At 39.3% G+C, this 129,398-nt stretch overlaps 1 protein-coding gene across 1 annotated transcript; it reads right to left on the minus strand.

Annotated features, from left to right (window-relative positions):
* Positions 1 to 19,701: 19,701 nt before the first annotated feature.
* Positions 19,702 to 93,610, minus strand: ATF7IP2 (activating transcription factor 7 interacting protein 2). Its single transcript, XM_070043623.1, has 12 exons — positions 93,557 to 93,610; positions 79,955 to 80,811; positions 78,816 to 78,940; positions 74,915 to 75,049; positions 74,256 to 74,354; positions 63,685 to 63,845; positions 44,417 to 44,487; positions 43,251 to 43,312; positions 42,745 to 42,811; positions 24,620 to 24,822; positions 24,187 to 24,371; positions 19,702 to 19,787 (listed from the first exon to the last, which is right to left on the minus strand). Exons 2-12 carry the CDS (start codon positions 80,799 to 80,801, stop codon positions 19,766 to 19,768), a joined length of 1,977 nt encoding a protein of 658 aa, XP_069899724.1. The 5' UTR covers positions 80,802 to 80,811; positions 93,557 to 93,610; the 3' UTR covers positions 19,702 to 19,765.
* Between the last annotated feature and the right edge of the window lie 35,788 nt (positions 93,611 to 129,398).

Consider the following 129,398-nt stretch of genomic DNA (forward strand, 5'->3'; position numbering starts at 1 on the left):
GATTGACTGTGAGCTGGGCAACCAAATTATCTGCTCAAGTCCATCCCTTTGCTGTCTAGATCCATGCACAACTTTATAAGAAGTTTAAAAATTCTTATACATTCATGAAATGAACCAACCCCTTCTTGGGAGGTACACACCCTGAAGTCACAACCACGCCAGGGTCGCTTGGTGATGTGTTAATATCCTCTCATCAGGCCCAGTGTGTCTCCTCATGGCCCAGCAACCTATGAGTAAAAGTTGTTATATACTCCCAAAGGCACCCAGTATAGAATGGAGGAAAAGGAACAGGATTCCTACCATAAATGTTCCCCTTCGGAAAACGGATAAGCAGAATGAGCATCAGTGCCCAGTGGCCCACATTTTGTGCTGGGTACCAACACCAAGAACTCCCTTCCCTGGTCGGGAGTAAGATCAGGGGTTGGTCAATGCAGGGCCCTTGGTTCCACTCAGAGGGACGATCTCTCTAGTCCGCAGTCCTCCAGGGTTGTATCTAAGATGGGCGCTGGGGAGGAGGCCCTTCCCTCCTTCCTGTGGTCATGAAGCCTAGGGTCTCAGAAGTACCTCAGGGTTGGCTAGTCACAGGAGGTTCTCGGTTCCTTTAGCCATGGAAGGCCAAGCCAGCCAGAGCTCTTATCTGGACTTTTTTTTGGTTAAAACAACAAACATTTATTATCACACGAATTTTGACAGTCAGGAATCCAGTAGCAGTGTATTAGGGTGGTTTTGCTTTACAGTCTTATATGAAAGAGGTGGACCTCATCTTTGAGCCTGAGAATTCCTGCCTCCCAGTCTTTTTTTTTTTTAATTTATTTTATTGAAGTATAGTTGATTTACAATGTTGTGTTAATTCCTGCTGTACAGCAAATGATTTAGTTATACATATATATACATTCCTTTTCATATTCTTTTCCATTATGATTTATCACGGAGTATTGCATATAGTTCCATGTGCTACATGGTAGCACCTTGTTGTTTATCCATCCTATGTATACTATTTGCATCTGCTAATCCCAAACTCCCAGTCCACCCCTCCCCCACCCACCCCTCTCCCTTGGTAACCACAAGTCTGTTCTCTCTTATGACTCTGTCTCTTCAAGCCCTCGAGCCAAGCTATGTCCCCAGGCTGGTCCTTTGTCTGGTGAAGAATGCTTGAGGATTTGGTATATCTTTTCCTGTCATCCCATATGTCTTTGCTAAGCTTTTTGCCTCCACACCATGGATCCTTAGTCTAGAGCAGGGCTTAGCAAACTCCTGGCTTGTTAGCCAAAGCCCTGCCTTTTTTATGGCCCTCAAGCCAAGAATGCTTTTTCATTCTTTAAGAGTTATTTTTAAAAATGCAAAGAAGAATATGCAACAAAGACCTTATGTGGCCTGTAACAGTTAAAATACTGGCCCTTTACAAATAAAGTTTACCAGCCCCTGCTTCAGAATTTGACTTGCTTATCCCGGCAAATCTCCAAATCATTGGATTCTCCACCAATTTAGATCGCAGGCTTCAGGCAGAAAGAGTCTCAATAAAGCCATGTTTTCTTCCATTTTTGTTGTTAAATGGACCATCTTTGACCCAAGATTGACTTTTTCTTGTAGGAACTTACTCAAGGCTCTAAGAAGCTGAACATGGCAACATCCTGATGTGTTTCTACAAGTTTTTCTGATGCTTACAACATCCATGGGTACATGGTTGGCAGGTGACAGTTTAAACCAGGGTTAAACCATGGACCAAGGGCCAAATCCAGCCCACCACCTGATTTTGTAAACAAAGTTTTATTGGCACACAGCCACAACCACTGATTTACATATTGTTCAAGGCTGCTTTCAAAGGCAGAGCTGAGTAGCGGCAGAAGAGACCACATGACCTAAGCATGAAATATTTACTAGCTGGCCCTTTACAGAAAGTTTGCCAAACCTTGGTGTAAACCAAATGTTTTGCAATAGCAATGTCAGGGCCACTGCTTCCCAGCATGGGAAGCGGGTCACAGCTGCCCTCTGCTCTGCCACCTGTCTGTTGCTTGTAGCGCCCACATTCTGTATAAATCAGGGTTCTTAGTTGAAAGCAACAGCGACTGGTCGATTTAAATAGAAAAGGAATTCATTAAAAGGAAATCAGGTAGCCTTCTCCCCCACAGAGCACAGTTTGCTGAGGAAACCACTGCTGTCACCACAACAGGACACCAAGTTCTTGCACCAAGAACTTGATCTTATGGAAAGCATCTGTGCTACCCCTACTTCTTTAGATTCGGAGCCGGGCATGGTGCATCTGATTGGTGAAGGCTGGGTCACGTGACCATGGCTTTACTGCAAAGGAGGCTGGGAAATGATTAGCAAGCATCTTCAGTTTCTACAGTGGGAGGTAAGTTCTGCAGCCCACGGAGACTCAGAAGGAAGGGAATGCCCCAAACGAAGGAAGGACACTCAGATACTGGGCAAACAGAAAGGCCAATGCTTGCTGAATCCCATCAGAAGCCCAGTTCCCTACTGACCCACAGCCAGGCTAGTGCTTCCCAAACTTTATTGATCCATGGCCCATCCACATGCTCTTTGCTCATATGTACGTACATACTACACTATTATTCACTGAACATTTTTCCTTAAATCAACTCTTTTTATATAAATACATTTATTCAGAAGAAAAACTAAATTTATGATTTTTTGAAATTTCAGATTTCTGGAGTAAGTTGGAGATTAGCATCCGTTGTCATTAGTGACCCAGTTTAAAAATGAGATATGATTGGGCTTCCGTGGTGGCGCCGTGGTTGAGAGTCCGCCTGCCGATGCAGGGGACACGGGTTTGTGCCCCAGTCCGGGAAGATCCCACATGCCGCGGAGCGGCTGGGCCCGTGAGCCATGGCCGCTGAGCCTGCGCGTCCGGGAGAGGCCACAACAGTGAGAGGCCCGCGTACCGGAAAAAAAAAAAAAAAAAAGAAGCAGCTGAGGTTTCTGACTCATTGCCCAGGGGGCAGGAGCTTTCATTTGCCTTTTTCTGTTCTGATCGCTGCTTTTCTTGCCCCTACCCAAGGCCGTGACCCAGGACTTCTGCGACCGACCAAACCCTCCCTGGGAGGCAGCGTAAACCACAGTTCCAATCCAACTCTGCAATTAGGAGCCAAGAGGCTTGAGTAAGCTACTTAGACTCTTTAAACCTCGTGTTCTAGTCTGCAAAACCAGGGTAATGCTTACTCCATTGGTCTCCCCTTCACCCAATGTTTGTTGAGCACCTACTATGTGCCACACATTGGGCTAGGCACCAGAGACACAAAGATGTACCAGACAGAAGAGTCCCATGCGCTCACGGAGCTTACATTATAGTGGGGGAGAGGAGCAGACAATAGGCAAGAAAAAAGATAAATAAAATTACAAGTTGGGATATCATCTGTGAAGGAAATACTGTCATGTAAAGAGAGCAACATAGGCCATGTGGGACGGACTCATTGATGAAACGACATTTAAGCTAAGACCTGTATCAGGACGGCTGAGAGCAGGAAGGACTGGGCAGCAGGGCCAGTTAGGATACATGGCTGTAAGGATTAAATAAGGTAATGCATACACAGGACCTGGCACCATGTAGGGAACATTGTGCTTCCAGAGATACCCAGAACTTCAGTTTACAAAGCACCTTCATGTGAATTGTATCATTTAATTTGATTCTCATGACCACTCACCAAATAGGGCAGACACTGGTGTGCCCAGTTTATTGATGGGAAAGTGATGGGAAGAACAGTTAAGTAGAGCAGGGAGGCAAAGCCTTTCCCTTTGGTCTCTCGGATCCCCAAAAGTCACCTCCTTTGATCGACAGTGGATGCTTGCAAGACAGCAGCTGGTGAGTTAGCTACTGCTGGGTAACGAATAGCCACAATGCATGGCGGCATACAACAGTCAGTGTTCGTTGTTCACATGTTTGGGATCAGCTGGAGTCTGGATGGGCAGCCCTGCTGACCTTGCTGGATGTGCTCACAGGTCTGGGTGTTGGCTGATAATGCCCTTGGCTGAAGCAACTCAACCTTGTTCATATGTCTCCTGTCCTGTATCAGACTGACTCGGGTATAGTCTCATGTGATGGCAGAGACGCAGGAGAGCAAGTGGAAACATAAGGCCTCTTAAGGGCTAGGCTTGCAATTAAGATACCATTACTTCTCTGCCTTCTACTGGCCAAGCAGTTTACAAATCTTACCCAGGTTCACAGGAGGGGAAATCAACTCCCTCCTTCAGTGAGAGGAACACAAGGAAGGGGATGGGGAGGTGAAGGTGGGAGCAGATTAGGGCCATTAATGTAATCTATTACTGCAGGCTTCCAATTAGGGCCATGCAATAGAGAATAGTGTGTGTGTACATGTGTGTGTGAAACAGTTGAACCATTTAGGGCACAGATGGAATACTTGTGAAAGTGCAGATTTTAAACCTGTTAAATCTCTAAGGGCATGACCCAGAATCTGAATTTTATAAGCCTTTCAGTTTATTCTGATGATCACAAAAGTTTGCAAACCATCATTTTAAGGGATCAGACCTATGTACAGATGGGTTTTCATTTTACATTTGGAGGTAAACACTGGAACAAGAAGTATATTATGTATGGACATGAATATGAATCTCTACTCCTCCCTCCAAAACATATGTGTCCAAAAATTATCCTGCTTCCAATGCATTTGCTTTACGGGCATTGAAAGGCCAAGTGCCCAGGGAGTGAAATAGAAGGTAATACTACCGCCTCCTAGTGGTGGTGTGTGGCAACACAACAGAGCAATAAAGCACCGGAGCAAAGATTTTTTTCTTTCACATACAATTCAGCCAAATACAAGACAGCTGATAAGAGCTAATTTGAGTTATTCCTCACTGCTTTACAGTTTAATCTATTACTACCAGACATGGCTATGTAGCTATTTTCATTGAGCTCAATTTATTAATTTTCAGCTCAGTTTTAAAATTTGTACTCTTGTTTTCAGCTAGTAGACTATTACATTGAGAGGGATTTACAGTTTGCAGCTGGATGTCAGTGTAGAATTTACTATTCTTGCATGAGAAGAAGAATATATTTTAAGTGCAAAACCACTTTGAAGCCATTTTGAATAATTGTATTATGAAAAGTACTTGTGAACGTTTTTTCTCAAAATTTTTCCTTGAAAGAGCTTCATATTATCTGTCAGGGTTTCTCGACGCTGCCACAATCGACATTGGGGGGGCAGATAGTTTTCAGCTGTGGGGGTCTGTCCTGTGCACTGTAGGATGTTTAGCAGCATCCTGGCCTCCACCCACTAGATGTCAACTGCACCCCTCGAGTGTGACAACCTAAAATGTCTCCAGACATTGCCAGATGTCCCCTGGGGAGGGGAGGCAAAATTGCCCCCAGCTGGGAACCTCCACTTGTAGGGCTTTATATACCAGGAAATACAGTGATTGGCAACCATGAGGAGGCCACCAGGGTCCACAGCAGGTCATGCCACTGGGAGAGGAAACAGGGAGAAGCCAGTGACAGCCCACCCCACCGTGGCCCCTGGCCTGTCTCTGAACAGCACAGGATGTTCCTGGTCCCAAAGCTTAAATGGCATATTAGCTCAATATTTGTCATCAACTAGAACAAACAGAGACCGGAGGAACAAGGAAAGACTTGCCTCTCTGTGTTTGTAGAAGGACAACAGTGTAATTTCACGGGGGACTTGGACACATGTGAGGAAAGAGAGGTATGACTTAACCTTGGCATAGGGTTCCCTTAAATAACAGCTATCTTTTTTTTTTTTTTCTTTTTTGCCATTGGGGGAAGTTAAATTGCCATGATGTGCTGCTGCCTCGTCCAGAGATGAACGCTGCTGGAGAGGAGAGCCTGGCCAGGAAAGCATCCGCATCCCTAGTCTGACGCTGAGCTGGTGATGGGGAACGGGGTGTGACAAGGTGGTCGCCATGCCTCTGTCCTCTTAGTTGTGCTTAGCTTTGCATTTTCCTGAAGCCCGCTTTCTCTCTTTGTCACCCTCTGTCTCCTGGGGTGGATGGTCTTTTGTCCTGAGAAAAAGGACCCTGAAAGGTCCCCAGACGTTCTCAGAATAAGGTGTGATGTCTGGAAATATCTCACTAGGACCAATGAGACCAGCACGCCAGGGCTAACTCTACCCGGTGAGCTGGCTGCCTGCCTTCAAACCAGGTCTCAGCATTTTCCTGCTGTATGACCTCAGGCAAGCTGCTTGATTTCTCTGTGCCTCTGCTGCCTGTAAAATGGGAACAGCTGTGACAGCAACAGCAGGGGACCTACACCCAGTGCTCAGTGGGGGCTTTTATTGTCTTTTATTATCATCAAGTCACTGGGCCAAGCCCACCTACCAAGTAAGCAGCAGACTTGAGGATTAAAATTAGATTTTCTGACTCCAAATCTTGGGTTCTCAACCTTGCCACATGCTGGAATCACTTGGGAGGCTTCTGAAGGCTGGATCCTGCAGAGGCTGCCATCTCCTTGGTCTGGGGAGCAGCCAGGTGTGGAGAGTGTTGAGGGTCTCCAGGTGATTCTAATGTGCCGCCTTATAACTCAGGTGAACGACACTCAGGCTCAGGCAGAATCTGACCTCCCAGGGCTGGCTTATCTCACTGAGCATAATGTCCTCCAGGTTCATCCGCGTTGTAGCGTGTGACAGGATTTCCTTCTTCTTCGTGCCTGAATAATATCCCATCCTATGTACATACCACATTTTCTTTCTCTACTCATCTGTCATTTCTTTCTCCACATCAGCTGATACTGCTTACATGAGGTATTCAAAGTGGTCAAATTCATAGGAACAGAAAGTAGAAGGATGGTTGCCAGGGGCTTGGGGAGGGGGGATGGGGAGTTGCTGTTCAATGGGTACAGCGTTTCAGTCCTGCAAGAGGGAAAGTTCTAGAGAGGCTGTGCAACATAGTCCTTATAAGTAACGGTATAGTTCCATACACTTAAACTTTGTTAAGAGGGTAATCTCATGCTATGTTATGAAAAAATTAAATTTTTTTTTACCATAACTTAAAAAAAAGACAGGCTCAAACGGGTGGTTCAGGGAAGTGCTGAAGACTCCAGGGTGGGCAGAGGTTGAAAACAGGGGGACTGAATCAGAAGGGCTTCCTGGATGAGGAGCCTCCAGGCTCTTCCAGGAAGAGGCGGAAAATGTGGACCCAACATGTGGGGCAGCTGCTGGCGTGGAAGCGTTTCCCAAGGGATTAATGGGAGAGAAGGGCTGCTAGGAGATCCAAGCTGGGATCTGGAGCCTTCAGTGTGAACTGCAGACAGCCAGCCTCGGAGAATTGCCTCCGCTTGTTAGCAAGGTGTGGCCTGCAGCCTCCCTGCCCCTGGCTGAGTTGACGCAGTAACCAGAGTGCTTATTTAAAGGATGGATGACTCAGCCTCCAGTTCCAGCCTCCGTCTTGCTTGGCTTGTTTTCTGGCAAAGGAGGCAGAGAGCCAGCGAGCAAAACGTGTGATTTGCCAGATTTTGCCAGCAGCTCAACTGATTGCAAATTCAGCCTAAATTTCTGTCTCCTTGTACGTGAAAAAGTCTTTATAATTTGCTGGTGGGGAAGGGGTGGGGTAGGGGGCTGATTCTTAAAGTCTAGTCCAAGGACTTGCTGCCTTGGAACTCCCTGGGGAGCATGTTGAGAATACAGATTCCTGGGTCACACCCCAGACTTGTGGAGTGGGACCCTCAAGGGGTGGGACCCTGGAATCGGCCATCTTACCGAGCTCTCCAGGTATGTGGACCAAAAGATGTTGGTGGATCACAGCTGGGAGTATTTCATGGGATGCTTAACACTGAAAACCAGGCCAGACAGCCCAAATTAAGAGGTGGTCGTGGCCCATCCAACCTGAACTTCCTTTCTTCTCTGCTGGTTCTCTCCTTTGTCTCACTGAGCAGGATAAACAGACCTCAGAGGTGGTTTGGAAATGCAGTGACCTGCAGTCCAATCAAAAATGATAAATTTTAAAAAGAAAGGAAATCTCACTTCATGGTCTGCAGGTTTTCAAAATACCTGTGAATCACGTTGACACGGATTGCTTTCTTTCTGGTCACCTAATATGCAGTTCCCCTTGCTTTGGTAGCAACACCCCAAATTCCTTTTGGAATCATCTCTCCCTCCCAGTGGGTGGGCAGGTCGATCCATCAGGGTGTCTGGTGGCACGTGACCCAAGCCAAGTCAATCAACATTTCTCTCCTAGGCTTGTGAGGGTGGAAAACCCAGCCCTCAAACAGCTGCATCTTATTCTCTCCATTAGCTCCTGTTCCTTCGATTATTCTCTGTGCTCCTTTCTGGGCCTTCTCTAGCCTACAGCACAATTCTGTGGGCTACCCCAGGCCCCTCCCATAAACCCCTCTGCTGCTGAAATTCTGGTCCGCTAGACAACTCTGGGAACTAAGGTTCTCTCTCTCTCTCTCTTTTTTTTTAAACAGATGCTAATGTTTTGCCTTCTTTTCTTTTTAAATTATTTTTGGCTGCATTGAGTCTTCATTGCTGTGCACGGGCTTTCTCTAGTTGCAGCGAGCGGGGGCTACTCCTCGTTGTGGTGCGCAGGCTTCTCACTGCGGTGGTTTCTCTTGTTGCGGAGCACAGGCTCTAGGCGCGCGGGCTTCAGTAGTTGTGGCACGTGGGCTCAGTAGTTGTGGCTTGCGGGCTCTAGAGCGCAGGCTCAGTAGTTGTGGCGCACGGGCTTAGTTGCTCCGCGGCATGTGGGAGCTTCCCGGACCAGGGCTCGAACCCACGTCCCCTGCACTGGCAGGTGGATTCTTAACCACTGTGCCACCAGGGAAGTCCCAGGCTCTCTCTTAATCTATGTCCGCATGCTGCTGCAGAGTTCTGGAAAGCTTTGTCCTGTTTTGACTTGTCATGGGGAGAGGGGAGGAGCGGAGATGGGGCGGTAATGTGAGTCGTTTTTATGCTATACATTTTGCCACTTTCAATCCAGTCCCTCAGAAAAGCTTTACATTTTCATCACAGACAACTAAGGGTAAGTTGCTTCCAGAGCCTCACTGAGATCTGAGTCTTTTTTGACTTGCATTGGATTTTCAGCTTAAACTAACTGCCTCTAATCTACATCAATTCCAATTTGATGAAATGAAGTGAGGATGATAAAATCCACCTGCAAGGGCTTTTGTTTCTAAATGGAACTGAAGCTCTGGAACGGAGAACACAGTCAAGGAAGAGCTTCTGACTCTAAGTTTAGAGAAGCAATTCCAGTTAAAAATTTTGACTCAAGACTCAAAATCAACTGAGAATCAATGTGGAGGTCTGGGAAGAAAGGACTGTGCTGTACCTAAATATTAGCCAGAGTCTTGCTACACTGGCACCATATTTCAAATATGTTGTTTGGTAGTTTTGTGACAATCGATTGGTTTCAACACCAAACATGACAAAAAGCAGGTTTATTTTCAGAAAGGTGGAGAAGGGGCATTACCGCCACCTGGTGGCCAATTTTCCAAACTGTTCGTTCAGGTCTTGTAGGGATGAAATTTGCGATGTTGAAGGCCGGCAGTAAACCGCAAACATTCCAAAGCCTCAACATTTGGCTACTGACCTGCATATTATACATTTCTATATTCAATTACAATCCCAATCATAAACCAAAACAATTTGGTTTGGTCTGATCAGATAAAATTTCCTTTTTTTTTTTTTCTTCAAATCGGATATTCCCAGAGAAATCGTTACAGTGATTCCATTTGTGGTCATTCTACATTTCCTTCTGCCATGTTATTTTTTTCCCGGAGGAAGAAGGGTGTGCACATTTATTCTGGCTTCCTTAGTGGCATCGGGACAGAATAACTGGACCTTGGGGTCTGGGGCTGGTATGTGCATTGACGTTTCCCTGGAAAGGATTTGTTCTTCAGTTCCCCTTCCTCTGGACATCACTTCCACAAACCCAGTCCCAGCTGCTGTCGTGTCACCCTGACCATTGTGATGGACTTGTAATTTGTCATCCTGGTTCCCCCCTACCCATCGCCCCCACCCCAGCCCCCAGCCCATTTTCTATGTGGCAGCCAGAGTGACCACAGCCTCCACTCTGGTCCTGTCATTCATCGGGCCTGAAGGCTTCAATGGCTCTCTGTTACTCCCAAGATGATGACCAAACTTCTTAACATTGACAACAGTCTCTAGCAGTGTCCCAGGTGCTGTTGTTGCCTCATAAACAAACCCCAAACTTAGTGGCTTAAAATAACTTTTTTTTTTTTTTTTTTTTTTGCGGTACGCGGGCCTCTCACTGTTGTGGCCTCTCCCGTTGCGGAGCACAGGCTCTGGACGCGCAGGCTCAGCGGCCATGGCTCACGGGCCCAGCCACTCTGTGGCATGTGGGATCTTCCCGGACCGGGGCACGAACCCGTGTCCCCTGCATCGGCAGGCGGACTCTCAACCACTGTGCCACCAGGGAAGCCCAAAATAACTTATTTTGCCACAGTTTTGTGGGTCCAGATCTGGATAGGACTCAGTTTGGCTATTCGTCTGCTCCACGTGGCTTCAGCTGGGGCATTTGCAATCCAGGATCTGCTCCAAAGATGGTTTCTTCACTCACGGGTCTGCCATCTCAGTGCTCCCTGGCCTGTCTCTTTCTTTCTCCCTCTCTCCATGTGGCATCTTGTCCTCCAGGGTCTCATGGCCTGGGCTTCCCACAGCCTGGTAATCTCAGGGTGGTTGCACTTCTTATGTGGTGGCTGGTGTCCAAGAGGCAGGAAGTAGAAGCCGCCTGGCTGGCTCCCAGAGCTGGCCCAGCATTGCTTTCATTGTATTCTATTGGTCAAAGCAATCATAGATCTCCCCAGAGGCAAGGAGGTGGAGAGAGAGACTCCACCTCCAGGCAGGGGAGAGAGGCAAGTGGCCTGGGAGGTACTAGGAGGTCTAGCCTCGTCCCGCAGGCCCCAAACCAGACTGTCCAGAGCCACCTGCCTCTTGCAAATGTCCTTCCCTGTGCACTTAACCTGGTGAGTTCTACCCATTCTGCAGATCCCAGCTAAATCAGGATTTCTAGAGGGTAGTCTCACCTGACCCTATGTGGACTCTAAGAGTCCATGGTCCATTGTTTTGTCCCCCCACTGCTTATTTTGAAAATTTTCAACCTGCAGAAGTGTTGCAAGAATAACATTACTTAGATTCACCGACTATGAACATTTTTGTCACATTTGCTTTTATCTTTCTCTTTGTATGTGTGTGTGTGTGTCTAAATATTTTATGAGCCATTTGTGTGTCAGCTGCAGACGTCAAGGCACTTTGCCTCCAAGGACGTCGGCAGTATCTCCTAAAAACAAGACTGTCCTCCCACGTAAGCCCAATACGATGAATACGATGATCACTTTCAGGTAATTTAACACTATTATCCATAGTCAGAGTTCACCAAGGTCCAAATAATATCCTCTAAATCCAGGATCCACTGTGGGTCATGCATTGCATTTCATTGTCCTGTGGGATCCCCTCTTACACCCAAATCCTTTTCCTTCAGAGGATTTTCCCCATGTGCGTTAAGCTCCTTGGTCAGGCACAAGCCCTTCCCCCAGGCACTCTCATGCCTTTCTCTTTATCATCCCTCAGCTTAAGTGCTTCCTCTTCCAGGAGGCTCTTCTTGACCAGCCTGTCTCACATAACCTCACTGCCCCCATCACGCCCCACCATATCTCCCTCCTTATTTTCATATGGACAACATCACATTGCTCTCTGAAAATCTCATGTGTGTACTTTCCATTTTTCTCCTGTGTCCCCCACTAGGTCAGCTCCAAGAGGGCAGGGACAGTGATAAGTCTTGTTCTCCATGTTAGCACCTGGCACGGTGTCTGGAATCTGGTAGATCCCTTGATGAATGAACACATGAATATTTCACTGTGAAATTTTAACCAATGGGTGAAAATAGAGTTTTGGGTTGCTGGGGCTGATGTCTTTACCAAACTTTTACCATGTCGTAAACCTCTTAACACAGCTGCTAAGAATTTCTCCTGTGTCTTGGGCTACAATCCAGCCTACCTAAGCTTGGCCTCTATTTCGCTCAGACGAATAACCCCTGCCCACAAATTTACCAAATTGCATTTATACAGAGCCTATGTGGCCTGAAACAGGGCCCTCAGTCCTATTACTTAAACTACCCCAAATATCTCTGCTTGCTGCACATGGGTCCCAGTCTGTGAGCAAGACATGGGTGAGTATCCCCAGGCTAAGGGATAATTTTTTTTCATGAAGAGAGAAGTGGTAGATAAGCACAATTAGCTCAAAAGGAACTGACCTCAAGCTGTGGAGGTGATGGGGGCAATTTGTGGGTAGTTCACACTCCCCATGATCCTTACCACCATGTGTGGTTTCCATGGTGGCAGAGTTTGCCACGGCCAGAATTGGCTGTTTGCTATCATTACAGAACCAGCTGTGCTGCATCTGTATCCTTCACAGGCACTCTGGACATCCATCCCACAGATTACTCAGATCTTTAGGAACCCCCCAAAACTCAATACTCTCTTTAATGTGAATAGTTAAAACTCTGTATGGCAAAAATCAAATATGATCTGCCTTTTGTATTATCTTGGCCCAAATTCCATCCGAACCTGTCCAACTGCATTTACTATATTCCCCTATAGCCAAAATCCAGGGAAACATAATTGGGTTAGAAATCGTTTTAAATAAATCTTGAGTGTAGAAAGATTTTCTTCATACATCAGACGTCATTTCCCTCTATCAAAGTAAGGAAAAGAAACTTCAGGTGTCTTTGCCCCTGTGGTCAGTCATAGCATCTACAGATATGTTTTCTGATACCATCTTCATTGATCCAACTTACTGCAATCTTTAAGGTGTTTTATTTCACTGGCATTGACAAACAGCTGTCCATCTTGTTACTGAACTGAACTCGGGTTCACTTGCCAGACGCACAGAAAAGCCAATCTGCGGACACCAGGTTGTGGTGCATTGCACAGTGCCAAGCAAGAAGAACAGGCAGCTTATGCTCAAAAGACCTGAGCTCTTCGATGGGTTTTAGTGAAGGATTTTTAAAGGCAACGTTAGGGGAGAGGGTTGCAGGGTACATGATCAGCTCATGGATGTTCTTCTGATTGGTCGGTGGTGAGGTAACAGGGAGGTGTTTGGGCAATCTTAACCATCAGTCTTCTGACTCCAACCAATCTGGGGTCTACGTGCTTGTGGTCAGCAATTTCTATCCAGTGAGGCCCTGGTTTCTGTAAAACAACTCAAGGATATGTGTCCGATTGTTATCTATATCCCTTGAGGAGGAACTGGGGTCCTGTGACTCTGTTTTACGGCTGACCTATTGTTTAAGCTATCATTAATTTTCTTGCTGGACTGCTTTTCCTTTGTTTCTGCATTCCCTCACTTCTCTAATTAGTAACTGCTTGAGTCTGCTCTTTGGATCCTGGGGAAGGCCGAGGAGACTGAAGCCTTTCTCCTACAAACAAGAAACAGGGGACACCGAGGGATCTACCACCAGGAAGGCCCTGCAGGGTCCTGCTCGCTTTCAATCTCACAAAACCCTGGCCCTAGTTTTAAAATGATAAGAAATTTTCCTTTCAAAGAAATTTGAGAAAAACATCCTGGTATATGGATGATTAATTCATTGTCTATGTATAAGAGTTGTTGCTTGTTGACCAGTGATGGTCTGAGTTTTAACTAATGTTTGTTCTTTTCCACCATCTAAATAGCTAATCTGTTAAGCTCTCCCACCACCCATCGTAATTCCTGTGGTCTCTGTCATCTCAGACTTTGCTTGTGTATTTGGAGGATTAGATCCCAGTGGGTGCGACTCTTTAACCCAACACAGTTCTACCACCCACAGTTCACACTGTAGAGGAAGAAAACTTCCTCTTCCCTTCTAGGGGCTATGAATGGAGCCTGTGAATTAAAATGACAAAAGACAGATTAATAGGAGAAAGGGAATACAAATTTTAATATTTTTACATGCACAGAGGTTTCAGAGAAAACACGTGAAACCCCAAAGAAGTGGTTAGACCTGGAGGGCTTTAACAAAGGGCGATTAAATTATGGGGAAGTGACAAAGGAAAGGGATTTGGGGCTCCTAGAGGTGGTAAATTGTGGGAAGGTGACTAGGAAATATATAGCAGATAAAGGTTTGCTTAATAGGGTTTGTTATGCAGATTCATCTCAGGTCTTCCAGGTACTGGAGAGGGAAACCCCTTTACAGAGGGAAATTTATGTCACCTTCACAAGTGGAAATTTATGCCTTGATTTTAGGCAGAAAGGGGGAGCCAAGTGAACTCTTCCTGTGTCTTCGGTTTTCTCAAATGCGTTCAGCTCAACATAATCCTTATGCCAAAGTGGCATATTTTGTGGTGGCACGTTTTGATCCCTTTCAACACAGATAAAAAAAATCAAGTAGCCACATCCTCCCCCTGAGAAAATCTCAGGAGGCTGAAAGGTAGGAACTGACTGAATTAGATTTGTCTGCACTGTAGGACTCCTGATTTTTAAAATTCAATGATTTAACTCTATCCTCTGGATTTGTGGTAATAGGTAATGTAAGTCTATCTCTGAGCATTTGCCACTTCAGCTGTGTCAAAGGAAAATAAGATGGAGTGAGTATTGCTAAGAGAGCTCTCCGGAAAGGAGCCAGGAGGCTGTCGAGGAAGTGGGATTCACGCACGTCTCATTCCGGGTGGAATCTGACCTTTGACCACTTAGTATCTTAACACGGGCATCCAGAACATCTGCACAATGTTCCAGAAGTTCAAGATACCTATTAGACCCTTACCCTAAATAACTCGTTTCAGCCGATCCCTTAAAGACAAATACTTCCTTTTTGCATCAGTCATAATTCTCGCCAGACCATAACCTTGTGGCTTTTGCCTTTATAAGCCCCTGATTCCCTCTTCCCCAGAATACTCTTTTGGTTTTACCTGAATCTGACTCCCGAATTGCAATTCTTAGGACCCCAAATAAGGCTCTTTGTTTTCTGAAGCCTTGATACTGATTATTCTTCAACAGCTGCCATCTACCAGTTAAAGATAAAGCCACCATCTGATGTCACGATGTCGGGCACATCTCACTGACAGAAGACATTGTGAAATGACTGACAGAGGCTTTGCATCTTCCATGTTGGGGGCATAAAACCACCCCCCCAGGCCAACATGAGTGTCTAGGAACACACAGGAGGCCCCACCTCTGCAGCATATGGGGTAAGGGCCAGGTGTCCACGTTTTGAACAAATCGTGGTCCCAGGGAAGAGTGCTTGTGTTAGTTTCCCTAGGGCTGTTGTAACAAATTACCACAAACTTGGTGGCTCAGAACAACAGACGTGTATTTTCTCATAGCTCTACAGACGTCTGAAATCCAGGTGTTGGCTGGGCTGTGCTCCCTCCAGAGGCTCTTCCAGCTTCTGGTGGCTCCGGTGTTCCTTGGCTTGTGGCTGCATCACTCCAATCTCTGCCTCTATCTCCATATTGGAAACGTGTTCACATTATGATTTTTAGAAGAATTTTCTTCTATCTCCATGGCCACCTCTGAGTGACATGCCATCTCCTGCTGACCCTTTGGCCCAGTAAATTAGCAGTTACCTCGGAAACAAGGTATTTCTAATTTACCCATCCCCAGCAAAGGTTTTACGTTTTTGCTTTCTACCATTTACTAATAAAGGACTTGCTTTGTCCTAGGTATTCTATGTTACATCGTTAACTCCTTACAATGACCCTGAATCAGGGCTCTTGAGCTCAGGCAGCAGAACCAGTTAAACAAGGAAAGAGAGGGAGAAAGAGGCAGAAGGAAGCAGTCAGCACTGCCTTCATTCTACACATTGAGAAAAAGCAGGCTCAGAGATGCTGACCTCACGGTAAGTGTTGGAACTGGCTTTCAGACTCAGGGTCTGTCTGTGAATTCCTTATCCCACGAGAACAACGTAGGAGACATTCAGTGTCCAGGACAGGTGGACAAGCTACTGCCCTGATACTCAATTCCCGGGGTGAGGATGCGCCTACTCTGTCTGGGGGCCCTGTGGTCTTGGTGAGGAAGCCATCAAAACTATAGAACTTGGAACTGATTACAGGGGCTAGGCTTGGCCCAGTGTGGGAGAGCTGGTGGAGAAGCCTATGCAAAGTGTTCCCTCTGGGTCTAGTGTTGAGTCTGGAGTCGCCAGAGGTCAGCCAGGTGGCCGTCAGGAAGGAAGGAAGGAAGGAAGCGGACAAGTACGAACTGGAAGCATGTCTGTGTGTGACTACCTCCAGCCTCGAAGCCACAGGAAACACAGCCTATAGGAAAGGCACAGAGCAGCACGCAGAGGTGCCCTTCACTTGGCCAGGCACTTGGCAGGAGCTGTGGGTCTATGAGCCAGCAGAGCATAGAAGCCTCCACGCTCTGATGCCCCGTGTCTATCTTCAGAACATAAAACACAGAACTGATGTTTTGCTTCTACTCCAAAATGCATGCAGTGTCACGTGACCAACGCTAAACTTGAACCAGCCAGGGAAGGACATCCTTGGAAAGGTAGTTCCAGCTTAGCGACATGGACATCATCCAAAGCCACTACACCTACCCTGAGTGTCAAGAGTAGCGGAGTATACCTCTCACTGACCAAAAATGCCAGAGGTTTACTTTCTTGTTCGCCTTGCAGCTTTGACACATGCCCTAGGATAAGCCAATCTGATATGTGTCTGGGCTTTGATTCTGGAACCACAAGGCAGCAAGGACAGTGGGAAAGGCTTTCTGTTCCGCCCATTGTCCCCACGAGGCCGCACAGCCTGTGTATACAGTCGGAACCCAGGACCAGGGCGCCGCATGTGAATGGGCTGGGTCTCTGTGACTCGGGCAAGCCAACTAAGCTCCCTGGACCTGTTTCCACTCTTTAAAATGGGCAGAAAATATCTTAACATATTATTATGGGGTATAAATTGCATAAACTGTCTCAGGTTTGAAACCTCATGGGAATTTGTTGCAAAGTATCTTTTTTTCCCCTTTCCTGTTTTCCAAGCCAGAGTCTCTCAGCTCCCTGCTGATTCCAGGAACGGCCCCACAGCCTTTTCTCAATATATTCAATTTTAGCTCATTGATCAGGAGTTTGGGTCTGTTGCTTCAAGGAGGCATAAAGGTTTCCCACCAAAAGCGCATGAAACGTTTCCTGGGTGGAGGTGGGGTGTTTACCTTGTACTATGTAACTGTACAGTCCTGGGTCTTGTTCTCAGGCCGGTTCTCTTCTGGTGTCCCTGATAGGTAACAGTTGAGGATCTTGCTCCTGCCCCTCCAAAAGGCAAGAAACATTAATGCTTTCTGGGCCACCAGCTGTAAGATGCTTGCTTGCTATCAGCGTTCCTCCTCATTCTACTATTGTGAAGAGCTCTTTTGCTTAAGACTTGTATACCTATCAACGTTCCAGAAGATCTGCTGGTTGGGATGCAGTTTCGCTCTGCTGATGCACACCAAAGTCTTGGCTTTGGGCTTCGCTCAGTGAGTGAATGGCTAGTTGATGCCAACCCAAGGGTGCAGTTGTCCTCAAGTGAAGCCCTTGTCCTGTGCTGCAGGACACCCTCCACTGCTCCGAGCCTGAAATAGAACCTCACAGAGGGCAGCTCATCTCTTCAAATTCAGGTCAGAATTTGGCTCTTTCAGTCATAATGTTTTAAAAGGTAGACACAGGAGACTGAAAAATAACATCTTTATTTACGACTGAAGATGTGACAGCATTCACAAAATGCCAAGGAAAGCCATTCCTGTTCAATTTTTTAAATCTCAGAGCCTCTGAGGCCTGAACTTTCACTATATACCAGAAGAGAATGCCTCTCTTGAACAGACTTTCACACTAACTGTTATTTTTCTGTTTTCTCAGTGTCCTAGTATTACTCATCCACGGTTTGTCCCATTAGGGACTGACTTACACTTACCCAGTCTGCCCACCCGTCAAGTTTCTTGGGCTACTTGTAGGAGCCACAGCTCACATCAGTGTTCCCTCAGACAGAGGTAAGCAGGACATCTATGGGAGCCCCTTAGTGTTATGTTGTAATGACGGTAGCCAGGAAATAAGCAAAGGGTCTCATTAGGGAATCAGCAAATTAAAGCCTTAAATCTAAGGCAGACAACTCCATTTTCCTCCACTGAAATAGCAGGTTGGGTAATTTTTTATTTTACAAGAGATACTGTATTTTTTGTGTACACAGCATACGTTTAAGTAGTTTTATTACATATGTAAGTATACAAACCGATTTCGGGAAAACCTAGACTATTTCCCTAAATGATTGACATGGCCTAAAACAAAAGGGGGGAGTAGGGAGGGGCACAAATTAATAGCCCTTAGAATTTGAACAGAACGGGAAGACATATTTTCATAAAATCTTGGTGTAGATGCACCCCAAGGATGATCTGGCCTCAGTAAAGAGCTGAATTTTCCTGTACCTATACTGACCACAAGCAGGTCACCAAAAGCTGATATTCAAGAGAGGAAATAGTGGTTGCTTGCATCCTAGGGCTTCTGATAGAAGCAGCAGCTCCATAGTTACCGAATGTATTGTAACTAACACAGCTTAGCGACATGGGTCCATGATGGTGTATGTCTTAGAACATATCCATTGGAAGTATTTATTGAATGCAAATCAGAAATTCATGAAACTAGAGGCCACTTACAACATAGGGAAGAGGACTGTCCCTGTATAAAGGGTTCACAATCTGAACTGGCCCTTTAAGACATTGAATAGGGTTAGAGAACCATTGTAAACAAACAACTGAAGTATGAAAAAAAAATGTAGTACAATATATAATTATCAAATACTTTTCTTACTTTTAGGTAAGATTTTCAGAAAACCCAGGAATAGATTTTATATCACAAAATGGTCCATATCGCCCAAAAATGTCTTTTGACTGGACAGTAAAATAATATTTGTTGGAAGTTAAAAAATGAGATAAAGTACAGGCCATTGGGAGTGGTAAAGCTTTAATTTCTCCAACTTTCTTCCAGCTCATCTTATTATTAGGGATGTCATGGCACAGGAAGATGTGGTAGCTTTCCACGGGGGCACACTTGGGATTGATTTTGGTTATGTTCCAAGTCAGGGCAATGCCCTTGGGTCTCAGCACCCGTTTTACTTTGAGCTCAGGCTTCTGGGGAGGAAGTGTGTCTCGGATTTTGTCTACCAGTTCGGGTAGTAGTGGTGGTAGTTCTGGGAGAGGTGGCAGGTGCTCAAAGGATTCAAGAACCTAAAACACATTTATAAAAAGTTTAGCAAGCTGAATTGGTGGGTTCTGATTTTTTTTAAGTGGTCAGCTGCAGTTCTACAATATATATTTCCCATTCCTCAATCCATTTATCAAAATCATGAGAACAAAAGGATGCTTCAAGGATACGTGAGGCTGGATCCAGTTTCTTTCAAGCATAAGCTTCTTTAAGAGTTAAGATCTCTACACTCTGGAATATCACTAATCCAGAATGGGTTAGGGCCCAGACATTCTGGAGAAATATTCCATCTCATTTCCAAACCTGTGTTCCCAAACATGAAAAGTGTGAGTGTAGGAGAACACCCATTTCCATCCACCTTCATCAACAATGGTTATTATTCTTAAAAATCTTTTCCAATTTGTTGGACTAAAAAATGTAGTTGTTCTAATTCTGTAGCTTCTGGAAAATTCAATTAAATTATTTTAATTGAGTAAATAAGTAGACTCACAATAGCACATTTGAAAAAGCATATTAAAGTGCTTTCTAAGATGAAATGTAACCCAAATGTTTCTTTATGAGTAAAATGGATACTTCCACTCAATTTGGAACGAATATCCCTTACAGAACATTTCATATCAGTACCTGGGCTGCATTTTGTGCCTCTGGGGTTGTCTCTTTTGAGATTGAAATAGCTTTCGTAGGTGACTCAAGCATGGATACTGGACTTTCTGTGAACAACAGAAGGTTTAAAAGTAAAATGTATCTACAATAATCAGTCCCATAGCCTTTAAAGCAAACAGTAGTTTACATCTTGGGTAGTAATTAAATGTGAACTAAAATTATAAAACTGTGAAATAAGAAGATAACTTTTGATATGCAAAGGTATCAAATATAGAGAATTTTTCTTTAATGTGACAAAAATTCCTCAAGGTAAACACTAATGTCATGATGCAACTGGGAACTAGGAAAAATTACCCATGGTAGAGGGATTCCTGCTTAGCAGTCTTAGAGGCAGATTTTGCTCTGTTAGGTCAACAAGGATGTTTGCAAACACAGAACTGTTTACAATCCTATAAGAATGTGTGATACAAACAAGGCCTGGGAATTCAAACTAGAACTCATGCAGGCTGGGGTTGGAGGTATCCCATGGTAGCCTAGAGGGAATTAGACATCAATTGTGGACTGCTGAAAGGGAGGGGAAGGGAGGAGAGACAGAAGAGAGAATGGAAGAAAGAGAGATGGTTAGAAGAAGAAAAGGAGGAAAATAGAGAAAATGTGGGTGTGAGGGAGAGAAAGAAGGTTTAGTAGGCACAAGAATGGTTTGAGGACAACTGGGGAAAGTACCATGGGGATAGTAAGAAAAGTGCCTCCATGTTGGAAAGTAATAGGACCAGACAGCTAAAAATTTCAGAAGTTTGAACATATCTAATAAGCAGCAAAAATCATTTTTAATCCACTGTGTGTGCAGTGATATAACTGTTTAACGTACTTTAAGAATCTCCCCCAATAAAATTTTTTACTTGTATTTTTCTTTTAACTGACAAGGATAACTGAGATTCTACACTGTTTCAAAGATAACTTATTAATCGCTTTATTTACTGGTGTTAAAATACGTTTTTGTAAAGGTAATGATTTTACGCTTTTAATTGTAAGAGAATCGATGCATGAGAGATTGGTTCAAAATGGCAGAGTAAAAGGATGTGTGCTCACTCCCTCTTGCGAGAGCAGCAGAACCACAACTAACTGCTGAACACTCATTGACAGGAAGACACTGGAACTCACCAAAAAAGATACCCCCACATCCAAAGACAAAGGAGAAGCCGCAGTGAGGCGGTAGGAGGGGCGCAATCACAATAAAATCAAATCTCATAACCGCTAGGTGGTGACTCACAAACTGGAGAACAATTATACCACAGGAGACCATCCACTGGAGTGAAGGGTCTGAGCCCCATGTCCAGCTTCCCAACCTGGGGGTCTGGCAATGGGGGGAGGAATTCCTAGAGAATCAGACTTTGAAGGCTAGTGGGATTTGATTGCAGAATTCGACAGGACTGGGGGAAACAGAGACTCCCCTCTTGGAGGGCACACACAAAGTAGTGTGCACATCAGGACCCAGAGGAAGGAGCAGTGACCCCACAGGAGACTGAACCAGACCTACCTGCTAGTGTTGGAGGGTCTCCTGCAGAGGCGGGGGGTGGCTGTGGCTCACCGTGGGGACAAGGACACTGGCAGCAGAAGTTCTGGGAAATACTCCTTGGCATGAGCCCTCCCAGAGTCCACCATTAGCCCCACCAAAGAGCCAGGTAGGCTCCAGTGCTGGGTCGCCTCAGGCCAAACAACCAACAGTGAGGGAACCCAGCCCCACCCATCAGCAGACAGGCAGATTAAAGTTTTACTGAGCTCTGCCCACCAGAGCAACACTCAGCTCTACCCACCACCAGTCCCTTCCAACAGGAAGCTTGCACAAGCCTCTTAGATAGCCTCATCCACCAGAGGGCAGACAGCAGAAGCAAGAAGAATTACAATTCTGCAGCCTGTGGAACAAAAACCATATTCACAGAAAGACAGACAAAACGAAAAGGCAGAGGACTATGTACCAGATGAAGAAACAAGATAAAACCCCAGAAAAAGAACTAAATGAAGTGGAAATAGGCAACCTTCCAGAAAAAGAATTCAGAATAATGATAATGAAGATGATCCAGGACCTCGGAAAAAGAATGGAGGCAAAGATCGAGAAGATGCAAGAACTGTTTAATAAAGACCTAGAAGAATTAAAGAACAAACAAACAGAGATGAACAATACAATAACTGAAATGAAAAATGAACTAGAAAGAATCAATAGCAGAATAACTGAGGCAGAACAGATAAGTAACCTGGGAGATGAATGGTGGCATTCACCGCCATGGAACAAAATAAAGAAAAGAGAATGAAAAGAAATGAAGACAGCTTAAGAGACCTCTGGGACAACATTAAATGCACCAACATTCTCATTATAGGGGTCCCAGAAGGAGAAGATAGAAAGGACCCGAGAAACTGTTTGAAGAGATTACAGTCAAAAACTTCCCTAACATAGGAAAGGAAATAGCCAGCCAAGTCCAGGAAGCACAGAGTCCCAGGCAGGATAGACCCAAGGAGAAACATGCTGAGACACACAGTAATCAAACTGACAAAAACTAAAGACAAAGAAAACTTACTGAAAGCAACAAGGGAAAAATGACAAGTAACATACAAGGGAACTCCCATAAGGATAACAGCTGATTTCTCAGCAGAAACTCTACAAGCCAGAAGGGAGTGGCATGATATATTTAAAGTGATGAAAGGGAAGAACCTACAACCAAGATTACTCTACCCGGCAAGGATCTCTTTAGGTTTGATGGAGAAATCAAAAGCTTTACAGACAAGCAAAAGCTAAGAGAATTCAGCACCACCAAACCAGCTCTACAACAAATGCTAAAGGAACTTCTCTAAGTGGGAAACACAAAAGAAGAAAATGACCTACAGAAACAAACCCATAACAATTAAGAAAATGATAATACGAACATACATATCAATAATCACCTTAAACGTGAATGGATTAAATGCTCCAACCAAAAGACACAGGCTCACTGAATGGATACAAAAACAAGACCCATATATATGCTGTCTACAAGAGACTCACTTCAGACCCAGGAACACATACAGACTGAAAGTGAGGGGATAGAAAAAGATATTCCATGTAAATGGAAATCAAAAGAAAGCTGGAGTAGCAATACTCATATCAGATAAAACAGAATTTAAAATAAAGAATGTTACAAGAGACAAGGAAGACACTACATAACAATCAAGGGATCAATCCAGGAAGAAGATATAACAATTTTAAATATATATGCACCCAACATAGGAGCACCTCAATACATAAGGCAACTGTTAACACCTATAAAAGAGGAAATCGACAGTTACACAATAATAGTGGGGGACTTCAACACCTCACTTACACCAATGGACAAATAATCGAGACAGAAAATTAATAAGGAAACACAGCTTTAAATGACACATTAGACCAGATAGATTTAATATATATTTATAGGACATTCCATCCAAAACCAGCAGATTACACTTTCTTCTCAAGTGCACACGGAACATTCTCTAGGATAGATCACATCTTGGGTCACAAATCAAGGCTCGGTAAATTTAAGAAAACTGAAATCATATCAAACATCTTTTCCAACCACAATGCTTTGAGATTAGAAATAAATTACAGGGAAAAAATGTAAAAAAACACAAACACATGGAGGAAAAACAATACATTACTAAATAACCAAGAGATCACTGAAGAAATCAAAGAGGAAATCAAAAAATACCCAGAGACAAATGACAATGAAAACATGACGATCCAAAACCTATGGGATGCAGCAAAAGCAGTTCTAAGAGGGAAGTTGATAGCTATACAATCCTTCCTCAAGAAACAAGAAAAATCTCAAACAATCTAACCTTACACCTAAAGGATCTACAGAAAGAAGAACAAACAAAACACAAAATTAGTAGAAGGAAAGAAATCATAAAGATCAGAGCAGAAATAAATGAAATAGAAACAAAGAAAACAATAGCAAAGATCAATAAAACTAAAAGCTGGTTCTTTGAAAAGATAAATAAAATTGATAAACCTTTAGCCAGACTCAACAAGAAAAAGAGGGAGAGGACTCAAATCAATAAAATTAGAGAGGCTTCTGGGAAGATGGCGGAAGAGTAAGACGCGGAGATCACCTTCTTCCCACAGATACACCAGAAATACATCTACACGTGGAATAACTCCTACAGAACACCTACTGAACGCTGGCAGAAGACCTCAGACCTCCCAAAAAGCAAGAAACCCCCCAGGTACCTGGGTAGGGCAAAAGATAAAGAATAAACAGAGACCAAAGGAGAGGGACCGGACCTGCACCAGTGGGAGGGAGCTGTGAAGGAGGAAAGGTTTCCACACACTAGGAAGCCCCTTCGCGGGCGAAGACTGCAGGTGGCAGAGGGGGAAGCTTCAGAGCCGCGGAGGAGAGCACAGCAACAGGGGTGCGGGGGACAAAGCAGAGAGATTTCCACACAGAGGATCAGGGCCGACCGGCACTCACCAGCCAGAGAGGCTTGTCTGCTCACCTGCTGGAGCGGGCGGGGCTGGGAGCTGAGGCTCGGGCTTCGGTCAGAGCCCAGGGAGAGGACTGGGGTTCGCAGTGTGAACACAGCCTGCAGGGGGTTAGTGCACCACGGCTAGCTGGGAGGGAATCTGGGAAAAGTCTGGACCTGTTGAAGAGGCAAGAGACTTTTTCTTCCCGCTTTGTTTCCTGGTACACGAGGAGAGGGGATTAAGAGTGCTGCTTAAAGGAGCTCCAGAGATGGGCGCGAGCCGCGGCTAAAAGCACGGACCCCAGAGACGGTCATGAGACGCTAAAGCTGCTGCTGCTGCCACCAAGAAGCCTGTGTGTGAGCACAGGTCACTATCCCCACCTCCCCTCCGGGGAGCCTGAGCAGCCTGCCACTGCCAGGGTGCCGGGATCCAGGGACAACTCCCCCGGGAGAACGCACGGCTCACCTCAGGCTGGTGCAACGTCATGCCGGTCTCTGCTGCCGCAGGTTCCCCCCACACTCCATGGACCACCCTCCCCCTGGCCTGAGTGAACCAGAGCCCCAGAATCAGCTGCTCCTTTAACCCCGTCCTGTCTGAGCGAAGAACAGACGCACTCCAGCGACCTACATGCAGAGGCGGGGCCAAATCCAAAGCTGAGCCCCTGGGAGCTGTGCGAACAAAGAAGAGAAAGGGAAATCTCAGCAGTTTCAGAAGCAGCGGATTAAAGCTCCACAATCAACTTGATGTACCCTGCATCTGTGGAATACATGAATAGACAACGAGTCATCCCAAATTGAGGAGGTGGACTTTGAGAGCAAGATTTATGATTTTTTCCCCTTTTCCTCTTTTTGTGTGTATGTGTATGCTTCTGTGTGAGGTTTTGTCTGTATAGCTTTGCTTCCACCATTTGTCCTAGGGTTCTATCCATCCATCTTTTTTTTAAAATTCTTTTCTCTTAATTATTTTTTATTTTAATAACTTTATTATATTTTATCTTACTTTATGTTACTTTATCTTCTTTCTTTTTTTCCTTCCTTCCCTCCTTCCTTCCTTCCTCCCTCCCTCCCTCCCTCCTTTCTTTCTACTTCTACTACTTCTTTCTTTCTACTTTTTCTCCCTTTTATTCTGAGCCGTGTGGATGAAAGGCTCTTGGTGCTGCAGCCAGGAGTCAGTGCTGGGCCTCTGAGGTGGGAGAGCCAACTTCAGGACACTGGTCCACAAGAGACCTCCCAGCTACACATACTATCAAACGGCAAAAATCTCCCAGAGATCATTTCAACACCAGCACCCAGCTTCACTCAATCACCAGCAAGCTACAGTGCTGGATGCTGGACATGCTATGCCAAACAACTAGCAAGACAGGAACACAACCCCACCCATTAGCAGAGAGGCTGCCTAAAATCATAATAAGTCCACAGACACCCCAAAACACACCACCAGACGTGGACCTGCCCACCAGAAAGACAAGATCCAGCCTCATCCACCAGAACACAGGCACTAGTCCCCTCCACCAGGAAGCCGACACAACCCACTGAACCAACCTTAGCCACTGGGGACAGACACCAAAAACAACAGGAACTATGAACCTACAGCCTGCAAAAAGGAGACCCCAAACACAGTAAGATAAGCAAAATGAGAAGACAGAAAAACACACAGAAGATGAAGGAGCAAGATAAAAACCCACCAGACCTAACAAATGAAGAGGAAATAGGCAGTCTACCAGAAAAAGAATTCAGAATAATGATAGTAAAGATGATCCCCAATCTTGGAAATAGAATGGACAAAATGCAAGAACATTTAAAAAGGACCTAGAAGAACTAAAGATGAAACAAACAACAATGAACAACACAATAAATGAAATTAAAAACACTGTAGATGGGATCAATAGCAGAATAACTGAGGCAGAAGAACAGATAAGTGACCTGGAAGATAAAAACAGTGGAAATAACTACTGCAGAGCAGAATAAAGAAAAAAGAATGAAAAGAACTGAGGACAGTCTCAGAGACCTCTGGGACAACATTAAACACACCAACATTCGAATTATAGGGGTTCCAGAAGAAGAAGAGAAAAAGAAAGGGACTGAGAAAATATTTGAAGAGATTATAGTTGAAAACTTCCCTAATATGGGAAAGGAAATAGTTAATCAAGTCCAGGAAGCACAGAGAGTCCCATACAGGATAAATCCAAGGAGAAATATGCCAAGACACATATTAATCAAACTGTCAAAAATTAAATACAAAGAAAACATATTAAAAGCAGCCAGGGAAAAACAACAAATAACACACAAGGGAATCCCCATAAGGTTAACAGCTGATCTTTCAGCAGAAACTCTGCAAGCCAGAAGGGACTGGCAGGACATATTTAAAGTGATGAAGGAGTAAAACCTGCAACCAAGATTACTCTACCCAGCAAGGATCTCATTCAGATTTGATGGAGAAATTAAAACCTTTACAGACAAGGAAAAGCTGAGAGAGTTCAACACCACCAAACCAGCTTTACAACAACTGCTAAAGGAACTTCTCTAGGCAAGAAATATGAGAGAAGGAAAAGACCTACAATAACGAACCCAAAACAATTAAGAAAATGGGAATAGGAACATACATATCGATAATTACCTTAAATGTAAATGGACTAAATGCTCCCACCAAAAGACACAGGTTGGCTGAATGGATACAAAAACAAGACCCATATATTTGCTGTCTACAAGAGACCCACTTCAGACCTAGAGACACATACAGACTGAAAGTAAGGGGATGGAAAAAGATATTTCATGCAAATGGAAATGAAAAGAAAGCTGGAGTAGCAATTCTCAGATCACACAAAATAGACCTTAAAATAAAGACTATTAGAAGAGACAAAGAAGGACACTACATAATGATCAAGGGATCGATCCAAGAACAAGATATAACAATTGTAAATATTTATGCACCCAACATAGGAGCACCTCAATACATAAGGCAAATACTAACAGCCATAAAAGGGGAAATCGACAGTAACACATTCATAGTAGGGGATTTTAACACCCCACTTTCACCAATGGACAGATCATCCAAAATGAAAATAAATAAGGAAACACAAGCTTTAAATGATACATTAAACAAGATGGACTTACTTGATAATTATAGGACATTCCATCCAAAAACAACAGAATACACATTTTTCTCAAGTGCTCATGGAACATTCTTCAGGATAGATCATATCTTGGGTCACAAGTCAAGCCTTGGTAAATTTAAGAAAATTGAAAGTGTTTCAAGTATCTTTTCCCACCACAATGCTACGACACTAGATATCAATTACAGGAAAAGATCTGTAAAAAATACAAACACATGGAGGCTAAACAATACACTACTTAATAACGAAGTGATCACTGAAGAAATCAAAGAGGAAATAAAAAATTACCTAGAAACAAATGACAATGGAGACATGACGACCCAAAATCTATGGGATGCAGCAAAAGCAGTTCTAAGAGGGAAGATTATAGCAATACAATCCTACCTTAAGAAACAGGAAACATCTCAAATAAACAACCTAACCTTGCACCTAAAGCAATTAGAGAAAGAAGAACAAAAAAACCCCAAAGTTAGTAGAAGGAAAGAAATCATTAAAATCAGATCAGAAATAAATGAAAAAGAATGAAGGAAACGATAGCAAAGATCAACAAAAATAAAAGCTGGTTCTTTGAGAAGATAAACAAAATTGATAAACCATTAGCCAGACTCATCAAGAAAAAAGGGAGAAGACTCAAATCAATAGAATTAGAAATGAAAAAGGAGAAGTAACAACTGACACTGCAGAAATAAAAAAGATCGTGAAAGATTACTACAAGCAACTCTATGCCAATAAAATGGACAACCTGGAAGAAATGGAAAAATTCTTAGAAATGCACAACCTGCCAAGACTGAATCAGGAAGAAATAGAAAATATGAACAGACCAATCACAAGCACTGAAATTGAAACTGTGATTAAAAATCTTCCAACAAACAAAGCCCAGGACCAAATGGTTTCACAGGCGAATTCTATCAAACATTTAGAGAAGAGCTAACACCTATCCTTCTCAAACTCTTCCAAAATATAGCAGAGGGAGGAACACTCCCAAACTCATTCTATGAGGCCACCATCACCTTGATACCAAAACCAGACAAGGATGTCACAAAGAAAGAAAACTATAGGCCAATACCACTGATGAACATAGATGCAAAAATCCTCAACAAAATACTAGCAAACAGAATCCAACAGCACATTAAACGGATCATACACCATGATCAAGTGGGGTTTATTCCAGGAATGCAAGGATTCTTCAATATACGCAAATCAATCAATGTGATACACCATATTAACAAATTGAAGGAGAAAAACCATATGATCATCTCAATAGATGCAGAGAAAGCTTTTGACAAAATTCAATACCCATTTATGATAAAAACCCTGCAGCAAGTAGGCATAGAGGAAACTTTCCTCGACATAATAAAGGCCATATACGACAAACCCACAGCCAACATCGTCCTCAATGGTGAAAAACTGAAAGCATTTCCACTAAGATCAAGAACAAGACAAGGTTGCCCACTCTCACCAATCTTATTCAACATAGTTTTGGAAGTTTTAGCCACAGCAATCAGAGAAGAAAAGGAAATAAAAGGAATCCAAATTGGAAAAGAAGAAGTAAAGCTGTCACTGTTTGCAGATGACATGATACTATACATAGAAAATCCTAAAGATGCTACCAGAAAACTACTAGAGCTAATCAATGAATCTGGTAAAGTAGCAGGATACAAAATTAATGCACAGAAATCTCTGGCATTCCTATACACTAATGATGAAAAATCTGAAAGTGAAATCAAGAAAACACTCCCATTTACCACTGCAACAAAAAGAATAAAATATCTAGGAATAAACCTACCTAAGGAGACAAAAGACCTGTATGCAGAAAATTATAAGACACTGATGAAAGAAATTAAAGATGATACAAATAGATGGAGAGATATACCATGTTCTTGGATTGGAAGAATCAACACTGTGAAAATGACTCTACTACCCAAAGCAATCTACAGAATCAATGCAATCCCTATCAAACTACCAATGGCATTTTTCACAGAACTAGAACAAAAAATTTCACAATTTGTATGGAAACACAAAAGACCCCGAATAGCCAAAGCAATCGTGAGAACGAAAAACGGTGCTGGCAGAATCAGGCTCCCTGACTTCAGACTATACTACAAAGCTACAGTAATCAAGACAGTATGGTACTGGCACAAAAACAGAAAGATAGATCAATGGAACAGGATAGAAAGCCCAGAGATAAACCCACGCACATATGGTCACCTTATCTTTGATAAAGGAGGCAGGAATGTACAGTGGAGAAAGGACAGCCTCTTCCATAAGTGGTGGTGGGAAAACTGGACAGGTACATGTAAAAGTATGAGATTAGATCACTCCCTAACACCATACACAAAAATAAGCTCAAAATGGATTAAAGACCTAAATGTAAGGCCAGAAAGTATCAAACTCTTAGAGAAAAACATAGGCAGAACACTCTATGACATAAATCACAGCAAGATCCTTTCTGACCCACCTCCCAGAGAAATGGAAATAAAAACAAAAATAAACAAATGGGACCTAATGAAACTTCAAAGCTTTTGCACAGCAAAGGAAACCATAAACAAGACCAAAAGACAACCCTCAGAATGGGAGAAAATATTTGCAAATGAAGCAATTGACAAAGGATTAACCTCCAAAATTTATAAGGAGCTCATGCAGCTCAATAACAAAAAAACAAACAACCCAATCCAAAAATGGGTAGAAGACCTAAATAGACATTTCTCCATAGAAGATACACAGACTGCCAACAAACACATGAAAGGATGCTCAACATCATTAATCATTAGAGAAATGCAAATCAAAACTACAATGAGATATCATCTCACACCAGTCACAATGGCCATCATCAAAAAATCTAGAAACAATAAATGCTGGAGAGGGTGTGGAGAAAAGGGAACACTCTTGCACTGCTGGTGGGAATGTGAATTGGTACAGCCACTATGGAGAACAGTATGGAGGTTCCTTAAAAAACTACAAATAAAACTACCATATGACCCAGCAATCCCACTACTGCGCACATACCCTGAGAAAACCATAATTCAAAAAGATTCATGTACCAAAATGTTCATTGTAGCTCTATTTACAACAGCCCAGAGATGGAAACAACCTAAGTGTCCATCATCAGATAAATGGATAAAGAAGATGTGGCACATATATACAATGGAATATTACTCAGCTATAAAAAGAAACGAAATTGAGCTATGTGTAATGAGGTGGATAGACCTAGAGTCTGTCATACAGAGTGAAGTAAGTCAGAAAGAGTAAGACAAATACTGTATGCTAACACATATGTATGGAATTTAAGAAAAAATAAGTCATGAAGATTCTGGGGGTAAGACAGGAATAAAGACACAGACCTACTAGAGAATGGACTTGAGGATATGGGGAGGGGGAAAGGTAAGCTCTGACAAAGCAAGAGAGAGGCATGGACATATATACACTGCCAACTGTAAGGTAGATAGCTAGTGGGAAGCAGCCGCATAGCACAGGGAGATCAGCTCGGTGATTTGTGACCGCCTGGAAGGGTGGGATAGGGAGGGTGGGAGGGAGGGAGATGCAAGAGGGAAAAGATATGGGAACATATGTATAACTGATTCACTTTGTTATAAAGCAGAAACTAACATACCATTGTAAAGCAATTATACTCCGGTAAAGATGTAAATAAAATAAAATAAAATAAAATTTGAAATTAAAAAGGAGAAGTTACAATGGACATAGCAGAAATATAAAGCATCATAAGCGACTACTACAAGCAACTCTATGCCATTAAAATGGACAACGTGGAAGAAATGGACAAATTCTTAGAAAGATATAACCTTCCACGACTGAACCAGGAAGAAATAGAAAATATGAACAGACCAATGACAAGTAATGAAATTGAAACTGTGATTAAAAATCTTCCAACAAACCAAAGTCCAGGACTGTCCAGGACCGGATGGCTTCACAGGTGAATTCTATCAAACATTTAGAGAAGAGCTAAGACCCATCCTTCTCAAACTTCCAAAAAACTGCAGGGGAAGGAACACTCCCAAACTTATTCTACAAGGCCACCATCACTCTGATACTAAAACCAGAGATACTACAAAAAAAGAAAATTACAGACCAATATCACTGATGGATATAGGTGCAAAAATCCTCAACAAAATACTAGCAAACAGGATCCAACAACAAGTTAAAAGGATCACACACCATGATCAAGTGGGATTTGTCACAGGGATACAAGGATTCTTCAATATAGGCATATCAATCAGTGTGATACACCATATTAACAAATTGAATAAAAACCATATGATCTCAATAGATACAGAAAAAGCTTTTGACAAAATTCAGCACCCATGTATGATAAAAACTCTCCAGAAAGTGGGCATAGAGGGAAACTCAACATAATAAAGGCCATACACAACAAACCCATAGCAAACATCATTCTCAATGGTGAAAAACTGAAAGCATTTCCTCTAAGATGAGAAACAACAAATGTATGTCCACTCTCACCACTATTATTCAACATAGTTTTCGAAGTCCCAGACACAGCAATCAGAGAAGAAAAAGAAATAAAAGGAATACAAATTGGAAGAAAAAAGTAAAACTGTCACTGCTTGCAGATGACATGATACTAACATAGAGAATCCTAACAATGCCACCAGAAAACTACTAGAGCTAATCAATGAATTCGGTAAAGTTGCAGGATACAAAATTAATGCAAAGAAATCTCTTGCATTCCTATACACTAACAACAAGAGATCAGAAAGAGAAATTAAGGAAACAATCCCATTTACCATTGCAACAAAAAGAATAAAATACCTAGGAATAAACCTACCTAAGGAGGTAAAAGACCTGTACTCAGAAAACTATAAGACACTGATGAAAGAAATCTAGGATAACACAAACAGATGGAGAGCTATACCATGTGCTTGGATTGGAAGAATCAGTAGTGTGAAAATGACTCTACTACCCAAAGCAATCTACAGAATCAATGCAATCCCTATCAAATTACCAGTGACATTTTTTACAGAACTAGAACAAAAAATCTTAAAATACGTATGGAGACACAAAGGACCCTGGATACCCAAAGCAGTCTTGAGGGAATAAAATGGAGCAGGAGGAATCAGACTCCCTGACTTCAGATTATACTACAAAGCTACAGTAATCAAGACAATATGGTACTGGCACAAAAACAGAAATACAGTTCAATGGAACAGGATAGAAAGCCCAGAGATAAACCCATGCACCTATGGTCAACTAATCTATGATAAAGGAGGCAAGGATACACAATTGAGAAAAGATAGCCTCTTCAATAAGTGGTGCTGGGAAAACTGGACAGCTACATATAAAAGAATGAAATTAGAACATTCCCTAACACCATACACAAAAATAAACTCAAAATGGATTAAAGACCTAAATGTAAGACTGGACACTATAAAACTCTTAGAGGAAAACATAGGAAGAACACTCTTTGACATAAATCACAGCAAGGTCTTTTTTGACCCACTTCCTAGAGTAATGGAAATAAAAACAAACATAAATAAATGGGACCTAATGAAACGTAAAAGCTTTTGCACAGCAAAGGGAAGTATAAACAAAACGAAAAGACAACCCTCAGAATAGGAGAAAATATTTGAAAATGAACCAACGGATGAAGGATTAATCTCAAATATATAAACAGCTCATGCAGCTCAATGTTAAAAAAACAAACAACCCAATAAAAAAATGGGCAGAAGACCTAAATAGACATCTCTCCAAAGAAGACATACAGATGGGCAAGAGGCATATGAAAAGCTGCTCAACATCACTAATCATTAGAGAAATGCAAATTAAAACTACAGTGAGGTATCACCTCCACCAGTTAGAATGGGCATCATCAGAAAATCCACAAACAACAAATGCTGGAGAGGGTGAGGAGAAAAGGGAACGCTCTTGCACTGTTGGTAGGAATGTAAATTGATAGAGCCACTATGGAGAACAGTATGGAGGTTCCTTAAAAAACTAAAAATAGAACTACCATATGACCCAGCAATCCCACTACTGGACACATACCCTGAGAAAACCATAATTCAAAAAGAGTCATGTTGCTCCGCAGCGGGAGAGGCCACAACAGTGAGAGGCCCGCATACCGCAAAAAAAAAAAAAAAGAGTCATGTACCACAATGTCCATTGCAGCTCTATTTACTATAGCCAGAACATGGAAGCAACCTAAGTGTCCATCGACAGATGAATGGATAAGGAAGATGTGGCACATATATACAATGGAATATTACTCAGCCATAAAAAGGAATGAAATTGGTTCATTTGTAGAGACATGGATGGACCTAGAGACTGTCATACAGAGTGAAGTAAGTCAGAAAGAGAAAAACAAATATCATATATTAATGCATATATGTGGAATCTAGAAAAATGGTACAGATAAACCTGTTTTCAAGACAGAAATAGAGACACAGATGTAGAGAACAAACCTATGGACACCAAGGGGGGAAAGTGGGGGGGTGTGGTGGGATGAACTGGGAGATTGGGATTGACATATATACACTAATATGTATAAAACATAATAAGAACCTGCTGTATAAGAAATAAATTTTAAAAATTGTAGGAGAATCTATACACCCTTTTTATAACTGGTTAATTAGAACTAAATTTGTGAAATCATAATCTGCAGCTTAATCAATGCACAAGAGCTGATACAAATAACCTCCTTTAAATTTTCAAGTGAACAGTTTCATACAAAAAAAAATTCTAATAGATATAACTTCCCATAACTAACATTCCTTCTTTCAAGGTAGTAAGTCAACAAGCCCTTGGCAAATTAAAACAGGCTAAGACAGAAACTCAACTTTATGATAAGAGATAAAACAGGATTTTTATCCCAAACCAGTTTATGTTTAGATCCTTTGTGTCAGCAATGTCAATGTCTTGTAAATACTCTGCAGCTTTTACCCTTATCTATATAAAAATGAGTAACGGTTACTTTTTTAAATTTTATTTTATTTTTTTGGCTGTGTTGGGTCTTGGCTGCTGCGCATGGGCTTTCTCTAATTGCAGCAAGTGGGGGCTACTCTTTGCTGTGGTGCGTGGGCTTCTCAGTACGGTGGCTTCTCTTGTTGTGAAGCACAGGCTCTAGGTGCGCAGGCTTCAGTAGCTGCAGCACATGGGCTCAGTAGTTGCGACACACGGGCTCTAGAACGCAGGCTCAGTAGTTGTGGCGCACAGGCTTAGTTGCTCCGCAGCAATGTGGGATCTTCCTGGACCAGGGATCGAACCCGTGTCCCCAGCATTGGCAGGTGGATTCTTAACCACTGCGCCACCAGGGAAGTCCAGTAATGGTTACTTTAGCACTTTGTATTCTCAAAGCAACAGGAGCCAGTACCCGATTATTTTAAAGTTCCTCCTCATTAAACTGCTAGGTGAGAATTGTGGCCTCTGGTCTCAACTTACCCCTTTGGTGTTTGACCTTTCAGATCCTTTGCTGCATGTATATGCACATGTAGACGCACGTTCACTTATGTAAATATTTATATGATAGACATGATTTTTAAAGTTTGCATTTAAAAATTAACTATTCAGATATAACTTACATACAATAAAATGTACCCATTTTATTTTTTTAGATTTTTTTGGTGTGGACCTTTTTTTTTTTTAACATCTTTATTGGAGTATAATTTTGCTTTACAATGGTGTGTTAGTTTCTGCTGTATAACAAAGTGAGTCAGCTATACATATACATATATCCCCATATCTCCTCCCTCTTGTGTCTCCCTCCCACCCTCCCTATCCCAGCCCTCTAGGTGGACACAAAGCACCGAGCTGATCTCCCTGTGCTATGTGGCTGCTTCCCAGTAGCTAGCTATTTTACATTTGGTAGTGTATATATGTCCATGCCACTCTCTCACTTTGTCCCAGCTTACCCTTCCCCCTCACCATGTCTCAAGTTCATTCTCTACGTCTGCATTTTTATTCCTGTCTTGCTCCAATTTCTTCAGAACCATTTTTTGTTTTTTTTTAGATTCCATATGTATGTGTTAGCATACGGCATTTGTTTTTCTGTTTCTGACTTACTTCACTCTGTATGAGACTCTAGGTCCATCCATCTCACTACAAATAACTCAATTTCGTTTCTTTTAATGGCTGAGTAATATTCCACTGTATATATGTGCCACATCTTCTTTATCCATTCATTTGTCGATGGATACTTAGGTTGCTTCCATGATGTGGACCATTTTTAAAGTCTTTCTTGAATTTGTTACAATATTGCTTCTGTTTTATGTTTTGGTTTTTTGGCCACAAGGCATGTGGGATCTTAGCTCCCCAACCAGAGATCAAACCCACACCCCCTACATTGGAAGTTGAAGTCTTAACCACTGGACCACCAGGGAAGTCCCCAAAATGTACCCATTTTAAATGTGCCATTCTTTGGGTTTTGACAAATTTACAGTTGTGAAACCACCACCAAAATCAAGACAGAATGTTTTTATTACCCCAAATAGTGTCCCTTCTGGTAATATGGAAGAACAAATCTGACTCCACATTGGATCTGTTTTACTTTAACCTTTGTATTCTATTGATTTTGCTACAAGTTAAAAATGTTGCCGGTAGCCTGAAATATACAGGATAGCTCTTTCTCAAGGCCCTGACCTTAAAAGGTATAACACTTATCCATTTAAATAGAGGTAAAAAGTTGTAGAACAGAGAATAACATTTGTCTTGTTGGAAGTTTATAGCAACATTGTGAAATGACCTACTGGACAGCTAGCTGCCAAGAACAAAGGATTCCAGCCCCAAGACGTTTGTAGCAACCAACCACACACCCTTCCTCTTTTAGTATAAAAGAAGCCTGAATTCTAATTCGGAGAAGATGGTTCTTTGGGACACTAGTCCACCATCTTCTCGGTTTGCTGTCGCCATTCCTTGACCCAACAATTCATCTCTTGATTTATTGGCCTGTTGTGCAGCGAGCAGTATGAACTTGGTCTTGGTAACATTCTCAATCCCTCTCACCGCTGGCCCCATGAAATCACAGGTCTGTTGTCACTATAGATTGGCCTTTTCTAGAATTTGACATAAAGCAAATCACACAGTATGTACAATTCTTTTGCCCAACATTTTGTTTCTGAGATTCATCAATGTTGTTGCATATAATAATATTTTGTTCATTTTTATTGTTGAGTAAGTAGTACTTAGCTGTAGAGATAGATATGCCACAACCTATTTATCTATTGATGGACATTTGGACTGTTTATAGTTCAGTGCTATTATGAATAAATTGCTATGAACATTTGTGTAAAAGTCTTTGTGTAGATGTAGGTTTTCATTTGTCTTGGATAAATACCTAAAGGTGGAATAATAGTGTCATTTGCTAAGAGTATAGCTAATGTTTTGAGAAACTGCCAGACCACTTCCAAAGTGATTTCACCATTTTACACTCCTACCAGCAAAACATGAGAATTCCAGGTAACTCCACATCCTCACCAACACTTTGTATATTTTCAGTTGTTTTCATTTTAGCCATTTTAGTGGATGTGTTCTGGTATCTCATTGTGGTCTTAACTTCCCTAATGAATAACAATGTTGAGGATGTCTTGTGTTTATTTGCCATCCCCATATCTTCTCTAGTGAAGTGTCATCTACTTGCTTTGGGTTTAATTTGCTCTTTTTAATGTAGAATCTTAGATTATTCATTTTAGACTTTCCATTTTTCCTACTATAAACATTTAATGCTAGCAATTTCCTTCTAAGCACTGCTTCAGCTGCATTCCTCAGATTTTGATATGCTGTGTTTTCATTTTCATTCAGTTCAAATTTTTTTTTTTTTTTGCGGTATGCGGGCCTCTCACTGCTGTGGCCTCTCCCGTTGTGGAGCACAGGCTCCGGACACGCAGGCTCAGCGGCCATGGCTCACAGGCCCAGCCACTCCACGGCATGTGGGATCTTCCCGGACCAGGGCACGAACCCATGTCCCCTGCATCGGCAGGCAGACTCTCAACCACTGCGCCACCAGAGAAGCCCCAGTTCAAAATATTTTTAAACCTTCCTTTTGATTTCTTCTTTGACTCATGGGTTATCTAGAAATGTAATCTTTAGCTTCCAAATATCTAGGGATTTCCCAACTAGCTTTCTATTACTAATTTAATTGTATCTGTAATCATACAGAGTATGTTCTCTAAACTTTTACATATACTGAGACTAGTTTTGTGGTCCAGAACCTGATATGTTTTATATGCACTTAAAATGAATGTGTATTCTTTTGTGGCTGGGTTTGAGCGTTCTATAAATGTCAAGTAGGTTAAGTTGGTTGATAGTATTGCCCAGGCTTCCAAAATTTTACTGACTACATATTATATCAATTACTGAGAAGGCAGTGTTGGAACCTCCAATTATAATTGTCTACTTATAATTTCAGTCCGATCAGTTTTTATATCAGGAATTTTGAAGTTCTATTATATGCATAAACGTAGGTTTAGTGTGTCTTTCTGATGAAATGATTGCTTTACTGTTACGAAACAGCCTTCTTTATCCCTGGTAATATTCCTTGTTCTGAAGTCTATCTGATAATAATATAGTCACTCTAGCTTTCTTATGATTAGTGTTTGTATGCTTCTTTTTGTTTTTTGCGGTACGCGGGCCCTCACTGTTGTGGCCCCTCCCGCTGCGGAGCACAGGCTCCGGACGCGCAGGCTCAGCGGCCATGGCTCACGGGCCCAGCCACTCCACAGCATGTGGGATCTTCCCGGACCAGGGCACGAACCCGTGTCCCCTGAATCGGCAGGCGGACCCTCAACCACTGCGCCACCAGGGAAGCCCTGTTTGTATGTTTTTGCATGGCTTATCTTCTTACGTCCCTTTAATTTTAACCTATCCATATATTTATATTTAACATACATCATGTAGTTGTCACATAGTTGGGTCTTGTTTTGTTACCCAGTCCAACAATGTGTGCTTTTTTTTTTTTTTTTTGCGGTATGTGGGCCTCTCACTGTTGTGGCCTCTCCCGTTGTGGAGCACAGGCTCCGGACGTGCAGGCTCAGCGGCCATGGCTCACGGGCCCAGCCGCTCCGCGGCATGTGGGATCTTCCTGGACCGGGGCACGAGCCCGCGTCCCCTGCATCGGCAGGCGGACTCTCAACCACTGCGCCACCAGGGAAGCCCGTGTGCTTTTTAATGGAGTGTTTAGACCCTCTATACTTATTCTAACTATCAATATGGTTGGGTTTAAATCTACCATCCTGTAATTTGTTCTCTATTTAGTGTCATTTGTTCTTTGCACCTTCTCTTGGATTGAGTATTTTAAAAATTCCATTCTACCTCCACTATTGGTCTATCAGCCATACTTGCACTTAAAAAAATATTGCTCTAGGCACTGCCGTATGTATGTATCTAGTATCTTTAATAACGTATAGTCTATCTTCAAATAACATTATACTACGCACAATGTAACACCCTTACAGCCAGCATACTTCCATTCCTCTGACCATCTTTCACACTACTGTTGGCATACATTAGCTTCTACATAAATTATAAACTCCAAAACATACTGTTACATTCCTCTGTGTAGATCCACTTTCCATCTTATATTTTCCCTTTGCTTGAAGAACTTCCTTTATTTTTGACAGTGAAGGTCTGCTGGCAACAATTTTTGTTTATCTTAATAAACAGAAGTCTTAATTTTGCTTTCATGTTTGTAAGTTATATTAGCTGGATATAGAATTCTAGGTTGACAATTATTTTCCCCCAGCCTTTTAATAATGCCATTTGATTTGTTTTGCATAGTTCCAATTGAGATAACTGTGCATTCTTTGTTCTTCCCTATATATCTTATATATATGGTGTCTTTCTGATTGCTCTAAAGTTGTTGCTGTTAATCACTGGTTTTCAGGAACTGATTATGATGTTCCTCGATGTGGTTTTCTTTGTATTTATCCTGCCTGCAGAGTACTGAAGTTCTTGGTTATGGTGGGCTTGTACTTTTCATTAAATTTGTAAAACTTTTGACCATACATGTATGTTAGACCACTTGATATTGTCCCACAGTTTACTAAAGGTCTGATTCCTTTTTCCCAGTCTTTTTTCTTTTCTTTTCATATTCTTTCTTTAATTTGTATAGTTTCTTTCCAAATTATACAGTCATGTACTATTTCTTCCAGTATACCAATTTGTTTTTCTTTCTCTGGTGTTTAATAATATTTATTAAATATATTTATTAACATTTAATTAATTAATATTTATTAATATAATAATATTTATTCCATTCACTGAACTTCAAGTATTTTTATTTCATTTGGTTCTCTTTTATATCTTTTATTTCTCTTATTATGTTCATGTTTTCCTTTAAATCTCTGAGTGTACTTCTATCAGTTCTTTTAAGGTCCTTGTCTGTTAATTCTGTCAACTGTCATTTCTAAGTTTGTTTCTTTTGACTGATTTTTCTCCTGGTTATGGATTCCATTTTTCTTCCTCATATCTTGAGTGACTTTTTAAAATTGGATGATGGATATTATGAATTTTACATGGTTGTGAGTTGAATTCTGAGTTTGGTTTTATTAGGGCAATGCTAGAGTTGCCTTTGCTCTAAGATGAGTTTACACCCGTATATTCAGTAAGAATCTACCACAATGGCTGGTCAGACCTGAAACATTTCCCGCTGCTGTTTGAGCTCTGGAAATTGTTTAGTGTAAAGGTCCTTGGTCATTCTCTGCCCAGACTCATGCAATTTCACTCTGCATGTGTGACTTAATATTTCCGCAAAGACTCAAAAGGACTCCTATGCTAACCTCTTGTAGCTCTTTCTCCAAGTGGCTTCCTCATCTGATAGTACTCTTCCCCTCATTCCAGTTGCCTCAGCCTCTCTGAATGCCAATCTCTCTTTACCTCAGCAAGACAGCCATTCTCTGCTTGGGATCTCCATCAGTGCACCACAATCTAGGAAGAAAGCTGGGGCAGCCCATAGGGCTCATCTCATGCATTTCCCTTCTCTCAGGGACTGCAGTCCTGTACTGCAATATCTAAAAAATTTTTTCTTGTATCTTGTTTAGTTTTCTACTTGTTTACTGAAGAAAAGTTAAGTCTGAGCCCACTTACTCCACCATGACTCTACATATATACTTTTATAACTTTTTTCTCTTGTTATATTATTAACATGTTTACATCAATACATATACTTCCTCAACATTATTTTTAATGGTTGAATATGGTTGTACCATATAAATCTAATTTTTGTAATTAATTCCTTATTCCTAGAACTTTAAGGGTTTCCAAAGTTTTATATTTCATGAATAGCACTGCAATGAACATTTTCGTATTCCCCTATACTTTATTTTCTTCAGGTAACTATTCAAAGAATTGAGTCACAAGGCTTGCATATTTGTAAAGTTTTGATATTGACAGAATGTCTTCCAGAAAGATTAATTTACACTCTTATTCACAGTATATAAACTTACATTTCTTTTAAAACTATTTAGTGGAAAATCTGCATTAATTCAACCCTTTTTTTTTGGAACATATGTTGTGTGCCAAGCACTGTGCTAAAAAGATGAAAACATACAGATTAATAAAAACATTAATGCTGCTGAAACGAATTTCAAGTCCTTTTAGGAAAACAGATATGTACAGAAACAATGAAATAAAGGTATAATATAGGCATGCACAAAATACCAAGGGTAAGGAGAGCAAAGATGACAATTTCTGCCAGAACAGTTTGTCACAAGTGTCTAAACTGAATATTGAAGGATGAGAAGTGGGGTCATCAGACAAGCCTGGGGAGGTACAGAGGGGAGAGCACTCCTGGCAAAGAGAACAGGATATGTGGTGATGGCAAGGAGAGAAGAAGCACTACCTACTGAGAAGCCATCAAAGAAGAGGTAAGGAATCTGTAGAAGATAAACCTAGAAACATTTTCAGGGTTTAAGTCATTAAGAATTTTGTATATCTTGTTAAAGAATTTGGATTTTATCCTAAAGACAAAAACATAACCAGATTTGGATACAGGAAATAATATTTTAGTGGCAACTTAGAAGATTCATTAAAAGCAGTAAGTTAGGACAGAAATATTAGTTATTAAGTTATGGCAATAGACTACAGATGATAGAATTCTGAAATAAGGAAATATATGGACTACATCTGTTAGCTTTTCGGGAGACAACTGATGAGCTTGAAAGCTGACTACACAGTGGAATGAGGCATATCTATGAGTCAAAAGTGACTCTTACTTCCGGCTTGAGAAACTGGATGAGTTGGTGATACCATTCATCAAGCCTGGGAATATGAGAAACGGTCCAAGTTTCATCTGACTAACTAACTATACCCTTATTCAGAACTGAACATTTTACAAGACAGATTCACATTCACATTATCATGAGTTAGCATCATGAATTGGCATGATTTATCTTTCCAACTGCTCGATTTCAAAGTGAATCCCCCCTCAACCCCATTACAGGTATAACTTATTTTATCAAGCACTGAATGAATCTATGTTTTTATTTTACTGCAACTCGAATACTGTATCGTGTACTTTAAAAAATATTTAGTAATCTTAATTGTTAATATTAATGTTAAAATTGTTAATCATTAATGATACTTCATTATGGACTCCAATTTCATTTTTTAATTCATTCTAATCTTCATGAAATTGGAAACTGAAGGGTTTTTTGATTCTATCATGGGGTGCCTAAAGATTCCAATGGTTCCAACCTTTGTTTGGATCCACAGTTGAGATCAGAGAATGAATTGGACTATATAGTTCCTGTAGTAATCTCCATTTTTAAATATTAATTTACTAATGCTAATAAGTGGAATCAAATATTTCATCAAGAGTACCATAAACATTCAAGTGCAATTAAGAGATGAAACCTTATGATTGATTACCAGCCCCAGAAGACTCTATTTTACTTCTTTTTGTTTAAATCTGAGAAAGAGGGCACTGCTGTCACTCTCCCTCTGCATTTTCATGTTATGCCCTAGCATCCTCTCACAGCCAGTATTGCTATGGTTAAGGAAAAAAGTGTGTCTCACAGGTAGAAAAGAGATTTCTAATAGTCCCAAGCAACCCAGATGTCTTTCAGTGAGTGAATGGATAAACCATTACACATCCACACCATGGAATGCTAGTCAGCAATAAAAAGGAATAGTTACTAAACAACTTGGATGACCCTTGGGGGAAATTAAGCTAAGGGAAAGAAGCCAATATCAGAAGGATACATATTACATCACATTTATATAACATCCATGAAACAACATATAATAGTGAGGAACAGATTAGTGGTTGCCAGGGTTTAGGGACTGGGAACAAACTCTTAAAAAAATCCTATAAAGGGATAGCATGAGGGAACCTTGTAATGATAGAACAGTTGTATAATTTGAGTGTGGTGGCAGTTACATAAATCTACACACGTGATAAAACTGCATAGAGCTACTAAATACACACACTAACACACACAAAAAAACTTCATAAATGGGTCAAATGTATTTTGAGTTGTTACCCTTCCCTCTTTCTTGAAAAAGACAAATCCTTTACCTGTGTTGCAGTGTGACAGGCCTTCTTTCGTTAGATCAATCACAGAATCAAGTTTCTTCTCTTTAGCCTGAAAAGTTGTTAAAAAAATAAGATTTTGCCTCAACAGAAAATGTTTTTAAAAAATAAAACACATATCATTTAAAATTACTATTTAGAAGCTAGAGATTGAACATTCTATAAGTCTTACAGCTTAATTTAACTCTACTATGAAAGAGAAGCTCGTGAAATACTATATGGTTTCTGTGAATATAACTAAGCAGAGTCTAAATGAGTTAATTTGGTAATAAATATGGTTGTGAAACACGTTTACCATTAGCTGTTTGCTTTTTAATGTTTAAGCTGGACTGAAACCTGGTCACGCTAACTAGGAGACATTAATTTCTCAGAGAATGAATCTCCCAAAGAATGAATGACAAAGATGAGTCATCCAACATGTAGCAACACTAAAGTTCCTAGAACTAACGTATTCAAATAAACAATATTCAGAGACAATATTTAATACCTACCATAGCTTCAGTTTCAGCATCAGGTGAATTGTTAGAATTTCCTGATGTAATTTTTCCAGTATCTGAAAGAAAATTATTAAAATATGAACATTTGACAAGTTTATTAACTATTAAATATTTATGGACTTTATAATATGTGAATGCTGAAATAATAATAATGTGGATGCTACTTAACCATTATATAATCATGGTTGTAACTCAAAAATGTAACTCAATCGACTTTACTTATTCCAAAGACCAATGAACCAGTCCAAAAAAAGCAAACTCTAATTTTGGTTCAAAAGATTTTTTCCTTCTCTAACTTTACAGCTATATTAGTAACTCTTTTTTGAGTATCTATCTGTAAACCACTATAGCATTTGAGGAAATAACTTGGAAATTTACACATTTTTTATTCATAGTATCTTTAGACTAGACCACCTGAGATGGCTGAGGAGGATTCTTCACAGAACCAGTAAAAGCCTCAGATAAATGCTTAATATCCCTTAACTATCTGATTTACAATGTTAACAGCCCAAATCATAGTGGCAATTAAGTAGCTATATAAGTGCAGACAAAGCTTTCTGAAATTAAGATGCAAATTAAAGTCTCTAATGTATATTAAAAATGAAAAGGAAATGGGGAATTTTGAAGGAGAAATTATGAGGCAAAAAAGATAGCTATTTTAAGGGAAAGGAAATTTATTGGAAATCTAAGGTTAAAGATTTTTACATTAAGTGTAATGAGAAACTCTAAAGAGTAACAGAAGTATTATTTATAAAAGTTTAAAAAAATCAAAGATACTAAAGATTAGACAAACTAGTAGACTATAACTCGATAAAACAAAAGACAAACAAAAAATAAACCATCACTATCAGCAACAAGACCAGAGTAAACAAGTACAAATAACGGATATGAAAGGTTAAGTAGTTTTATAATTTACAAAGCCATTAAACACAGTAAAGAAACAAAAGGCCATAAATTGATAAACACAAAGTTAACAAGAAACCTCAATTTTATTAAGTAATCACTGATTTATTCAGGTAATATTAATCACAGATATAAATTAAACATTTTTGAGAGTAGAATTAAAACTTTTATTTTATTAAAAGATAATATTCAATTCTCTATTTTAAACAAATACTGATTTGAGGCTTTCTGATTTGCTAGGTCATATTTTAAGATACCTGTTGGATCTGATGTAATTGGAGTTGTCAAATTAGGACTTTCCACAGAAATCAACATGATATCATCTTTACTGAAATAAATAAATAAATAAATAAATAAAATAAACGTGATTATGCTGAGATGTGCAATCAATGGTTTTAATTCTTCTAATTTAACATTTCATAACTGATATGTTTTAATCTAACAATGGGGAGGATGTGGAATGAAAATGATAAAACCAAGTACCCAAGAAACCCTGTGTATAGCCAATTATTTATATGACCGAAAGTTCATGATATACAATAAACATAGACCCTTAACAGTAGAGGGCTTCCCTGGTGGCGCAGTGGTTAAGAATCCACCTGCCAATGCAGGGGACACAGGTTCGAGCCCTGGTCCGGGAAGATTCCACATGCCACGGAGTAACTAAGCCCATGTGCCACAACTACTGAAGCCTGCGCACCTAGAGCCTGTGCTCCACAACAAGAGAAGCTACTGCAATGAGAAGCCCATGCACTGCAACGAAGAGTAGCCCCCACTCGCCGCAACTAGAGAAAGCCCGCGCACAGCAGCAAAAGACCCAATGCAGCCAAAAATAAATAAATTTATTTAAAAAAACTTAATAGAAATCCATTTACAATAAATCCAAATGTATGAACTATAAGTATTCAACATATATAAATGTACAAAATATACAAAAGTCACTCTAGCACATATACTTGCCTTCTTGAAAATGAAACAATGTATAAAAGAAACTGATTAAAACCTTGTTACTGATGTAGAACTATAAAAAATAAAGATATTAAAAAATTAATTCTGCCACTACTCTATATCACTATAGTAGCAATATTTACTATGCAATGATGATAAAGGATGCTGATTATGGTTACAGAATATTCTGAGTCATGAGACTGTCTTTTGCTCCCATTTGACCCCGACTCCACTTTTTTGAATGTGACATTTAAAATCAGAATTTTTGTTAAGAAAACCTTGACACAAATTTCAGTAAGCCCATTTAATTTGCTACATGAATTTTCTACACACAGGGTTGTACCATTTTCTCATAGATGTTTTTAATTTTTAGCCTTTGTATTTGGCCTATGATCCATTTCAAGTTATTTTTGTGTATGGTGTAAGAGTTGAGGTTCACTTTTCCCCTCTGGTTATTTCAGCAACAGTTGTTGAAACAACTCTCTCTTCCCCATTAAATTACCTTGGCATCTTCGCTGAAAACCAATGGACTCTATATATACTCTCTAATTTGTCCATTGATTTATATTTCTATCCTTATGCCAACACCATTCTCTTAATTACTATAGCTTTATAGTAAGTCTTGAACTCAGGTAGTGTATGTCTTCCAACGTTGTTCTCTTATAACACTGTTTTCACCTTCTAGGTCTTTTGCATTTCATACAAGTTTATGATCAGTTTGTTACTTTCTACAGAGAAGGATGCCATGATTTTGTTTAAGGGTGCATTAAATATACAAAACATTATATTAACAATGAATTTTCTGATTTGTAAACATGGCATATCTCACCATATATTTATGGCATATCTCACCATATATTTATATTTCCATTAATTTTTCACAGCAATATTTTGTACTTTTAAAAATTATTAACTGGGGTTTTTTTTACAGCAGCTTTAGGTTTACAGCAAAATTGACTACAGCGTTTTCCCATATACCCCCTATCCCTCCCACACACAACCTCCCACACAATCCTTTGCCAGTGGGTACTGCTGTTACAACTGATGAAACTACGTTAACATCATTACCCCCAAACTTCATAGTTTACAATAACATTCACTCTTAGTGTTAGGATATTCTGTGGATTCTGACAAGTATATAATGACATGTAGCCACCATTACAGTATAATAAAAAATAGTTTCACTGCCCTAAAAATCCCCAGTGCTCTGCCTATTCATCCCTCCCCACCAACCTCTGGCAACATTTGATCTTTTTACTATTTCCACAGTTTTGCCTTTTCTAGAATGTCATATAGTTGAAATCATACAGTATACAGCCTTCTCAGATTGGCTTCTTTCCCTTAATAATATGCATTTAAGTTTCCTCCATGTCTTTTCATAGCTTGATAGATCATTTTTTTTTAAGCACTAAACAGTATTCCATTGCCTGAATGTACTGGGTTGGCCAAAACGTTTGTTCGGTTTTTTCCGTAACATGGATCTAGTAGTGCTTAGATGTCTTTAACTTCATTCAAAACAATTTTGTTAGATTGTATTGTGTCAGCTGCCATATCAGCATGCATTTAAAAAAACTTATCAAAATTGGTAAATTTATGTGAAGCCATTTTGATATTGATGGAAGAAAAAAGCAACATTTTCGGCACATTATGCTTTATTATTTGCAACTGAAATGCAAAAAAAGATTTGTGCAGTGTATGGAGAAGGTGCTATGACTGATCGAACACGTCAAAAGTGGTTTGCAAACTTTCGTGCTGGAGATTTTCTTGCTGCACGATGCTCCACGGTTGGGTAGACCAGTTGAAGTTGATAGAGATCAAATCAAGACATTAATTGAGAACAATTAATATTATGCCAGGCAAGAGATAGCTGACACACTCAAAATATATCAAGCGTTGAAAATCATTTGCACCAGCTTGGTTATGTTAATCGCCTTGATGTTTGGGTTCCACATAAGTTAAGCAAAAAAAAACTTCTTGACCGCATTTCCACGTGCGATTCTCTACTGAAACATAATGAAAACATTCCATTTTAAAAACAAATTGTGACGGGTGATGAAAAGTGGATACTGTACAACAATGTGGATGGAAGGGATCGTGGGGCAAGTGAAATGAACCACGACCAACCACACCAAAGGCCAGTCTTCAACCAAAGAATGTGATGATGTGTATATGGTAGGATTGGAAGGGAGTCCTCTATTGTGAGCTCCTTCTGGAAAACCAAACAATTCCAACAAGTACTGCTCCCAATTAGACCAAAAGAAAGCAGCACTCAATGAAAAGCATCCGGAATTAGTCAACAGAAAATGCATAATCTTCCATCAGGGTAACCCAAGTCCACATGTTTCTTTGATGACCAGGCAAAAACTGTTACAGCTTGGCTGGGAAGTTCTGACTCATCTGCTGTATTCACCAGACTTTGCACCTTTGGATTTCCATTTATTTCACTCTTTACAAAATTCGCTTAATGGAAAAAATTTCAATTCCCTGGAAGACTGTAAAAGGCACCTGGAACAGTTCTTTGCTCAAAAAGGTAACAAGTTTTGGGAAGATGGAATTATGAAGTTGCCTGAAAAATGTCAGAAGGTAGTGGAACAAAATGGTGAATATGTTGTTCAACCAAGTTCTTGGTGAATATGAAAAATGTTTCTTTTATTTTTACTTAAAAACCAATGGAAACTTTGGCCAACCCTATACCACATTTGTTTACCCATTCACTTACTGAAGGGCATCCTGGTTGCTTCCAAGTTTTGGCAGTTATGAATAAAACTACATTTTATATGATTCCATTTTCTCTCCTTTCTTAGCAAACTACACTTCTGTATTTAGTGGTTGCCCCAGAGTTTGCAATACACATCGACAACTAATCCAAGTCAATTGTCAAATAATACTATACTGCTTCACAAGTAGTACAAGTACCTTATAATAACAAAATATTCCTAATTCCTCTTTCCTGTTCCTTTTCAATCATTGCTGCCATTCATTTCACTTATATATAAGTGCGTGAATGCAGCATGCACACACACACACACACACACACACACAAGCATACATAATCAAATACATTGTTGCTATTAATTTGAACAAACTCTTGTCAGTTAAATCAATTAATAATAAGAAAGATAAAACATTCTATTTTATCTTCACTCATTCCTTCTCTGATGATCTTCCTTTTCTTTATGTAGATCTGATTTTCTGACATACTATTTTCCTTCTCCGTGAAGAATTTTTAACATTTCCTGCAAGGCAGATCTACTGGCAACTAATACCCTAAATTTTTGTTTGCCTGAGAAAGTCTTTTTCCTTCACCTTTGAAAGATAATTTCACACTGTAAAGAATTTTAGGTTGGTAAGTTTTGTTCTTGCAACACTTTAAATATTTCACTCTACTTTCTTCTTGTTTGCATAGTTTCTAAGAAGTTGAATGTAAGTCTTACCTTTGCTCCTCTACACGTATGGTGTTTTTCCTTGGCTTCTTTCAAGATTTTAGCTTTGATTTTCTGAAGTTTAAATATGATATGTCTAGGTGTACTCTTTTAGGTATTTATCCTGCTTAGTATTCTCTGAGCTTCCTGGATCTGTGGCTTGGTGTCTAACATTAATTTGGGAGAAATTCTTAGTCACAGTTACTTCAAATATTGCTTTTGTTCCTTTCTTTTTTCTTCCTGGAATTCCCATTATGCATATATAACTCCCTTTGTAGTTGTCCTAAGTTTTTGGATATTCTGGGTTGTTTTTGTCTTTTATTTTCTCTTTGCTTTTCCATTTTGGAAGTTTCTATTGTCATATTCTTAAGGTTGGTGATTCTTTCCTCAGCCATGTCTATTCTACTAATGAGCCCATCAAAGGCTTTCCTCATTCTGTTAGTAGTTTTGATCTCAACCATTTCTTTTTCTTAGAATTTCCATCTCTCTTCTTACATTACCTAACAGTTCTTGCATTTTGTCTACTTTTTCCATTAAAGCACATTAATCATAGTTTAAAAAAATTCCTGGTCTAGTAATTTGAACATTCCTGCCATATCTGACTCTGGTTCTGATGCTTGCTCAGTCTCTTCAAATTGTGTTTTCTGGTTTTTAATATGTCTTTTTTTTATAATATGTTTTTAATATGTAACTTTTTGTTGAAAGGTAGACATGATGTACTGGGTAAAAGGAACTATGGTAAACATGCCTTTAGTAATGTAGTGGTAAAATGTGGGGGAAGGGGAAGCATTCTACTAGTCCTATGAGTAGGTCTCAGTCTTTTAATGAGCCTGTGCCCCTAGAGTATGAAATTCACTAATGCAGCCCAGTCTCCATACCCCTCTTAGGTGGGACAGGATGGCTAGAGGGGGCTAGAGTTGGGTATTTCTCTTCCTCCATGTGGAAGGCTGGAAGGAGTAGGTATTAGATATTTCCTTTCCTCCAGGTAGGTTAATCTCTGGTAATACTTTCTCCTGATGGCAGGCCTTGTTAAGAACAGAGTGCTCTGGTGTATTTCAAAAGCTTCTTTTTATCTTGCCCCCTGCTGGAAGCATGAGAGGATTTTTCTTCAATATTCACTGCAAAGATCAGTAGAGCTCTAGAGGTAAAACTCACAAAATTGTGCCCCTCCCTTACCTGGACCCCCCCCCCCCTTGGAGTTTTTATCTCTGAGATTTATTTACTCTGAGCCTCCAGCAATTACAATTTAGGTTTCCCTACCCCAGCAGTGGTTGCCACGGAGGTTTTTGCTCCACTTCCAGGGCGTTTTGATTCTGTTTCCACCTGTTTCTGTCTCCAAATTGGGTGTCAGTAGTTTGCTCTATGACCTTACTTCTCTGGTGGATCAAAGAAGAGTGGTTTTTTTCAGTCTATTCAGCTTTTACTTGTTAGTATGGAGTGATGACACCTTACAGGCTGGACCAGAAATCTTGTTTTGGAGTTAGGTCTTATATGTATTTTGGTAATTTACCCCTATGAATATCATACTCTGATATTACTGTAAATGGTATTAATTTAAAATTCCAACTGTTTGTTGCCTGTACACAGAAATACTACAGACAACCAGTATTATAACATATATATACACACCACATAGTACAAAGGAATAGTGTGATATATACATACATATATACCCTATATAGAAACAATAAAATATTTTATATTTATCCACATATTTATAATTTCCAGCACGCTTCATAACTTTACCTTTGTATAGATCCAAATTTCCATCTGATATTATTTTCCGTCTACCTGAAGAAACTCCTTTAGCATTCCCTGTAGTGCAATTTTGCTGCTGATGGATTCTTTCACTTTTTTTGAGTATGAAAAAGTCCATTTTCTTGTACACGTCTGAAAGATATTTTCACTGAGTGTAGAACTGTAGAAACTGTAGACAGTTCCTCTTTTAATGATTTAGAGATGTCTCTCCATTTCAGTACTTTAGAGCTGTCTCCTTTTCGACATCTCTGAAGTTTGAATAGTTTACAGTGAGAATTCTCATCTTATTTTTTGTTCCTTTCTATGTAATGTGTCTTTTCTCTCTGGCTGCTTTTAAGATTTTGTCACCATTGATTTTTAGCAGTCTGGTTATGATGTGTTTTTCCTTTATGCTTCTGCTTAGCTTTGTTAACCTTTCTTTCTTCCTTTCTATTTATGGGTTTAGAATTGGACAAATTTTAGATATATTTTCCTGCCCCCCTGCCTAGTGATGACTTCAATGATATATACATATATTAGACTACTTGATACTGTTCTACAAGTCTCTGATGCTCTGTTCATTTTTTTGTCAGCCTGTTTTCTCCCCATGCTTTTGTCTGAACAGTTTCTGGTATTTCACTGATATTTAAAAAGCCAGTAATTATTCTGTTATTAATCCTATCCAATGTACTTTTCACTTTATTGTCTTTCTCATCTCTAGAAGTACAATTTGGGTCTTTTTTTTTACATCTTCCATTTCTATCACGTTGACATTCTCCTCTATGTTGTTAGATATGAATAATATACTGATAATTGCTATTTTATGTTGTCTGCTAAGTCCAACAACCATATTAATTCTGTTTCTATCATTTTGGTTTTCTCCTTGTTATGGGTTACTTTTCATATTTTGCATGCTTGGTAAGTTTTTATTAGATGTCAGACATTGTTAAATTCACACTGTTGGATGATGTTTCATTCTATCAGAGTGTTGGACTTTGTTCTGGCATACAGTTAAATTACCCATGATTAGTTCTGACTCCTTTGAGTCCTTTTAGCTTTCTGGGGTAGGTCCACTGGAGTCTTTTAGTCCAGAATTAATTTAGCCTCACTACAGCTATACCCATCCAAGGACTCTACCTGTTGGTGCATGCTAAGTCTCTTCACTACAGCCAGTGAGAAAGCAAAATGTTCCCAGCCCTGTGCAACCTCCAAAAAATGTATGGCCTTCTTCTTTTCAGTGGTTCTTGACCCAGCCTCTTGTAGTTTCATGCTGTGCACATATAGATCTGTATTCAGCCAATGATTCAAGGGGTTCCCTTTGCAGATCTCCAGAGCTCTACCTTTATGCAATTACCTCTCTTGCTTTGCCTCACAAATTCTAGATAATTCATATTCTCCAATATCTGATCTAAATGCACCAAGACCAGCAGGCTGTTTGGGCTCCTCCCACCCCTGCTTTTCAACTTGGGAAATGCCTCCAGGCAGAACTGGCACAATGGTAGGGTGCATTTCTTTTGTTTCTTTTCTCACAGGGATCATAATTGTGTGCTCCCTGTTGAACAATGTCTAAACACAATTTCTTTTCTTTAGTCTAGTTTTCTGTTTGTTTACAGCAAAAGAACAATTCCTGTGCAGTTAATACTTCATGAGCAGAAGGATACATTTCCCACACACTGATTTCCATTTTGTGAAATCAACTGTTTTTCATGTACCCTTTTAAACAAATTCAATAATTTTTTCCATATCAAATTTATCAATAAAAGATTCTGACAAAAGCTATTATTTCTAAGTTCAATTAACAACAAAAAAGTTCAGATCTAAATTTTATCAATAATATTTTACTCTTCTACTCATTTTTGGCCTTTAACACAGCTTACAAAGTTTATTTTGTATATACTTTTTTCTACTAGTATTCAATAATAGTCATATAGTGGATGAAAGACTAATAGCTGTATTTATTTTGTTGCTTAACTACAACTATAAGCAACTCTTTTCATTATACTATAGTCAAAATCTCTTATCAATCTCAAAATTCTTCATTTAATATTTCTATATTTCTAATGTTTTAAATATCTTTATTTGCTGCTACAGTATATCAAATATAATGTTATTAAGGAGTCTAAGACATTAAGCAGAAAGACTAAAAATCAGAGTGAAATTTTTGGCAATCTCATTGGAATTTTGGGCTGAGGAGGTAAAGGTAAAGATTTAGAAGCCACCGAGGCGGAGAGGCCTTGGTGAACACTCCAAGCTTTCAGCTGGAATCCACTAAGGGCTACATCTTAAAAGCCAGAGTGAAGTAGATATAGGAGACTTACCAAAATAACAACAGGCCTGAATTTATACCATTACCTGAGCAGATTAGGTGACCAGGCCCTACTCTACCTGCCAGAGAACAGAATAAATCTCGTCTATAGAAAGATATTATTCAGAGCCTCACCAATTCTTCAGAAACTATCAAGCACACTAACAGACAGAATCAAATGACTAGAAACAGAGAAAAACAATAGAAACATATGTACAGATGATTGAGGTACTGGAGTTATAAAACAAGGACATAAAAAAAAACTGGGCTTCCCTGGTGGCGCAGTGGTTGAGAGTCCACCTGCCGATGCAGGAGACACGGGTTCGTGCCCCTGTCCAGGAAGATCCCACATGCTGCGGAGCGGCTGGGCCCGTGAGCCATGGCCGTTGAGCCTGTGCGTCTGGAGCCTGTGCTCCACAATGGGAGAGGCCACAACAGTGAGAGGCCCACATACCACAAAACAAAACAAAACAAAAAAACCCCAAAAACTATGATGAATAGTTTTAAGAATACTGAGGAAAGATGGGAAAATAGTCAAAACCAGATGGAACATTCATCAGAAAAGCATAATCTATGAAAAAAAAGACTACACTGAAATTAAGAAGAGTCAATACATATAAAGGCACTATTATGAAAGTGGAAAGACTTGGAATGGGAAAAGATACTTGTTGTCAATATATCTGATAAAAAACTTAAGACAGGCAACTCAAAAGAAAAACATGCAAAAGTCTTAGAGAAACTTTATGAAAGAAGATATCCAAATGACTAACAAATATAAAAAAAGTGCTTAATTTCATTATTAGAAGGAAACAAATTAAAACGAATACAGGCATACCTTAGAGATATTGCAGGTTTGATTCCAGACCACAACAATATTAAGCGAATATCTCAATAAAGTGAATCACTTGAATTTTTTAATTTCCCAGTGCATACAAAAGTTATGTTTAGTATACTATAGTCTATTAAGTGTGCAACAGCATTATGTCTAAAAAAACAATACATACCTTAATTTTAAAATATTTCATTGCTAAAAAATGCTAACCATCATCTAAGCCTTCAGTAAGTTGTAATCTTTTTGTTGCTGGATGGTCTTGTGTTGATGCTGATGGCTGCTGACTGATCAGGGTGGTGGTTGCTGACGGCTGGGGTGGCTCTGGCAATTTCTTAAAATAAAACAATGAAATTTGCTGCATGAATTAACTCATCCTTTCACAAGTGATTGGTTTTCTGAAGCATGCAATGCTGTTTGATAGCATTTTACCCACAGTAAAACTTCTTTCAAAGTTTGAGTCAATCTTCTTAAACCCAACCACTGCTTTATCAGCTAAGTTTATGTAATGTTCTAAATCCTCTGTCGTCACTTCAACAGTCTTCACAGAATCTTCATCAAGAATAGATTCCATCTCAAGAAACCACTTTCTTTGCTCATCTGTTAAAGTTTATCATGAGATTACAGCAATTCAGTCACCTTCAGGCTCCACTTCTAATTCTAGTTCTCTTGCTATTTCTACATCTGCAGTTACTTCCTCCACTGAAGTCTTGAACCTCTCAAAGTCATCCATGAAGGTTAGAGTAAACCTCTTCCAAACTTCTGTTAATGTTGATCTTTTGACCTCTTGCCATGAACCATGAATGTTCTTAATGTATCTAGAATGGTGAATCCTTTCCAGAAGGTTTTCAAATTACTTTGCTCAGATCCATTGAAGGAATCACTATCTATGGCAGCAACAGCTTTACAAAGTACTTAAAATAATAAGCTTGAAAGTTGAAATTACTTGACCCATGGGCTGCAGAAAGGATGTTGTGTTAGCAGGCATGAAAACAACAATAATCTCATTGTATATCTCCATCAGAGTTCTTGGGTGGCCAGGTGCATTGTCAATGAGCAGTAAATTTTTTTTTAAAATAAATTTATTTATTTTTGGCTGCATTGGGTCTTTGTTGCTGTGCGTGGGCTTTCTCTAGTTGTGGTGAGCGGGGGCTACTCTTCATTGTGGTGTGCAGTCTTCTCATTTCGGTGGCTTCTTCTGTTGCGGAGCACGGGCTCTGGGCTCTAGGCACGTGGGCTTCAGTAGTTGTGGGACACGAGCTTAGATGCTCCGCAGCATGTGGGATCTTCCCAGACCAGGGATTGAACCCGTGTCCGCTGCACTGGCAGGCAGATTCTTAACCACTGCACCACCAGGGAAGTCCCCTTTGAGCAGTAAATTTTGAGAGGAATCTTTTTTCTGAGCAGTTGGTCTCAAACATTCAGTTGAGTAAAATATTCAGTAATTCAAGCCTGGATATGCTGTCAGCCAGGCATTGTTCTTCTACTTATATAGCACAGGCAAAGCAGATTTAGCATAATTCTTAAGGGCCCTAAGATTTTTGGAATGGTAAATGAGTACTGGCTTCAACCTAAAAGTCACCAGCTGCACTAGCCCTCAAAAAGAGAGTCAGCCTGTTCTTTGAAGTTTGAAGCCAGGTATTGACTTCTATGTAGCTATGAAAAGTCCTAGATGGTATCTTCTTGCTATTTAAGGTTGTTTCTTCTACACTGAAAATCTTTTGTTTAATGTAACCACTTTCATTAATTATCTTTGGTAGATCTTCTGAATAGCTTGCTGCAGCTTCTACATCAGTATTTGCTGCGTTACATTGCACTTTTATGTTATAGAGATGGCTTCTTACCTTAAACCTCATGAACCAACCTCTGCAAACTTTTTTTTCTGCAGCTTCCTCCTCATCACTCTAAGCCTTCACAGAATTGAAGAGTTAGAGCCTTGCTCTGGACTAAGCTTTGGCTTAAGGGAATGCTGTGGCTGATTTGACCTTAAACTTTCTCTATATCAATAATAAGGCTATTTCGCTTTCTTATCATTCACGTGTTCTGGAGTAGCACTTTTAATTTCCTTCAAGAACTTTTCCTTTGCATTCACAACTTGGCTAACTATTTGGTGCAAAAGGCCTAGGTTTTGGCCTGTCTCAGCTTTCAACATGCCCTCCTCACTAAGCTTAATTTCTAGCTTTTGACTTAAAGTGAGAGACATGTAGGTCTTCTTTCACTTAAACATTTAGAGACCATTGTAAGGTTATTAACTGGCCTAATTTCAATATTGTTATGTCTCAGGGAGTAGGGAGGCCTGAGGAAAGGAGACAGATGACATCAGTGGAGCAGTCAGAATGCACACATTTATTAAGTTGCTGTCTTATATGGGTGTGGTTTGTGGCAACCCCCAAAAAGTACAATAGTGACATCAAAGATCACTAATCACAGATCACCATGACAAATCATAATGGAAAAGTCTGAAATATTGTGAGGAAAAAAAAATATTGTGAGAATTGCCAAACTGTGACACAAAGTGAGCAAATGCTATTGGAAAAATGGTGCCAACAGAATTGACGCAGGGTTGCCATAAACCTTCAATTTGTAAAAAACCACAATATCTGTGAAGCAAAATAAAGCAAAGCACAAAGAAACAAGGCATGCCTGTATGTGATGCTATAAACATACCAGTGTGGCTAAAGTGAAAAAGGCAGATAATACCAAGTGTTGGCAAGGATATAGAATAAGAAAAACCTCATATACTCTCATTGGGAGTGTAACTTGATAGAACTTCTTTGGTATTTAGTAGTATCTATTAAACCTGAAAATACACATACCCTATGACCTACCAATTCCACTTCCAGTCAAAGGTCCAACAGAAATTTACCTATGTATATTCACCAACAAACACGTAAAGGAATGTTCATAGCAGCACTAATCATAATTTCCCCAATCTGCAAATAACTCAGATGTCCATCAACAGTTGTGAATGGAATAAGCTGTGGTATATTCATATGATGGACATTATATAGCAATGAGAATGATCAAATTATTGTTGCTAAGCAACAGCATGGATGAATCTCTTAACACATAAAGTTGGGCAAAAGAGGCAAGACACCAAAGAGTTCATTGAGTATGATTCCATTTATATAAAGGGGAAAAGTAAACGAAAACAACTTATGGTGTTAGAGGTTAGGATGATGTTTACTGAAGTCAGTGTGGTAGGGGTGGGACTTGTGACTGGCATGAGGCAGAACAGATGCCATTGGTGGTGTTTTTTGATCTGGGTGATAATTACAAAATGTGTTTACTTTTTCAAAATTCACCAAACTATACATTTACTGTTTGTGCAGTTTTCAGTAGGTATTATAGGTCAATTAACTTTATTTTAAAAATTATGTGTCTGTGTATGTATGTATGTAAAGCTGCTAATGCTTATCCTGAGAAATTCATTTATACATCTACACACTAAAGACTGGAATTCCACGAGCATTTAATGATACGTAACTTTCATGAAACTGTTCCACTGACTGCTTCCAATGATGGCTCTTTTTTTAATGAACCGTATCTGGGAGGAAAACTGAGGACACTGATGATTTTCATGGTCTTCTAGATGCACCTATTTTTCTACTTGTATTCTACCTTGGAGAAAAACTTCTGTGTCTAAAATCAGTAATTAAAATTCTCCAGGTAATGTTATAATGTAGTACATAGTTCAATAATGGGATCTGGAGACAAAACTGTCTAGGTCTAAATCCTGGCTCTGCCATTTACTAGCTCAGTGTTTGGGGGACAGGAAACTTGGTTTCCTGATCTGTTAAAGAGGGATATGTCATAAACGTGAGATTAAATAAGTGTTAATAATGAGTAGGAAGGAGCACATGAAAAACAGTGGAAAATTTCTTATAATACTATGGCTGGTAACTACTTTTTTCTCCTTTGTATCTCTGTAAACATTTCTTCACATGAAATTCAATGCAAGACTTATTTTTCAGACAATATTAATGTTTCATTCCATCAACACTGGTGAAGTGGTCTGTTCTTGGGTGCCTTAGACCTTGATGCTTACTTTTCCTCTTTGGAAAAGATTGCATATGAAAGCCTTTTCTTTCTATTTAAGCAAGTTCCTTCATCAAATATGTGTTCTGGTCCACAGGCCTTCTCTTCTATGAGCTTCTTCAGCTCAGCTGTTACTGCCTTTCCCATTTTCTTCACATTCTAAAAAGAAAATGCTTAAACTTCTAAATCGAACCATGACTATAGACATAGAAAGTTAGTAGTGGCACTAATTCCTTCAACACTTGGGGTATCAGAAGAAACAATTATAAAGCCTCCTGGATTTCTCTAGAGTTATAATAATGGAGAGAAAATAGATCCAATGAAAAGAGGAGACTGGAAAATTAAAAAAACTGAAACTAAGAACTAAATACCTGAGTTTAACAGCCACTTGGATACAGCTAAAGAGAGAATGAACTAGAAAATTGTAGCAAATATCCAGACAAAAGCATGGAGAACAAAATAGATGGAGTGTACACAGAAGAGTATAATTGGAATACCAGAAGGGAAGAAGAGACAGAATGGTGCAGAAGCAATATCTAAAAAGATAATATCCAAGAATTTTCCAAAGATAATGAAAGATATGAAGTCACAGATTCAAGAAAAACTATGAGCCCCAATTAGGATAAATTAATCCCCCCCCCCACCGCCAGCATCATAGAATATACTGATGAAAACCAAAAATATATAGACTATCTTGAAAGCAGCTAGACAAATAGACACCATCCTCAAAGAAGGAACAAGAAGATGGATATCTAACTTTTCAACAGAAATTATAGAAGTCAGAAAACAATGTAATGACATCTTGAAAGTGCTAAAAATAACTGCCAACCTATAATTCAATACCTATGTTGAAATATCCTTTAAAAATAAAGACAAGGGCTTCCCTGGTGGCACAGTGGTTGAGAGTCCGCCTGCCGATGCAGGGGACGCAGGTTCGTGTCCCGGTCCGGGAAGATCCCACATGCTGCGGAGCGGCTGGGCCCGTGAGCCATGGCTGCTGAGCCTGTGCGTCCGGAGCCTGTACTCCGCAACGGGAAAGGCCACAACAGTGAGAGGCCCGCGTACAGCGCAAAAAAAAAAATAAAGAAAAAAAATAAATAAAGATAAAATGAAGTTATTTCCAGACAAATAAAAACAAAGTTTATCCTGAGCAGAATTTTTAAAATAAATGATAAATGGAATTATTCAGGCAGATGAAAAATTATCCCAGATGGAAATACAGGAAGAAATAAAGAGCAACAGAAAGGGTAAATACACTTGACCCTTGCACAATGAAGGCATCAGAAAATCCAAGTATAACTTTCGACTCACCCCCAAACTAGTAATAGCCTACTGTTGACTAGAAGGCTTACTGTTAACATAAACAGTCGATTAACACATACTTTGTATGTTATATATATTATATACTGTGTTCTTACAATAAAGGTAGGAAAAAAAATTAAGAAATCATAAGGAAAATACAGTTGCAGTAGTGTCCTCTATTTATTGATACTATAAGTTTATGCTGTCTGTTTACAAGATGAATCGTCTGTCAGTACCTATATCAATATTGTCCTAATGATATAAATACCATAGATGTTATATGTATTACAAACATTAGACATCAAAAATGAAAAGAAAATGTGAAAAAGAAATTATTTGTTTATAGGTACTATATTTATTGAAAAAAAATCCATGTATACGAGTGGACTCGAGTAGTTCAAACCCTTGTTGTTCAAGAGTCAACAACTGTATTTGGGTAACTCTAAGTGAATGACTGTACAAAGTAATGATATTGTCTTATGAGATTTAAAATAATGTAAAACTTAAATGCATGAAACAAACAATGGGAGGGAGCACTAAATGGAGTTAAAAGTGTTCTAAGGTCAAGCATTGCCTATAAAATGGTAAAAGTAGCAATTCATATTAGACTCTAATGTTAGACTCAAGAATCCATATCATGATCTTTAGGATAACTTCAAAAGGTACAATGAAAGATGTATAATTAATGAGGTAATGGGGAATGGGAAAAAGAAATCCAAAAGAAGGCTAAAATAAGTAGAGAAAGAAACAGACACAGATAAGGGAAAAGGACCATAAAATAATGTAACAAATAGAAAACAAGTATTAAGATTATAGTTATGAGCCCACATATATCAGTAAGATTACATTAAACATAATCTAAAATTTCCAATTAATAATTATTTTCAAATTGGATTAAAAATACATATTCAGCTTAATAAATAATTATAAAGCTAGCATCCATGTAGCCACTACTCAGATAAATACATTTTAACCTTTTTTTTTTTTTTTTTGCGGTACGGGGGCCTCTCACTGCTGTGGCCTCTCCCACCGCGGAGCACAGGCTCCGGACGCACAGGCCCAGCGGCCATGGCTCACGGGCCCAGCCGCTCCGCGGCATGTGGGATCTTCCCGGGATCTTCCCAGACTGGGTCACGAACCCGTGTCCCCTGCATCGGCAGGCAGACCCTCAACCACTGTGCCACCAGGGAAGCCCCAGATAAATACATTTAAAATTATCAGCACTTCAGAAACCCACGTGCCTCCATCCTGAATCATAAATCTCCTCCATAAATAGCATTTGTGGTACTAATCCCCTTGTTTTACTCTTTAGATTTACCATCTAGCTTTGAATTCATAAATAATGTACTTTTTGCTGGCTATTTCTGAACTTCATTTGAATGGAATCATACTATTCCTTGTGTCTGCCTTTCAGTAATGTTTTTTGTGGGAGTAACATACTGTTACATGTGACTGTAGTTCCTTCACTTTCATTAATGTACAAAATTCTACCGTATGGACTTACAGCAATTATTTTTCTTTTCAGCTGTAGATGGACTTTTTTTCCTCCTGGTTTTTGGCTATTATGGAAAATGCTGCTAATAAACATTCCTCTAGATATGTCCTATTGCACATGTGAACATGTCTCTAGCTAGGGTATATACCAAGGGATAGGACCGCTAGGTCACAGGATATTCAGATCTTCACTATTTCTAGATAATGCCAAATTTTTTCTAAAATACTATACCAATTTACTCACCCAACAAAATATTAACTAAAACCAATTCCTTTTATTTCAAAACCTCACCAATACCTGGTATTGTCAGATTTTAAAATGTTTTACTTTTCCTTACCTGATATGAAATGGTATCTCATTGTGGTTTTAATTTGCATTTCCCTGATTACTAGTGAAGATGAGCACCTTTTCATATGTTTATTTGCCATTTGAATTCCTCTTTTGTGAAGTAGATGTACAAGTCTTTTGCCCATTTTTCTTTTGCATTATCTGGCTTTTACTCATTGATTTGTTGAAGTTCTTTATATATATTCTGGGTACTAGTCCTCTATAGGTTATATGTGCTGCAAGTATCTTCTCCCACTTGATGGCCTGTCTTCTCACTATCTTTATAGTGCCTTTTGAGAAAAGAAGTTTCTAATTTTAATGTGGTAAAATTGATCTTTTTTTTCTTTTATGGTAAGGGTATTTGTGTCTGAAGATATCTTTCCTTATCCGAAGTTCATGAAGACATTTTATGTTACCTTCTAAAAGCTTCATAATTTTCCTTTAGATATTTAGTTCCTTAATTCACTTGAGATTGATGTACAGGGATTGGACTCAGGGATCCAATTTCTTTTATATTTCTCACAATATGAACAGCAATATGAATTTACTAAAGTCAATCATTTCCCAATTGATCTGCCATACAATCTCCAACACAAATCACATAATACATTATAGGTATAGGTTTCCAGACTCTCTGTTACACAGCTCTGTTGTCTAGCACTTGCCAATATCACATTATCCTAATTACTGCAGTTTCATAATGTCCTGACATCTGATGGCAAACTCCTTCCATTCTGTTTCTCTACTTAAAGGGTATCTTGGCCTCTTAACCCATTGCATTTATATATACATTTTCGAATGAAATCAGCTTGTCAAGTTCCATAAAATTACACACTGGGAAACTGACTGAAACTGTCCTCTATAAACTAATTTGAACAAAAGTAAAAGCATTTTTAATACTGTATTGTCCAAACCATAAACATAGTACGTTTCTCCAATGAATTCTTCTTCAATATCTCAAAGTTTCGAAATTTTCTTCAGTTATTACATGCCTCGTTAATTGTATTTCTAGGTACTTGATACATTTAATACTATAATATGTTTAAAAAATTTTCATTTCCGAATTTTTTATATCTTATAGGAATACAATTGATTTCTTATATGTTTGAGTTTAGCAATCTTGCTAAACTCTTATTAATCCTAATAATTTATCTGTAAATTCCTTTGGATTTCCTACATATATACCCCCAATCATCTAGGAATAGTAATAATATTTATTGTTTCTTCTTTTTGAATCTTTTACATTTTTCTTTCTTTTGTTTTTCTGATTTTTGCATTAGCTAAGATATCCAGTATAACCTTAAAGTGGTAACAGCAGGCATCCTTCTATTTTTATCTCAAAGGGAATATTTCCAATATTTCACTATCAGATTTTAGGGTTTTTATAGATACTCTTTATCAAATTAAGGAAGGTACCTCCTATCCCAAGTTTGCCAAGAATTTTTTTTTAATCATAAACATGTATTTTATAAAATTCTACATCTATTTTGAGCTGATGATGACTCTTCTCCTGGCACATTATGTAAGTTGACTTGCTATTGTTAAACCAATGTTGCAGCATTCCTGGAACAAACTCAACTTTTATAGACTGTTGAATTTGGTTTACTAGTTTCTGTTTAGGATATCTGCATCTATTTTGTGGGTAAAAGTAAACTGTGATTTTCCATTTCTGTAAAATTTTTAAATTGATTTTATTATCAGAGTATCAGAGTTATACCAAATTTTAGCATCTAGTCTCATAAAATGAAAAATATTCCCTCTTTTTTTATTCTTTGGGATAGTTTGTTTAAAAATGGTATTGTTTCTTTCTTAAATGTTTTATAAAATTCACCACTGAACCTACCCATCAGGGTCAAGTTACACAATTGTTACACCTATTCTCACACTCACCATGGGCTGAAACAGTTTCATAAATTGCACATTCTTCCTTCATTATAGAGCATGAGGTGAATTGTTCATATCATGGGTATAAGCCACTGATAAAGTTAACATATCAGTCTATAAAATGTTACTTTAACAGCGCTTTCACTTCCATCAACAGCATTTTTCTTTTTTGTCACCTTATGAGTTTCCGCACAGGCATCAAGTAAGTGGTAACAACAAACACTCACTGAAATGTGACTCTTTCCTTTGTCAACTAAATAAGTGCCTTCTTCACAGCAGCTTCCTGGCTCAAAACTAAAATGTAGGCCTCAATATCATGGAATATTAGGGTTTCTTCTGAAGAGCCAGAACTGCATGTGAATTCCCAAATACCAAGAATCTCCTGTAAATGGTGTCGATCTGTAATGCTTCTCTTTCATTTTATAGCATCCTTGAGTATGCATAGTTATTTGGGGGAAAGAGTGGTGTTCTCCAAACAATGGCCATCATTTAATTCACTTATTTTTAGTTATAAATTTTCCTCTTTTTAAAAGCTGACATATAATTTAACATATAAAAGCAAAACCATAGGACATTTTAGGGAGTGAAATGTTAACAATAAATAATATTATAAAGCTCCAAAACTGTTGAGAATCACCAGTCAAGAGAATTCATTAAAATGTCCCCATCCCCCTATCCTTGAACATCAATCCAGGCCAGGATCACCAATCAAGGGTCTTTGTTAAACTAAACTATTTCTTCCCTATCAGCCCCAAATCTTCTATTAGACTAGATTGGAGATTAGGTGTCTCAGCTGCTTTGTGATCAATCAGACAAATAAGTTAACCTATTCACTATAGTTTGAAGTTATCATGATACTACTTTCCACATTCAGGGAACTAATTTTAGACACTTTTCTCCTAGTCTTACTCCTCTGTGTAATTCTTTAAAACCACTGTTTCATAGGGCCTTGATTCTTCCATGTGTAGAAGTGGAAACTACTGGAGTGATCCAGTTGATCACTCCAGTTGCCATACCAAAGATGGAAAGCATCACAATGAAAAACCTGATCACCTAACCAATTCAAAAGTTTATTTAGTACAGTTAAAACAACAATAAAAGCTTTTGAGAACCAATTTCTTCATAATGGACAAAAATAGCATTCATATAAATATGAAGCTTTAAGGTATTTTATGCTTGAGTATATGTGTTTACAAACATATTTAAATAAGTTTATGCATTTTTATAGAAATGCCTACCTTTCAGAAACAGCCTCATTATGTTCCCATGACAAATTAATCTTTTCACTTGCTTTTTCTGAAGGGTTAGAAGGTTCAGAGTTCACAGAAGTTTTTCTTTCCTGTGGACTATTAACTGACTCTGGATTCTTATCCAAATTCATAGTCTCTGAATTTGCAACCTGTTAGTTGGGTGAGGAAAAAGCAGTTGAGGGGAGGGTTACCAATTGTGCTCTTCCAACAAAATTGATGATAGGTTAAAATTCCACTTGGAAAGTGTTCTCAAAATATTCTTGCATACACACAGTAAAACATATATTAAATTATATGTATATCAATGGCTGATGACCATGATTGCAGTTACTCTGCCAAAATGAATTTTAAAAAATACTTCAAAAGAAATAAAAATAATGACAGCACAAATCAACTTCCTAGCTTGAACGGAAAGAAGGAGAAACAAATACCTAAGTACTTAGACAACATTTTATTCCTATTATACTAAACTTTAGGAATAAACATTAGACTTCAACAAGGAAACTTTTACTTTTGTTATACTTCTAATAAGAGTGAAGACCAGAAATAAATCAATTTTCCAAGTTGCTCTTCTAGTTGATGAGTTTTGGATAGGCTAAGAATTTCCCCAATCAAATCCTGGTTCCTTTTTGCTAAAGTTTCTCCTTCAATTTATCTTTTCTCTCTCACATTTTACTGTAAGAAGCAAGAAACCAAGCCAAACCTTCAACATTTTGCTCAAAAATCTCATCAGCCTAATAAACACGCAAGTTTATCATTTACAAATTCTGCTTTCCATATCACTGTAGGTAACATTTCAGCTAAGCTTCCTGCCACTATGTAACAAGAACCCCATCCCCTCCCCAATTTCCAATAACATGTTCCTCTTTTGAGTCCTCACCAACAGTGCTTTTAAATATCCGTATTACTGCCAACAGTTTATGAAGATTTAGGTATTCTCTTAGACTATACAGGGTTTCTCTACAATGTTCCTCATTTCCTCCTGAGCCCTCACTTGCAGACTTTATCATCTATATTTCTATAATACTAAGAGTCTGATCAAGGCAATCCAGGCTTTTGAAAAATCATGCGCCTTAATATTCTTCCAGCCTCTACCATTCCAAATCCACTTCCACATTTTTAGGTATCGGTTACAACAGCATGCCATACTTCCTGGTACCACATTCTATATTAGTTTTCCGAGGCTGCGATAACAAATTACCACAAACTGGGTGGTTTAAAACAACAGAAATTTATTCCGTCACACTTCTGAAGGCCAGAAGTTTGAAATCAGTTTCATTAAGATCAAGTTGTTAGCTGGCTGCATCCCTTCTGGAGGCTTCAGGGGAAAAATCTGTTTCCTTTTTTCCAGCTTCTAGAAGCTGCCAGCATTCCTTGGCTTGTACCCCTTGCCTCCATCTTCAGTGCAATCATCCAGCCTCTGCTTTCATTGTCCCATTTCCATCTTGTCTTTAACCTTCTTGACTCCTTTTTATAAGGACCCTTGTGATTTTATTGAGCCCACCAGGATAATCTTCCCATCTATAAGCTTCTTTTAGCACATTAAGTAACATACTCACAGGTTCCAGGGATTAGGTTGTGGACATCCTTTAAGGGCCATGATTCACCACTATCAACCATCTTGACACAATTAGCATAGAAGTGACATTTATAGAATATTATACCGAATATTCTTTTCAAGTATACATGAAACATTCAACAAGGGAAAGCATATCTTGGGCTATAAAATAAGTGTCAGTAACTCTCAATGTTGCAATTTTACACAGTATGTTCTCTGACCAAAATGAAATTAGATATCTATAAAAATAAGATACCTAGAAATGTGTGGAAATTAAACATATCCTTCTAAATAACCCATGGGTCAAAGAACAATACCATAAGGGAAACTGGAAATTATTTTCAACTGATGGAAAACAAAAATACAATATAATACAGATTATATTATACTCTCTACACTGAAAAGTACATAATATAAGCATTAAGAAGATGCTTAGAAGGTGCTTAGAAAGAGCAGTGCTTAGAAGAAAATTTATAGCTTTAAATGTTTTCTAGTAGAAAAGGTTAAAAATTAATGCTCTTTGTCTCTTAAGAAGCTGAAAAAAGAAGAACAAAATATATCCAAAGTAAGACTGATCAAGAAAAAAAGGAGCCACTTCAGTTTTAATCAGAAACTGGCTGAGGTTGAGTCCAGATCCTAAGCATTTTAAAGCCTAGTTATTCAGAAGCCAAATACACCAGAAATACATCTACACGTGGAACAACTCCTACAGAACACCTACTGAACACTGGCAGACCTCAGACCTCCCAAAAGGCAAGAAACCCCCCCCCCAAGTACCTGGGTAAGGCAAAAGAAAAAAGAATAAACAGAGAAAAAAGGATAGGGACTGGACCTGCACCAGTGGGAGGGAGCTGTGAAGGAGGAAAGGTTTCCACACACTAGGAAGCCCCTTCACGGGCGGAGACTACGGGTGGCGCAGGGGGAAAGCTTCGGCGCCGCGGAGGAGAGCACAGCAACAGGGGTGCGGGGGGCAAAGCGGAGAGATTCCCACACAGAGGATCGGGGCCGACCAGCACTCACCAGCCCGAGAGGCTTGTCTGCTCACCCGCCGGGGCGGGCGGGGCTGGGAGTTGAGGCTCAGGATTTGGTTGGAGCGCCGGGAGAGGGCTGGGGTTGGCAGCGTCAACACAGCCTGCAGGGGGTTAGTGCACCACGGCTAGCCGGGAGGGAGTCAGGGGAAAAGTCTGGACCTGCCGAAGAGGCAAGAGACTTTTTCTTCCCTCTTTGTTTCCTGGTACACGAGGAGAGGGGATCAAGAGCGCTGTTTAAAGGAGCTCCAGAGACTGGCACGAACAGCGGCTAAAAGCACGGACCCCAGAGACGGGTATGAGACGCTAAGGCCGCTGCTACCGCCACCAAGAAGCCTGTGTGCAAGCACAGGTTACTATCCACACCCCCCTTCCGGGGAGCCTGTGCAGCCCGCCACTGCCAGGGTCCCGTGATCCAGGGACAACTTCCCCGGGAGAACGTACGGCGCACCCCAGGTTGGTGCAACGTCACGGCGGCCTCTGCCGCCAGAGGCCGGCCCCACATCCACACCCCTCCCTCCCCGCAGCCTGAGTGAGCCAGAGCCCCCGAATCAGCTGCTCCTTTAACCCCGTCCTGCCTCAGCGAAGAACAGATGCCCTCCAGCGACCTACACGCAGAGGCGGGGTCAAATCCAAAGCTGAGCCCCGGGAAATGTGCAAACAAAGAAGAGAAAGGGAAATCTCTCCCAGAAGCCTCAGAACCAGCGGATTAAAGCTCCACAATCAACTTGATGTACCCTGCATCTGTGGAATACATGAATAGACAACAAATCATCCCAAATTGAGGAGGTGGACTTTGAGAGCAAGATTTATGATTTTTCCCCTTTTCCTCTTTTTGTGAGTGTGTATGTGTATGCTTCTGTGTGAGATTTTGTCTGTATAGCTTTGCTTCCACCATTTGTCCTAGGGTTCTAGCCATCCGTCTTTTTTTTTTTTAATTTTTTTTCTCTTAATAATTATTTTTTATTTTAATAACTTTATTATATTTTATCTTACTTTATGTTGCTTTATCTTCTTTCCTTTTTTCCTTCCTTCCCTCCTTCCTTCCTTCCTCCCTCCCTCCCTCCTTTCTTTCTTTCTACTTCTACTAATTCTTTCTTTCTACTTTTTCTCCCTTTTATTCTGAGTCGTGTGGATGAAAGGTTCTTGGTGCTGCAGCCAGGAGTCAGTGCTGTGCCTCTGAGGTGGGAGAGCCAACTTCAGGACACTGGTCCACAAGAGACCTCCCAGCTACACATACTATCAAACGGCAAAAATCTACCAGAGATCTCCATCTCAACACCAGCACCCAGCTTCACTCAATGACCAGCAAGCTACAGTGCTGTACATCCTATGCCAAACAACTAGCAAGACAGGAACACAACCCCACCCATTAGCAGAGAGGCTGCCTAAAATCATAAGTCCACAGACACCCCAAAACACACCACCAGACATGGACCTGCCCACCAGAAAGACAAGATCCAGCCTCATCCACCAGAACACAGGCACTAGTCCCCTCCACCAGGAAGCCGACATAACCCACTGAACCAACCTTAGCCACTGGGGACAGACACCAAAAACAACGGGAACTACGAACCTGCAGCCTGCAAAACGGAGCCGCCAAACACAGTAAGATAAGCAAAATGAGAAGACAGAAAAACACACAGAAGATGAAGGAGCAAGATAAAAACCCACCAGACCTAACAAATGAAGAGGAAATAGGCAGTCTACCAGAAAAAGAATTCAGAATACTGATAGTAAAGATGATCCCCAATCTTGGAAATAGAATGGACAAAATGCAAGAAACATTTAACAGGGACCTAGAAGAACTAAAGATGAAACAAACAACAATGAACAACACAATAAATGAAATGAAAAATACTCTAGATGGGATCAATAGCAGAATAACTGAGGCAGAAGAACGGATAAGTGACCTGGAAGATAAAACAGTGGAAATAACTACTGCAGAGCAGAATAAAGAAAAAAGAATGAAAAGAACTGAGGACAGTCTCAGAGACCTCTGGGATAACATTAAACACACCAACATTCGAATTATAGGGGTTCCAGAAGAAGAAGAGAAAAAGAAAGGGACTGAGAAAATATTTGAAGAGATTATAGTTGAAAACTTCCCTAATATGGGAAAGGAAATAGTTAATCAAGTCCGGGAAGCACAGAGAGTCCCATACAGGATAAATCCAAGGAGAAATACGCCAAGACACATATTTATCAAACTGTCAAAAATTAAATACAAAGAAAACATATTAAAAGCAGCCAGGGAAAAACAACAAATAACACACAAAGGAATCCCCATAAGGTTAACAGCTGATCTTTCAGCAGAAACTCTGCAAGCCAGAAGGGACTGGCAGGACATATTTAAAGTGATGAAGGAGAGAAACCTGCAACCAAGATTACTCTACTCAGCAAGGATCTCATTCAGATTTGATGGAGAAATTAAAACCTTTACAGACAAGGAAAAGCTGAGAGAGTTCAGCACCACCAAACCAGCTTTACAACAACTTCTAAAGGAACTTCTCTGGGCAAGAAACATGAGAGAAGGAAAAGACCTTCAATAACGAACCCAAAACAATTAAGAAAATGGGAATAGGAACATACATATCGATAATTACCTTAAATGTAAATGGACTAAATGCTCCCACCAAAAGACACAGGTTGGCTGAATGGATACAAAAACAAGACCCATATATTTGCTGTCTACAAGAGACCCACTTCAGACCTAGAGACACATACAGACTGAAAGTAAGGGGATGGAAAAAGATATTTCATGCAAATGGAAACCAAAAGAAAGCTGGAGTAGCAATTCTCAGATCACACAAAATAGACTTTAAAATAAAGACTATTAGAAGAGACAAAGAAGGACACTACATAATGATCAAGGGATCGATCCAAGAAGAAGATATAACAATTGTAAATATTTATGCACCCAACATAGGAGCACCTCAATACATAAGGCAAATACTAACAGCCATAAAAGGGGAAATCGACAGTAACACATTCATAGTAGGGGATTTTAACACCCCACTTTCACCAATGGACAGATCATCCAAAATGAAAATAAATAAGGAAACACAAGCTTTAAATGATACATTAAACAAGATGGACTTAATTAATATTTATAGGACATTCCATCCAAAAACAATAGAATACATATTTTTCTCAAGTGCTCATGGAACAATCTCCAGGATAGATCGTATCTTGGGTCACAAGTCAAGTCTTGGTAAATTTAAGAAAATTGAAAGTGTTTCAAGTATCTTTTCCCACCACAATGCTATGAGACTAGATATCAATTACAGGAAAAGATCTGTAAAAAATACAAACACATGGAGGCTAAACAATACACTACTTAATAACGAAGTGATCACTGAAGAAATCAAAGAGGAAATAAAAAATTACCTAGAAACAAATGACAATGGAGACACGACGACCCAAAATCTATGGGATGCAGCAAAAGCAGTTCTAAGAGGGAAGATTATAGCAATACAATCCTACCTTAAGAAACAGGAAACATCTCGAATAAACAACCTAACCTTGCACCTAAAGCAATTAGAGAAAGAAGAACAAAAAAACCCCAAAGTTAGCAGAATGAAAGAAATCATTAAAATCAGATCAGAAATAAATGAAAAAGAAATGAAGGAAACGATAGCAAAGATCAATAAAACTAAAAGCTGGTTCTTTGAGAAGATAAACAAAATTGATAAACCATTAGCCAGACTCATCAAGAAAAAGATGGAGAAGACTCAAATCAATAGAATTAGAAATGAAAAAGGAGAAGTAACAACTGACACTGCAGAAATAAAAAAGATCGTGAAAGATTACTACAAGCAACTTTATGCCAATAAAAGGGACAACCTGGAAGAAATGGACAAATACCTAGTAATGCACAACCTGCCAAGACTGAATCAGGAAGAAATAGAAAATATGAACAGACCAATCACAAGCACTGAAATTGAAACTGTGATTAAAAATCTTCCAACAAACAAAGCCCAGGACCAGATGGCTTCACAGGCGAATTCTATCAAACATTTAGAGAAGAACTAACACCTATCCTTCTCAAACTCTTCCAAAATATAGCAGAGGGAGGAACACTCCCAAACTCATTCTATGAGGCCACCATCACCTTGATACCAAAACCAGACAAGGATGTAACAAAGAAAGAAAACTATAGGCCAATACCACTGATGAACATAGATGCAAAAATCCTCAACAAAATACTAGCAAACAGAATCCAACAGCACATTAAAAGGATAATACACCATGATCAAGTGGGGTTTACTCCAGGAATGCAAGGATTCTTCAATATACGCAAATCAATCAATGTGATAAACCATATTAACAAAATGAAGGAGTAAAACTATATGATCATCTCAATAGATGCAGAGAAAGCGTTCAACAAAATTCAACACCGATTTATGATAAAAACCCTGCAGCAAGTAGGCATAGAGGAAACTTTCCTCAACTTAATAAAGGCCATATACGACAAACCCACAGCCAACATCGTCCTCAATGGTGAAAAACTGAAAGCATTTCCACTAAGATCAGGAACAAGACAAGGTTGCCCACTCTCACCAATCTTATTCAACATAGTTTTGGAAGTTTTAGCCACAGCAATCAGAGAAGAAAAGGAAATAAAAGGAATCCAAATTGGAAAAGAAGAAGTAAAGCTGTCACTGTTTGCAGATGACATGATACTATACATAGAAAATCCTAAAGATGCTACCAGAAAACTACTAGAGCTAATCAATGAATCTGGTAAAGTAGCAGGATACAAAATTAATGCACAGAAATCTCTGGCATTCCTATACACTAATGATGAAAAATCTGAAAGTGAAATCAAGAAAACACTCCCATTTACCACTGCAACAAAAAGAATAAAATATCTAGGAATAAACCTACCTAAGGAGACAAAAGACCTGTATGCAGAAAATTATAAGACACTGATGAAAGAAATTAAAGATGATACAAATAGATGGAGAGATATACCATGTTCTTGGATTGGAAGAATCAACACTGTGAAAATGACTCTACTACCCAAAGCAATCTACAGATTCAATGTAATCCCTATCAAACTACCAATGGCATTTTTCATAGAACTAGAACAAAAAATTTCACAATTTGTATGGAAACACAAAAGACCCCGAATAGCCAAAGCAATCTTGAGAACGAAAAACGGAGCTGGCAGAATCAGGCTCCCTGACTTCAGACTATACTACAAAGCTACAGTAATCAAGACAGTATGGTACTGGCACAAAAACAGAAATATAGATCAATGGAACAGGATAGAAAGCCCAGAGATAAACTCACCCACATATGGTCACCTTATCTTTGATAAAGGAGGCAGGAATGTACAGTGGAGAAAGGACAGCCTCTTCCATAAGTGGTGGTGGGAAAACTGGACAGGTACATGTAAAAGTATGAGATTAGATCACTCCCTAACACCATACACAAAAATAAGCTCAAAATGGATTAAAGACCTAAATGTAAGGCCAGAAAGTATCAAACTCTTAGAGGAAAGCATAGGCAGAACACTCTATGACATAAATCACAGCAAGATCCTTTCTGACCCACCTCCCAGAGAAATGGAAATAAAAACAAAAATAAACAAATGGGACCTGATGAAACTTCAAAGCTTTTGCACAGCAAAGGAAACCATAAACAAGACCAAAAGACAACCCTCAGAATGGGAGAAAATATTTGCAAATGAAGCAATTGACAAAGGATTAATCTCCAAAATTTATAAGGAGCTCATGCAGCTCAATAACAAAAAAACAAACAACCCAATCCAAAAATGGGTAGAAGACCTAAATAGACATTTCTCCAAAGAAGATATACAGACTGCCAACAAACAGATGAAAGCATGCTCAACTTCATTAATCATTAGAGAAATGCAAATCAAAACTACAATGAGATATCATCTCACACCAGTCACAATGGCCATCATCAAAAAATCTAGAAACAATAAATGCTGGAGAGGGTGTGGAGAAAAGGGAACACTCTTGCACTGCTGGTGGGAATGTAAATTGGTACAGCCACTGTGGAGAACAGTATGGAGGTTCCTTAAAAAACTACAAATAGAACTACCATATGACCCAGCAATCCCACTACTGGGCATATACCCTGAGAAAACCATAGTTCAAAAAGAGTCATGTACCAAAATGTTCATTGCAGCTCTATTTACAATAGCCCGGAGATGGAAATAACCTAAGTGTCCATCATCGGATGAATGGATAAAGAAGATATGGCACATATATACAATGGAATATTACTCAGCCATAAAAAGAAACGAAATTGAGCTATTTGTAATGAGGTGGATAGACCTAGAGTCTGTCATACAGAGTGAAGTCAGAAAGAGAAAGACAAATACCGTATGCTAACGCATATGTATGGAATTTACGAAAAAAAAATGTCATGAAGAACCTAGGGGTAAGACAGGAATAAACACACAGACCTACTAGAGAATGAACTTGAGGATATGGGGAGGGGGAAGGGTAAGCTGTGACAAAGCATGAGAGAGGCATGGACATATATACACTATCAAATGTAAGGTAGATAGCTAGTTGGAAGCAGCCGCATAGCACAGGGAGATCAGCTTGGTGCTTTGTGACCGCCTGGAGGGGTGGGATAGGGAGGGTGGGAGGGAGGAAGACGCAAAAGGGAATAGATATGGGAACATATGTATATGTATAACTGATTCACTTTGTTATAAAGCAGAAACTAACACACCATTGTAAAGCAATTATACTCCAATAAAGATGTAAAAAAGAAAGAAAGAAAGAAAAAAAGGAAATACAGATTATACTAGTATCAGAAATGAAATAGAGTATATCACTACAGATCTACAAAGGTTAAAAGTACAAGGGAATTTTATCAATAACTTTATGCCAACAAAATCATCAACTTAGATGAAATGGACAAATTCCTTGCTAAGATAACTTACAAAACTAATATACAAAATGAAATTGGAAAATCTGAATTACTTTATACCTATGAAAGAATTACATTTTCAGGAAAAAGTCTTCCTACAAAGAAAGGTCCTTGCCCAGATTTCAGAGGTGGATTCTATCAAACATTTAAGGAAGTGATAAAAATCTTGCACAAACTTTCAGAAAACAGGGAAGGAAATGCTTCCCAATTGATTTATTGAGGCTAGCGCAAATATGATACTACAGGGAATAAAGACATAAGAAAAAATTCAGTGTATGTATACTTATGATTATTTTAAATTTTTTTTTTTTTTTTTTTTTTTTGCGTTACGCGGGCCTCTCACTGTTGTGGCCTGTCCCGCAGAGCACAGGCTCCGGACGCGCAGGCCCAGCGGCCATGGCCCACGGGCCCAGCCTCTCCGCGGCATGTGGGATCCTCAGACCGGAGCACGAACCCGCATCCCCTGCGTCGGCAGGCGGACTCTCAACCACCACGCCACCAGGGAAGCCCTATTTTAAATTTTATATAAAAAATATAAACAGATACTAAACTCTACTTAATGATACCCATGCTGAAATATTTTGGAAGTGTACACTGCAAAGTGTATTTTGATACAAAATACGTTAGTACTTATGAATGTACCAAATATGAACATGGCTTAGGGGATGAGTAGGCTGGCAGATACATGACAAAAATAAATTTATTAAAAGAGTAAAGGTAGAAGTTAGACATTGATTATACAAGCGTTCACTGTAAAATTCTCTCAGCTTTTCTATGTTTGAAATTTTTCATCATGATAAAACGGCGGGGAGGGAGGCAGTACAGGCAATCACAAATCACCTCTCTACTCACTTTATGAAATAAATACAGGTGGCATTTACTTTTGGCTATCTGAGGGTATCTTCTCCAGAGATAGAGTCAGAGGAACATTCTAAGTATAAATTTATTGTCTTTTAAACCTATGTCTTCGTTGGAAGTATATTCTGCTCTTACAATCCAACTACTTATAATGTGGGGCAAGTAAGTTATTAAAACTCCTATACGTTTATACCAACCTTACAAGCTGTATTGCTGGATACCACGTTTGGTTCCACACAATTCCTTCGAGATAACATTACTGTTCTAATACGTCTTTGAAGTTTTTTTATTTTTGTCTAGAAGAGAAAAACAAATAAATACAAAACCAGAGTACCAAATAATATATCATATAGAGGTGGAGAGAAAAATATTTGCCAATGTAATTTTGTGAGACTTAGGCATCCACCAAATAAATGAGAAATTCTTATGTAAGCCAAACATTTAAATCAGGTTTGATCTACTATAAGATGTTCAACAATAGAAGATTAAAAAAATCAAACTTCTAATTGGTCCACAATAAAATTAATGTTGGTAGAAACACCAATTAGCAAGTAACCCTAGAAGAGTAAAACAAAACAAAAAACCTAAAGAAAGTTTGAAACAGGTTATACAAGCTCTAATATAGAATATATTTTGAACTGACACAGAATGGCTGATGGTTCTACAAGTATTTCTCAAGGGCCAATACAGCTGAGATATAATAACTTATATTACCAATGGTATAGCACATCAGGGTTGTGGCCAGGGATCAGATTTGGGTCCACATTTACTGTTTTCCTTTCCTAATATGTAAAATATCATTAAATTCTACTTTTTAAAAGGACTCAAATGAAATAAAATGAAATTAGAAACTTACAAAGAGTTCATCAGCTATTGCTTCATGTTTACTCCTGCACTGTGTCTTCCCAATGCGTTCAGTCAATTCTTTCAGTTTGTTATCAAATAGTTTGTAATTTATACTACAGATCTCCTGTCGAATCAAATGTCCGACCTAGAATGTTAAAATAAAAACCAAAACACTCCACGTTTCAAATTTAAAAGCAATTTTATTTTCTACTTCTTAAAAACAGCTTTGCTCTTTTCTGGATTTACTGTAACTAATAACAGGTACTTTATTTATGTATTTATATTACTATGTCAATATGGTTTATAAAAGTTAAATAGCAAATTCAGCAGAACACATCTAATATTTAAATATATGGGTAAGTCAGAAATTAAATTTATTCTCCTAGTGTTAATTTTAGTTTCCTACAGTTTTGGTTGAATTCCATAATACAAATTAAAGGAATAGTAAAAGTCTATATATATCCCATTTATACTTTTTAATGACCATAGCTGAAACCTAGTATTCTATGAAAAGGGACTCCACTTATCTGAAAACCAGAGCCCAGTGAAAATGGCTGGTTGATCTGTAGTAGACAGAAAGGAAATTATGAAAATTTGAGCCTTGACCCCACCATTAACAAGCTATATGACCTTCGGGAAGTCACAACATCTCTGAGCTTCATTTGCCTGGTCCACAAATGGGTAGATGTCATACAATGTTGAACAAGTGATGCTCATAGGATTTTCATAAGAACAAAAAGATAATATGCATAAGAGCTCCATAAAATGGAAAACACTGAATTGAAATGAAAGAAATAAATATACAAGATAATCTCCTTTAGTTTTTTTTTGCAGGGGGAGGGGATGACTTATTGTTAAAGTGAAAAAAGCAATTATGTGACTAATGTTATCTGGCATAATGCATGCTATTCTATCAGACTATAGTAGTTAGCACATGAAACATTAATGAATTTCATTATCTGGCTAGTTTTCAGAAAATAGGTTGGCCTATTTTCAGGTAGCATAATTAATCTCAGTGCCTACTGATATTAATGGCTTTGCTGAGCCATACATTCAGAAATATCCACTGCAGGTGTTTGCTCAATGTATATGCCCCTTTTAGCAACTTTCACAACATAGTAGGTAGTCTCTCTTAATAACAAATTCTGTCATGATATATTTAAGGTATTTATTAGTAATATTTATATCTTCCCATATCATCTTGTTTCTTGGTGCTCAAAACTGTAGCACATAGTTTCTATGTTAAACTCCTTTATACTGATGTCACCCAGATGATTAGTCATATTCAGTAATTTTATTTGATTATTCCCAAGGTTTTTCCTTTTCATTCCCCATTGTTCTTGATCTTCAACATTATCATCTACTCGATTTCTTCTGTAATGCTTCATTAACATTTCTACAGTGGTTTCTCAACATTATTAGACATGATTGTCATTTGTACTCTCACAACTTTTAAATATCTGATTAATAACAGCTCAAAACATATGTATTATGTAAATAAGTGCTCAGAAAATCATACTATTTTTATTGACAGCCATTACCTGTCCCCATGTGTGGTTTTTATGGATTATTGCATGCTTGCCAGTTCACTGGCTGAAGTCAATACGTGAAGTTCATACCCTGATGAATCTTGGAATACAAATTTAACTGTTTTGAATACGGAAATACTGTTTTGCTAAGAAGCAAAAGCCATACAGTGTTCGTCAAACTTCCCTGGTAAGGAAGAATCATATGGAATACTTGTTAAATTCACAAATTCCTAGGACCTACCCTGATTCACCAATTTCCTGAAAAGAGGCCTGGCACCACTAATGATTCTTATCGGGTAAGTCTGAGAAAAGAGAAGCTTAAAACAATTAGTAGTGAGCTGAAGACACCACAATTTAAACAAGTACTCCTGGTGATTCAGATGGAGGCAGACTCTTAAAACTTGGTTACTTTGGATTAACTGCCCTCCAAGGCATGCGTCCTCTAGTGTAGAGTACACACTTGTTCTCATTTAGTGGTTACGGTCTTCATACAGAAGGAAGACACAATAACCTCCACCAAATACCTCATAAATATCTTCTGCAGATGGTAATGTGTCAAAAATTATAGAATCAGATGAAGTCCTAGCTACAATTTGCAGATGGTAGGCAAAGTGGCCTAAAGATTGGAGAAAAACTGGAAATTATGTGTGTATGTGTGTGTGTGTATATATATATATATATATATATATATCCCCCCTATCGCCTCAACTTTCTCCAATGGTGGGTAGGGTTAACAACTTGGACTTCGGAAGAAAAACCCCTCTACTTCAGTAATTTAATTGGAATCAACCAGGCCAAGATCCTTCTGAAACCTCAAAAGATAAGAGTTAACTGCTCTGGGACTCTCTCAGTAGGGAAGAACAATATCAGAATGGGAGGCCCTATTCCGCTGGGATTCAAACAAGAAAAACAAACAGATGTGGTTTAGAGAGTTAACTGTTCAGACAGGAATTAAAATATCAAGTGAGGGAGAGCTAGTTACTGAGAGACAGATAAAAGATAGGAATTAGCTAAATCCCACGCTGTCACCCGACAATGTAAGAAACTTCTGGTGGTAGTGGTGGGGGAGGATAACAAATAAACTGCATTCCTTCAACCTCACTGGCAAGGACCATATTCTTTGTTAACTTGGACCAAGTATTTTGTGAGATAGATAATAGTAGTGAATGAAAACCCTGATTTTTCTGTGCCAGTGAAATTAAAATGTTCAAAGATTAAATTTTGTATTTATATGTCCGTATCAGAACTTATTTCTGAAATCAGCTACTAATCACTGGGAGTAACACAGCTGCAATGCCCAACTTCTTAAGCTAGATCCATGTTTAACATAATTCCACTACCCCATCCCTGCAAACAATAGAATATTTACATATTTTTTTATTAATGTCTCCTTTGGTCTTGCAGAAGAAAATAAGAAGTAGAAAGGGGAAGTATTGACTCACCTTTTAAGCTGATTCTGCATGAGTCTTTCAATGGTTTCCATTTATTATGTGAATATATGTTGATATAACATGTAACTATGTAATTGTAATGGCCTGTTTTAGAAACAGTGTTTTTGTTTCTGAAACAGCAGGATAGTTTGGATTGGGACATTTTTTGGTCCACTATAGCTGACGACAATCTATCACATAATGACTTTTAGTTGTGGCATTTCAGTGGTAATAAAATAGCAAAACATGATCATCAAAACAAGTCCTGATACAGGACCTACTAAAATTGAAGCTCATTACACTTAAAGTCAGAGTTGATCAGACATTAATGGAAACTGTAGTACAATGAGATGAAATGGGGCAAAAAGAAAAGGAAAAGTACACTTAAGGATGCTATAAAAGCAAAACGTCAGATAATGCACCATATCTGTGTAAATTAGGGTAAGTAAACCTTTCCCTAATTTCTTGGAAATTAGGGCAAGTAAACCTGAATGTAGCAGGACTTTGTAATGAACTTCCGGGTTGCCTGGGTCTATGAAGTAGTGGTCAATTGTGATAATAAACAGCTATAGCTGCAGATCAAGAACGCCATGACCAGTACAAAAGAGACAGAATTGTTCACAAAGCTCAAGGTCAGGTAGTGTCTGACTTGAAGAGATTTGAGCATAATATTGACTAAAAAGCCCATTCTCTTTCTACCACAGCACTCTACCTTCATGTGATTCTGTAGGTTACTCTGCATAGGATCATTTTGAAGGATCTAGAGATGTTTTGGTGATGTAAACAATTATTTTTCCCTAATATCTCCACCTGCTAATAATTCAGTTTTCATATACCTGCCCGGCATCATGAAAGTTATCTGTACTCATTGTTTAGATCAATTAACTTTTACCATTTTTTACTAATCAAAAGTAAAAGTTTCTGAAGCAAATATTTAAGCCCAATATTTTACCTGTTCCAGCAATGCTGTTTGCTTTCCCAGAGCTAGAGAAATATTTTCATTAACTTGCTCTGAAGTTTTCACACGCTTAACATTTTCTTTGTGTTCTGAAAACGTCCTCTTCTTTTGATTATGGCCTTGGGGAGACGGAAAGATGAGACAGAAAAATACTCCTTCCAACGAAGGAAACAGGGGAATTCTCTAATTTAGGGACCCCTAAGCAAATTAAAAAACTAAAATGTGACCACAGCAGCATTTTTTAGAAAATGTATAAAAAATTCTGACAAACTAATCCTTAAAAAAAAAGAGTATTTTAGTCCTGGTCTCAGATATACTTTCCTTCCAGAGTATTTAATATACACTTAATACTAACAAAAACAATAAATTACAGCATTTGATCTTCTGTTTACAGTTATTTACTTGGTGGTCTTACATTATTTTTAGAGTTACTTAGGCAGTCCTACATATTTTTAATAGGTGATCCTACTATTATTTTTAAGCAATTTAAAATTCACCTTGTTAAATGATCACTCTGTAGCATACACAAGAAAACAAATACAATTTATCCTAGTAAATCAAGTTTTTCTTATATTTCATTAACCTACAAAAACACCCTTTTAATGAAATTTACTTGTGCTATTTTAATAACTTTATAACCCTAGAACTTCATTGGTTAATTATTTGATGTGTTTCTCACTCTACACACAAACCTGTATGTATTCTTATTATCTATCCGCTTACACTTGGCATGTGATATACAGGCCAATTCTATGGAAAGAAATGGGTTCAACTATTTAAAAAACCCACTCTGCCTTTCAACTAGCCTCCTTATTAATTTAATAAAACTTCAAAAAAAAGAAAAAGGTGTAAATGAAATAAACCAAGCAATTTCTATAAACCACCTTTTGATTTTGTTGTACTTTCAAAGGAAAGTGATTGATTCCTTCTTTGCCAGAATTTACTTCCCTTTGGACATAGAGGATACCATTCCCCCTCCCCGCCAAGAATGGTTCAGAAATAAGATACTCTGAAATAATTATCATTTACTGTTTTCCTGTTTATGTGTACTCTACTGTTTCTGAGATTATGAAACTGCCCAAAGCAAAGTAACTATTTTAACTTCTCCAAGAGAAACGTAAGTATGCACTTACTGTTATTACTATCAGTGTCAAATGAGGACAGCCACTTTGCATCTGTACTTTCACAACTTAAAATGCTGGAATGACAGGTTCTACAGGATTCTTCACTTTTCAAAATGTCAGCAGCACAGTTACTAGAAATGACTGAATTTACCAAGTTAGGTATTTTATCAACAGGCACAAAAGGGATATCTGAATTTAAAGTTAAAGTGTTATTTTGTCTTTTATCACGAAACTCAGAATTGGAGTTTGTTTCTAAATAGGAAACTATCTTGTCAGTTCTCTTATCATCCAAGGTATTGGTTATTGTAGACTTTGACATCTGAACTACACCACTCAATACACTGGATGGACAGCAAATGGATTTCAGATTACAATCCTCTTCATGTTCAAAAATGGATCGTGTTACAATTGCCTGACATTCAAAATGGCTTTCAGAAGTGTTTTGTGAATCTTTTGCGTCTTGTGTGAAGAGTTTCCTGGGAGATTCTACTGTTTTACTTGGCTTTTCATAAGGGTACACAACTTGTTCTTCAGTGTATTCTAATCTTGTTTTCGAATCAACAATTTCTAGTGGTTTTATTAAGTTCTGAGAAAATACTTTACTTTTTGGTGCACATACTGAATTTTTTATAGAGTCCAAAGAGGAAGCATCATTTTCAGAATGTCTACATTTGCTACTTATGACATCAGTACTTGAATTCTGATTACTACTTGACACATTATTCCCAATTGCTGCTGTTTTTAGTGCTTCAACATTCTTTGACTTATTCAGGATCTCTGCTTGCTTCCGGCAACTTGCAGGCATTGTTTTTCTTGCTTTTAAAATCTTCCGTTTACTTCTATCTGGACTTGCCATCTTTCATATCCTAGAATTTAAGATACCATATTTAAATGAATATCTCTAGCAGACAAAAGTTAACATTTACTTACAATATTAAAATAATGCCGAGACTAATCTTTCCAGATTTAGATAATTATTTTTATTGAAAAATATACCCATTTTCATCTGTCATTGATAATTTTAATTTTGTTCTATAACTCTATATAAAGTCAAAATTTATACTGTCAGTAAGCCTCTGTTTGATACTAAGTCTGATAATTTATCTGGCCACTTTTTGTTATATCACCTCACTACTATAACCATTAAGTTCTGATTTAAATAATCCAAGTAGGCCATACTTTAGATAATCTAAAGATTAAGTTGCATTTCTTCATAAAAACAAAAAACAATGTTTTGTGTGGAATGTTCCATTTTCTACATACCGTGGCACCTTTTTAAAGCTTTCCTAATGTTCAAATTTCCAAATTAATGGTACTGCACGAGTAATTCTCAACAATCATCAGTATGAAATGAGCACTAAAATACACAACGTGATGCTAGTTCAAATAAGAAAGCCAAGTTAGGTTTCAATACATCCTTAATTCTGAATTATTTCTGTTAATTTAGAAAAATCTACTACATAGAAGGGAAAAATATTTTAGTATTTATTTCTCAGTACCCACATCAAGCCTGATCTGAACCATAGGTAAGTAAATGGTTTAAAAGAAAGGAAAACTGCCAAATTACAAAGCACTTAAAGGCATAATACAAGCAAAAAAAAAAAATTATATAATACATGATAGACCAGTTACCTAACAAACTATAGAGCACTTATTAAACTCGAAGACAGAATCTAAGACATTTTAAGGTGCAAATAACCCAGTCAAAGCTACCTGAATAATTTGATTTATCCTTATCTATTTTCTTACTCGAAGTTTTCATTTACTGTATTTTTTTCATTCACTATATCATTTGACCAGGAACAGTTCCAGGATTTGTTAGACTTGAAGGCTAAATAAATATTTATTTTATGTATACATAAAAATCAGGAAATCCAGAAAAACAGCACATTTTCATTAAGGGCCTGATACAAAATAGAACTCTATTTTCTCTATATGACTACATATTTGACAGCCTTTTCATGAATACAATATTTGTAATATTCTCCAAAGACAAACCAAATCTTTTTTCTAGCAAGGTTGATCAATTTTTAATTTTTTTATTTTGGGTTTTTTTTTTCCCAAACATTTTACTGAAGTACCTACAGAAAAGTGCACATATCATGTGTTCAGTTAAAAGAATTTTCACAAACTGAATACACCCATTTAACCAGAATCAAGATCAATTATAACAAATACACCACTCTGGTGGGGGATATTCATAATGGGAGAGGTTATGCATGTGGGGGTCAGGGGATATATGAGAAATCTCTGTATCTTCTTAATTTTGCTGTGAGTCTAAAACTACTCTAAAAAAATGAAGTCTGAAAAAAAAAGAGCTATAGAAATAAAATAATTTTAAAAAAAGAGAATAATTCCAAGGGTCAACTGTACTAGTAACTGCCTAAAAGGTGAAGAAATAGTTTACGTGTTGTAGTGAGGGTGAGTGAAATTTATTACTGGGAGCATAAAAAGCAACAACTCAGTCTAATTGGGGGATCACTGGCATCACCATCCTGACATTTAGACTTGAGTCCTTTGCTGCAAATAAGCCACATTTCACAGAGGTCTTTGGAATCGTGGCACTGTCCTGCAGCACAAGGTCAGAACGACAGGTCATCTACATTTTCTCAAGTCTTAAAGATTTGTCATTTATAATTTACATCCTCAATCCATCTAGATTTTAGGATATAGTTATAGGAAGGGATGTAATTTTGCTTTCCCTCAGATGTATACTGGCATACCTAGGAGATACTGCAGGTTAGGTTCCAGACACTGCAAATACTGCAATAAAGTGACTCACATGAAGTTTTTGGTTTCCCAGGGCATATACAAGCTATTTATGCTGTAGTGTAGTGTACAATAGACTAAAAAAACAATATACATACCTTAATTTGAAAATAATTTATTGTCCAAAAAATGCCAAAACAATTCCAATAGGAACGTCAAAGACCACTAATCACAGATCACCATAGCAATATAATAATGAAAAGTTTTGAAATATTGTAAGAATTACCAAAATGTGACAGAGACACAAATGAGCAAAGGCTGTTAGATAAATGCTGCCCACAGACTTGCTCAACACAGGGTTGCCACAACCCTTCAATCTGTAAAAAACACACTATCTGCGAAGCACAATAAAGAGAAGCGCAATGAAACAAGGTATGCCTGTAATTGTTTGAAAGCATCCTATTAATTTTGAACTGTAAAAACATAATCTAATCTGTCCCTTTTATTCTATTTTATCTGGTGATGTAACTCATGCTGAATATATTGTTGTTCACCCCACCAACTTTTTTTAGATGTCTCTTATAAAACCTATTGAAAATATTTTAAACTAATGTCTTTTAATAGGAGAATTTAATCCAATTACATTTATTGTAAATGACACATTAAAGCTTTAGTTTACATTTGGTTTTATGCCCTCTGATTTTTATAACTTGTTATGTTTTACATTTTATTATTTATGTTTATCTCCATGTCATTTTAGTATGAAAATGTCTTTTTTTTTTTTTTTGAGGTACGTGGGCTTCTCACTGCCATGACCTCTCCCGTTGCGGAGCACAGGCTCCGCACGTGCAGGCTCAGCAGCCATGGCTCATGGGCCCAGCCACTCCGCGGCACATGGGATCCTCCCGGACCAGGGCACGAACCCACGTCCCCTGCATCGGCAGGCGGACTCTCAACCACTGCGCCACCAGGGAAGCCCTAAAAATGTCCTATTTTTTAAGGTCTACAAATGCTTTACAATTCTGTGGAGCCTAGTATATTTAAACATTCCCTAAAAGCATTTTTCAGCTAACATTTCATTAACCACTGAGGTCAAGAGATTTCTTTTCACTGAATTTAGAACTTTATATCCCAGGTTTTACTTTACTCTTACATATATTTACACACACACACTTGATCCTTGAACATAGGGGTTGGGGTTCAACTCTTCGTGCAGTTGAAAATCCACATATAACTTACAGTTGGCCTTTCATATATGTGGTTATGATGCTTTCATATCCACAATTCTCCATCAGCAGATTCAACTGCAGATCATGTAGTACTATATAATATTTACTATTGAAAAATACCCACATAAGTGGATCTGCATAGTTCAAACTCATGTTGTTCAAGGGTAAACTGTACTTTCAAGAATAACTCTGGATATTCACATCTTGCTAAAGAACCAGATTTGGCTATTATAAATAATGCTATGAACATTCACGTATAAATTTTTGTGTGAACAGGTTTTCATTTCTCTTGGGTATATGCCCAAGGATGGAATTGCTGATCATACAGTAACTCTACATTTAACCTTCTAAGAAACAGACTGTTTTCCAAAGGGTCTGGACCAATTTACATTCACACCAGGAAAGTATGAGGGATCCAATTTTCACCTCTTCATCCATCAATACTCATTATCATCTGTCTGTTTTAGTATTGCATCTTGGTGTGAGTGATGACTTCACTGTCACTTTAATTTGCACTGCCCTTATGGCTAATGATGATGAGCATTATTTCATGAGCTTATTGGCCACTGGTATATTGTTTTTGGGGAAATGACTATTCGGCTCATCTGTCCACTTCAAAATTGGGTTATCTGACTTTTCATGGTTGACTTGTAAGACATCTTTATATATTCCAGATCTAAGTCCCTATAGACATGATTTCCAAACTTTTCCTCACATTTTGTGGGTGTCTTTTCAATTTCTTGATGGTATACTTTGAGAAACTAAAGTTTTAAATTTTGATAAAGCCCAATTTACTTTTTCATTTGTTGCTTGTGCTTTTAGTGTCATACCTAAAAAAAAAAAATCACTGCCTAATCCAAGGTCATGAAGATTTATCTCTGTTTAAAAATTTTATTGTTTTACCTTGGATACATTTGGAGTTAATTTTTATGTGTGTTAGTAATAAAGTGAGGGAGAAGGTCCACACTTATTCTTTTACATGTGGACATAGAGCTGTTCCAGCACCTTTTGAAAAGGCCATTCCTTCTCCCTCATTGTTTTGTTTCTCTCATCAAAAACCAATTGCCTAGGACTTCCCTAGTGAGGCAGTGGTTGAGAGTCCACCTGCCGATGCAGGGGACACAGGTTCATGCCCCAGTCTGGGAAGATCCCACATGCCGCAGAGCGGCTAGGCCCATGAGCCATGGCTGCTGAGCCTGCGCGTCCGAAGCCTGTGCTCTGCAATGGGAGAGGCCACAACAGTGAGAGGCCCGCGTAATGCAAAAAAAAAAACAAAAACAAAAACCAATTGTCTATATAAATGTGAAGGTTTATTTCTGGATTCTCAATTTTATCCCACTGATATATAGGTATGGCCTTATGCCTGTACCGCACTGTCTTGATTACTATAGCTTTCTAGTAAGTTTTGAATTCAGGATGTGTGAGTCCTCAATGTTCAAGACTGTTTTTGCTATTCTGAGTTCTCGGAATATCTATGTGAATTTTAGGACCAGATTAACAATTTCTGCAAAGAAGCCAGATGGCACTTCAATAGGGATTGTGTTGAATCTTTAGATCAACTTAGGGAGCAATTACCTTCATTCTATCAAGTGTTCTGATCCATGAATATAGGATGTCTTTCCATTTATTTAGACATTTAATTTCTTTCAATAATGTTTACTTTTCAGAGTTAAAGTTTTGCACTTTTCGATACTATTGTTAATGAAACTTCAGAATTTTTCACTGCAAGTACATGGAAATACAATAGAATTTTGTATATTTATCTTGCATCCTGCAACTCTATTGATCTTATTCTCATCTCAGAATAGCTTTTTGCAGATTCCTTAGGATTTCCTCCATACAAGATCATGTCATTTGTCAACAGTTTTATTTCTTCCTTTCCAATCTATTCCATTTTCTTGCCTAATTGTCCTGACTACAACCTCCTGTACAATGTAGACTAGAAGTGGCAAGAGTGGACATCCTTGTCTTGCTCCCTATTTAGGAGGAAAACCTTCAGTCTTTAATCATTATGCATGATATTAACTGTAGATTTTTCACAGGTACCTCTTATCAGGTTAAAAAAAATTTCACAACTAACCCTACTTCTTTGCTTTTTTTTTTTTTTTTACCATGAAGGAACCTTGGATTTTTGTCAGAATATGCCTTTTCAGCATTAACATGACCATATGGCTTTGTTCTCTATTCTATAGATATGGTACATTCATTAATATATTTTTGGATGTGAAACCAACCTTGCATTCCTGGGATAAACCCTACATGGTCATGACGTTGCTGGATTCAACTTGCTAGTATTTTGTCGACAATTTTTGCACCTATATTCATAAGAGATATTGTTCTGTCATTTTCTTACAGTGTCTTTGGTTTTGTTACCAGGATAATACTGGCCTCACAGAATGATCAGGGCAGTATGCCTTCCTGTTCTATTTCTCTGAAGAATTTGTAAGAAATTGGTATTTTTACACGCTTGGTAGAATTCAACAACAAAAACCATCTGAGTTTTTCTTTGTGTTCTAATTCAATCTCTTTACTTGCTTTTCAGATTTTCTATTTCTTCCTGAGTCAGTTTTGTTCATTTTGGTCTTGTTAAGAATTTGTCTAGGGCTTCCCTGGTGGCACAGTGGTTGAGAGTCCGCCTGCCGATGCAGGGGACACAGGTTCATGCCCCGGTCTGGGAAGATCCCACATGCCTCAGAGCAGCTAGGCCCGTGAGCCATGGCCACTGAGCCTGCGTGTCCAGAGCCTGTGCTCCACAACGGGAGAGGCCACAACAGTGAGAGGCCTGCGTACCACAAAAAAAAAAAAAAAAAAAAAAAGAATTTGTCTAGTTCATCTATAAAACTGATCAGTATATAAGTGAATCGTTCTATAGGAGTCTCTTATTATCTTTTTAACTTCTGCAAGATCAGTAGTAATGCACCCTTTCATTCCAAATTTCAGTAATTTGAGTCTTTTTCATGGTCACTCTAGGTAAAGGTTTGTCAATTTTGTTGATCTTTTTGAAAAACAACTTTTGATTTTATTAATTTTATTTTTTTCTTTCTTGATTTTACTAATCATTTCCTTCATTCTGCTTAGGTTTAGTTTCCTCTTTCTGCATTAAGATTAAAAGTCAGTTTATTGATTTGAAGTCTTCTTTTTAAATATAGGCATTTATCACAACGAATTTCCTAAGAAAAGCTTTAATTGCACCCAAAATGTTTTGTATGTTATGTCTTCATTTCCATTAATGTGAAAGTATTTTCTAAATTCCCTCATGATTTCTCCTTTGACTCACTCATTATTTAGGAGTGTGTTGTTTAATTTCCACATAGCTGTGAATTTCTCAAATTTCTTCTTCTTAGGTTCTAATTTCATTCCACTGTGGTCACAGAATGTAGTTTGTTGTGGTTTCAGTCCTTTAAAATGTGTTGAGGTTTGTTTTATGGCCTAGCATAATGTCTATTTTGGAAATTTTTCTATGTACATTTAAGAAGAATATAATCTGCTTTTGTTTGGTTGAGTGTTCAAAAGATGTTTCTTAGGTCTAGTTGATTTACAGCGTTATTCAAGTCTTTTCTAATTGATCTTTCACCTAGTTTTCCATTATGAAAGTGTTGTATTGAAGTCTCCAACTATTATTGTTGAAATTTGCTACTTCTCTGTTCTTGTCAATATTTGCTTCATATATTTTGGCGCTAGTTAGTGGCATGTTTGTAATTGTTATAACTTCCTAAGGAACTGCACCTTTTATTACAAAATGTCCCTCTTTACCTCTAATATTTATTTTAAAGTCTATTTTGTCTGAAATTAGTATAGCCACTCTAGTTTTCTTATAGTTGCTATTCACATGATTTTTTCTATGCTTTTACTTTCAACATAATTGTATCTTTCAATCTATGTGTGTCTCCTACAGACAGCATATAGTTGGATGCTATTTTTCCTCTGGTCTGACAATCTGGTATTTGACTGGATTGTTTAATCCATTCACACTTGACATTAATATTGATATAGCTGGATTTCTGGCTACCATTTTACTTTGTTTTATATGTTTCATGTCTTTTGCTCCTCTATCCCATAGGCATTCATTTTTTTTTTTTTTTTTTTTTTTTTTTTTTTTTTTTTTTTTTTCCGTTACGTGGGCCTCTCACTGTTGTGGCCTCTCCCTTTGCGGAGCACAGGCTCCGGACGCGCAGGCTCAGCGGCCATAGCTCACGGACACAGCTGCTCCGCGGCATGTGGGATCTTCCCGGACCGGGGCACGAACCCGTGTCCCCTGCATCGGCAGGCGGACTCTCAACCACTGCGCCACCAGGGAAGCCCGGCATTCATTTTTTAATATTCATTTTTTAATACTTTCTATGTGGCATCACTTTAAAATTTCATTTTTCTGCCTGGTATCATATAGAAATACAATCAGTGCTTTTTTATTGATCGTATCTCCAACTAATTCATTAAATTCACTTATTAAACCAAGTAAGTTCTTTTGAACTTTCTATGTAGTGTCATAATTTTCTTGCTAAGCCTTATTTTTCTTATTGCACTAGTTAGAACCTCCAGTATGCTATGAATGGGTATGCTGTTAGCAGGCATCCTTCACTTATTACCAATCTTGAAAGGGGTGTGCAGTTTCACTAACACCACTATGATTTTTGCTATACGTTTTACAAATGCTCTATATTAGATTAATAAAATACCCTTCTATTCCCAGATTTTATCATTAATGCATTTTCAATTTTATCCTTTTCATATATATTTAGATAATATAATCTCATTTTTTCAATTAACTTCTATCATATTGGTTGATCTCTTAAAATACTAAACCTAGCTTATTTCTGAAAGAAACCTCAGTCAGTCATAATATGCCCATTTTTTTGCTTCATGTTTCTGTATTCAACTTGCTAACATTTTTTTAGGACTTTGTATCAATGTTATGAGAAAGATGAGTCATTCTTTTCCTTTATCAGGTTTTGAAATCAGGGTTATTTTGGCTTCATTAAAAAACTGGAAAGTCTTTTTCCATTCTCTGAAGAGTTTTTGTCTGCAAATAGTATTACTCCTTCCTTAAATGTTAGAAATAATTCATCATAATGCCATCTGGGCTTGCAGTTAACTTAGTGATAAAGGTTTTCAATTATGTTTGAATTTTTAAAAATAGATATAGGAATCATTCATATTTTACTTTTCTGTTAATTTTGTTTTTTTCACACAAAATTTCAAAATTTAACAGAATTTCAAGTTTATAAAGTTCTTCATAATATTCTCTAATTACATTTGTAATATATGCAGGATCTGTAGTGATGTCTCTTTTTATTCTTGATATTGCTGACATGTTTTGTTTTTCTTTCTCTTGGTCACTCTTACTAGAAATTTATCCATTTAATCAATACTGTCAAAGCACTGACATTCTGACTTTCCTCTCTATTGTATGCAGTGTTCTATTTCATCATTTCCTGTTAGTTTTATGATTCAATTTTCTTCAGGCTTGATTTTTGTTCCAGCTTGAGATAAAACTCAAATCTTTTTCAGTCCTTTTTGGTTTTTTGCATTTAAAGCTACAAAATTTCCTCTAAGTCCTGTCTCTTTGTCAAGTCTCACAAATTCTGATAAGCCCTCTTATTACTTGGTTCAAAATACTTTCTAATTTCCATTATAATTCCTTCTATGATCTGTGCATTATTTAGAAATACATTTATTTCCAGGCAATTGCAGATTTCCAAGTTGCAGTTTTGTTGTTGAAGGTTAGCTTAATTTAATTGCACTGTAATCAGAGAATGTCCTCTGAATAATTTCCATCCTGTATTATCTGTTGAGGCTAGTTTCACAGCCAATTTTTTCAAAAGCTCCATGTGTATTTGAGCAAAACCTGTATTCCAACATTGTTGGGTACAGTGTTATTCTATGTCGACGCCAACTAGTTCAAATTTCTTAGCTGTGTTGTTTATAATCTTCCAGCTATTAAAACAGGAGTGTGTTCAGAGTGATCCACTATGATTCCACAACTTGTCTATTCCACTATGATTTGTCTATTTCTTTTAACTGAATCACTGTCTCTCCCCCCCTACAGTATATAGTTTGAAGCCATGGGTACATACTGATTGAGTTTATTTTCTCTATTCCTGGTGCTGGACTGGTTTTTCTCATTACAAAATGTCTCTATCTCTAGTGATCCTTGTTGCTGAGATATTACCTTATTATAAATATCAATACTAAATAAAGCACAATTCCTGTTATATTTTACATTTACACCAAAACAAATCTAAGCTAGGTTGTATAACTTGTTCAGAAAAACACAGTTCAGAGCCAGTATTTAAACCCAGGATTGTAAGACTCAAATCTCATATCACAAGTACAAATCAGATATTATGAAGTAACAAGGTTACCTTTAAGGGATATATAGTGGTCGACAAAAGGACAAAACATGACCAACTTGTGCCAGGTGACAATCTTATAATGAGCATGAACTAATCCTTACTACTCTAAATGTGGTCCATGGACCAGCAGCATTAGCATCTTCTAAGTGCTAGTAGAATTTTGCTTTTACTTAAAAAAATTTTATCGACGTAGTGGTATAAAATTAAGCAGCATAGGGCTTCCCTGGTGGCGCAGTGGTTGAGAGTCCACCTGCCAATGCAGGGGATGCGGGTTCGTGCCCCGGTACGGGAAGATCCCACATGCCGCGGAGCAGCTGGGCCCGTGAGCCATGGCTGCTGAGCCTGCGCATCCGGAGCCTGTGCTCCGCAACGGGAGAGGCCACAACAGTGAGAGGCCCGTGTACCACCAAAAAAAAAAAAAAAATTAAGCAGCATAAAATGCTCACAGTGAAATAAAGTAGTTGCTTGTCAACACTCAATGCCTAGTAACAATCATTTTAAACTAACTTTTTTTTTAATCTCAGTATTTTAAAATACATTCACAGTAGTATTTCTTGAATTACAAATTTTAGCCACTATCAAGGTCCTATACATACAGATGAGGATTTAGCTCTTTTCTATACCCTATACAGCTTTTCATCACATTTGTAATTAAATCAATACTTGAGTTGTTACAAGCAAATACATAACCAGAGAATCACGACTACATTATCTTTTTTATATTTCCTTTTTCCTGAAGCTATTAAATTTTATCTCTGAATTTCCTATAAACCTATTCTTCACTTTTTTTTCAAATTCATCAGAACGGTCATATACCAACATTTTCCCTTATTCTCCACTCCTTCAAGGTCTCGTTTAAAGATCATCTCTTCAGAGAAAGACTTCCCCCAAGAGAATTACTTCCTTATCTGAATTTCCCATTAGAAATTTATATTTTAGTCATGATATTTGTGGGCAGAGACTTGTCTTACTTTTATATCCTCAGTGAGATGCTTTTCATGTAGAAGTTTTATTAAATGCTGCCTAAATGAATACTCAACTTATAAAAATGAACCTCTGGAAAGCCACCCAGGGTTATTTTTTCCTTAATAAAGAGTACCAGAACAGGCCTCAGCAAGTTTTGCCATAGCTTTACCATAAGCTATTTCATATCAGCAGCACTATACACAGTAGAACTTCAAAGGTATACTAATGATACCACATTTAGTAGATACATATAGTGCCTCTATATAATTAATGGTTAAATTTAATAAGAGCTGTACACAAACACCCCTTATATGCCTAGAAATTTAATCAGAAATTCAAAAATTCACATTATATCCAATTATCTCCCCTACCCAAACAGTTATGTTTACTTCCCTCTAGATATTACCCGACTACAATCTTTCTGTCCTACTTAGATTGGTAAAGATAAAAAAAGGATACGAAGTTACCTGAGTCTATAGTAATGCATTTTAAAGGTATGGGTCAAGGTTTAATTAAGCTTTAGAGAACAGAATAAGTATTTAAACAATGTAAGGACATGAGACAAAATAAGATAGAAGAATATGTTTCTTTGTATTTTAATATAATCTCACTCAACTTAATGAGAACTAGTACTCTTGTGCATTTAAAATCATAGTTTATTTTTAACAAGTATCCAATATATTATTTAAAATTTGATATCAAATGAAATACATCTGTACACACCCACTATAAGAGAACTACATGATTTGCACATGCAAAGATGCAGGGATCATGCAATATTTTCATACCAGAATTCAAGATATTAAGTAGCAAGGAAATACAGCAGAATTGAAGGTTGAGGTGAAGTACGAGCGTCAATAAGATAAACAGCTGAAAATTCAAGATGTACCTAGATACACCAGTTCTTAAAAGATGCAAATCATGCACTTCTGTTGAGGCAGAAGTCAATCTTAGGATGTAGTCTGTACAAATCTGCAGATAAGACTGAGAGTTAAGTAGATTAATTTGATTACGGTCAGACTCAACATTTCCAAAAATGTATTGAAGGATGAACGAACTAAGACATACTTCAAAAGAGCTGAACTCAATGTAATCAGTCCTTCAGCCAGATGCTTCATTTTTGTATTTTCAATAGCTTTCCTGTGATATAAATTATTTCTATCTTGAACGTTCTTCCCCATTTGTTTTGCAAATAGTTGTCGCCAGTCATTTACTGGCTACAATATATGACAAAATCATAATAAAGAAGTATGAAATCCCAATCTAGCATAACAGCCCGTTTAAGTGGGTTTCACATAATTCTTCTATTTTTTTAACATTTTATTCCTAATGAATTACTCAGTATGATCATCTTTTTCTAGGTCTTGACCATCTATGAGTCTCCAGAGCAGTGAATACCGGCTCGTCACAAAGCAAGCAACACGTGCTGGCTTACAATGTTGGAAACTTCATCTTCAACACAGTATCACGGAAAGGTGGAAGTCAGTTTTCCAAGCCAGTTTTCCAAGCACAGCAAGGTTGTAATCAGAGAGACAAAGCAAAATAATTGCTTCCTCTGTACAGGACACATTCTTGAACTTGCCAAAATTGAAAGTAGGTGAGGGAAGGGCGACAAGCAGGAAATGGTTTTTTTCTCTTTAACTTCCTCAAAAATAAACTGTGTTAAAGAACCACGCCTGCCGTTACACGGCTTTCATCCTTCAATCACAGCATCCCAACACTGGTGAGCTCCACAGGTGTACTTTACACGTTTGTGCTCCAGGCGCTTTCCTTTAAAAAGGCATGTGGGCATTAAGGCTCGGAATTTTCTGTTTTCCCTGATGTTCTAGTACCTTCTGCATAAAATGTACATCAAGGAAAGCCTCCCCACCACCTGATGAAGATCACTTAACTGTTCTGGCACCTGGTTTCCTCAGATAAATTATAACTGAAACTCCTGGAAATTTGGCGACGGAATCCCAAAGTTGCGCGGAGGACTACTACATTTTCTCCGTTAGTCTGTATCCGGTAGGGCCCCACGCTTCCACTTACTTACTCGGCGAGTACCAAACCCTGAGGCAACGTCCCTCCGCGGCCCCGACTCGCCCGCGCCGCCGCCCACCACTCCTGCTTTGCCCGCCGCCCGCTCGGACAGCGGGTGGAGACACGTCCTTTCGCCCTTCGCCGTTGTCTTGCCGGCCGGGTCGGAGCCCCAACGACTCCGCGGACACATCTGAGTCAACCCCGCCGCAACCGCCCGGCTCGCGCGGCGCTCCGAGGCCTCCGGAGGCCGGCACTCAGGCGCGCGGCGCGCAAGAAACCTCCGTCCCGGCCAACTGTCGCTCGCGCAGGGTTCTCGCCCGGCCCCAACGTACCTAGAGCGGCGCCGCGCCAGCCGCTTCTCGCCCCACAACCGCCGACAACCGCCGACAACCGCTGCCGCCGAGCACAATAACGCTTCCGCGCGAACCAGCTGAGGTAAGTTTCCCTTGCGCCCAGCCCCGATGGACTTCCGGCCAATGGCAGCGCGCACTTGCGGCAGCCCAACCAATCAGAGACGAGCGGGTGAAGGGGGCGGGGAGAACGCGGCGGGGAAGTGGAAGTCTGCTGAGGGGTGCGGAAAGTTCGCCTTCCCGCGCTTCTTTGTCAGGACGTTAGACCTACCAGCGGGTTACGCGACCAAGCGCCTGAGCTGGGCCTCTACTTTGAGCAACTGAAAGTTTTCCGAAAATCACTATTAAAACTCTGTATTTACAAAAACAGGCGGCCCGTCCGCAAGCACTGGCTAACCCATTTGAATTTTTAAAACACTACAATAAAATATAATTGATCTTGCTTTCAGAGGTTTGTGACAACTCCTTAAATTTTGCAACCCAGGCGAGTGGTCATGGCCCCATTGTGTTCTCTCGAGTTTCCTAAATCGACCCAGGGATCTGCCAAGCTAGGCTGCATCAGACTTAAAGAGACCTACTCTGCGGCCGAATAACCACACTTTTGGTGATTATCCTGGGTTCATTGAATAGTTAAGTACCCTCACTGTACCGGGTGCAGGAAATATCACCATCAGCTAGTTCGATTAAGGCCTCCTCATCATGGAGGGTGGAGCTGCCTGCCTATAACTACTGGCTACTAGAAAAATGAGCCAAGGTCGGACAATCTAGAAATAGGTCATTAACAGAAAAACCTACTCTAACCCAGTCTGTTCCCAAAATATGGTCCAGGGATCCCTGGAGGTCTACAAGGTCATTCTATTTTCATAACAATAGGAAGATGTTATTGGCCTTTTTCATTCTCATAGTCGCAAGTGTTCAATGGAATTTTCCAGAAGCTTCTAGAAAATTTACGTCTTTTGCAACAGATTGAATGCAGAAACAGATGTGAGAATCCAGCTGTTTTACATCAAACACTAGGGAAAATGTAAAATGTTGCCAATCTTTGCACAATTTTTTTGTTTCGTAAAAATTTTTTCTCCCAGTTTTACTGAGATATCATTGGCATACAGCACTGTATACGTTTAAGGTGTACAGCATAATGATTTGACTTACATACATCATGAAGTGATTATCACAATATGTTTAGTGAACATTCATCATATATAAATACGAAGTTAAAGAAGCAGAACAAAAATTTTGTGTGTAATGAGAAATCTTAGGATTTACTCTCTTAACGTTCACATATAACATACAGCAGTGTTAACTGTGTTTAACGTGTTGTTATGTCACATTCCTAGTACTTGTTAATCTTATAACTGGAAGTTTGTACCTTTTGACCAGCTTCATCTGATTTCCACTGCTTCCCTCCGTGCCCAGCACTGCCCCCCCACACCTCTCTTAACCACAAATCTGATCTCTTGAGAAAATAACAATTTTGAATATAATTGAAGGGTATGTATAGGGTTGCTGAGAGAGAAGGATGGTGTGGGAGGGAGTGTGAGGCAAGTAAACTGGAGCCAGATAAGGAATTTAGACTTAATTCAGTCAATAGTGAGTAAGTAGCCTTTAGAAATATCATGCCTATTTAGGGTGATTGGGTATCTTGTGTGCCATTTTAATAAGAATCGATATTTACTGGGCATTATGTCAATTAAGTTCATTACATGCATTTTTCCCATTTATTTCCACATTTGAAATTGGACAATCTGTATTCAAAATTGTGCTGGGTTACTTATTAGCCATGTAGTCTTGGACAAGTTAGGTCACCTCTCAGAGCCACAATGATCTTGTCTCTAAAATGGGAATAATAACAACAAAGGATTTATTGAGTTCTTAATTGTCCCGGACACTGCACTAAGCACTTATCCATGTTATTTAAATTAATTCTCATAACTCAGTATATGAAGTACTATGAAGTCTCTCAATTTGCTATTTGATTTTTATATTATTTATTATTATTGATGTATAGTTGATTTACAGTATTAAATGTTAGAGGTGTACAACATAGTGATTTACAATCTTTAAAGGTTATACTCCATTTACAGTTCTTATAAAATATTGTCTAGGGGGCTTCCCTGGTGGCGCAGTGGTTGAGAGTCTGCCTGCCGATGCAGGGGACACGGGTTCGTGCCCCGGTCCGGGGAGATCCCACATGCTGCAGAGTGGCTGGGCCCGTGAGCCATGGCCGCTGAGCCTGCGCGTCCGGAGCCTGTGCTCCGCAACGGGAGAGGCCACAACAGTGAGAGGCCCGCGTACCGCAAAAAATATATATATATATTGTCTATATTTGATTTAAAAAAATACATGGGATAGTAGGGAGACACCTCCTTGAATATTTCCAGACTTATAGTAGACACTTGGTACATTGTAGTTATTATTATTAAAATTGATAAAGCTGAATAACATGGATGATCTTGAGCAAATCTCTTAACCTTTTGTGTTGGAATTTTTTTGTTTGATAGTTTCTTCCAGTGAGAATTGTGGTAGGCAGAATTCTGACTCCCATGATCTTTGTCCCCTGGTATTCCTCTCATGGTTATGTTACATCTTTGGCAAAAGGGATTTTGCAAATATAATTAAGCTTACTAATCAACTCACCTTAAGATGGAGGGATTAGCTTGGGTTTTTCAGGTGAACCCAATATAATCACATGAACCCCTAAAGGCAAAATAGCAGGTCAGAGAGATGCAGCAGAAAGGAAATTCATAAAGATTTCATACATAAGAAGGACCCAAACCACGGGTACTGGATTGAAGATGGAAGGAACCACATGAAAACCACACTAAAGAAATGAATTCTGCCCACAACCTGGAACAAGCCTGGAAGCAGATTCTTCCCCAGAGTGTTGGCTGGCTGACACCTTGATTCCAGTCTTATGAGACCCTAAACGGTGCTCCCAGCTGAGTCCACTAGGCTTCTGACTTAAAGAGCTGTGAGATAATAAGTGGGTATTGTTTTAAGCCACTAAGTTTGTGGTAACTTTATGGCAACAATAGAAAACTAATAATAGCTTTCATTCTCATACCCTTCTCAGCTCTCCCCAAGGCATACTGGAATCCTGGGAACTACATTTCCCAGATGCCCTTACCACCAGTGTTCTGGATTCATTTACATTTTGTCAAGTGGGATGTATTTCCTGAGATCTGGAAAGTGGCAGAAAGACATAAATTATTGCTCGGTATTTTTTGCTTGGGCTTTGGCTTGCTTCCCTGCCAGTTTCGGCCTCAGTAGACAGTCAACAGTGCTTTTCTGAACTTTTCTGGCTTTTGGGTGACAGCAGCAGCAACTTCTCTATTCTCTGGACCAACCATAGAAGCAGTGGCACAAATGAAAATTAATGTGACATTAGCTCCTTCAGCCCTTCCAAAGGCTTTTAAGCACCTAATTCTCTGTCCTAAATACCATTATGCTTGAAATACCTGGAGCAGTTTCTATTTTCATGATTGAACCCTACTTATAGACTTATCCATGCCTCAGTTCCCTCATCTATAAAGTGAAATTACCAATAATGCATGACACAGAGTAAAAAGTAGCCTCTTAGAATTGTTGTGTGGATTAAATTACATGGATAAATCCATTTTAAGTGCTGAATATTGAACACACAGTACGTGCTCAATAAATGGTTTTTACTATTTTATCTAAAGGGTTATTCATATGATTAACAAAATTGACACTACCAAATGCCAATTTATTGTACCGTTTTCCAAACCTATCATCAACATTCCTATCTTGAAAACACATACATATTGTCACTACTTTACCTATTGAGGAGTTTTAGCAGCCACAAAGTACCTTATAACATAAGAACTCAGGATTATATATAGTTCTCAGCACTGTCAACTGTGAAAAACAACTCTGGGGTTAGACAGTTGATTTTATACCAGTCTTTACTGGATCTTTTTCAAAAGCCATCGGAGAAGTCTGGAAGCCTGCAATGGCAGAGAGAAAAAACACTTTTGTGGTAACTTTCCAGGGAAGTAACCCCTGCCTAGCTAACCATTCTTATTTCTGCCCCCTTGATCTCCAGCCTTTCCAGAGGCTATATTATTATCGAGATAATAATACCATTTTAAATCAAGACTTGGGAATTTGCATGTGTTGCATAGTTGCTCCAACTATTTGGAAAAGTCTTTTTCCTCGTCTTCACCTGGCTAATGTCTATTCACATGTCAAGTCAGGTGGTTCCATCTTTATCTACAGCATAACACTTTTTTTTTTTTTTTTTTGCGGTACTCGGGCCTCTCACTGTTGTGGCCTCTCCCGTTGCGGAGCACAGGCTCCGGATGCGCAGGCTCAGAGGCCATGGCTCACGGGCCCAGCCGCTCCGCGGCATGTGGGATCTTCCCGGACCGGGGCACGAACCCGTGTCCCCTGCATCGGCAGGCGGACTCTCAACCACTGCGCCACCAGGGAAGCCCATAACGCTTATTATACTGTGTTTTGTCTCTTTTTTCATTTGTCTTTTCCCACTGCTTATGAGCACCTTGAGATCGGTGATCGATCTTTTATGTATTATATTAAATAAGATGTGCCTGACCCATAGTATGTACTTAATAAAAGTTTAAAACTACTATTACTAATAAAATCATCATTGCCACCCTCTCGTTATCATTATATATTCCTATTTCCATTATCTGGTACATAATAAGTGCTCATTAAAAGTCCATAAAATGAAAGCAAATGAATGAATTCATTCAGAAGGAATTTTTCAGCATAACATTTATGGTATCATTTCTGTTAGCATAAATCAAAATAGAACAACTAAATTTTATTTAAGGGAAAATGGAAGATTAAAACATTGCTGATTATGAATCCAACATTAAGTTATAGGATAAAACTATTATTATCTTGAATAATTTTTTGTTGGTGTGATTGTTGTGATGGTTAAATTTTATGTGTCAATTTGGCAAGGCTATGGTACCCAGTTGTTTGGTCAGACACTATAAAAGATGTTCCTGTGAAGGTATTTTGTAGATATGATTAACAGCTACAAATAAGTTGACTTTAAGTAAAGTCAATGTGTAAAGATGAAATTTGTGATAACAACAACAGACAGGGGGAGGGAAAGATCTGTAAAAGAGCAGGGTGTCTGTATACCATTGAAGTTAAAGTGGTATTAATACAAAATAGATTGTTATAAGTGTACGAGTCTAATTGTAATCCCCCAAGGTAACCACAAAGAAAATAACTTTTAAAATTTTCACAGAAAAGGAAATGAGAAGGGAATAAAAATGGTACACCATTAAAAAAAAAAAAAACAGAAGAAGGGAGTAATGGAAAAATTGAGGTACAACCAGAAAAAAAAAAAAAACAGAGAAAACAAATATCAAAATAATAGAGTAAGGAGTTCCTTATCGATAACTACTTTTAATGTAAATGGATTAAACTCTCCAATTAAAAAGAGGGTGATGGGCTTCCCTGGTGGCGCAGTGGTTGAGAGTCCGCCTGCCGATGCAGGAGACACGGGTTCGTGCCCTGGTCTGGGAGGATCCCACGTGCTGCGGAGCAGCTGGGCCCGTGAGCCATGGCCGCTGGGCCTGCGTGTCCGGAGCCTGTGCTCCGCAACAGGAGAGGCCACAGCCGTGAGATGCCCGCGTACCACAAAAAAAAAAAAAAAAAAAGAGGGTGACAAAATAGATTAAAAATAACAACAACAACCATGATCTCACTATATCCTCTCTATAAGAGACTCACTTTAGGACTTCCCTGGTGGTGCAGTGGTTAAGAATCCACCTGCCAATGCAGGAGACATGGGTTCAAGCCCTGGTCCAGGAAGATCCCACATGCTGTGGAGCAACTAAACCTGTGCACCACAACTACTGAGCCTGCATGACACAACTACTGAAGACTGCGTGCCTAGAGCCCATGCTCCGCAACAAGAGAAGCCTGCACACCGCAACAAAGACCCAACACAGCCAAAAATAGATTAATTAATTAAAATTTTAAAAAAGACTCACTTTAGATCCAAGGACACAAGTAAGTTGAAAATGAAAAAGATAAAAATAAATATTTCATGCCAATAGTAACCAAAAGAGAGTTGGGGTGGCTATACTAATGTCAGACAAATAGTTTTTAAGTCAAAAACTGTTGCAAGAGAAAAAGAAGGCCATTGTATATTGACAAAAGGGTCAATCCTTCAAGAATATATAACAATTATATCGGGCTTCCCTGGTGGTGCAGTGGTTGAGAATCCGCCTGCCGATGCAGGGGATATGGGTTCGTGCCTCAGTCCAGGAGGATCCCACATGCTGTGGAGCGGCTGGGCCCGTGAGCCATGGCTGCTGGGCCTGCGCATCTGGAGTCTGTGCTCCACAACGGGAGAGGCCACAACAGTGAGAGGCCCGCGTACCGCAAAAAAAAAAAAAAAAGAATATATAACAATTATAAACATATTCACACTAAAAACAGAGCTAAAAATATATGAAGCAGAAATTGACAGTTCTGAAGGAAGAAACAGATAATTCTATAATAATTGTTGAAGACTTTACTACCTCACTTTCAACATGGATAGAACAACTAATCTGAAAAGCAATGAGGAAATAGAAGACTTGAACAATAGTATAAACCAACCAGATCTAACAGACATATACAGGACATTTCCTACCAAAACAGCAGACTAGACATTTTTCTCAAGTGCATCTGGAACAATTCTCCAGGATAGACCATATGTTAGGCCACAATACAAGTCTCAAAACATTTAAAAAGATTGAAATCACAAAAAGTATATGCTCTGGACACATGGAATAAAATTAGAAATCAGTAACAGAAGGAAAACTGGAAAATTCAGATGTATGTTGAACTTAAACAACATGTTCTTAAACAACCACTGGGCCAAAGAAGAAATCACAAGGGAAATCAGAAAATATTTTGAGACAAATGAAAATGAAAACACAATATACCAAAACTTACGGGAGGCAGCAAAAACAGTGCTCCAAGAGAAATCTATAGCTGTAAATGTCTATATTAAAAGAGAGAAAATGTTTTAAATAAATAACCAAACTTTATACCTTAAGGAACTAGAGAAAGTTCCTAAAACTAATCAAAAGCCAGCAGAAGGAAGGGAATAATAAAAAGTGGAGCAGAGATAGAGGAAATAGAGAATAGAAAACCAACAGAAAATAGAGAAAATCAACAGAGTAAAAAAAAAATTGGTTACTTGAAAAGATCAACAACATTGACAAATCTTTAGCTAAACTGACCAAGGAAAAAATAGAGAAGACTCACTAAAGGCAGGGATGATTGTGGGAACATTACTAATACCCTTATAGATGTCAACTGAAAAAAATGTACAACCTGAAAGTTGAGAAGTATGTTTTATTCGGAGCTTTACTGAGGACTTAAGCCTGGATACAGCCTCTCAGGTAGCTCCGGGGGACTTTTCCAAAGAGGTAAGGGAAGAGCCAGGATACATAGGAGTTTTTTCAAAAAACCAAATTGTCAAACATCAAAAGATTACTATTAATTAAAGAAAAATCAGACAGCTCAGGTTAATGAATTTAGCACTTTCCAACTATGGGAAGATGAAAGAGTCTGGGCTTAATGAAATTATTCCTTTGATATCCACCTTAACTATTTAGGGCCAGTATCCTGTTTTTCTCCATCCTAAATCCCCTCAGGGTACACCTTCTGGGGCGCCTGTAGTGGCTGATGGCTTGATGGTCACAACATCCTTTGTTTACTGATAAGACTGGCAACATTCTTGTCCACATAGAAATAAGAAGGATTATAAGAGAACACTATGAAAAACTGTATGCCAACAAATTAGATAACCTAGATGAAATGGAAAACTTCATAGAAATCCACAAACTACCAAAACTGACTCAAGAAGAAATAGAAAATCTGAAGAGGCCTATAAGAAGTAAATAAATTGAATCAATAATCAAAAACATCCCAAAAGAGAAAAGACCAGGACTAGATAGATTCAGCAATGAATTCTACCAGTTATTTAAAGAAGAATTAACACCAATCTTTCTTAAACCCTTCCCTGCAGATAGATGTGGAACATGTTCTAACTCATGTTAAGCTAGAATTACTGTGATACCAAAGCCAGATAAAGACAGCACAGGAAAATAAAACTACAGGCCAATATACCTTATTAATGTGAATGCAAAATCCTCAACAAAATAGAAGCAAACCATATCTAGCAGCATATTGAAAGGATGAGACACCATAACCAATTGGCATTTATCCCAGGAATGCAAAGATGGTTCAACATAAGAAAATCAATGAATGTAAAGCATCACATTTACAGAATGCAGAAAAAACAAACAACCACTTGATCAGTTAATTGATGCAGAAAAGCCATTTGAAAAACAACCCATCACCCTCTCATCATAAAAACTCTTACAAACTAGGAATAGTAGAGTACATCCTCAACATGATAAAGAGCATTTATATAACAATCCCCAGAGGGCTCTCTCCCACTCTTTCTGCTTTGTAAGGATACAGTGAGAAGATAGCCAACTATGAACCAGGAAGCAGGACTTTGCCAGACACCAAATCTTCTGGTGCTTTGATCTTGGACTTCCCAGCCTGCAGAACTGTGAGAAAACAGAGGCTGGTGAGGGCTATTATGACCATGACATTGCCTACTTTAGGCTCTTCTGACGAATTTGCAGACAAGGAAGCATACATGTTTCAAGTCTAATCTTGATAAAGGATGATGTGTCTGTTTAGCAATTGAAATATTAAGAGATAATATACATTAGAATGCACTCAGTCCGCCAACTCTGAAATTATTTCACTTTCTTCAAAGGCTTAGTTTTGGGGGATTCACACCACATGGGTATCAGATTTGGGGACTGTGATGTGTTTAAAAGATGCCCACAGATAGTGTTACAGAATATGAGGTGTCATTGATGGCAAAATTGTAGAGCAGGCAGTTAGCCAGATATGAGCAGAGAAGGGAGGCACGAGTCATGTGACAGGAAACGATACATCTTGTGATGACAGGGGTTCTAGAGGCAAACAAAGAACAGTGGGAATCTCTAGCATCAGAAAGTAACCTTTTGCTCTTTATGCCCTTATTTCAATAGAATTAGCATTGCAACCAGAGCAGTACCCATCATGCACTGACACCATGACAGATCCGAGCAAGACCAACTAAGGACAAAAACTCCTCCTCCCCTTGGGCAGGTGGAGCTGGGACAAAACCTAGGAAATTACCCCCCCAAACCCTCCTCAGTGAATATTCTGCCCAGTCATTTTCACACCCCATATAACCAGCTTGCCAGAAGGAACTCAGCCTGCCCACTCTCCCTCCTGAGAGCATTCCGTCTGTTAATAAATGCTTGCTTTGCCTACTTGGTCTCCATGTCTTATCTCTGAATACCTTCTGTAATGAAACAAGAACCTACACTCTGGTAACAAAGTTTATGGAAACATCCACAGGGTGGTAATATGTGAACAGGTAAAGGTACTAGGTTCTGGTTCCCTGGACGTCCCCAGTGGTTGTATGGCTGTGGATGATAAGGCCCAACAAGAGTGAGGACTCTGCAGGCTACAGATGCTTTTCCCCCTCCTGATTTGAGGGTCTGTATTCATTTATGGCCCCTCCCTAGAGGGAAGACTTAAATTCTATGTCTGCTCGTTTACCATATGCTTATCACAAGTCTCTGGTCTCCAGCGTGTTGATGGGAAATCTATACAGCACAACCCAACACATTTACATTATTTTATGCTTGTCAGTTGGTAACAAGCACAAACCAACTCAGCACTTTCCTGACCATTTACTTAATGGGATCAAGGGTTAGTCTCCAAGGTGCTTATGTCAATAATAGGCTTCAGACCTGTGGTCCATTTCTGCATAGATTATTTCAATATTGTCCTAAAGTGAGACTTTGCTTTACTATTTGTTTCTATTTTATGAGTTCAAGTTTGATTCATTAAAAATCTTTTTCAGGACTTCCCTGGTGGTCCAGTGGCTAAGACTCCATGCTGCCAATACAGGGGGCCCAGGTTTGATCCCTGGCCAGGGAACTAGATCCCGCATGCTGCAACTAAGAGTTCGCATGTAACAACTAAAAAAAAAAAAGAAAAAAGATCCTGTATGCCGCAATGAAGATCCAGCGCGTGGCAACGAAGATCCAGCGTGCCACACCTAAGACCTAGTGCGGCCAAGTAAATAATAAAATAAACAAATAAACATCTAAAAAAATTTTTTTTCATTTTTACTTTAAAATCGACTTCATGGGTATAAAAATTACATAAAATAAAATGCACACGTTTTAAGCAAACAATGAGTTCTGCGTAATGTAACTACCACCATTGTCAAGATCCCCCCCCCAAAGTTCCCTGTTCCCTTTGTAATCACCCGCAACCTCTGATTCTCAGCCCCAAGAAACTCCTGATCTGATTTTAATCAAGATATATTAGTTGTGCCTATTCTAGAATTTCATATAAATGGAATTATACAGCATATGCTTTTTATATCTTTCATTCAGCACAGCGTTTTTGAGATCCATTCATGTTGCTTTGTGTTCAGTAGTTTTTTCCTTTTGAATGGGGAACAGAGTTTTATTGTGTAGATGGACCACACTTTGTTTATCCATTCACCTGCTGATGGGCATTTTGGTTATTTCCAGTTTTGTCTATTATGTCTATAAAGTTGCTCTGAACATTTGTGCAAAAGTCTTTCAGAGATCGTATGTTTTTCTTCCACCTGGGAAGGCACGTAATAAGCATATGCTTAACTTCAAGGCTTGGCATACGTTTTCTCTCACCAGAAAGTAAATAATTTAGGCTTTGTGGGCCATAGGGTCTCTGTTACAGTTACTCAGTTCAGCTACTGTAGTATGAAAGCAACCATAGGTGATACATAATTGAACAAGCATGTCTGTATAAACTTTATTCACAAACACAGGTAGTGGCTCAGATTTGGTCAGCAGCCCATAGTTTGCTGAACCCTGGCAACCAACTTTACAATGATTCACACCTACGTTTTCTTTTAGGCATTTTATAGCTATAGCTTTTATATTTAGGTCTAGATCAATGTTGAGTTAATTTTTGTAGGTGGTGTGAAGTTAGGATCAAGGTTCACTTTTTTGTTCATACTGTTTTTCTTGTTGTTTCAGTAACATTTGTTGAAAAGACAGTTCTTTCCCTCTTTGAATTACTTGGCATATTTATCAAAAAGCAATTTAACCCTACGCATATCTATTTCTAGACTCACTATTTGTTTCTATTGATTTATATATTTATCCTCATGCCGATATTCCATGGCTTTGATTACTGTGACTTTATAGTAAGCCTCTAATTCAGAGGGTCTAAATCCTCCAACTTTGTTCTTCTTTTTCTAATTGTTTTGCCTATTCTAGGTCCTTCTCATTTCCATATAAATTATAGAATCCACTTGTCACTTTACGCAAAAAAACTGCAGTGATGTTGGTTTTGACTGTATTGCATACCTAGACAATTGGCACCATAACAATATTGAGTCTTCCAATCCATGAGCAGTTAACATTCTGACATGTATATGTATAATTTTTATTAAAAACATTAATAGTAATCCTCTGAAGGCTAAGATTATAAAATATTTTTGTTCTTTTTACTTTTCTGTCTCAAAAATATTATTTTAAAAATATTTAGCTAGACCAAAAAAGATACTAATTTTGGTTATGCAACAGCTCAATTTAATTTGAATGATTCAGAGACAAGTAACTATATTAGAAAAAGAGAGGATAATTGTTTCTGTCTTTCCAACTAAAATAGAAGATTCATTACCAAAAGAAAAAATTATTTGATGGTGTGTCCTTAGCAACTAAATTTTAAAAAGACAATTGAAAAAAAAGAGAATGGGAAACTGCATATTCATCTACACCATGAAAGCACCTTCATCCAAATAACTCTTTTTTTCTTACACTGTGAATTCATAGTCTATTTTCTCTTTTGAAAACAAAAGAACTGTGTATTTCTAACTTTACCCACTGAAAAAGCCAAGAAATAATGACCAATCTAATGGTAACGGACTCCCCCAGGGTTCAGTCTATGTGTTGTTTCCCACTCCAAGAAACTAGAGCTTCTTAGAAAAACAGTTGATTCCAGTTCTGAGCAGGAAAGTACAACTTAACCTGCAACATCCCACATTCAAGAGGGGGGAAATTAAATTTTACCTTTTTTTTTTTTAAGTTTTTGTTTTTTTTTGGATGTGGACCATTTTTAAAATCTTTATTGAATTTGTTGCAATATTACTTCGGTTTTACATTTTGTTTTTTTGGCTGGGAGGCATGTGGGATCTTAGCTCCCCGACCAGGGATCGAACCTTCACCCCCGGCATTGGAAGTTCAAGTCTTAACCACTGGACAGCTGGGAAGTCCGTAAATTTTACCTCTTAAATGGAGGAATATTCTAGAATTTATGGACTGATTTTAAAACCACCACCACCAATCCATTAAATGATTTTGATTTTTTAAAATATACCCAATGATTATCTGTATGCAGCCTTATGAAACACAAACCATATACAAGCATATTCTACTCAGTAAAAATTGAAATCCCCTCTTCACAACTAAACATAACCATACTCCCACTCTAACCTTCCTACCATGACTTTACAGCCTTTTTCCTATATACTTACACATACACACACATCTATACATATGCACGTACAATTTTAGAGTTTTTATCATTACACAAATGGGCCCATCCTACCATTCTCTTTATCCATCAAGACATAATATCTTGAAGCTCTTTCCATGTGAGCATAGACCCAGCTCATTCTTCTTAAAAACTGCACCACATTCTGTTGTGTAGATGTACAGTAACTTATTTAGCCAATTCCCAACTGGAAGACATAGCATGATGCTCCTTCCTATTTTCTTTTATAAACATTATGCAGTGAATATCTTTCTGACTTGTTCCCTAGTTCTATAAATTAAGGAACCAGACGTGAAAAAAGTACTTTGTTAAATGGTATCTATATATCAAATTTTGACATGAATTGCCAAATGGTGGCTTCACAGGGAAGTTGGTCTAAAAGGGAGGTTGTTCCAGGAAGAAAGGACAGACTTTTATCCGTTCAGGTGTTTTGCAAATAACAGAAAACCCAAAGTAGCCCAAACATTTAGGAAAATGTAGTCGTTGCAAACTAGTGTTTCCTTTCACCTCCCCAGTGCCGTGACGAAGATCCTGTGGATTCACAGTAACCTGAAATTTTGAGGTGGAAACACGAGGTTATTTAGTGCTAACAACTTCAGCTGATTATGTTAGCTCTGTTTGCTGTTTAAAAGGGGGAAAACTGAACTGTTGCCCCAATTTCTGGCAGACCGCAGGTAAGAAGCCTGGCAACACCTAGAGCCACAGCTCCTCCCACCCCCCGCCACTGTCCCCCTACCCTCCCCCCGTCCCCCCCATGATACCTCCTCCCTCCACCACCATGACCTGATGGCTGTAGGCCTATCTGAGCCTGGCCCCAGCCATACAGGCCGCCCTGTCTGGGTTGGGCCGCGGTGAATCCCCACCAGCCTGCTGAGGACACGTGGCCTTGGGGTGGCTTGCATGGCGGGGCAAGGGCAACGGTGACCAATGAAAGGGTAAGCAGGGCAGGGAAGGCTGGTCTAGGCTGGCATGAGCTTGGCCACCTCAGCGTCAGGCCAAGTTGTCGCACAGATCCAGCACCTGGAGCGACTGATTGGTCCCAAACAACGTGGATGAAGGCTGTCAGGGCCGGGAAGCGAACGGAGCGCATGACAACTAAGGTTGGGGCGGTGGCCCTCAGGACTTGACACTGGAAGCCAGAAATGGTAGAATAACGTACTACACTGGGCCAAGAGGAAGTGCCCACCGTGCTTGAGGAAGATTTGCTGGCCATTTACGGAAGGCCTGTACATAGATCATGGAAAAGCTGCTCTTCACTTCCAACCTTTCAAAGGAAACCTTCTGCTACATCTAGGCCTTCTGGCTGTAAAGTAGTTGCCCGAAATCACATGACTTGTACAGAACCATTTGTTTAAAACAATCTTAAGAACGTCTTCCGGAATGACCTGTTGCAATGGAATCGTTAGATGACCTCTAGAAGCCACATCATGGGCCACACACATCCGTGTTTGTTCTGTAGTTTGGAGGACATGGAGCAGAAGGTGTGAGGAGGAAGAGAAGAAGCTTCTATGCCAGACCGGCCACATTGAGAAGATATTTTCATAGTAAAACCACTGTTCCATATGTGCATTTTATTCCTCACTATATATAGTTGACAATGCTAAGTGCTTTTTTGAAATATATAGTCTTTCTAGATGTTCTGAAGTGCCTGATATATATTAAAAGTAGAGGTAGTGAAATAACACATTTCATAAATATCTTTCTGTTCAAAGTAACAAGAAATATTGCTTGTTTGTTTGGAATGACCAAAGCACTTCTTTGAGCACACATTGTGTGTGTTTGTGCATTGGTTTGGGGGAGGAGAGAGGAGATGCAAATGCAAAGGTGTCTAAGCAAGTGTGTTTATTCTTGGGCAAGATTAACCATTGTCCTTTAGGGTCATATATTTAGTTTTACGTTGCTGTGTATGTAATAGTGCATGTAGTGAACAAATGATTCCTGGTTTACAGCATCTAGCCTTTCTAGATGTTAAAGTGGTTGCCAGTCTGTTACCGACCAGGGTTCTTTGCCTCCTTAATCAATAGAAATTGATAAGAGGCCAGACAAGAAATTCAGGCAAGGCTTTATTGGGGCTCCTGCTGCAGCAGAGGGGAGCAAAAACAAATAACAGTTTCCTCTGCTTGCTCCCTGATGGGGGGCGAACTGGTTCTTTATATGGGGTGAGGGTGGGGGTTGGTCCAGGGTCAGGCTGGCTTGGATGGTCTGCCCACCCCCTTGGTGGTGCTGTGTGCAGGGTGCATGCACAGTACCCTGCTTCTGCTCCTGGCTCCTCGGAAGTGACAGTTGGGTTTTTGGTCTTTTTGTATCTTGTTCATAATTTGCCCCAAATGCATATCCGACACAGTTACTTATTTATTTATTTAATAGATCTTTATTGGCGTATAATTGCTTCACAGTACTGTCTGTGTTAGTTTCTGTTGTACACCAAAGTGAATCAGCCATATGCATACACATGTCCCCATGTCCCCTCCCTCTTGAGCCTCCCTCCCATCCTCCCTATCCCACCGCTCTAGGTCATCACAAAGCACCGAGCTGATCTCCCTGTGCTATGCTGCTGCTTCCCACTAGCTATCTATTTTACGTTCGGTAGTGTATATATGTTGATGCTACTCTCACTTCGCCACAGCTTTCCCCTCCTACCCCGTGTCCTCAAGTCCATTCTCTATGTCTACATCTTTATTCCTGCCCTGTAACTAGGTTCATCAGTACCATTTTTTTTCTTTTTTAGATTCCATATATATGTGTTAGGATATGGTATTTGTTTTTTCTCTTTCTGACTTACTTCACTCTGTATGACAGACTCTAGGTCCATCCACCTCACTACAAATAACTCGATTTCGTTTCTTTTTATTTCTGAGTAATATTCCATTGTGACACAGTTATTTTTAATCCCTTATAGTTTCTTTGCATTTTGTTGTCAAGGAGACGTTTGTCCAGGTGCAAGCACTGCAGCAAAGGGTCCCAGGTCCCAGGTTCCAGCCTGTCTCAAATTTATGACAAAAACATAGATGTTAAAGTAATACATTTTGTATGCTTTGTGTTAAAATTCCTAGGAAAGATTGTCTCCTGAAAATTTGAGTGTTATAGTTCACTGGGTCAGTGGAGGATGCAGAGAAGAAAGAAGGGTTCTAGGCCAGAATGTTCATATTTAGAAGATACTTTTAGATCATAACTGTTGTCATATGTGTGCAGTTTATTCAGGACGGCTGTGTATATAGTGGGCAAAGTCCTTATTTGAAACATCTAGTCTATCTAGATGTTTTGAAGTGCCGGACGTATGTTTAAAGTAGAGGGAGTGAAATATCACTTTGTAAATATCTTTGTGCTAAAGTTCATAGGAAGTACTGTCTTTTGGAAATGGAATTGCTAAACCACCTCTGTGAGCAGTGTCAACCAAAAAACACAGAAGTCTGCATGTAAGAAAAGAGTTTATTTGGAGTCTTAAAATTTGCAATTTGGAAGACACAGATTTGAGTAAAACTGAAAGAGTGTTCCAGGGAAGAGAAAGGATCAGGGGCTTATAAAGGCAAAAGGCTGTACTCTGACACAAGAAAGGAAATAATTGTCCTTAAGAGATAGGCTGTCATGAGTTATTTTGGGTGAGGGTCTGATAAGTATCTTGAGTTTCTGGAACATTGGGCAGATGTTCTGGATGCCTTCATTAAGACAATAAGTGGTTCAAAGGTCAGATTCCATCAGGCTGGATGTACATAAGTCACGCTTCTTCAATGGCCTCCCAGCTCCATTTTAGAGAGGTCTCTTAGCAATACCAGCTCCATTTTGATTTTTCCTTTGTCAGGAGTATACTACTGTCTATATCGTTCAATGGTTTGGAGGAGCTGGGAGGGAAGGAAATGCAAAAGGTAATATGGTAATATGTTCATATTTGCATAATTCCAGACAAAACCACTTTTGGTGAGCTTTATGCATTTTGTTTTGCTGTGTATATAGTGTATATAATAGACAAATGAATCCTAATTTGATAACATCAAGTCTCTAGATGATTAAGAGGTTGCCAACGTATGACAAATAGAGTTAGTAAAAATTATCATATTTTACACAGTTCGTGATGAAATTCATAGGAAAGCTTGCCTTCTATATGGGACTTCTGAATATTAATTTGTTCAACCACATCTAAGTATTATACGTGCCCGTACTTGCCCACTGTATTGTGGTAGAGAGAAGGAAGTAAGGAGGGAATGGTTCAAGGCCAAAATGGTCATACTTAGAAGATACCTCAATTATAACCAGTGCTATGTGTGTGTGTGTGCAGTTTTATTTAACAGTATTGTATATATAGTAGACAATTAAGTTCTTATTTGAAATTTCTAATCTTTCAGGATGTTTAGAAGTGCTTAGTATATTTAAAATTAGAGATAGAATGACATTTTGTAAAGAGCTTTTAAAAATTGATGGGAATATTGTATGACTCCACTTATATGAGGTACTTAGAATAGTCAAATTCTTAGAGTCAGAAGGTAGAATACTGGTTATCAGGGGCTTGGGGGAGTGTTCTAATGGGGAGTTAATGTTTAATGGGTACAGAGTTTCACTTTGGGATGATAAAAAGTTCTGGAGATGGATGGTGGTGATGGTTGCACAAGAATGTGAATGTAATTAATGCCACTGAACTGTAGACTTAAAAATGGTTAAGTGGGGCTTCCCTGGTGGTGCAGTGGTTGAGAGTCCGCCTGCTGATGCAGGGGACACGGGTTCGTGCTCCAGTCCGGGAAGATCCCACATGCCGCGGAGCGGCTGGGCCCATGAGCCATGGCCGCTGAGCCTGCGTGTCTGGAGCCTGTGCTCCGCAACGGGAGAGGCCACAACAGTGAGAGGCCCGCATACCGCAAAAAAAAAAAAAAAAGGTTAAGTGGCAAATTTTATGACATGTATATTTTACCACAATAAATGGTTTTTAGAAATTTATGGGAAATATCAGCTTTGCAAATGTAATTGTTAAATCATCTCTACAGTATACTTTTTGTACTCATTCATTGGGTTGAAAGAGATGGGAAGAAAAAATTACAAAAGGTGTTTTGCTGGCATGTAATGGAAGATTTCATATTACACATTGCCCGGTATATTATGTGCATTTCATTTAACTTTAGCTGTACTGTATATAAATCCAGGAATATCTTTTTCAAGGGTCTGGGAGCCATCTCTTTGAAGTGTAATTATCAAGGGATATAGCCCCTGTCCCCCAGCTTCTGTGAGAGAGTAGGAGCCTAGGTTCAGTGTGATCCTACTAAGGTGCAAAACTACCTTTCATCATGAATACTCAAAATAAGCTTATTTTTCCTTTGGATAAAGCCAATTAGCAAACCCTGATGGCTACGTCAATTACCAGGTGAACTTAAGACGGATGATGTGTGATGAATGGTGCTGTCAAGTCCTTGCAATTGAACACTAGTTATCACTTATCTTGAGAACATGGGTAATAGGTTGTATCTGCTTGGTATGAGGAAGGATGCCCTGAAGAAAGGCTGAGGTTTCTTCCTGGCTTTCCAATCTCTTGGTGGCTTCCCTGTGATGAGCATCACATTCTGGTTTAATCCTTATCCAATAATAAAACTGTTTTCTTTCTCTATTATATTTGTGGAGAGGATTTCTGGGTTGGGAGAAGATTTTGTTCTTAAGTATATTTCCCCATCAGTGACAAAAGTAGAGTTAGCAAATGAACACATATTGTTCACTTTGTGTTAAAATTCAGAGAAAGATTGTCTTCTGAAAATGGCTTTGGGAATGAAATCATAAAACCACATCTCATTCAGCTGGTCATTTTTGGAGAGAAGAAATCAAGAGAGATGAAGCATCCTAGACTATAATGTTCCTAACCAGAAGTCACATTCAGATACAACTGTTGTTACACGAGTATAATTTATTCAACACTACTGTGTATATGAGGGACAAACTTAAGTTCTTATTGGAAACATCTGCCTTTTCTAGATGTTTAGAAGTACATAAAATCTATTAAAAGTGGAGGTAGTGAAATAACACATTTTGCACATATCCTTTTGTTAAAATTCATTTGAAATCATGTATTTTGGAAATGGAGTGGTCAAACTACCTCTCTGAGCAGAACACATGGTGTTTGTGCTGGTTCAGGGAGGAGAGAGGAGAACAAAGGGCAAAGGGATCGAAGCCAGTATGTTTATAGTTAGGCAAGATTAACCATCATCCTCTTACGTTCTGTGCATCTGGCTTTATTTCGTGGTGTCTATGGTGTATATAAAGGACAAACAAGTTAAAATTGTATAACATCTAGTCTTTCTAGATGTTAAAGAAGTTGCTAGTGTATGACAAGAGTAGAGTTAGTATAACCCCAATTAACTCACATCTTAAGTTCAAGCCTTCTGGTTTACTAACACGAATCAATACTTTATCAGTTATGTAAACGCAAGCCAATGACATTCCTTGACAGTTTTTGGAATTAGTATTAAAATCCTGCCAAGAGAGGCGTCATTCAGAGCCAGATTATGCTCCTGTCAAGAGATGTTGCAGGTTGATCATATTTTGTTTTTGTTTGTTTGTTTGTTTATTTTGTAAGGTTGAATAAAAAAAATCCCTAGACGGTTTACTGAAAGTGGGAAGAAGACAGGGAAAAAAAAAAGAGTAGTTAGTAAATAAGCTTTTTGTTCATTTACTTTCTTTTTTTTTTTCAATTGCGAATGTTCCATAGTTTATTAAACTAGTTATTAACTATTTCCAACCTTTTGCTACTACAAACCATGTTTTAATGAATAGCCTTGTACATGTAGGTTTATTCTATCAGATAAATTCCCAGAAGTGAGATTGCCAGGTCAAAGCGTTGAATACAATTCATAAACTTGATCCTTTTGGTGGGATTATAGATAGTATCATTTTGTATTTCCATTGGTACTGCATGAGAGTGCTCTTTCTCCACTGCTTCTCCCATAGAAATATGTGGTTCACTTTTGGATTTGGGCAACTGATAGGTAACAATTAGTAGTTTATGTAGTTTACATCTGTAATTATCTTAACTATGAGAGAGGTTGAAGATTTTTTTCATGCATCTAAAATGTGTCTTGTTTTTATATTTCTGTGAACTATCTGTTCATATCTTTTGCCCATTTTGCTCTTAGGTTTCTGACGTTTTTCTTTTTTTCAATGTCTGGTTAGCTCTTTGTACATTAGGGATACTAACGCTTGTCTTTTATATGAGTTATTTTCTGGTGTATCATTTGTCTTCTGATGATTGTTCACGGGTTTTTTTCCCCATGCAGGTATTCTGCTTCAGGATACCACATATCACTTAGTCATCATGTTTCCTTAGGTGCCCCTTGGCTGTGAAAGTTTCTCAGGCTTTCCTTGTTTTTGATGACCTTGTTGGTTTTGAGGAGTATAAGACAGATGTTTTGTAGAATGTCCCTCACCTGGGAATTGTCTGCTGTTTTTCTCGTAATTATATTGGGGTAATTGTTTTCTTGGAGAAAGACCACAGAGGTAAGGTGCCATTTGGTAACATCTTATCAGGGTAAATGCTCTCCACGTGACTTTTCATTCCTCAACAGAGGATGAATCACTGTTGATCACGTGCCTGAGGTCATGTGGTCAACTTTCTCCATTGCAAAATTATTCTTTTTTCCTCTGTTTACATAATGTACCCTTTGGAAGAAAGTGGGGAGTTACCCTTCATGGTGGAGTATCCACATATATTATTAGGAATTCTGCACAGGAGATTTGTCTATTTATTAACTCAGTCCATGTTTAAGATCAATATGAACTAGTGGCTAGTTATTTTTTACTTTGTTTATAGTCCAATACTACCTTGTTTATTTTGTTGCTCAAATTGTTTCAGCTTGGTTATTAAATAGAGCACTTGCAGCTGGTTCCTGTGTCCTTCTGATGTACCCCATTATTGTGTTTTTGTTTGAGTACTTCTTCTATACTTTCTGGTAGTAGAAGATATTCCAAGCTCATCTTACATTTCCTGCCCTAGAATTAGCCATTTTTCCCTGAAGAGCTCTGGTTCCTTTCATTGGAGCATGGTATTAGAAACCAAGATTGGGGGGCTGGATTGCTACTGGTTTCTAATTCCTTAGAGACCCTCTCAGCTGACTGAACAAGAAAATATATATGTATACTAACTCACATATATACACATATCTATAAATATTTCAGTATGTAACCATCTGTGTTTGCATTAAGCTAAGTATTATTTCACACTGATGTCCCCTGCTGTAATCATTATCACATGGAACATTCTAGCCTTCTCCCCTTGCTTGTCTGTAACTCCCACTCTAGCAATCTGGCTACCACCATTCTGTACTTGGTCATTGAAACGGTGGGAGAGGGAGAACATGAAGGGAGGGGTCTCTCTGCTAGTATCTCCATATCTGGAAAATAGTCTTGGCTTATATCCATAGTTCTATATGTGCATTTTTTATAAAGCACCTGTGTTTATCTAAGCTTTATGGATATCTTGAGCTAACACTGTATGATAAAGAGTAGAGTTAGGGGCTTCCCTGGTGGCGCAGTGGTTGAGAGTCCGCCTGCCGATGCAGGGGACACAGGTTCGTGCCCTGGTCCGGGAGGATCCCACATGCCGCGGAGCGGCTGGGCCCGTGAGCCATGGCCGCTGAGCCTGCGCGTCCGGAGCCTGTGCTCCGCAACGGGAGAGGCCACAACAGTGAGAGGCCCGCATACTTAAAAAAAAAAAAAAAATAGAGTTAGTGAATTAACCAAATTGTAAGTATCTTAAAAGAAGTAATTAATACAAAAGAAGCATCTTGAGCATGGCATTGTTAAACCACCTCTGAGCAGTGAAATGTCAGGACTTGTACATTAGGTTGTTGATGGGGAGGGATGTAGGCATATGTGTTCATATTTACATTTTGATGATAGCAATTTATGTATGTATACAATTCTTTTGGCTGTACTGTAGGAATGTATTGTTAAATAATTCAGTGGAAACATACCTTCCTGATAATGTTTTAAGAGAATATATCTGATAATGAATTCTCTTAAAAGCATTGTACTCATCACTTTTTGTCTCATTTAGTATTGCACATAAGGGAATGTAGTATTTTAATTACAATTCTTTCAATATCTTTATGTAAGAGGCTTGTTGCCATTTTTGTCTTTTATGACATTTTGTCCCCAAGTGTATTAGTCAAGATTCTCCAGAGGAACAGAACCAGTAGGATTGATTAATTAGAATTGGCTCCAGAAATAATATTTAGTCTGGGTACCCCATGACCAGTCGAGTTAACACAAAAAATTAACCATCACACCAAGAGAATAAGGATTTGATTTTATTTTTTCCTGATTGAGTTGGTGTAGGGTATTCTTGGTTATCAAAATACTCATGGTTTTTGGACTGTGAATTGGTAAATATGCATGATCATGATGTGTGGAAATTCATGATACATACTGTCTAATCTCAACTACATAAAAATATTGGGTTAGTTCTATGTATACAAACGTAGGACCTAGAAGGACACATCAAGCTATAAAGTGCGTATAACTGTGGATGGTGTTTGTATACTTTGCTTCCTGTGTTTTTCAGTTTTCCATAATGTACATATTAACTTTTAACCATTGAAAAATGACGCCAACGTCTCAGTGATTTCCAGTAACAAAGGTTTGTTACTCACTTGCTCATGTTTACATTGGCTGCTATATAGAGCTACCAAAACAAAGTACCACGAACTGGGTGGCTAAACAATAAATGTATTCTCTCACGGTTGTGGAGGCCAGTAGTCTAAAACCAAGATGTTGATAGGGTTGGTTTCTTCTGGAGGTACTGAGGAAGAATCCATTCTGTTCCCCTCTCCTGGCTTCCGATGGATGCCAGCAGTCCTTGGAGTTCTTTTGTTTTTGTTTTTTTTGCGGTACATGGGCCTCTCACTGTTGTGGCCTCTCCCGTTGCGGAGCACAGGCTCTGGACACGCAGGCTCAGCGGCCATGGCTCATGGGCCCAGCCGCTCCGCGGCATGTGGGATCTTCCCGGACCGGGGCACGAACCCATGTCCCCTGCATCGACAGGCGGACTCTCAACCACTGCGCCACCAGGGAAGCCCTGGAGTTCTTATCTTGTAGTTACATCACTAACCTCTGCCTCTGTTGTCACATGGCCTTCTTCCCTGTGTGTCTCTGTGTGTTCTCTCTTCTTCTTATAAGAACAGCAGTCATATTGGGATGACAGCACACCCTAATCTAGTATGACCTCATTTTAACTAATTACATCTGCAAAGACCCTATCTCCAAATAAGGTCCCATTTGCAGTTACAGGGGGCTAGGACTTATCTTTTCAGGGGACACAATTCAACCCACAACAGTTGCAGGTCAGTGGTGGCTCTACTGCCGCCAGATGTGTCTTTCCATTCTTGGACCCAGACTGAAGGAGTGGCCCCTACTTAGCATGTGTCATTCCTGTGGCAGGGATAAATGGTAGCTCTCAAAGCATCCATTCAGGTGAGGCACGTATCAAGTTCAATTACATGGCAAGTTTGATCATTCCATAACTTGCTCTGCATCATAGTTCCTGCCTCAGGCTTGAGTTTGTCCAAAACCTGCAACGTTTGGCAGTCATGGAGTTCCTGTTAAGAATCAATCTGTTGCAATTCCTGTTTTCTTTTGGTTTTAGTTGATTTATAACCATTCCTCTTTCTGTAACAAAAGTATCCTCTCTTCTATCAATCCAATCAAAGCCCACTTCTTTGAAGACATTTGAAATTTTTCTTAAGAATTCAGATGTATCTTCAAACCTTTAACCGTGGTCATTCTTAAGTCTTTTGTCACTTAGAGACAGTTCTGGGTGTACTCTGATGCTTTTGCAAAAATGTTCCTATAAAAGGATTTCATCTTCAAGGAATTCATGGAAAAGACTCTGACAAGTACAGGTTTCTGGTAACTGACTATACTGCTGAACTGAATAAATAAGCATTTTCAGAACTCTAATGGAAAACTGATGAATTCATAAAAGTGCTAACAAAAAAACAAGATGAAAAAAAATTAATTACATGGGACTGAGTGAACTGATGAGGATGATTATAATTTTTGTGACTTTCTGTTTGAAACATTGGTTCTTCTGTGTTTTGTTTTTCCAGATTTAAGAAAACCTTTTCTCTTAAAAAAAATAATTCGTGTGTATCTTCAGCCAATTAAATGCAAGAAGCACATAAAAAAAATCTCAGCACTTAAGTTTCTGTCAAGAAAAGATATCAGTTTCTGAAATAAAATTAGTGAAGTATTTTCACAACGTCCACATCAATGGGACAAACTCCAGAGGTTGCTTTCAAGTCTTGGTCTACATGGTAGTGAGGCAGGACAAGAACAAGGGAGTTGTTTCCTCTACATCTGGTTTCATTTTGCTAAGCAACTTGGGTGCAGGACCGTAGCAGTGCCATATTGTTATCTGAACGGTGGAAGATGCACAGTCATTTCTAAGAATGGTGGAAGCAGGAAGGGGTTCACCACACCTCTGAACTTCAGGAAGTGGGCAAAGCTATTAGAGGCAAGTGATCTTTAAACCCATTGGTTAGAGGTTTTGGGGACACAAGTTGGAAGCTTGTGTTTTCTTGTTTGTTCCATTTTGCCTTCGGGTTGAAGTTCACATATCCCATTTCACCTAGGAATTGTTACCCATCAGGGTTCTTGGCCTCCTTAATAATAGAAATTGATAAGAGGCCAGACAAGAAATTCAGGCAAGGCTTTATTGGGACTCCTGTGGCAGCAGAAGGGAGTGAAAACAAGTAAAAGGTTCCCTTGCTTGCTCCCCAAGGAGGGATAAGCTGGTTCCTTATATGGGGTGAGTGTAGGGGCAGGGCCAGAGGTCAGGTCAGAGGGGCGGCTTAGGTGGCTTGCCCACCCCTTTGGTGGTGGTGTGTGCAGGGTGCATATGCAGTACCCTGCTTTTGCTCCCAGTACCCTGTTTTTCTCCTGGCTCTTCAGAATTGGCTTTTGGGCTTTTTTGGTCTTTCTGTATCTTGTTGAACATAATTTGCCCCAACTGAGCATATATGCAGTTATTTTCAATCCCTATGGTTTCTTTGTATTTTGTTGCTCGAGGAAACATTTGTCCAGGTGCAAGCACTGCAGCAAAGGGTCTCAGGTCCCAGGTACAGCCTGTTTCAGAATGATCTTTAAACACATGAAAAGGTTCTCAACATAGCTGGTCGTCAGGGAAATGCCACATAGAACCATGATAAGATGTCATTATACACCCTCTAGAATGTCGAAAACTTAAAAGATACAGAAAGCAACAAGTACCTACTGTATAGCACAGGGAACTATAGTCAATATCTTGTAATACCGTATAGTGGAAAAGAATCTGAAAAAGAATATATACATATATGTATAACTGAAGCACTTTGCTATACATGTGAAATATTATGAATCAACTATACTTCAAATAAAAAAAATAGATGCAAAATACCAAGGATTGGTGAGGATGTGCAGCAAATGGATCCTTATATATTGCTGGTGGGAGTATAAAATGGTACCACCACTTTGGAAAACAGCTTGGCAGTATTATATATATACATAAAATTAAACGTGTTTATCATACCACTCAATAATTCCATTTCCAGATATTTAGATATCTGGCCAAGAGACAAAAAGTTGATTATCAAGAGATGAAAAAATACCTTACCAGCTATCTGGGTATCCCTTAGCCCAGTCAAACTGACACATAAAATTAACCATCACATGTAGCAACTAGAGTAAGAGACCAGCAGGGAAACTGTAAAGATTCTTGTTAGAAAGTAACTCAAAATCTCAATCAGTGACAGTGGCTTCTCATATTATACTGCTCAGTTTTAGAATTATAGGTTTTGATGGAAGAAATTTTCAGATATTGAGGTATGGAGAAGTCATTCTGGCCTGAACTTTGTGTGAACTTCAACAGCCTGACTTATGTCCTGTCAAACATACGTTGCACATCTGCCTTAACCATTAAGGTAAAGAATTTCCTCTTTGAAGATAAGAATAAATGACTCCCTTCCTATGCATCCAATATTAGCGTTCCCTTGAAGATAAGGTTCCCTTTTCGGACCCCAGGGTCATACTGACTCTCTGTGTACATACAAATCTATCTCTTTTGAAATCTCGAAGGAACGTACCCCTGTCACATTTGATGTATGTTCTTTGTTCTGATATAAAACTGTGCTGAAAACCATGCTTCAGCAGAACAGTTTCTCAGAGCTACTGAGAGACCGCCTCCAGAGCTATAGTCCTCAGTTTGGCTCAAATAAAACTCTCTTCTGTTCCTTAGTATAGATCGATTATTGATTATTTGTATCAACAGTTTTCTTCATTTATTTCTTCAGTCATTCAATATATATTTAATGAACATATCTGTGGTGTGCCAGGGTCATGGTGAACAAGAAACAGTTCATGTCCTCCAAGGGATTTGTCATCTGAAATTAAGGTGGACAAGTAAATCAGTAATTTAAAAACTGTATGATCAATGCTACAATCACATGTTTTGTCACAAATTTGATTTCACTAACAGAGTGCCACCAAGGATCATTAGCCCTAAGATACAGCTTACTGCCAAAACACACAGGAGAGGAACACTGTAGACAAGGGGCATGAGATCCAGATCTTTCTACATTCCCTGTTCAGATATGGAGTGGTTGCATATTGATATTGTGATATGCAAGGGAATGTATTCAGGTCAAGAGTTTAGGGACAGCTTCTCTGAGGAGGTGACTTTGAAAAGATCTATCTGATTGCCACAAAAAGGGGAACCGCTAGTGCAACGGCCCTGAGGTAGGAACACGCTGAGAGGAACTGAAGGAAGGCCATGTGACTATAGCATAGAGAGTCCCAGAGGCCAGATCACAGTGGTGTCATCTGGGGCAAGGGGATTAAATTTCATTCTAAAGGCAGCATGAAGCCATTGGAGCACCTTAGGCAGAAATGAGATCTGATGTGCCTTGTGCCTGTGGAGGTGGGGACTTAGTCGTCATTACTCACTTTACCCAACTTCCTTAGTGAGGCAAAGCATAGCAATGCTTGGAACTGCCAAACTTTTGTGGTTAGCAGTAGCTGACAAATGCATCGTTCCATCTACTTCGCTTAATTCAGAAGAGTAGACTTTAATCATAGATTTTCTTAACTCTTACTTCCCCTTTGCACAGCTCAAACCAACCAACCAACCAACCAAATAAACAAACAAAAAAACAGCAGCAGCAAAAACAAGAACAACGGAAGTCTCAACAGAGCTCTTTAAGAAATCTTTCAGGTGGAGAGAACTTTTTAGCGTGATGGAAATATTCTATGTCTTGATTGTGATGGTGATTACACAGGTGTATACATTCATCAAAACCCGATCAAACCATAGCCTTACAAAAGGGGAATATTAATGTATTTAAATTATGCCTCAGTAAAGTTGCTTTTAAAAAGGAAATTCTCTGGGGCTTCCCTGGTGGTGCAGTGGTTGAGCGTCCGCCTGCCAATGCAGGGGACACGGGTTCGTGCCCCGGTCCGGGAAGATCCCACATGCCGTGGAGCGGCTGGGCCCGTGAGCCATGGCCGCTGAGCCTGTGCGTCCGGAGCCTGGGCTCCGCAACGGGAGAGGCCACGACAGTGAGAGGCCCGCGTACCTCAAGAAAAAAAAAAAAAAAAAAGGAAATTCTCTACACACTGTAAGGAAATACAAAGGACGAGCGTTTTGCACTCTTCCAAGAAGTGCAGGAAACTTCTCAAAGGGGATGGTATTTGAACTGCTACTTGAAGAATGAGGAGGAGTATTGTGGCTATTCAAAACATTTCAAAATTCTGTGACACTCCTCCCATCAAGGTCTGTGACTAGTACCCTGTAACTACGTGATCACGGAATAGGTGGAAGTGATGCTGTGCTTTAGAAATGGACAGCTTCCACTTCCTGTCCCTCAGTCCCCTTCTTGGAACCCAGCCACCATGTTGTGAGGAAGCCTGTTCAGCCCGTGGAGAGGGTCTGGTGGAGAAGCTCATGTGGAAAGGAACTGAGTCGTCCCCTCCCTCGGCCCATCCTCAGCCTCGACTGAGTTCCCAGCCAACAGCCAGCCCACCTTGCTGGCCATTAAGTGGGCCATCCTGGAAATGGGCCCTCCAGTCCCAGTCAAGCCACCCCAGCTGACCTGGTGGAGCAGAGGCCAGCTCTCCCTGCTGAACCCTGACCAAACTGCAGGTGTGTGAGCTAAATCAATGATTGTTCTTTCATCCACCAAGTTTTGGCATGGTTTGTGAAGCAGCAATAACAACCGATCAATTAGCTGGATAAAAGGGGTGGTGACAGGGTGAGTATTCCGGGCCCAAGACAATTCCAGTATCTGACACAGGTCCACACTCACTTATTCAACATCCTGAAGGTGAGCTATATTTTAGAATTCAGAGGTTTTAATTGTAGAATGATAATACAGTACCTATACATATTTTCATAACATCTCAGTGGGTAATGCAAAATATTAATTCATCTGTAGGGAAAATGTATAAAGCATGTACTAAGCATGACCAATTAAGACCATAAATAGCCACCAGTCAGTCGTTTGCTACCAAATGAATTTGCTGTGAAAGAAAAGAAAATGTTTAGTTGTCAAAACCATTTTGGATTTTAATTTTTGGAATTGCACTGAAAGGATGATGGATGGACCTGTAGTTTGGTGTGCCTAGAAAGTAGAGGAAGAAGGGAACGGGGGTGGGGAGGGCGGAGAGAAGGCAGGAAAGATTAGTGTGTTGCAGGAAGGGGGACCCCCTTCCAGGATCCGAGAGTGGGCTCTTGTCTAACACTTGGAAATGAATGGTCCGAGGAGACACACGTGCTGACAAAGCAAGAGACTTTATTGGGAAGGGGCGCCCAGGAGGAGAGCAGCAGGGTAAGGGAACCCAGGAGAACTGCTCTGCCACGTGGCTCCAAGTCTTGGGTTTTATGGTGATGGGATTCGTTTCCGGGTTGTCTCTGGCCAATCATTCTGACTCAGGGTCCTTCCTGGTGGTGCGCACATCGCTAAGCCAAGATGGATTCCAGTGAGAAGGATTCTGGGAGGTTGGTAGGACATATGGATTGGCGTCTCCTTTTGACCTTTCCCGAATTCTTCTGGTTGGTGGTGGCTTGTTAGTTCTGTGTTCCTTACCAGGACCTCCTGTTGTAAAATAACTCCTGCAAATGGTTACTGTGGTGCCTGGCCAGGGTGGGCGGTTTCAGTCAGTGTTTCCCACAACAACTGGGTACAGAAGAGTCCTATAGCCTGATTTACTGGACTGTGAACCTGAAGTTTATCCTGCAGATGGCAGGGAAGCAGGGAAGTATCGTCAGGGGAAGATTGTTGGTTCTGGTGTGGCACATGGAGTGGACGGGCAGGCTTGAAGCAGAGAGATGACACACGGTGGGGACCACAGTCTTGGTGGCCGTGGATGGAGAGGAGAGGACCCAAGTGGCAGAACACACAAAGTGATACTATTCATCCTGTGCACTGGGGCACTGGGAGGACACTGCTCACAGATTGAGGCACTGGCCCTGGGGATCCGCCCCTCACCTCCTCCAGCTGCCCCATGGGTAACTCAACCCACCCTAACCAGGTCTGGGGCACAGCAGTGCGCAGGGCCCGCTGGTTGGGAAGCTCTGGATTTAAGAACTAAACAAGAAGGTAGAAGCCACTGGGCTTGGCATTCGATTTGATGTGGGGAACAGGAAAGAGGGTGAAATCAGGGGGTGATACTCAGGTTTCTGTTTGGACATTGCGGTGGATGATGGAGCCACTCTTGGCTGCCAGTCTTGCTAAGACACATCTGGATGCTCTTGGCTATAGGTTGGATCCCTGGGGAAAGCTTCAAAGTTATTCTAATGAAGGTGGTAATTGAAGACTTTGGCACGCGTGTGATAGGCCAGGAAGAATGTTTCTGGTGAGAAGGAAGGGAAGGGGAGGGAGAGAGGAAAGAAGAGGGAGAAGAGGCACTCTTAATATCTTTCCTTTTTTTTTTTCTTTTTATTGGCCACGCTGCGTGGCTTGCGGAATCTTAGTTACTCAACCAGGGATTGAACCCAGGCCACGGCAGTGAAAGCGCCGGATCCTAACCACTGGACCACCAGGAATTCCCAGTAGCTTTTAATTTGTCAAAATTCATCGATACAAGCCCAGAAATCTTAATCAGACCGGGCCTCCGTCACAGATCTTCTAGATTCACTGATCAAGCTGTCAAGGGTAATGTCTGGCAAGGTTTAGCTTTCAGATAAAATTCCTCATAAATAAATGTAAAACCTCATACAATAGATGGCCTTCAGTGCCCCAGACTTTGCTCTGAGGGCCATGACATCGTTGAGGTGCGGAAGACCCAAGAAGCCAGAGGACCCACCCAACCAATCAGATCACTTCTGTCCTTGTTTCTTGATATGCATAAAAAAAGGCAGAGTCACTTCTGAAGGGAGGAGTGGGGGCAGGGTGGGCTGTGGGTGGAGGGTGGCGGAGGAAGAAAATTTTACCTTTTAATTCTATATACTTCTGTCTTTTTCGAAAAACTTTACAGGAATGTGTTTGCGTATTACTTCTGTAAGTATATAAAGACGTATACTATGTAAAATAGGTCCCGGCAGTTTTCACGTGATTTGTTCTGAAAGATGGTTAATAGCAGTTGCAGGAAAGGCAGGAGCAGGCTGAGTCAGGGTGACATGGTCAAGCTTCCTTTGTTTAAAAAAAAGGAGGGAGGTGATTGCCTCTGATGGGTTCAGGACACGCTACCTTAAAACATGGCACCTTGACATATTGAATATTTTAAGCTGAAGAAGTTTGAGAAAACAGCAGAAAGGAAATCGCTCTGACCTCCTTCCCCCTCTGGCCGTCCTTTCCAGAAACAGGCCATAAAACCCTCAGGTGAGAGGTGCCCTCCCTATACCTGGGAAAGGAGCACTCTTATCTCTGAAGATAAAGGGACACCAGGAAGAATCCTAACCAACCAGCCTTGCTAAGTTTCCCCCAATTTACTTGTTAGACCTCACACTCCTTAACTTGTCCCCCACGACTGTCCACTCTTCCTCAAACCCAGCGTAAAATTACACTAGTCTAACTGTCTCTTTGGGTCTTCATTTCCTTATGAAGGCTCCTGTGTCACGGAAAACTTGTACTAAATCAATTTGTATGCTCTTCTCCTGTTAATCTGTCTGTGTTGGTTACATTTTTAGACCTAGAGTCACTAAGAAGGTTCAGGAGACCTTTCCCTCCCCGACACCTCCCCTCCCTCTTCTACTTGGGATGTCTCCTGGAAACAGAATAGGCCCCGTAGGAGGGCCAACCTTTTGATTTTGCAGTGCAAATCTGTGCTTTCTGATCCTTTGAGCTGTAAACACACATGCCTCCGGGGCTAACTTTGAAGGTATATGGAGACAATCCCAGAGGTCAGAGTAGTTTTAATTATTTTTGCCTCTACTTTTCTATGTACAGTGGTGTGAAATTCCGTTCAGACTTTGTAGACACTTTTGTGCTACCTTGCATGCGCGTAAATACTGTAACGCTTACTTCATATTAAACTGGTATGGAAGTTTCTTTGGTTGGCAAGATTGTTTTATTTCTCCCTGAATTTGTAGACAAACTGCAAAATAAGCTAATTACACACACAAATACACACACACACGCACACACAAAACAGACTGTCAGGCAAAGTCATATGATAGATACTCAATTTAAATGAATAAAGCTCAGGAGAGAGAGCAACTGATACCAGCAAAAATACTATAACTGTTGCCCATGATTCTGCCCCACTTTGCACTCAATGGCCTGTGTCCCTGTCCATCCTGAGCTTGAATGGGAGACAGGAATCTACTGAAATTCCCAGGCCTCACTTTGGAAGTGGTGCTTGTCATAGAATGAATATCTATCTCGTCGACATGAATGTGATTCTAGTATGTGAAAAGCAGCCGTTTCTGTTTGGCATGCTTCCAAACACAAGCCGAGTGCTTCGTCTGGTGTTCGTGAAAGTACAACCTAACCTAAAGTTGGAGAAAAGGCTCACTACGTTGATTGTTTTGAGAAGAGAGCAAAACTTGTAAGGGAGCAAAACTTGCCAACCCAAAACGTCTCTTTGGCACATGGATTATTTAGAACTGAAAACATCCAAGGCCCAAGACTCAGGAAGAAACTTTGACCTTTTCCCTAACTGCCTAAAAGAATTTAGATAGAAGACATATTCCCAGAGTAGAGCTCTCACCAGAGATACCTGAAAAGAATATGGAGTAGGTGTTATGGGGGAAACTCTTTGAGACCAGAATCCACTCTGTGTCCCATTGACTGCCTGGCCCAGCAAACACTTGTTTAAGCAAACATTTGCTTTTCCATCTCAATGTCAATTGCCTTCCTCACTTTTGAAGTCCTAAACCACTACCCCTAAAATTCTCTTCCGTCTCTAATCTCTTCTTTTGCATTTGAGGTGAGGTTTTTAACCCTTTTGGTGAGTTACTCAGTTTTCCTGGGTCTCTCCCAGGTATACATGTTATTAAACTTTTCTTTGATTTTTCTCCTGTTAATCTGTCTCATGTCATTTTAATTCTTAGACCAGCCAGAAGAACCTAGAAGGGTAGAGGAAAATTTCTTCACCCCTGATAGTCTCCAAGATGGGACATTAGTCTAGAATCAGATGTGGAGGGGAGAGTGGTCACAATGCCACGTCTGCTCCCAGCACTCCTGGCCCCTTCGCATACTCTATTGTGTTACCCTATCCAATGCCTGCCAGTGAAACCACCAAGAAAAGACCCAGGTCCCAGGGCCTATAAAGCACCTTGTCTTCCTTCCAGGCCATGCACACTCCCCAGTCACAGCTACAGATTCAGTCTTATTTAATTACTCAAGGCTTATGCCTACCAGTTGAAACACCTCTGACAATGACCATGAATGACTATAACTCCCTGGAATAGACTATGTGTCCTTGGGCTATTCTAACTGTCTAAACAGATAGCCATATTTAGTGAATATGATCTTCATTCTGGGGTAGCCATCCACGTTTTCCAGGACTCCCAGGATCCACACCAGCCTTGGGCCTGGAAGTGGTTGTTGTACATAGTACATGAAACTACAGCTTCACATGGGGCTTCATTTCTGGGTTGGGGGATTAATGAACTGGTGAGATCCATATGGGATCTCTCAACTGCTAGACCAACTAGCAAGTGAAGTGGCTCAAGTCCCAGTGTCCTAGCAAACCAGATAAGGGATGGATTGTACCCTGACCAAACTGTGTTGCTTAGATTCACACTGGTGGCAAGGTAGAACAATCAGACTCCTGTATATAGAAACAGGTAGCATGGCTGAGTAATGTGCCCAACCAGCAGCTTAGAACCTCTTCTCTTGTCTGCTCCGGCATCCCTTGGTCCCTGGTTTTGCGGAGGACTTCAGGTGTTATTCTTGACCTTCCTTTTCCTGCTCACTGTTCTAACCATCCTTCATTGTCTACTACAGCAAAGCCAGAGACTAGCTTTACAATCCTATGCGTTCAACGGGTACAGGTACAAGTCTGCTAGTGGAACAGACTATGACACATAGAAGCTATCCTTCGAAATCAAGCGGTGGCCCAAGAGGCAAGGATTAACTTGTCCAGACGTTGCTTCCCTGCAGACTGGCCTCCTAAGGAGGAAGTTGGCTTCCTCTGGGAAGAGTCTGTTTCAGTTACAGAAACTAGTTAAAGCTCAGAGTGAAAAGAATAACCTTTCTGGAAGCATGCTGATGTGGTAGAAAAGGGCTGAGGTGGTATGTCATATCAAATGACTGTATCTGAAAGACTTGGACCACAGACCAAGGTCACATGGAAGGGAGCTGTGGACCTGGTGAGCGCAGAGGTTAGGTTCATCTCCTGGACTCTTATCTGACTCTGCAAAGTCTGTTTTCTTCCCCTTATGAAAAGCGACGTTGGAGGGGAGTGGAGTCACACACCTGCTACTGTTCTATCTCTATAATTTCCTCCAATAAACACTGTTCCAGGCTTGGTGTGTGTACTGTCATCCCATATGCTTTATTGAAGTATAGTTGATTTACAATATTATATTAGTTTCAGGTGTACAACATAGTGATTCAATATTTTTATAGATTAAACTCCATTTAAAGTTATTACAAAATAATGGTTATATTTACCCATGCTGTTGCTCATCTATTTTAAACATAATAGTTTGTATCTCTTAATCCCATACCCCTGTATTGCCCCTCCCCCCTTCCCGCTCTCCACTGGTAACTACTGGTTTGTTCTCTTATCCGTGAGTCTGTTTCTGTTTTGTTATATATATTACTTTGTTTTACTTTTTAGATTCCACGTGTGAGTGATAACAGAGTATTTGTCTTTCTCTTGACTTATTTCACTAAGTGTAATACTCTCTAGGTCCATTCACATTGTTGTAAATGGTAGAATTTCATTCTTTCTTAGGGTTCCATTGTATTTTCTGTATCCATTCATCTCTTGACGGATGCTTAGGTTGCTTCCATATCTTGACTATTGTCAATTATGCTGCTATGAACATCAGGGTGCATGTATCTTTTTGAGTTAGTGTTTTAATTTTCTTTGGCTATATACCCAGGAGTGGAATTGCTGGATCATAGGGTAGTTCTATTTTTAGTTTTTTGAAGAACCTCCATACTGTTTTTGAACAGAAGCACTTTTACAAACCTTTCCACCAATGTTTAAATCTTTTATCTCAATATGTTTTAGAAGGTAGAGATAGTCTATAGAATTTTCACAAGTAAAACTTAAGCCATCCTAATTGAACCTTATTGCTTGCCGCCTAGCACCCATTCCTTTCCACTGGCATCAGTCCACTGGATTTCCTTGAACAAAATTAGCCAAACAATTTAGGTAGGATTGACCCCACCTATAGACTTGGGAGTGGCACCTGATCAACTTAAGGCAATCAGCAAACACAGTTTCATTTCTCAGGACCCACAATTGTCTTAAGAGTGTTTGTCCACGTGACCATATTTGGGCAGAGAAGTGAAAATGAGATGCTGGTAAATTCTGGGAAAGAAGTTTCCTTCCTTTTCTGAGAAAAATTCTGGGAAAGATGTTGTTTCATCTAATAGGAAAAGAAGTATGTAGCCCTGGGGCTCCTGGCAGGCATCCTTGGACCACATTGGGAGGCAGATGTAGGGTAGAAAAACTTCCTTCTACCCTCTTAGGTCCTGTAGCTGAGCCTAAGAACTAAACTCATGTAAGACAGGTTAACAGGAGAAAAGCATACAGATTTTATGTAATATTTTTATGTGTACATGGGAATCTTTAGAAGGAAAATGAAGACCCGAAGAATCCGATAGACCCAAAAGCTTACAAATGACGATAAATTGTGGGGTTGAGAAAAGAGACAAAGGAGCCTGGTCTAGGGTCAGTAAATTGTGGGGCACTGACTAGGAAATATACAGGGAAACTAATGGAAGATAAGGGTTATGACAGTAGGTTGCTTTGCACAGGTCCATTTTGGTGTCGACTCCCTGTCTCTGGTGATAAGAATGTTCTTCTCTCCCTGGTGCAGGGAGGGCACCATTCTCATGGGAAATTTTATGACCTGATTTTAGGTAGAAAGGGGAGGTCAGAGAGCCCTTCCTGCATCTGCTGTTTCTCAAGTGCCGGCAACTCAAGATAATTGATAAGTCAAAGCGGCGTATTTGGGGTTGGCATGTTCTGCGCCTCTTCACAGCCTTAGTTTGAAGCCAATTTTAGAGAAATTGAAGAATAACCAAGAGAAACTATGTCATTGGTGACATGGCTGAGCTGCTGAAGTCTGCTCTGTTGCTGGGCTTATTAATTTTGTGGGGTGATACATTCTCATTACTGTTCAAGACAGTGAACATGGATCTCCATTGCTTGCTACTCAGAGGATCGTAACAGATATTGCCATTACGACTGATGTGATGACAAGAAAACCATTCAAAACAGACCAAGAAAGAAGCCAGAAAGGCAAGGATATTATAATTCAAATTTTGATGTGTGTAATATTTATATCTGTGTGATATTAAGGGTCAAGAAATACTGCAAATTGAGTTTGTTGGTAAGAAAAATTTTTGTGTTATGTGTTCGACAGGCTTTAATTTTAAGAATGGTATCTTTATTCAAGAAGCTAGGGTGTGGAAGTGGATGGGGATGTAAAGAGGATTATGTGTTGAGAAGATAAAAGTTGTCCAAAAATGGAGACAAGGCCAAGTTCCACTGTGCAGATAACTGTAACAAACTTGAGCAACTTGTCGATAGAAGAGGAATTTTGTTGTTTGATGTCTTTGTTTATTGG

This window comes from Globicephala melas, chromosome 15 (genome assembly GCF_963455315.2).
Source record: "Globicephala melas chromosome 15, mGloMel1.2, whole genome shotgun sequence".
NCBI lineage: Eukaryota > Metazoa > Chordata > Mammalia > Artiodactyla > Delphinidae > Globicephala > Globicephala melas.

Excerpts from the sequence above, each read along its gene's own strand:
- ATF7IP2 (XM_070043623.1), bottom strand. The coding sequence starts at position 80,801 with ATGGCAAGTCCAGATAGAAGTAAACGGAAGATTTTAAAAGCAAGAAAA. Across the intron at positions 75,050-78,815 it reads AAACAGCATTGCTGGAACAG|GTCGGACATTTGATTCGACA; the intron begins GTAAAATATTGG and ends TTAACATTCTAG. Across the intron at positions 44,488-63,684 it reads AATGAGGCTGTTTCTGAAAG|TAAAGATGATATCATGTTGA; the intron begins GTAGGCATTTCT and ends TATTTATTTCAG.